This window comes from Peromyscus leucopus, chromosome 20, assembly GCF_004664715.2.
Source record: "Peromyscus leucopus breed LL Stock chromosome 20, UCI_PerLeu_2.1, whole genome shotgun sequence".
NCBI lineage: Eukaryota > Metazoa > Chordata > Mammalia > Rodentia > Cricetidae > Peromyscus > Peromyscus leucopus.
In genome coordinates this window covers 15,605,088-15,748,950 of record NC_051080.1, presented here as the reverse complement: position 1 = coordinate 15,748,950, position 143,863 = coordinate 15,605,088, and the positions used below count along the sequence as shown (strand labels likewise).

Here is a 143,863-nt window from a genome sequence, read left to right as displayed (position 1 = left end):
CATTCTGATCCTAGTTTGTGGGGCCTTTTTGTTTTTTATCAGGCTTTGTATTGGATCAAAGGCTTCTCCTCTATCATCTGGCTTCTTTCCTTCACTCTGTTAATAGTGTCTCTCCCATTGACCAAAGTTCATTTGTCAAACCATCCTTTCATTCAAGCATAAATTCCCACGGGGTCCTAATCTCTGGCATTCTTTGAACACACTGCTAGATTTTCTGTGCAAGCCTCCCATTTATATTTTTTTAAAAACTTTCCTCTATTTAATTTATGCATTTAGCTATTCAGAAATCTGAATAATTGCAAGTGGAATTTCCATTTTGCAGCTTCTGTATATCCAAAAGAGCTATCTCGGGGACCTGGGACTTAAACCTATGTGTGATCCGATGGAGACCTTAGGGGTGGGTTCTACGTGTGAGAAATGTGACAGTGAAGCCATTGTGTGCTAGTCAGGAGGGTTTAGTATGGGCAGCAACAGGCCAGCAGGTCCCCAAATCTACTTTCCCTCATACCTGGACACAGACACATAGCATCTCCTAGAGTATCCTATGGTATAGAGATGCCTAGGGTTCTGATAAAAGGGCCTCATAGGTGTTGGGAACTCCACTTCCATCCTGGTCCTTGAGACTCTCTATAGTCTCCTGGACTCTTGTCCTCTCTATCTGGACGGAGGAGATCTCAGCACAACTTTAGAACCCTATAGAAGATGGAGGAATCACAGACAGAAGAACTAGGTTCTTAATTCCTGATGGGCAGAAGGACAGTTAGGCCCTGTGCGGTGCTCAGGCAGCTTGCACACCTGGGATTTGGGGTGGGAAGAGGTCTCTAGTAATGGTCACTGGAGTTACTAAGCAATGTATTCAGAGTCATCTATCTCCAGAACTTGATACACACCAATCCCTCCTTCAGAAACCGTCTGTCCTGATCCCCCTGCACATGACCTTTGGCTCTTACGTTTGAAGCCTCAGTTTAGGATGTGTTCCTCTTGGAGATGCCAGACTGAGCTGCTGTCCTCCTCCTGGACCCCGTTACACCCCACTCAGCACTGCAGCCCTTGTCTCGCAGGACCAGGATTACACATCTGCTCACCTGTTCTCTCAGCCAGACTGTGAGCCCTGTGTGAGCAGGGAGAAGCCATTTCCTTCCCAGTTGGGCCCCTGTTCCCAGGAGGGCTGAAATCTCATGAGCGATGCTGCCTCAGGTGCCAACTCTTCTAAATCAAGAGCTCAAGGGGCACTGGTCGGTGAGTTCTGTCCTCAAAGACCCGGTCGGTCTCAGTGTTACCATCGTGGCCACACAAGGACAGTATTATAAGACTGTCACCTTTTTCCCCAAAAAGTGAATGTTTTTGCACACTGCCTATGTGCCTGAGTGACAGTCTCAGGGCAGAGAGAAGAGACGTTATCAGCACTGAGAGCCAGGCTGGGAAATAATAGGGCAGAAGTCAGTCCAGATGCCAGGGCAGCAGCTCTGTGGAGAGGACCAGTGCAGGCCTTCTGTTCTATTCCTTTGGTGGCTGTCACTTTGTTTAGCATGTGTTCGTCAGCTTTGTTACTGTCACAACATACCTGAGACAGGACTTGTTTGGGCTAACAGTTTGAGGGTTCAGTCTATGCTTCGTGGACACCCCTGTGCCAGTGATAAAACAACCCATCATGACAGGAACACAGGAGGTGAAACAGAACCCCAGACAGCTCTGAAGCTGGTAGGCTTCCTAATGACCCCGCCATACACATGCTCCCCATCCAAATATGGCCCTGAGATCTGCTGAACACCTCCAGGAACTTACTAGCCCCTTAGCCAACCAAGTTGCATACCAGTCACCTGAAACTGCTCAGTCAATCTAAGCAAAGCTAATTGCTGACTTGGGGCCAGGCACAGGGGAGTTTAGATGTTTTTTTTTTTTTTTCAGAGCTGAGGACCAAACACTGGGCCTTGCACTCTCTAGGCAAGCACTCTACCACTGAGCTAAATCCCCAACCCTGAGTTTAGATGTTTCTGAAGCCCCCAGACCTCAAAAGAGAAATCTATTTGGAGCAGAGATAACCAGGCAGGGTGAGTAGACACATTTGTCAGGGAAGAATGGACCCTGCAGCCCTACCTAATGAGAGGGCAGCAGGAAGAGGGAACCTTGCATCTGAGGAGGAGCAAGAGTGATGCTGGGCACTCATTTCAAAATTTGTGGTCCCCACTGCAGGCCTGGCGCCACCCTCCTGCCTACTGGGAATGGCTGTGGGGGTGTACACCTGCTGTGGCAGGGACTGCAGAGCCTCAAGCAAGTCCGGCATCTGCTTCTCCACAGAGACAGCTCGTCACGACGGGCAGCTGTACTGTAGAGGAGGGTCTGCTATGGGGAGGAGCTTGCAGAGCTGACTAAGGAGATGCAAGGACTTCTATTAATGTTCCATCTCAGAAGCAACTCTCACAACTGACATCCTTACTGTCGGGGTGACACAAAGAATCTACGGGTCCCCTCGCACACCTTGCTCTGCCTTACAACACCCACACGGCCTTCCCTGCATGACGGTTCCCAAAGTCCCAGCTGCGGGCCTTCAGGTGCACACACACGCTCATTTGCAGTCCTCAGAAGCCGTGGCCACATTTGAGAAACGCAGCTCATTGCTGAGAAAAGTCTGCCCTCTGCTGGTCTGTGTGCATCTCAGGCAAGAGGAAAACCAAGCTTCTCCCTGTGGCGACCTCAGAGTGATCCCTAAGGCCTGGAAGACCCAGCTTCTTGGAGGATGGACATCCATACAGCACTCAGGCCTAGGCAAGAAAGGAGAGGTGGGTGTGAGAGCAGAGGCTCTTCCTCTGCAGGACCCTATCACCACCATGATTCCAGAAACACCACTGAGATCTGCTGCTACATCCCTGGGCCTCCTTGGAGGGAACTCCCTTTCTGCTACCAGTTATGAAAATGTGAATCTTGACCTTTGCCCACCCCCCAACCCAACTCACCCCGATGACTTCATTCTAAAATACATATAATTGCAGCTAGTGCAATACCTGAAGACAGGCTCACTGCCAGTGACAGGGGAGGCCTCCAGAGATCAGATCTAGGTGAAGAGTGTTCAAGGAGGGAGGGAGGGCAGGGGACAACACCTGTAAGAATCAAGTGACCGCCAATTCTGGAATCAGAAAGTGAGATCTACGTGCTGCAGGGAGGGACGCTGTCCGTGGTGCTGATCGACCCTGCTCAGGTGTGACTAGGCACTTGCTCAACACTGTGGTGCAATATCGGGGCATCTCACACTGGACGTGGATGTGAAGGACATGGCCAGGTTGGAAACAGAGGGTTCTGCAAAGGCCAAAGTTGGCCTTACAGCACCATCCATCACACAAACTTCAGGCTCCTGACCATTCTGATGTCCAAAGGCCAAAAGGGTCAGAGTGGGTTGAGGGACCCCATCCTGTCTGGGGGCTGATGGTCTCTAGGATATCACCACTAAGTGGTCAACACACTTCCTGGCTACTGGGTGCTTTTCTGCTTGGGAATCATGCTCCAGATAGTAGCAACATGGACTGGAGAGAACCTGAGAAGAGGAGCCTATAGTTCTAAGGGATTGGATCCCAGCTTGTCAGAGGGTGTGGACCAAAATGAGGTAGACACCTCAGAACAGTGGCAGGATGAAGCCATGACAGTAGCCTAAGGTCAGAATGCTGCAGGCATGACTACCATTAATGAAAGTATTTCCTGGACCCAAGAATTGCCATTGACAACAAGCATCCCTCTGAAGTAGATTCAGACATCTCCCCCCCCCCCCCCGCGCCTCCTCTATCCTGTCCCCCCCCCTCTCCCCCAGGCTGACAGTTATCCATGTCCCCAAACACATTGAAAATGAAGACGGTATCCCTGGGCCCTGCAGAGCAACCCTGGTCCCTCCTGCGCTGCTACTTCTGCAGCCCCAAGGTCATACATCCTGATCCCAAAGCCAGACCTGGCATCTGGGGGCTGCTGCTGATTCCGCTGGGAATAGTTCACAGCTGTGTATCTATATCAGCAAGCAGCTTCTACCAAGCCTGGTTATTCATATCCTCTTCCCAAACAGAGATATAAGGAAATGTGTTGGCAAATTTGACTTTATTTCATAAAACACAGGATGAGGCCTCTTGGGGGTGGGTTTCTGAATAGGCTCAGATTACAGATCTGAAAAGTTGAGTTCTCTTTCAGCTGCAAATATCACTTAGAGCAAATGCCTTGTTTTGTCAAAAGACACTATGTGTTGATAAATCTTTTCACCTCAAACTCTTGGTGGGTTCCCCACCTGCAGGAAGCACTTGCCTCTCACTGGAACATCCTGTGATCCTGAGACCTAACGCAGGTGGGTCCCCAGGTCATAGTAAGTAGGCACCATCCATAACTCTGAGAAGCCACCAATGGAGTGTGTGGGGTATGGGGTGAGGCTCATGGCAGGGGTTGGGGGGGGTGCTCCCACAGCAAGCCTTGTCCTCCTCTTGGGCTCCTGAAAAACCAGCAGCGAGTCTCCACCCCTAAAGAAGTGCACCCTGCCACACAGCTTATCCACCTCTGTTTAAGCCTCAAGCCATCCTTAAGAGGCTAGGAGAATACTTCCCTGATGACCAGTGACCCACCTGCCTCTGCCCTCACCAGGAGATCCCAACCTTCCAGGCTCTTCATTTGGGACCCTGGGACCCTGAGATTCACATACACAACCTTCAGCCTTACTAGACATCTCAGGAATCCAGGACCTGTGGCTTCTGCCTGGAGCACCTTTCTCTCCAACCTTGAGAGGTGGTTTAGTTTTGTGTTAGTGACCTCTGAGAAGCCTTCCTTGGTCATCCTGATCACTTCAGTCACCCTGTCGGCCCCGCCTCACCTGTTTCCACCCGAGGACCTATGTCTTGCTGTCACACTATCCTGAGCTGTAGACCTCCTGCAAGCTCTGTGCCCAACAGTGTCCGGAAAGCCCTCTAGAGGGCAGCAGCCCAAGGAAGACCTCCCAGAGGCAAGGACCCTCAGAACCAGAGGGGTTACCACACCAGATGTGAACACATGAGTGGCCACTCACTGCTATTGGACAAATAGAATCAATGTTCAGGGTGACCAAGGGACCTTCCCAGGGCCATGGGGCCATCAGTATCCAGGTCAGGGTCTACACCCTCTAACCAGCTCTGAGAGACTGTGGTCATCCCCACCCAGATCCGTTCCGGACTCTAGGTCCCCACCCCTGCTGCTGGTCCATGGCTGAGTTCTGTATGGTGTTCTGACTATCGTTATCACCCACTTTTTAGTTCTAAAACATGCAGGAGCTGAGGCCCCTCTTCCTCCCCTCCCAGGTCAAAACAGAGTATTCCTGCCCTTGATTCCTCCTCCTGGGCTTCCCCATCATGAGGCACTATCAGGTTAGTAATGATTGTCAGTGTGACAAGACCTAGAATCATCCAGGAGACAAACTACCAGGCATGTCTGTGAGGTAGTGTCTAGACCAGAATAACTGAGGTGGGAAAACCAACCCAAAATGTGGCAGTACCATCCCATCGCTGAAGTCCTGGACTGAATAAAATGGATGGGAAAGAAAGGAGGGGGAAATTATATAAACACAGTACTCATATAGGAAATTTTCAAACACTAACAAATTTTTTAATAATTATATACATGCATGAAATTCTCATAGGAAGAAAAATTAAGCCAAACAAGGCTTTGCATGCTTGTAACCCCAGCACTAGGGGTGAACAGAGCTCATTGGCCAGCCTCTCTATAACAGTGAGTTTCTGGTTCAGTAAGAGACCCTTTCTTAAGACAATACAGCAGATAGCTATGAAGAAAGACACCCATCCACCTCTGGCCTCCAAATGTGCATTCACAAGTACACATGTACTCTCAAGTCCACAGCACGCACACACACACATACATACATACACACATAGATAGATAGATAGATAGATAGATAGATAGATAGATAGATAGATAGATAGATAGATAGATAGATAGATAGACAGACAGATTGGGGCTGGAGAGATGGCTACTCTTACAGAGGACCTGGGTTCAATTCCCAGCACCCACATGATGGCTCACAACTGTCTGTAACTCCATTTCCAAGGGACCAATGACCTCTTCTGGCCTCAGCAAGGGCTTTCACATATGTGGTACACAGGCACACATGCAGGCAAAATACCCACACACATAACATTTAAGTACATCTTTAAAGATAAAAGACTAGCCGGGTGGTGGTAGCGCACGCCTTTAATCCCAGCACTCGGGAGGCAGAGGCAGGCAGATCTCTGGGAGTTCGAGGCCAGCCTGGTCTACAAAGCGAGTTCCAAGAAAGGCACAAAGCTACACAGGAAACCCTGTCTCAAAAAAACAAAAAATAAAATAAAATAAAAGACTAACCATCACATCTAGTAATCCTGCCTTTGACCATTCAGGATCTTCTAGAATTTCCTAAAGCACCATTTGACATTCTCTACATTCTTAGAGCAGTTGTTTCTGTCTGCCTCCTAGAGTGCAGCCATCCTCAGGAGCTGAAAGGGTTACTCTTCATGGTTTTTCATTTGCTCACCCTTGGTGGGTAGTCATGTTGAAAATATCTTCATGTTCTTACTTGCCATTTACATATTGTGTCTAGAGAGAACTCTTTTCAGATCCTTTGCTCATTGTTAAATCAATCTTTCTCATTCAATTTGTTGAATGAGATAGGACTTTATATAACACTCATGTTTTCAAGATTTGCATGCAAGTGTATGCACATGTGTGTGTGCACAGATGTATTCAGCTGTGCATGCACACAGAGGCCAGAAGAGGATGTGAAATCTTCTCCTCTATCACGCTCCACATAGTCTTTAGAAGCAAGGACTTTCCCTGAACCTGAGGCTCATATTTTCTTGGCTAGGCTATAAGCCAGCAAACCCCAGAGATCCTCCTGCCTCCACCGCCCTCAGAGCTAGAATTACAGACATGTGTTAGATGCCAAGCTTCCTACATGAGTGCTGGGATCTGAACTCAAATGCTCATGTAGCAAGCTATGTAGCAAGCACTCTTAATCCCTGAACCATCTTCTCTCGAGTCCGTGGTTTTGTTTTTATTTTTGTTTTTTTTTTTTTTTACTTTTATTGATTCTTTGAGGATTTCACATCATGTATTTCATTCCCACTTATCTCCCTGTCCCCATGAATCTACCCTCTGCCTTTGCAACCTCCCCCCTAAAAAAACAAAACCAAACTTAAAAGAAAAACCATAGTCCTTGCTTTTAAATAAACTTGTTATCAGATATATCACGTGCAAACACATTCTCCTGTTATATGGATTATGTTCACTTCCTTTACAACAACTTCTTTTCAAGAGGTTTTACTTTTAAATGAGTCCATGTTCTCTTTTCTACTTGTTGCTTGTGATTTAGGTATTATGTTTAAGAAACCATTACCACCCAGGCGGTGGTGGTCCATGCCTTTAATCCCAGCACTTGGGAGGCAGAGGCAGGCAGATCTCTGTGAGTTCAAGGCCAGCCTGGTCTACAGAGTGAGTTCCAGGACAGCCAAGGCTACACAGAGAAACCCTGTCTCAGAGAAATACACATGAAACCATTACCTAATCTAAGGTTGGGAAGACCTATGTTTCCTTCTATGATTTTTCAGAGTTTTACTTCTTTTAGTCAAATCTTTGATCTGCCTTGATTTAGTTTTTTTTTTAATTTAATTTTATCTTATTTTACAATATAATTTAGTTCTACATATCAGCCATGGATTCCCTTGTTCTCCCCCCTCCCCCCCCCTCTTCCCCCCAGCCCACCCCCCTTGATTTAGTTTTTACATGATGTGAGATTAAGATCCAGATTTACTCTTTTGTGTGTGAATATCTAGTTGTCTCAATAGTATTTGGTGAAAAGTAATTATTTTCCCCCAATAATGGTCTTTGTACCTCTGTCAAAAAGCAACTAAGGGTCTAGGAAGATGGCTCCACAGGTGAGAGCACTTCCTACAGGAGCATGAGAACCCGAGTTTGGATCCCTGCATCCATGTAAAAAAATCTGCTGTGGCCACTTACACCTGTAACCCCAGAGATGAGTGGAGTGGAGACAGGATTGTTAGGGCTTGCTGGATATAAGCCTAGCCCCCCCAAAAAAATTAGTAAGCTCCAGATTCATGAAAGGCTCTGTCTTAAGGGAATAGGGATAGATAGATAGATAGATAGATAGATAGATAGATAGATAGATAGATAGATAGATAGATGATACATACATACATACATACATACATACATACATACATACATACATAGCAGGATACCGAATGTCGTCCTCTCTGGCCTCAAGTGCATGCATGGGCATGTGCTTCCACATACTACATTACAAAATGAGGAAGTGTGAACCCTTCAACTCTGCTCTTTTTCAAGATCGCCTTGGCCCTCAAGTCGAAGTTATTAATTTTTTACTTTTCCTTTGTGTATGAGTGTGTGTGGTATAGACATGCGTATGCAAGTTTCCCCATGAGCACGAGTGCACATGTGTCTATGGGGGTGCAAGTGCAGGTCTGTGTGTGTGCACGCAGAAGACTTGAGACTGACGTCAGGAATCTTTCTCGGCTGCTCTTCCATCTTTTTCATGGAGGCCATCTCTCAACCAAACCCAGAGCTCACTGACATGGCTGGTCTCTTCAGCCAGCTCACTCTGAGAGTCCCTTGTCTGCATTTCCCCAAGGTGGAATGCCGGTATGCCACCTGCCATGCCCATCTTGCACTGACATGGGTCCCCAAGGGTCAGAATTTCAGTCCTCATACTTGGAATGGCAAGTGATGTAACCACTGAGCCATCTCTCCAGCCCACGTATTGATTTTAGAATGGATTTTTTCCCCCTCTGCCTGCAAAGCAAAGCTTTGGTTTTGATAGGGACTGCACTGACTGTGCAGGCCAGCCGGGAGAGTATTAAGCAATATTGACAACATTAAAGCCCATGATCCATGACCTTAGGGCATCTTTCCATCTACTTAGGAGGAATTTAATTTCTTTCAAGGCTGTTTTGAAGTTTTGGGGGTATACACTTCCCGTTTCTTTCACTGAACTTACACCTAACGAGACTGTCTTTCATTCCTCATCGCGGGAATCTGAGCCCTCTCTTCGTCTAGCTAAAGGCCTGTTGAGTCTCTGGGCCTTGTGAAAAACTAATCTCTGACTGCTGACTTTTTGTATTGCTTCCTGTTTTCCTCCCCTCCCCTCCCCTCCCCCATCCTTATTTTTCCTTTCCTTCTGCTTGCTTTGGTTCAATCTGGGCTTCCTCTTTCATCCTCTTTAGCTAAAGTACTGCTGTGGCTGCATGCTGCCCATCTGGGCATTCTGTCTCCATCTTCTCTCGTCTCAGATGCTTCCCTCTTGATGTCCTCTCCTGAATTCTAGGAGAGGACCATGCCTCAAACCACAAGCTTAGATCATGCCACCCTCCAACGATCACCCCCACACCTCTCAGCTTAGCATGCACCTGGAGTATATTTGCACCCTGCAAAAAAAATAATAATAATAATAATAATAATAAAATAAATAAAAAAATCCCAGGAAAGCGATCACATTGGAGGGTCAGGTGGAGAGTCCCTTCCTGACCAAATGACAAATATAAACAGCTGGCAATGCTCCACATGCCACCTAGAAGTGCTGGGTGAAGAGCAGAGTGTGAATCGCTGGGTGCTCCTGGAGAGTAGAGCACCCAAGGGCAGGCCTTGGCTTAGCTGGGACTCGCAAGCCCATATAAATCACCTCCACATGCAAGTAGAGACATAAGCCACAGCTCGTTCCCCTCACGCAACCATTAATGAATAAACTAGAGGCACATTTATTAACACGGATGAATCCCCAAATCATCACACTGTGCAGAGGGAAAGAAGGTGAGGAGGGAATCCAGCAATGTGATCCCATTTATGCAAATTTTTATAGCACACAAAACAACATTATATATTATTTATGGATCAATCCACACCTCCAAAAGGCATGCAGAGAAGGACACACCACCTCAGAAGGGCAGTCAACGTAAGAGGAAGGAATTGGAGGAGGGGTTGAGGCTTTGCCTCCAGCGTTCAGTTCATCCCAGGGAAATGAGGGCGTCTGACCCACCACCACATCTGGAGCTCTGAGGCTAGCCTCCTCTGCACTGAGGTTGGCCCACACCGCTCAAGCATAAAACACAGTCCTTGACTCCATTTATGAGCAGACTGATGGGGCTCTCTCAGTAAGCCCAGAACTGCAGACTGGGGGCATTTAACGGAAACATCCACAGCTCCCCCAACGCTCAATTGGCCTTTATAAACATATAAAAGTCACCACAGTTTGTTCTGAAAGAGTGGAAATTTCCCAGTGACTCCCTGATCAGGAAATCAGAACAAAGGGCTCAGGAGACTCCCTGGAGGCCAGAGATGAAAGTGGAGAACCAGAGAGAGAACAGGAAAACAGTGGGATGGTGAACAGGGTGGAGATGGGAATCAGAATAGGGAGAGGAGGCCAGGATGAGGATAAGGGCCCAAGGCGGGGTAGAGGGCCAGGGTAGGGGGTGGTGGTGGTGGTTGCTAAAATTTCTCCCCATGGGGAGACGTCTATCCCTTCTTCTAAGGTCCCAACTACAAACTGAGGTGGGATTGCCCCAAAGTTCACTCTGGGGAACCAGTTAGTTTATTGGACTTCCTCACAGAGCATAGGTGACAGGTGACTTAATAGAGTGTGGGTGCCCCTCCAAAGGCCTCACCAGAAAGTCTTTAACCAGAAGGCATGATGGCTTTCCCATAGCCATACAAATGGAGTATCCTCACCTGTCTTCCTGGCCTGTATGCTCTAGCCCCCTCCCCAGGCCACCTGCTCTTAGGGTAGAGCTGCCAGCAATGAAGATGTGAGGGTCTCTCTGCCTTTCTGTGCGGGGTCAACAAGCCCAGAGGGGATGATCTTTTATGAGAGGGTGATGGTGGCTGTGTAGCTCAGAGGATAATCCTGTATAATAGGGATGCAGAGTAAAGATGGGGAAGGGGGGATGGGGGACCAGGGTGGGAATGGGGGAACCAGTGTGGGGATGGGAGACCAGGGCGAAGATAAGGAACCAGGGTCAGGAGAGAGTACCAGGATGCACAGTGAGAGCCAGGCTGGAAGTGTACAAACGGATGTTCCAGGCCTTCCCCATCTCTGGTACAGGACAAGGCTGTATGTCTGCTGTTGATGAAGCTACTCTACAATGCCAGTTGTTACCACAGGAGGTTAGAGATCTGCAACTCAAAGCCACCTGCTGGGGACTGCACAAGACAGAAGAGTTCCTGACTGTGAGTACCTAGTGCCCACTGACCTTCAGAAAGGGACAAGGTGGAGCCCTAAGACCGAGTATGGGCTAGTGAGACTATTACAACCTCCCTTTTTAAAATCTGACTTTAAGCCGGATGGTGGTGGCATACACCTTTAATCCCAGCACTGGGGAGGCAGAGACAGGTGGATCTCGGTGAGTTCAAGGCCAGCCTGGTCTACACAGCAAGTTCCAAGATAGCTAGGGATACACAAAGAAACTCTATCTCAAAAAACAAAAACAAACAAAAATCTGACTTTCAAATCTCAATACATGGATCTCAGAAAAATCTACTGATAAAGTCTTTTTTTTTAAACTGCACTTTCTCTAAGATAAGCAGTCAAATGAGAGCACAGACACCCTGTTATCCATCCATATGACCTGCAAGGTCCCTGTGTTCCCATCCTGACTGTAGGTCACACAGGCACTAGAGAGTCCGACAGTGCAGAGCCAGGACCGGAGGCAGATCAGTGCCCTTCCCAAGCCTCCATGTGCACCTGAGGACCTATGCCCACATCCAGTCCCTTCCAAAAGTGGGGTCCCTCAACCCACACACATACTCAGCCCCTCCTTATAGAAGGATATCCACCCCAGGGGTTTTCCCACACCCCCAGGAAGTCCCAAAGACTCGGACATCCTGACAGTCCTGTCCAGTAGGGTCCATAGTGTCCCCGTAACCACTTTTAGAGTCATTTCCAGTTCCAGGACTCCTCAGGATTCTGTCTGACATTACTACCGGATTTTTTTTTTCTGTCGTGTTTGCTGCTTCCCACCTCCACGCTCGGAGGGCAACAGAGCCCCCTGGCGGCACCGGACTGCGTGGACTTCACCAAAAGAAGTTTTCATAGTTAAAAGGGGCTAGAGGAGCAAGAGTTAGAGGTAGGGCAGAGAGGGGTAAGGTGGGCTAGGAAAGTGAGTCGGGCCAGCGACAGAGGAGAGGGAAGCAGAACTGAGTCGGAGAAGGAGAGGAGAGATGGGGAAGAGAAGGAAGAGCGACGGGAGGGAGGGGGAGTCGGAGCAAAGTGGGGGAGGAGCAAAGGGAAGGAACGGGGCTAGAGGGCAGAGAATGGGAGTCTGGGGGAGACTGACATATCCCATACATGGGATATGCAGAAGCACTACCTGAGCCCTGCAGATGCCCAGGAAACCTGTGGGACCCCCCAGGCCCATAGTGACTCCGGGAGTGGGAAGGAATGGTCATGTGATCACGTGATGCAAGGGCTGGGGCCAGGGGCCGAGGGGAGGGGAGGGGAGTGTTGAGAGAGAGGGAAGGAGGTTAGCTGCACACACACACACACACACACACACACACACACACACACACACCACGCACATCATCAGCTTCAGCTCTTGATAGTCTCTGGTGTGTGGTCCCCGCTTTCCCTAGACCAGAGCTGCAAAAAAAAAAAAAAAAATTCAAGATCAGGTACCTGTTAAGCCACACTTTACTTTCTTTTAAGCAGAACTATCTTCTACTAATAAAAATCACTGCTTATCTGTTCCAAGGCCCTCTAAAAAGATGCTAGGCCGTTTCTGATATGGCTAGGAATCATACAGCTGGACGTTAAACCGCACTGTAACCTAAGGACACTGCTCAGGTTCCAGGTCTGAGCAGACAGTGCAAGGAGCCTCCAGCCACATCCACACAACCGCTCCCAACACACAGTAGGCCGTTTAAGTAATGCTTTGGGGGCACTACGTCCCAGAGCTGCCCATCCCATCCTGAAAAGCTCTAGCCTGTGAAGTAATAGAAGCCACCATGGGGAACTCACCAGCTAGACATGGAGTGCTTGGCGTTGAGACCCACACCACACACATGGAGCTGTTCAGCTGCACATTTTCAGACTTAATGAATGCCTGGGCACCCTGCCTCTGCACTGCTGTGTGCTTCCTCCGACAGGACCAGGCTGCATGGGACTCTGGCTCACAGTAGAAAGAGTGGGTTGAGTTGAGGTGAGGCCATGGCTCCAATGCTGAACAGAGCTTCACTGCTCACACTGCCTGGCCCAAATGCCTGCTGCCACTTCCACCTCTTCCTAGCTGGTTGGAATATGAGAGGCTGAAGTGAACAGAAGCTCTGGCCACTGCATCTGGAGGAAAGGGGCAAAGAACGCCCTACAGAGTGACGATGGAGGTGATGACTAGGGTCCCCCAGGGTGCTGCTCCTGCCAAGGGTGGCCTCTGGACAGAGAAGGGCAGGCCAGTGCTCAGCTGGCTTTCTCCTTTTCCCTCTGTTATTGTCAGCCCAGGCCCTGGGATGCTCCTCACCCTTAATTAGACCTCTCTTGAAACACCCTCAACAGATATGCCCAAGGTGTGTCTCCTAGGTGACTCCAAACCCAAACACACAATGCTAGACACATACTGCTTTATTCTTCTCCCATGGAAGCTATTTTTGGTTTAAGATTTTTGGCTTAGAACCAATCTATCAATTTCTGCACACACCAGAAACTGCTAACCTCAGAAAGGGTTGTGTTTATCTACTAGATTCATTCACTACTTGGCTAAACTCACATTTTTTTTTCTAGTGGTTTTTTCCTACCATCTGTGTAGATGGCCAGACTATCTGTGCATGAACATGGTGACTCTTCTCATCTTCCCTCTGCTGCCTGTCAATTAAATTCCTTGCCTAACTGCCTGTGTAAGCATCCCTGTGTTGAAGTAGTATCTACTCTTGACCTTTCTCTCAAAGGCGTAAGGATGTAAATACCCCTGATGAGCTATTCAAGTACCCTCCTGTCCCCAGTTCTCTATAGGATTTTGGAAATGGAGTTTGTTAAACTGGGTATGGTGGTGCATGCCTTTAGGAGGCAGAGGCATATGATCTCTATGAGTTCTAGGCCAGCCTGGTCTACAGAGCAAGTTCCAGGCCACACAGGGCTACATAGTGAGACCATGTTTCAAATATATAAATAAGAAAGTCTATTGGTGATGTGTTGCAGAATATTTGTGCCCTGTGTGAAGATGTGTTGCTGTGATTGGTGTAATAAAAAGCTGAAGGGCCTCCGGGCAGTGGTGGCATGTGCCTTTAATCCCAGTACTTGAGAGGCAGAGGCAGGTGGATCTCTGTGAGTTTGAGGCCAGCCTGCTCTACAAAGAGAGTTCCAGGACAGCCAAGACTGTTACACAGAGAAACTCTGTCTAGAAAAACCAAAAGAAAAAAAAAGCTAAAGGGCCAATAGCTAGGCAGGAGAGATAGGTGGGACTTCCAGGCAGAAAGAGGAAGAGGAGATAACTGAGGCAAGCAGAAGACACCATCAAGATGCGGAAAAAGTCAGACACGCAGAACAGGACAGAGGTAAAAGCCACATGGTAAAATGTAGATTAATTTTTAAAAAATGGGTTAATTTAAGTTATAAGAGTTAGTGGGACAAGCCCAAGCTAATGACCAAGCTTTCATTAATAATAGGTCTCCATGTTATTATTTGTGAGCTGTCACCCCAAAGGGAAGTCCAACTACAGTGAAGAGTACTAGCTGCTCTTCCAGAGGTCCTGAGTTCAATTCCCAGCAATGACATGGTGGCTCACGACCATTTATAATGGGATCTGATGCCCTCTTCTGGCATGCAGGCATGCATGCAAAAAGAGCACTTATACATTAAATAAATAAGTAATTAATTAATTAATTAAATGGTTTTTTAAAAAATATGTTTCTTGTAAGAAGTACTTAGTTGGTCTTCCCTTTTTTATATAAACTGGTAGCCTCTGGCTTTTGTATTGTTTTGAGATGGGATCTTACTGGATAACTCAGACTAGCCTCAAACTCTCAATTCTCTTGCCTCAGCTTCCCAAGCACTGGGATTACAGGTGTGTGCTACCACACCCTGTAGTCTATGCCTTTTGAGTGATAATTGCCATGTCTGAGTTTAAATGTATCCACCTGTTTGTCCCATATGTACTTTTTTCCATTCCTTTGTCTTCATTTATATCAATATAATATATTTTCTTAGTGCCCAGAGAAGTCAGAAGATGGCATCAGATCTCCTGGAACTGTAATTATAGATGGTTGTGAGCTGCCATGTGGATGCTGGGACTCAAATCCAGGTACTCTAGAAAAGTAGCCAGTGCTCTTAACCACTGAGCCATCTCTCTAGCTACCCATTGTTACTTTAACGTAATACTACAAGTTTTATTAGCTTAGGGTTGCTTTATTGGAAAATCCAGATGGATGTTCTACATCCAAGCAAAAAATGCAGTCTGACTTCCCAAAATGTCATATCAGTCCACACGTTATATAAAATGTTTGGAACAGTCACCCTCCATCAACTCCACCTGTCTTCTGCTGTCACACACTATATAGGTTACAGTCTCTCTACTACATTTTAATTATTTTTTTAACACTTAGAGATGTTGTTAAATAACAAGTGTTTCCAATTTATTCACATTGTCGCCTTGTCCGGTTGGCCAATCCATGCCTGGAGCATCGTCTTCCCTCTGCTGTGAGACTTGCCTAACACTGTAAATGCAACCTCTCCTGAGAAAAACCCACGTGGTTTGGATGATGGTTTGAGTGTCCCTAGGCTTCATGTCTGAAGTTTAACTCCTCCTGTGAGGTATTAGGAGGGTCGAAATTTAATCTGACTAAGGTGTTTAGAGGTTGATCCCTTGGGAACTGATTAGTAGGCAAAGTCATCAGGGTGGAACCCCAGGGTTGAATCCAGGTGCTTTAAAAGAAGAGAGGGAGAGAGAACAGAACTCCCACCCCCACCCCTGGTCCGTGATGCCTTGAACTCTCTTGGAACTCTGCCAACAGGAAAGCCAATACCACTCTCAGTTCTGAGACAGTGAGCAAGAACCACGAGCTAAACATACATCTTTCTATTATAACCCACTCTCTAGTATCATGTTATTATCAGTGACAGAAAACAGACTAAGATATGTGCCTTTGGCTTTTGTGTGCCTGAAAACTTGCATTTTGCCTTCAGTTTTCAAAGATATTTTCACAGATGGTGTGCTAGGTTAGCAATATTTTTTTTCTTGCAACATCTGAAGGTGTGAGAAGTCAGTTGTCATTTTTGTCTGTGTTCCTATCTGCTTTTAATTTTTTAGTGCTAGTTTGCTGCAATTTGCTTATAATATGTGGGTGTGATTTTCACCATGTACTGAAACTTGAGCTTCTTAGAAATTTGGGTTTATTGTAATCATCAAATTTGATGGAGCAGAGGGGGGCTTTGTTCCTTAAAAACTGAAAATACTAAATGCTGGCAAAGAAGTCTGTGGCATTGCTGTTGGGGATGCAAAATAAAATACTGAATTCATAAAAGATCAGCAGGTTTCATGAATTCAAATCTACACCTATCATCTCATCTATTAACTCACGAAAAATGAAATTTTATGTCCCATACAATAACTTACAAATAGATATAAACACTTTATCTATAATAGCTGAACACCAGAAATAGCCAAATACCTGAACTGGTGAGCGGATAAATTATAGTATGGTAACAAATGAGAATACTTCTCAGCAGTAAAAGAGAATGTTAGGTGTGATGGCACAGACTTGAACTCAGTATGGGAGGTAGAGGTATGAGGGTCAGAAATTCAAGGTCACCCTCAGCTACGTAGCTAGTCAAGGCCAGCCCAAGTTACATGTGACCATATCCCAGAAATAAATTAATTGAATTAAATAGAAAGCAAAAAACAGGGTCATTGAGCTGGTTTAGTGGATAAAGTGTTCGCTATGAAACCACGAGGACCAGAGTTCAGCTCCTCAGCATCCAAATAAAAGCCAGGGCTGTAGTGACAGATGAGTCCCTGGTGTTCACTAACCAGCTAGTCTAGCCAAATAAGTGAAATCTAGATCCACTGAGAGACCCTCAATAAGGTAGATAGAAGATAGAAAGTGATATCACAGCCGGGTGGTGGTGGCGCACACCTTTAATCCCAGCACTCGGGAGGCAGAGCCAAGCGGATCTCTGTGAGTTCGAGGCCAGCCTGGGCTACCAAGTGAGCTCCAGAAAAGGTGCAAAGCTACACAGAAAAACCCTGTCTTGAAAAACCAAAAAAGAAAAGAAAAAAGAAAGTGATATCACTGACATTGAACTCCGACCTATACACATACTTACACACACACACACACACACACACACACACACACACACACACACACACACAGCATCCTCTGATTCCGCTGTATATGACCTTGTAGAAAAAGGCAAGACCACAAGGGCAGTCACCGGGGCTGTCCGACCCTGGGGCTGAAGAGATGATAAACTTCGCAGTGTGTGGTATGGTGCAAGTGTGTGTTTGGTTGTGGTGAGTGCGTCTGCCAAAGCCTGCTGAGCAGTGATAGAAAGGGATGCGTTCTTGGCTGGGCCGAGGTGTCACACATCTTTAATCCCAGCACTTGGGAGGCAGAGGCAGGTGGATCTCTGTGAGTTCGAGGCCAGCCTGGGATACACAGCAAGTTCCAGGACAGGCTCTAAAGCTACACAGAGAAATCCTGCCGGTTTGGGGGGGGGGGTGCGTTCTGATCTAAGCTTTACTCCCATCAGTCTGACTCTAAAAGAAGCTTCAGGGGCTGGAGAGATGGCTCAGAAGTTAAGAGCACCGTTTGTTCTTTCCAAGGTCCTGAGTTCAATTTCCAGCAACCACATGGTGGCTCACAACCATCTGTAACGAGATCTGGTGCCCTCTTCTGGCCTGCAGGGATACATGCAGGCAGAACACTGTTAATAAATAAATAAATCCAAAGAGAGAGAGAGAGAGAGAGAGAGAGAGAGAGAGAGAGAGAGAGAGAGAGAGAGAAGGAGGAGGAGGAGGAGGAGGAGGAGGAGGAGGAGGAGGAGGAGAAGCAGCAGCAGCTTCCAGCTTCCACTTCAGCATGTGAGAGCCTGGATGTCACCCACTCCATCCCAGCATAAGTAAAAGGCTAAACAAACTGAAACAGCAAAGACTCTTCTAGATGTGTAAGAGAAATGAGGTCTCAGGAAAAAAATATATGACCCCAAAATAAGAGCAACCAGGAGGTGAACCCAGAATAACATGGCTAAGGCAAGGACTCAGCAGAAACCTGCCCAAGGAACCAGGGCCAGGGAGGGAACAGAGCCAGAACCAAGGACAGGTCCCAAACTGCATGTGGCAAATCTTCAGTGTGCACGCTTTCAGCCCTTACTTGTCAAGCATGCATTCTCTAGGCCTGGTCTGTGCTGAGTACTGGGGGACACAGACTTCAGGAGCTCACAGGCCATATTTCAGGGCTCACTTCCAAAGCCATTCTTACCTTTCAGTGCAGAGCTCTCTCTGGTGACCAAGAAGCCGAAGTGCTGTCCAAATGGCATTTCCTGGGCCGTCCTTCACCTGGCACTAGAGCTTTTTTCATTTCAAATTTCTAGAACATGATCTCTTGGGAGTTGAAATGTTCTCCTGTATCCCAGCTTCCTCATGGAAGGGAGGGAGGGAGGGAGGGAGGCGGGCTTAAATAAGTGGGCCCCTATGACAGTATCTTAAACGTAAGAACTACCTTCCTATCTAGATTTCAAGCCTTTACAGGCAAGGATGGTTCCCCAAATTCAGCTCATAACATCCAATGAAGAGATGAATCCATTGATCCATGGTGTGTAGGTGGAGGCATGGGTAGATGTATGGAGGGGTGGTAGATGCGTAGGTGGAAGAACGTAGGGATGCATAGGTAGACAGAGAGGTTAGCGGGTGGTTAGAAGGATGGGTGGGTGGATCGAGGAATGGCTGAATTGCATGAGTGATGGATGAAGACATAGGTGAATGGTTGTAGGGATGGATGATGAAAGGAAAGGTGGATGAGTAGATGGATGAGTGGTTAGATATATGTGAATAGGATGGGGGAGGTTGTGGATAGAGGAGTGGATAGATTACACAGCCTACCATCACCAGAAGATCTGTGCTCAGATGGATCCTGAAGCTCCTGAAGAACGGTTCACTCACCTGAAGACTCAACTACCGGCATCATCGGCTCCCTGAGATACGGTGACCACTGCCCACTCATCACAAGCAGGTGCCAGCAGAGCAGAAAGCCACTTGGGCACCTGCCCTTGCACATTCAGTGGCCACCTCTGAGAACCCCTAGGAGTGGTCTGTCCTGCCAATGCTCTTTACATTCCTCCTCCCTGTGCCCATCTTTCCTTCAGCAAATGGTTTCTCATGGTATTCTGTCAGGCTGGGAGACAATGACACACCACCCCACCCCCAGGAGAGCAACAGACACAGGTATCATGCTATGGTTTCTCTGTAATGCACAGAAAGGAATCCTTCACTCAAGGTGGGAAGGAGATGAAATCCCCAAAGCTGCCTGGAGGAGGTGTCCTGAACTGAGTCTTCAGAAAAGAACAAGAAAATGTCTGCTTGTTCATCATTGACTATGATGGTCACTGTAGGTATTTGTAGATAATCAAATTAGGGGAGTTCTGTTTTGTTCCTAGTTTACTCAGAATTTTTAACAGAATGGGAATTGGATTTTGTCAAATTCTTTTTTTTTTATTTTTTTATTTTTTGAGATAGGGTTTCTCTGTATAGCTTTGGAGCCTGTCCTGGAGCTCACTCTGTAGACCAGGATGGCCTCAAACTCACAGAGATCAACCTGCCTCTACCTCCCAAGTGCTGGGATTAAAGACGTGTGCCGCCACCACCCAGCTTGTCAAATCCTTTTCTTAATTGACATGATCTGTGTCATTTTCTTCTTTAGCATGGTGATGTGATTGCTTGCACAAGTGATCTTTGGGTATTGAATCAGGTTTCCATACCTAGGAGAAATCCCACCTGGTCATGACAAGTAAGTTCTTTATACTCATTCTTGGACTCTATTCCTAAGTGTTTTGTGGAAGGTATTTTTTTTTAAATAAGAGATTATTTTATTGGTTCCATTTGCTCTTTGACAATTTTATTCATGTATATGAGGCATTCTGATTATGTTTATGAGCAATATGGCATCTCTCTCCTTTCTCCCCTCTTCTTGTTTGTTTGAAATGTAAAAGAATAACTTTAATCAATAAAAAGTCATATAGAAAATGAATAAATACATTGCAACAAACATTTTATAGAACATAATCTTGGATCTGTATAGAGACAGGAAAATATCTAAAACAGCCTCTCTCAAGTTTATCCAAAAAAAGCTCCCACTACAAAAAATAGATTAATACAGTAATGATTGAGAGAGAGAAAATAATAGCTTAAGAGGCAGAATACCAAGAAAAGTTTTTTATCCCTTTGCTCAGGAGGAAGTTCATAGGTACAAGGAAAAGGCTTGTTGAGTTTCACCACAAAAAAAACAAACAACGTGTCTGAGATAAGGGGTATGATAATTACCTCAATTTGATCACTGCATTGTATTATAAAAACTTATACAATTATTATATGATAATTAATTTTTTTTAGAAATGTATTTATTTATTGAGACAGGGTCTCACTATGTAGCCATGGCTGGCCTGGGATTCTCTTTGTAGACCAAGCTGGCCTCAAATGCATAGAAACCCACCTGTCTCTGGCTGTTTGAATGAAAATGCCGCCCGCCCCACACACACATAGGCTCATATATTTGGATGCTTAGTCACCTGGGAGTGGAACTATTTGAAAGAATTATAAGGATTAGGAGGTCCGGCCTTGTTGGAGTAGGTGTGGCCTCGTTGGAGGAATTGTGTCACTGGAGGTGGGTTTTGAGGTTTCAAAAGCCCATGCCAAGGCCAGTTTCTCTGTTTTTCTGTTTCTCTCCTCTCTCTGTCTGTCTGTCTGTCTGTCTGTCTGTCTGTCTGTCTGTCTTTCTGTCTCTGTCTCTGTCTCTCTCCTCTCCCTCCCTCCCTCCCCCTCTCCCTCCCTCCCCCTCTCCCTCCCTCCCTCCCTCTCTCTCCCCCAGCCTGTGAATCAGGATGTAGCTTTCAGCTACTGCTCTAGTACCGTACTCCCCGCCATGATAATTATGGACTAAGCCTCTGAAAGTGTAGGCAAGCCCCCAGTTAAATGCTTTTTTTTTTTTTTTATAAGAATTGCCTTAGTCATGATGTCTCTTCATGGCACTAGAACAGAGACTAAGCCACTCTGCCTCTTGAGTGCTGAGATTAAAAACATACCATGTACAGCCAAGAGGTCATTTTGTTTCTTTAAATCTTTTCCTTTTCTTTCTTTGCTTTGCTTTTTTGTTGCTATTTTTATGATTTATGGGCTTGTTTCGCTTTTGAGGTGGGATCTTATTCTGTAGTCTAGGGTGACTTGGAAATCACTCTGCAGCTCAGGCTGGCTTTAAACTCACACCATGTTCCTGTCTCAGCCTCCTAAGTGTTGTAATTGCAGGCATGAGTCACCACACACAGCTCCGTGTGTGTGTGTGTGTGTGTGTGTGTGTGTGTGTGTGTGTGTGTGTGTGTGTGTTTGCTTGCTTGCTTGCTTCTGTCTGGCTTAGGGGTTGGAGTTCTGCTGTCCTCGGGATGACTTATGAGGTGTCCCTTGCAGATGTTTGTTTTGGTTTTATTTGGTCGTAGAGTTGTTTTTCTGGAGTGAGCTATAGAGACTGGTACGATGGTTGTAGTTGTTCACCAATGAGGCCACGTGGCCTGTGCATCCTGTTTGGAAGGTAAGTGATGACTGACTTCCTCTCTTTCATAAATACAGGCCTATTTGGTTGTCTGCTTCTGGTGTGATGTTTTGTCCCAGGTGGTGAGTGGGCTGTGTCTCCTGATTACCTTGCCAGTGTCGCTAAGATCTGTACTGATGGCCCCTCCTCGATCTACTAGCTTGGGTTTCCCCTTGTTCTTAGTTGGTCTAGCTAGAGGTTTATCAATCTTATTGAACCTTCCCAACTTTGTTGACTGCAGTTCTGTCTTTTGTTGCTATTTAATAATTTTTGCTTGTTTTAGATATTGCCTTTCTAGAGTCCCCAGGTGAGAGCTCGGGTTATTGCAGAATTTCCTTCTTTCTAGCATGTACATCAAATGCTCTAAGTTTCCATTAATTGCTACTTTTGCACATCCAACAATTTTAGAAATATTGCATTATATTCATTTAGTTCAAAATATTCTTTTAGTTTCTCCTAATTGGGTATTTTTTTTCCCATTTGTTGCTTGTTCTCCAAGTATTTGGGGATGATTGTTCAGATATCAAATTTTAGTGTTTTTTTTTTTTTTTTGCGCCGTTCTTGGAACTCGCTTTGGAGACCAGGCTGGCCTCGAACTCACAGAGATCCGCCTGGCTCTGCCTCCCGAGTGCTGGGACTAAAGGCGTGCGCCACCACCGCCCAGCTAGATTTTAGTTTTTAACAACTCTGTGGTATAAGATCACTTGTGATTTTGTGGTGTTCTTAATGTGTAAGATGTGTTTTCTGGTCCAAGAAGTGGTCTTCTGTGGTGAATGTTCCCTGGGAGCTTGAGAAGAATACTTTGTCTGCTACTGGGTGAAACAGCCCTACAGAGCTGTTCTGTATCTAAGCATATACACATGTGGGCCATGCCAGAAGGCAAGGTTGGTAAGGGTGGAAGATGCTATCTTAAACCTTGAGGGACAGGTAACTCGGTCTTTCCCATCCCAAAGACACACATGGAGCCTATGCAGAGGCTCCCATTGAGCAGCAGCTGAATGAACTCCATCCTGGGAACTCCTGGTGTACTCCTCCCGAATGTTGGGAGACCTTCTTGACTCCCACTGTAAGAAGGGATGAAGGTGCACACCTTGCTGGGGTGCCTCTTGCCTGTGCTGAGAGAACAAAGCAGCCTCACTGCAAACACATGTCCTAGGAACCTGCAGGTGGCCCTTGTGCACCTGAGAGCTGCCTAGGGACTGCAGCTGGAGACAAAAACATCCTCAACCCCACCACCAAAAGGAACAACGGGTACAAGACACATGTTGAGCTAAGCATGGTTTCCCCCAAAAGAACCTTCACGTGCCAAACCAATGACAGGGTCTCTGTTTAAGTTTTATTTCTGTTGCTCTACTGAGGAGAGGAAAAGACTGACCTGCCTTACACTTTCAGGTCACAGTCCTTCACTGAAGGAAGTCAAGGTAGGAACTCAATCAGCAACTTGAAGCCAAGCCTGTTTTCTGTTCGGCACAGAATCACCTCCAACCAGGAAATTCACTCACAGCCACGGAAATACAGCAGAAACCATGGAGGAATGCCGCTTGCTGGCTCATTCACAGGCCCACGCTCAGCCAGCTTCCTTATCCAGCCCAGGACCACCTGCCCAAGGATGAGTGTAGCCCATAATATGCAGGGACCTTCTGTGTCAATTAACAATCAAGACAATCACCCACAGCCGTGTCCACAGGCCAGGAGGATCTAGGAAATCCCTCAACTGGGGCTTTTCTCTCAGGTGATTTCTAGGTTGTAGCAAGTTGACAATTAAAGAAAGCTAAGACAGGCCCCCAACCACATTGCATCCAGACCTCTGTCCCCAGAGACGGTGAGGTGACAAGTGTGTGCTTTAAGTGGTGACATCTGTGGCCATTGTTACCACTCTCCTTCAGCTTTAAGTGGTGATATCTGTGGCCACTGTTACCATGTTCCTTCAGGTCCCTGGGACCATCAGAGGCCTTTTGGCTAAGTCCAAAACTAGTGTAACTGAAGGTCATAGGTCATAGGGAGGCAGATCATCAGCCACTCAGCACCCACAGTACCAAAAGCCACAGATTTCTGGCATTCCTCATAGAAGGAAAGGGGGACAGAATTGGGCAGAACCATCTCGACAAGGAGAAAGGGCAGGGGGCCAGGACACGGGAGTATCCTTCAACCCAGGCAGATACCTACAGGCTCCAGCCCCTGGCTCTTACAGTGGCCCGTCAGAGACAGTCACTATAAATGTGACAGCTGGCACCATCAATAACGTGATTTAATTAAGAGATAATGACAGTGAGATTGAGAGCAGTGGTGCTGGGATAACGGCTCTGGTAGCCCAGAGGAGCACATGGTAACTCCAGGCTTGGATATTAATGCATCATCCTGCACACTGTTTTGAGAGAATTACAATATCTTTCAAATGTCTTCAGACTTTTATTCTCCTTGCACGGTCTCTGAGTTTTCTCTGGCCCCGTTGCTGATTAGTTCCAGCTAAATCTGCCTTTTCTCATAAAAGAAAAGATCATGCATTTTATTTTCAATTAACTTGAAGAAATCTATCAGAAGAGAAGTCTAAACGTACCTCATCATTCACAAACCAATTTCTCCCTCCCTCTCCTCCCTCCTCCTTTTCTTTCTCCTCCCTCAGTGTTGGGGGTCAAAGTGCACTCGGGGGAAGCTCTCTCCCTCTGGGTTCCACCCCTAGCTTGGGTAGTGATGGGTAGGCCAGGGTGAGCATGGCCTCCTGATATCGGGAGCACCCAAAGGACTCTGTCCGGGCTGGGGCTGCCATACCCCAATCCAGGAGAGCCAGTGCACGATGCGCCCTCTTCCATCATCACTTCCAACGTGTCTGATGTTCAGAGCCCTCTCTGTTCATCTCACTGGCCTTGGCAGGAGGTGATGGCGGGGTTCAGCTAACCTCATGGATCTACCTGGTTAGGGCAGAGTACCAGCCTTGTACCTCAAGGCAGCTCCCAAGGCCTGCAAGGACCTCACGCACAAGGTCTAACCTACATATGCTAGGGCTGGGAGACCTCCAGGATCCTGCAACAGATGGTTGGTCCTCGTGGCCTGGCCTGGTGCTGTTGGGACAGTCTCCCAAGACCCTGATGTTGCAGCTGTTCCTCGGGAAAGGGTAGGTTTCTGCCACTGAATGAATAACAACCTTTCTAACTGCTTTTCCTCATCCTAAATTGGTTTTTCCCCTCAGGGTCAGCTGTGCTACCCTACAGGCGTGAAAGAGGAGGAGTGAAGATCTCTGACAAGTTCCTCAGAGGCCAGAACGCACCCCTCATGGGAAGAAAGCTGCCTGGGTTCCAGATCAACCTTTGCTTCTGACCCAACACCACCTGCCCACTGAGACTCACTGCTTTTAGTGCTCGCCCAGATGGGGCAAACACACCCCAGCACTTCCTTCTGAGGGTGCAACGTTTGATTTAATCCCACACCACTGAACGTGAGAGCAGCCTGCTGTCCAGGGTCCCCCCAGACCTCTGCCACCTGCACCCTATTGTGGATCTCACCCTGTGGAGGACCCTATAGATAGAACCAAGCAGGGGTACAAAGCAATTCCCAGTGAGCTAATATTCACAGCCATCTAATTGCATATTGAAAACATAAATTTTTGTCATGTGTCTGATGCCTCAATAACGCTTAGAGGACCTGGAGAGGGAGAGGAGGCTGGGACTGAGAGGCCTGGTGAGGTCTTCCTAATGACCCAGCCCAGCTGCTCTCCCCGGAGCCCTGTGGTGGGCAACCCTAAGCCCTGCCTGAGGCCTGTCTCTCTAAGAACCTACTGCAGTGGGTAGCTGTTCCAGCTTTGACCTGGAAGTACCACCCCTAGTGAGGCTTCTGGTAACTGCCCTGCCTACCTATGACCTGCCCCTGGGGTGGGGCCAAGATGGGAGCCTTTAACACCCGAGATCCGGATGTGCAGGCTCTCTTGGCTCCTGGTAATCCTGGATGGTGAAAGACAGACCGAGTTAGAGTTCTCCATAGAACCCTGCTGGACTGCACCTCACTCCTCCCGGATCCTGTTACCAACCCCTTTACTGGCTGTAAGTTACCCCAAAATAAACCTCCTTTTTAACTACGTGGAGTTGCCTTAATAAATCCCCACAATAACCTACCATCATCTTTGCCAGAAGAGAGTCCTTCCTTCCCCTCCCACCTGGAGGCTGGATCCCCAGGGCAGCTAGGCATTCTAGAAAATGCTTAGATTTGCCCAAATAAACCTCTTGGCACTTCTTCACAGAGGCTACTGCCCTGAGAGAGCCCTAGCTCAAGTAGGCAGCATCACCTGAATCTTCATTGTTGGAGCCCAGCAAGGGCTCCTCAGAACACCCACTGAGGTCTTTCCCAAAGTCAGCAGTGGCCAAGAGCAGAATAGCCCCCCAAAAACCACAAAACAGCCACAAAAGGAGAAGCTGGGGAACTACCAAAGAGCTTCCGGAAGATGGAGTCACCTTTTGCAGAATCTAGGGAACAGGTCCACAGATGTTGACATACATACCCCAAATCTTCATGAACCCACATGTACATGCCACAGGGTTCCCCCAGGCAACATATACTGGCCGGTAGAGCCTGGCCAAGCTTCTAGCCCTACCTAGCTTGTGACCAGGTTCCTGGTGGGCATGGACCCCATAACCAAAAGGCCAGCAGCAGGGGTTCATAAGGCTCTCGATGATGCTCTGGCTTTTGTTTCTTTGTCGAGACAGGGTTTCGCTGTGTAACAGCCTTGGCTGTCCTGGAACTCACTGTGTAGACCAGGCTGGCCTCAAACTCACAGAGATTCACCTGGCTCTGCCTCCCGAGTGCTGGGATTAAAGGCATGCAACACCACCGCCCGGCACTGCCCTGGCTTTTGTATCAGCCCAATAGCTGTGGGGCAAGGATGGGCTCGGCCAGGACTTTCCACCACCCTGCACCTGGCCTGACCTCTCGGTGAGACTTTCTACTTGGTGCATTTAACTCTATCGCTCCAAAAGCGTGTTGTGAACCAGGTGTGGTGGCACATACCTTTATTCCCAGCATTTGGAAGGCACGAATGGGTGGATCCAGGACAGCCAAGGCTGCACAGTGAGACCCTGTCTCAAACAAAACAGAACAATGGTGTGGTCAGAATCTCTCCAAGTTGTTGGTAGACTTCTGCTCAACATTTGCCAAACACTTTTATGATGTGTTTTTGGGTTTTTTGGTGTTTTGTTGTCTTTACAAATTAAACATTGCTCCAGGCGGATCTCTGAGTTTGAGGCCAGCCAAGTCTACACGGTGAGTTCCAGGACAGCCAGGGCTATACAGAGAAACCCTGTCTCGAAAAACAACAACAACAACAAAAATGCATTGCATGAATTATGACACCTCAACATATATGCTGTTCTTGAAACACAGTATTCTTGTGACATGAAGAAAGTCTAGTCACATGTCCAAATGTTTATTTCAAGAGCAATAAAGTAAAATATTTTAAATTTATATATATATATATATATATATATATACATATATATATGTACATGTGTGTATGTATATATATTTTATTTATTTATTTATTTGGACTGGATGGTTCTAAGCTACCATGTAGGTGCTGGGAATTGAATCTGGATCCCTGAGAAGCCAGTGCTGTTAACCATTGCACCATCTCTCCAGCCCAATTAAAACGTTTTTTTTAAAGCTAAGCATCCCTTTAGTACCCATACATGGGAGGTAGGCAGATCGCCAACCTGGTCTACATAGCAAATTCCAGGCTATCTAGGGCTATATAGTAAGAACCTGTCTTAAAAAGGAAACAGGGGCAGGATATATGACTTGGCAGTTAGGAGTGCACATTCTTCTTTCAGGGACCTGGTCACAGCTGTCCTCACATTATCAGGTTTCCTGGGGAGAGCTACTTAGAGAGTTCCTGAAATGCTCAGCCAGGGGCCATTCACCAAAGGCCTTCCACACTGACACAGGTAGATATTGTCATCCACCTTGGCTTGGGAGGGACTGTGCCTACCTAAGGACTCTCACCTATGGCCCCCTAGGATGGCTCTCTCATGGGTTATGAAGCTAACCCCCAACACAAAGGAAGAGGAGCATACTGGCATCAAGAAGGGATATAAGGGGGCTGGAGAGATGGCTCAGTAGTTAAGAGCACTGGATGCTCTTCCAGAGGACCTGGGTTCAATTCCCAGCACCCACATGGCATCTCACAACTATCTGTAACTCCAGTTCCAGGGATCCGGCATCCTCCCACAGACATACATGTAGGCAAAGCACCAATGCCTATAAAATAAATAATTTTTTTAAAAAAGGGATATAAGATAATTGCCAGCCAGGACTAGCTGAGCAGGTCAGACAGGACAAGATGAGCCCAGGAACCAGGTCCAGCAAGCCTCCACAGAAGGCCATAGAAGGGGGACCATCCTTGGAGACCATGGATAAGTGGGCAGCACACATAGAACAGGGTTAAGGGCTAGTCCCACACTGAGGAAAGGCCAACCCCACCCTCAGTGGGCACAGGACCCAAAACAGTTGCACCCAGAGGGATTCAGAAGGCACTGACCAGGGGCAAAAGCCAGAGATGCATCAGGATGAGGGGTTCAGAAACAAGGGTTCCCTCAAAGAGGGGCCAAGTGTAGGAAGGGACCATGGGGCCAACCCTGAGAGTTGCACACAAGCAGTTAGGGAGCTGCAAGGCTGCGTTCCCAAAATTTTCTGGCCTAAGCATGTCCCCAGGGAACAGAAAGGTGTAGGTAAGGTAGGCCCTCCCAGAGGTCTAACAGAAGGCCCTGGCTCTTGCTATCTAAGCCCCGCCTGGTGTTGCACAGGGCAGGATCTATCAGAAGGGCCTTTCATGCATCTTGTCCTCTCCTAGCATGATCAAGGGCTCTCCAGCCATGGTTAGTCCCCAGCTCCTATACCCCTGGTTCTCTGTCCTACCCACACCGACATCTTCTTGAAGCTGGGGAGAACCCACACACAGAGGAATGATCAGGCAGGCTACAGAGCCAGCCAGGAACAGGAGTGCTAGGGGGTTGACATGGAGCACCCAGAGACCATGCGGCAAGGGTGCAAGGCACAGAGGATCCCTGCCCCTCCCCTGGAGGTCCGCAGCAACACTCCAACTAAAGGAACCTGCACCTGCCCCAGTCTCCCCAGCCAGCCCAGCCAGCTAGCCACGCAACAAAACACAAGAGCTCAGAAAGGGGAAGCAAGCCAGCCCCCCACTGTTCTCACCTGAAATGGGGAGGAAGCACTGATTTCCAGCTCTGTAGGAGAGACTAAAGATACCTTGCTGTAGCTCCAAAGGTGGCTAGCTGGTGCCACTGACAGGGGAGGGGTCCAGCAGGCTCAGCCAGGTACCTGCCTGCACCTGAGCCCTCCATCTCAAGCCTTCATCCTGCTTTCTAATTAAACTTGGACCTGGGGGACATCCCCCCAGCCTCACCAGAGCTTCATTTGGCAGAGCTGGGGAATCCGAGTCTTTGAGAGTCTCCAGGGCACATGGGCAGATGTGGAGATGAGGCTGTGGCCCGCTGAGCCCAAGTTCTACTTAAATGACGAGTTTTTAAAGCAAGCCACTGTGTAACACAGTAGCTCTCGTGCGTCTAAGACGAGCTTGAGGTGTGCACCCGGGGTACAGCGGCCAGCCACAAAGGTGGCTTAGCGCTGCCTCGAGGTCTGGGTTCACCTCACCTCACCTCCTGCCAAGCAATCCTCATGCTTCCCCCACCAGCTCCGCTTGACAGGCTCAGCTGGAGCACTCAGCAGGGGACATAGTCGGGCAAGTCTTCCCCAGGACTCAGCCACACTGGCACGGGATGCAGGTACCCCTGGGGAGAGCCTGGAGCAAGGTTTATGGCATACAGCTGTTGCTACGCTGAAGGGCTCTTTCCTGGTAGTCCCCCTGGCAAGAAGAGGCGCTGGGCCTAAGGGCTGACATTCCACTGTAATGTTTGTAGAATGAATGACAGACAGGGCAGAAGGCGGCTGTCCTTCTGTCCCTGAGACACCACAGTCCAAGGGTCTAGCTGCCAGCTCCTCCCTGCCAACCAGGCAGACATATCCAACCTAACTGTGGTGACGTGATCGATCCCCTGAGGGTCAGCTCTCAGCACACCATGAGGCGATTTCACTTTCTCTGTGGTAGGACAGTGACCACCCTATTCCTCACACCCCTCTGCTGTCTCTGTGTCAGAACCTACAAATTCAATGGCATCTTCTCCACAGGCTTCACTCATCTCTATTGTAGTGACCAAAGCGCAGAGTTTTTGTTTGGCGCTATTAATAATCACTTCCGCAATGATGATACTGACACTTGGAAGTGTAAGGTGCTGGAACCCCAAGGCCAGTACAGCACTGGCCCTAGGCCCAGCCGGGCTTCATCTGTAGCAGCCTTCTGTTCTCTGTTCTGGGGGCCCAGAACCCTAGTCTGAGTGTCCTACTACCTCATATTCCCAAATGCCCATATCATCATCCAGGGACCCCTGGCCAGCAGTCTGCGGGGAGGAGGGTAGTTGGGGTGACTGAGTCTTGAGCTGCCATTCCAGAGCTTCAGAAAATGGCCTCGGCTAGGTGGCGGCGGCGTGCCTTTAATCCCAGCACTCTGGAGGCAGAGCCAGGCGGATCTCTGTGAGTTCGAGGCCAGCCTGGGCTACAGAGTGAGATCCAGGAAAGGCGCAAAGCTACACAGAGAAAACCTGTCTGGGGGAGGGGAGGAATGGCAGGAAGGACCTGAGAGCTTCTAAGCAGCCTTGGTGGGTGCCTTGTCAGCTTTCTAGAAGCCCACTGACCGGCATGGAGGGAGGAAAGTTCCCAGAGCCACAAGAAGAGCCAAAGCCCTGCTTCGCCATGAACTACAACTATGTTACACCAGCTAAAACCAACTTACACACAACTGGACTGGGTCCTAGGTTACTGGCCTCAAAAGCATTTGACCTGCCCTGGGCCCACTGTCCACCGTCCCTCCTGCCACAGGATATCGACAAAGTCACTCGATTATTGTTGTTTTGTTTTTCTTGTCTTTGAACCATTTGAAGTTTACCAGCTGTAAAGAAATTTACCAGCTGTGGGTTTAAGGTGTAAATGTTTCTATCACCTAACAAATGTTCAGGCCCCCAGGGAAGTTCGGCACTACAACTGCAGCCACAGGCCTCACTGTCTTGTGGCCCCCGTCATGCTCAGCGTGGTCAAAATGGCTGCTCCTGATCATCTAGAAGTCACACCCCCAATCCCTCCACTGGCTTGATCTTGACTTCCTGGCCCCCCAAAGCTGCAAAGGAAAAGGAGGGTATGCTATTGAGGTGAGGCCAGGTCGGGACAGAAAGCCACATCCACTGATTTTGTTTAGTCACTCTGAAAAAAAAAAAAAAAAATGTTATGCTGTCTTTTTCAATCTGTTGTTTTTACACTTTAAAAAGTTATTTTTACTACTTTGAGTGTTTTGCCTTTATGTATGTATGTGTACTATATGGGTGCCTGATACCTATGGAGGTCAGAACAGGGTGAGGGTGTTGGATGCCAGGTTTATGAGTTGCCATGTGGAGGCTGGGAATCAAACCCAGGTACTCCGCAAAAACAACTGTTCTAACCACTGAGCCACCTCTCCAACCCCTTCACCATGATTCTTTTTTTTTTTTTTTTTTTTGGTTTTTCGAGACAGGGTTTCTCTGTGTAGTTTTGCGCCTTTCCTGGAGCTCACTTGGTAGCCCAGGCTGGCCTCAAACTCACAGAGATCCACCTGGCTCTGCCTCCCGAGTGCTGGGATTAAAGGAGTGCGCCACCACTGCCCGGCTCACCATGATTTTTAAAACTAAGTAGAAACCTAGGCTTTTGTTTGTTGTGTTTAATGCATGAGAGGTGAACTGTGTGGCCTTCATGTCTCATGGGTGGTCCAGTTTGCATCGTTCAAAAAAATCCTTTCTAGGCGGACTGTGGTGGCGCACGCCTTTAATCCCAGCACTCGGGAGGCAGAGGCAGGTGGATCTCTGTGAGTTCGAGGCCAGCCTGGTCTCCAAAGCGAGTTCCAGGAAAGGCACAAAGCTACAGAGAAACACTGTCTCGAAAAACCAAAAAAAAAAAAAAAAAAAAAAAATCCTTTCTAGTTAGCCCACATAGTAAGCTTCACTGTGGAATTGTCACACATCAACAGCATCTTAGTTTGGAGTGGTAGGTCTGCAATTTTGCCATTTCAGGAGACAACTAAGTGCTCAGTGTCATGATTCCCTTTTCACAGAGTCAAGTGTATGAAGAAGAGGAAGATGACCTGCATCCTTCAAGAGGAGGTGCTGGCTTGGACCAGCTCTACTTTTCTACATGGCATAAATTAAGAGAAGCTGTGGTGGTTTGAAAGAAAATGGCCCCCAAAGGGAGTGGCCCTATTAGGAGGTGTGGCCTTGTTGGAGGAAGTGAGTCACTGTGGGGGTGGGCTTTGAGGTTTCATATGCTCAGGATACCAGTGTGTCAACTTCCTGTTGCCCGAGTCCAGATGTAGGACTCTCAGCTCCAGCACATCTGCCTGTGGGCCGCCATGCTCCCCATCCTGATAATGAACAGAACCTCTAAAACTATAAGGGAGCCACCCTCAAATCAATGTTTTTATTTATAAGAGTTGCCGTGGTCATGCCGTCTCTTCATGGCAATAAAAACCCAAGCCAAGCCAGAAGCCCAAACCACACAGCACGGGAACTGGATCCGACTCAAGACCTGGGCTGCTCGGTCTTAGTCACAGCCACTTCTCTTTGATGTCCATGGAGAAACACAATGAGCTAGTCAAAGTACAGAGAGGAGACTGAGTGTTCAGTCGTAAACAGGGCCACACAACACACCCTCACACCCCAAGGCTCAGGGAACATCATGGGAGAGATGAGGAAAATGCAAGGAATGGAAGAGCTACATGACGAAGCTGAGTGTTGCGAGATGCTGTCTTCTGGACATGACGAATCACACTCATGGACCCACAGCAGCCCGCTGCGGTTATATGACAACACCCAGCAAAATCCCAGGTTAGATGAGGCCAGTGATCTCCAGCCCCACTCCTTACTGAGGAGCTGCCGACAATTAACAGCTGCTGGAGGAGGAACTTTTTTGAGGGTGTTCCCACTGGTGAGGTTTCCCATTAACTGGAATTAGTGGCTAGGGAGAGGGACATGGACCTGTTTGGGGGATATGGGAAGAGAGAGGAGGGAAATGGAGGTGGGTATGGTCAGTTTGTTGTGTACACCCGCAGAATTCAAGATTTCTTTTTTTTTGGGGGGGGGAGGGGTTTCGAGACAGGGTTTCTCTGTGTAGCTTTGCGCCTTTCCTGGAACTCACTTGGTAGCCCAGGCTGGCCTCGATCTCACAGAGATCCGCCTGCCTCTGCCTCCCGAGTGCTGGGATTAAAGGCTTGTGTCACCACTGCCCGGCTGATTTCTTTTAAAATCATAATTCAAGAACATTTTGGTTCTTACCAGGCAGGGTTTGTTTCTGTATAGCTTTGGAGCCTGTCCTAGAACTCACTCTGTAGACCAGGCTGGTCTCAAACTCAGAGATTCACCTGCCTCTGCCTTGAGAACATTTCTTTTTTAAAGCAGCTTAAGCCTGTCCCAGAACTGAGGCTGTGGGTGTGATAGGACAGTGGGGCCCTCCTGAGGCACAAAAACATACTCCCTGGTACTAACACAGCCAGGGCCATGGTGACCAACTCAAGATACACACTCTTAGGGGCTCAGTCAGTCAGCATTGAGACTTGCTACTCACCAGGGAGGGTGCTCACACTCCTGCCTCCAGGACTGATGATGCCTGTCGGACTCCAGGGTGACCAGTCACCTAATCTACCTGATATCTACTAAAGCGCTGATGTCAGGGAAGTTCTGGACAGACTGGAATAAATGGCCAGACAACACAGTGGGTACAGGGTGAGATCTGGAAAAGGGGGTTGGAGAGACAGGAAATGAAAACTGGGAAATGCCAGGCTAGCTCTAGAAGAGTTCAGACAATCACTCAGGTGGAGACACTTTGCCCTGGCTTCCCCAGAACCAGGGATGATGAATGACATCACCAAGCCATACTCCTGCAGCAGCTCATACCCACAAGTGCACCAGCTCCAGGCCACAGGCTGTCCCTGGGCAAAGGTCAGCAACAGCTCAAACCAGACTCAACAGCAGGAGGCCAGGTTGGAAGCAGCAGACAACAGGTGGAGAGCCAGCAGCGTCTGCCCACCATGAGCATACAGTCTGGAGGCCTTGGTCCACTCCAGTCTTCCTCACAGAGGTGGGAAGGGATGCTGGGCATGTGAGCATCTGCCAAACACGGGACAAAAACTACCAAAGGAAGACTTTTTATTTTCAAGTTTCTATGGAGATATTACAAACATGTAGACTTAAAAGAACATTTAAATTTTTTAGTAACTATTTAGCTTTAAAATAAAAATATGATTAGGCAAAATAATAAATAATGCCATCCCAGGTGAATTGTTAAAATCAAGTGTGTCAACTACCTGGTCACACCATCCACTCAAGGCCCCAATGCCCTCATACATCTCAGGCTACAGCTCACCCAGCCTCCTAGTGATGCAGGAATGAGAGGGCCACACTGTCCAAATCTTCACTTTATTTTTAATATAAAAATGCAAATTTGGAAACCCACCCTGCCTTTTCCCCCCTAACATAATGCTTTACCTCTTAAAAATAAAAATAAAGTACTAATTCTATATACATCACATGTACCATACAAAAATGTATCCAAAGGTCTATTGCTACCAAAGTGTTCTAAATTAAAACAAGTTACAGAAAGCCCCTCATTGTAAACAAAAGATTACAAGTTACAAAATCAAAGTACACACAGGCCAGTCATGTATATAACCACACAACACATTCTGCTCCCACACCAAAGTTGAATTTTTATGTGCCTGTATAAAAATGCATATCAATATACCTTTGCAAATTTATTTTTCATTATAAAGCAAATGAGTACACTTTCTACAATAAATAACCCGCTGGGAGGCAGGCCTGCAGGAGTCAGGGCGGAGCAGGAGACTCAGGGCAGACAGAAGGATGAGAACGGGCCCTGCCCGGCAGCAGCTGGCGGGACATTTTTTTGGTGATTTGCAAGTGATGCACACAGCATAAATTTATTCCCTCTTTGCACAAAGTACCATTCAAAATAATGTCATTTTCTTTCTTAAAATACACATTTGTCATTGTAAATTTACATCCCGTCTTATTAAATAAGCGGTACTCTGTGTAAAGAGCATGATCTACAAAATTATTAAACATTCAAAAGTCTTAAAAAAAAAAAAAAACTACAGATTAAAGTAAGTGAGGCCGCGGCACCACCAGTGGGACCCCCCCACCGCACTGCTCGGAACACGCCTGCCCCACTTGCAAAGCGCCAAGACAAGATGGTTTCATAGAAAACTTGGAAGTGAAACCTCCCCCTCCCTGGGGAAAAAGAATTAAAGAACTACACCTAGAAAATCAGAATAAGTTAAGTTCTGAACAATATACAAACATGTACAGCTTATTAACACTATGGACAAGGCTCCCGGCTGGCTGTGGCTTTGCTGGAAGCCACCTCAGTCAATGTCACTGAGGTCACTGGCTGGCTCCCCATGGACCCGGCTCAGGTGATTCATGGCTCGATCAAATGCAATCCGCACGGCTTTCCGGATGCTAGAGTTCCTCCCTTCCATCATTTTCAGCTTGTCGATGGTCTCGTCAACACCAAGAGGAACCATCTTGGACTTGGGAAGCCACTGCCTTTTAGAGAGAAGACAGAGCATAAGAACCACCAACCCATTCTCAATATGGTCCACCAACCACCAGCCCCTATGCATAAGAAGGAATCTGGCAGTACACAACCCAAGCTCTCCACGTGCTGGGCCTCAGACAGGATGACTGGGGTGCACAGTGCACCTAGCCCTGTACTCAGGCAGGGCAGAAAAACCATGATAGAACCCTCTTACCCCACCCAACATATCCAAGAGGCTATGGAGGTAAGTTGGGAGCATGCAACTGTGCACACAGAGCAGCCCAAGAATACACATGTATGTGATACACAAGGTAAGCCTAGGTACACACACACATGCACACAAGGGATAAAGCAGCACAGATGTGTGCACATAACACAGGTGGAGTGAACCCTGGAGCAGAGTAAGGAGGCACCCTAGGAAGACTCTAGAAACAGGACCATCAAGTGAGCAAGGCCAATGTAAGCCTCACTGATGAATGCCAGCTGCCAGAGAAGCAGGGCAGGGAGGACAGAGGACCACAGGGGACCTGGTGAGTCCCCAAGAGTGGCCACTCCACAAGGGGCTGTGAAGCTCCTCCTAGTCCTAAGATCTCCCAATCATAAATGGCCACATAGGAAAGGTCTGGACTCAACTAAATATGGTCCAGATGTCAGCAGGTAACACTCAATTTAGGATCTCAACCATGGCACAATAGGGGTCTCAATAGCTGTGGGTGAAGGCAGGACAGGGGAGATGGACAGGGAACTCCAGGAAGGGGTGAAGCTTGTGTCTTAGCAAAGCAGTAGAGTCAGAAAGGCCATGCAAGGGAACCTGGAGCAAGAAATAGAGACAGCCTGAGCCACCCAGGAATCTGGTAAGTGACAGGAGCTGTCAGATGGGAAGTGACCAACACTTCACAATCCCTTTGATGTCACTGGACAGTGCCCTTCTCGACAGACAAGGACCAGGACACAGACTACCTGGAGACACCCTGACTCAGCACGGGTCAAGCCAAGTCCTGGGACTACTAGGACCCAGCTCTGCCTGCTGCAGAGCCCAAGACACCACACTCACCAGCTTCTCTTATTGTCGAAAAACAAAACAAGGAACAGCTTCTCCTCAGACTTGGTCTGCATGTGCTCACCGATCTTCAGCACATCCAGGGGTGGAGCGGGGATGGTGACACCATTGTGGTGGCCAGGCACTCGTGGCATCTTGGGGTCAATGATCTGCCAAGGACATGCTCCAGTCACTCAAAGTATTCTCAAACTCAGAGCCACATGCCTTACACAGCCACTCACACACCTGCCTCCAGAGTCATGACAACACACATACACCCTTGGCAGCACAGAACTGCAAGGTACAGAGCATGCACTGGGGCCCCATCCCAGGTCCCACCAGAAGACCCTACTCGCAACCTTCAGACTCACCAGTGCTGGGTAGGAGGGATAGCCGCTGCACTTGGCCCATACCACTTTCAGGGGCTCCAGGACAGAGGCAGCAGCATCAGTGGAAATCCACATGCTATTCTGTCCCACCTCTAGGAAAAAAGGAACCCCAGAATCAGGACCAGCAGGAGAACCCCCAACATACCCAGCACAGCCACATAAAAGCCCCCACCCAGACCCCAGCTTCCCTAGCTACTGGAGCAGGACAGTCTCATAGCACCACCTCAGTCCAGGAAAGGCAGATTACCTCACTTCTTCCTGTGGAGGTCAGGTATAGAAGCCTGTCAAAGGCCTCCCTGCCTCCCACCCTCCCCAGTTCTAAGGCCTATGAATGACTCCAGGTCCCCAATACCTCACCACACTTGAACTCTAAAGATGGGTTTTTTGGCATGTATCAGATGCCTATTACATAACCAAAAACCTAAGGCCAACTCCTGGCTTGCTCCACCACCACCTTGCTCTTCCAAGCCTCACTAAGTACATCCAGCAGCCCAAAACACACCGTGGCCTGAAGCTAGGAATGACTACCCTGCCACAGCATTCAGTTGTCAAAGCAGATAGCCTTGACAGATCCTGGCCTGGACAAACCTGATGATCAGGAACTATGCAGAACCAAGTGTACCCTAGCACAACAGAGTCATTCCTTCCCCATAGACTCTGTCATACAATGCAGCCCAGGACAGGCCTGAAACCCTGTTCAGCAACCCTCTGGTGGATAAAGCATAAGTCCACACCTTTTCTCAAATGGGAGGGCTTGACTCACAGCCCCAAGCCACCAAGACCAGACTCTGTTCTGGGAGACCTCACCTCTCTAACCATTGTATTACGAAATGCCCACCAAAAAAATAAAAAATAAAATAATTTAAAAAAGAAAAAGTGTATCCAACTCACCAGCTGCAATCCTGGCCGCCTTAGCATAGTTCCCATTTTCAATACAGGATATCAGCTCACTGCGGTCTTCTAGTGTGTGTCTTCGCACAAGGGCAGGCTTCCCTCGCCCACACTTGGGTGTGCTAAAACTTGGGGAGAAAAAGCAGAGATGAGTCAAATGAGACTACAGTGAAGAGCCCCATGCCTGTGGCTTCATTGTACATCAGGTGCCAGGCTGCCAAGGGTATAGAGACCCAAGAAAAGTGAGCCTATCCCAAGGAGGGTACTCAGGCTACCCTTACCCAACCGACACAGTAGTCGCCATAGAACAAACAGGCAGGGCTATGCAGACCACAACCTCAATAAGAGAAAGATTTGGGGAGTAGTAAGTATAAAGTGCAAGTTAATTATACACTAACTTAGATTAACCTTTTATATAGATTTACTTCTGGCTTCCAGTTAAATCTACCAAGTAGATCAATTGATCTCATAAGAAACTTTCCCTGAACGGCAAAGCACACATATCAACTAAACTCTAGGGAAGCCTTTCTCAAGAGATCTTCAGATGAAAGCCACGTACCCTGCCCCAGAGAACAGGACCTACCTTGAGTCGCAGAGTGGGCTGTTGCTGGAACAAATACTGGATTCAGATGCACAGCGCCGTCGGGGCGCAGCTCTCCTCCCCAGGCCACTGCCCGGCTCCTGCTCGCTTCGGGTACCCCCAAAGCCATTGGTGAGACCTGGAACACAAGAAGCAGACAGATGCACGGTCACCTACCCCAAAGCAGCAGCTCAAGCCCAACTTATTCCTACACTTCTATCTTCTTTAAAATTAGAATATATTTTCCAAATAACTTCGTTTTTGTAAGACAGGGTCTCGATCAGGCGGTGGTGGCGCACGCCTTTAATCCCAGCACTCAGGAGGCAGAGGCAGGTGGATCTCTGTGAGTTCGAGGCCAGCCTGGGCTACAGAGTGAGTTCCAGGAAAGGCGCAAAGCTACACAGAGAAACCCTGTCTCGAGGGAAAAAAAAGAAAACAAAAAGACAGGGTCTCTAGAGCCCAGGTTGCTCTTGAATTCCTGGTCCTCCTGCTTCCAACCTCGAGAATGCTAGGATTAGTCAGGAGCCACCACACCTGGTTCATGTGGTGCTGGGGATCAAAGCCAGGGTTTGTGCATGCCAGCTAAGCACTCCACCACCTGAGTTACAGCTCCAGCCCCACAAAGAACATTTGGTACAGACAAACCTGAGTCTTTGCTGAGTGAGATAAACACAACAGATCACAGTAAGAGCAGTCAAGGCAGTTCCACACTCAACATGTAATTTCAACAAGTCCCATAAATGCAAAGCAAGAGAATCTGCTACCACTCCCCAAATTAACACATCACATGCACTTCCATGAGCTTCCAACAAAGCCAGACTGTCCACTCTACAAGGAATGAGTGGTGTCTAGACAAGGGCTCTCCACTACCCTAGAGTGGTGGATTTTTAAAAGTTTTTAAAAAGTTTAAAAAGTTTTTAAAAAGCTTTTTAAAAGTTTTTAAAACAACAACAAAAACAAACAACCCCCCCAAACCAAAAACCAAAACAAATAACCCAACCAGGACTAGTAGGCCCTGGATTTCACCAGGAACATGGGGACGTGTGTGTGTGTGTGTGTGTGTGTGTGTGTGTGTGTGTGTGTGTGTGTGTGTGTGTTTCAAAATATAGGTGTTAACAAGAACTTTTTGTTTGTTTGAGACCGGATTTCTCTGTGTAGTTTTGGTGCCTGTCCTGGATCTCACTCTGTAGACCAAGCTGGCCTCAAACTCACAGAGATCCACCTGGTTCTGCCTCCCGAATTCTGGGATTAAAGTCATGCACCACCACTGCCCAGCAACAAGAACTTTTTAAAAATGCTGAATGAAACACTTTAAAACTAGAAAGCTGGGCTAGAGAGATGGCTCAGAGGTTAATGCTGTTCTTCCAGAGGTCCTGAGTTCAATTCCCAGTAATCATATGGTGGCTCACAACCATCCGTAATGAGATCTGGTTCCCTCTTCTGGCCTGCAGGCAAACATGCAGGCAGAACACTGTGTATATATAATAAATAAATAAATCTTTAAAAAAAAAGTGTGGGCCCGAGGCACCTGAACAATCCTCAAGTCCCCAAGCACCAAAGCTCATGGAGCTCTGCCCCAGCTGAGGCAAACCACTACTACACACCTCCCCCACAGACACCTGACCCACATTGGTGACCAGATAAATGAATGTCTGGACAAACACAACCACATCATCTTGATATTTGAAAAGTATTTTAATAAAGACAAATCTGAGTCAATGCAACCACCATATTCCTCCCCCAAAAAGTCTAATCTTCCATTTAAGTCAGTAAGTAGAAAAAAAAGGCACAACCATGGCCCCTGCAGAGCTCCCTGAATCAGGAGGCTCATGCCCCCATGTTGTATGCTTGCCTGGCTCCTTCTGGCTGCACCAGCTCGAGACAGGGAAGGGGACAGAAATGGGAGACTGGCAATACTTTTTTTCATACATGCCCATCCTCCCATATCCTTAAAAATGTTAAAAAAAAAAACTATTTTCAAAGTAAAACGTAAACTTCACATTTTCTTAGTAATATTTGAGGTGACTGTCTAGAAACAAGGTTTTCATTGCGTTCTCCCACACCACACCTGTGAAAAGGACCTGCTTGTGCTGACAAGGCCTCTGAGAAGCCTCTTATTTGATCAATGGCAAAGCAGAAGGCACATGACAGGAAAGAAGCCCCACCCAACTCTTAAAGGGTCTCCATGCCCGAGTTCTTAGGAGGCAGTGGAATATGCTGCTGCCTTTGGGGGGAGGGGACAACACCCACTGACTTGGGTCAGCAGATTCAACACAGGCCGCCCTCCCAACCTGGATGGACTGACAGGGGCAAAGTCCTTGCTCCAGGGCCCAAAATTATAGGGAAGACTGCAAGCCTGGAATTATCTGCCACTGCTAGGCTGAGCAGGCAACAGCAGGCAGGTCTGAGGAGTCTGAAGGTCTTGGACAAGCAGGTCCCCATCACTGGCATCTCTGTCCTAGGAAGAAGGCCCAGGATAGGACCCAGAAGCACAGCCCATGTACAATTCGTGTTCCCAGCAAGGATGGCCACAGCAAGGTGCCTTGTTGGGGCCTAAACAGCCCCTAGAAGAAAAAGGGAAAAACTAGGGTTTATAATTCTGGGAAGGAAAAAATATGATTAAATGTCTCTCTCTAGTTTTCCCAAGAGTTTAATTATCAGGGCACACTGCATCTGGGCTCCCAAGTCCACACAAACTTTTTCACACAGTATATAAAAACACACACACCACCTTGAAGAGAAGCTGGCACAGCCCCTGTGAAACTTGAGAAGCTTCCAGGAAAGACCCCTGGGGCCTGCTGAACAAAGCAGCTCTCCAGGCCTGCTTTCCAGGGGTGCAGCAGCCCAAACAGAACAAAAGTGTTAATGGCCCAACCAGATTCTTGAGGGTTTCCAAGGCCTGAACATGTCCTGAGAGGCAATATGGGCCAGAGACCCAAGCTTGAAAAGCTCTTCTTGCAGCCACTGCCTGGAGAAGACATGGCTTTGACACAAAGCCAGGTGTGAGCCCTCTCTGCCTCTACCTCCTTTGTGATCCACTTGCTCTATTGTTTCTCCCACCAGTTGTAGGATGGGAAACAAAATACCTTCCTAGCTCTGAGGCTTACAGTCTAAGATCATACACATCCCCGCCGCCCTTGACAATCCAAACAGAAAGATGAGATGACTCCTAGACAGAGCCAGTGACCCCAAGCACATGTTGCAGAGGGTTCTGAAGTCTCCAAAGGCTAAGCAGAGCCCAAACACCTTGCTCAGGCCCAGAAGACACCACAAATGTGCCACTGCAACTAAGCCCCAAAGTATGCCCAGCCCCAAGCTTTTAAGTTGGCCCAGGTTTCCTACAGGACAACTGTAGTCCACAGAGGGGCCAGTAAAGGACCCCCTGAGGTGCTTGGGTCTCCACTCTGAAAAGCTCACACCCACAGGCCAGGGAGGAGTCTCAGGTGGTCTACATGCAAAGCTGAGGCATGAAAGTGGGAGAGCAGGGACACGATCCGAGCAGGGACACGATCCTTTTTATCCTGGGCTCCCAACCTGCACTATGCCAAGAGCCCACAAGGCTGTGGCCAAGTGAGAATATCAGGCCTGCCTGGTAAACTGGATTGACCAGCCTCTCCACCCTCTACTGACCCCACATGGCCTATGAGATGTACCTGAGAGTGTGGCCACTGTATGCATCTTTGCTGCTACTCCCACCACCAGCTACTACCTCAGAGTCCACTGACTCATCTGAAACATGACAGCACAGGATCATGCTGCCCAAAGCTCCAACTTGTTCCCACCTACTGCACATCGACAAGCTTGTGTCCCATGCTGGACACTGTGCCCCATGCTGGACACTGTGCCCCAGGCTAGGAATGCAACCATTTCAGGGTGGTGGCAGAAGTATCTAATATCCCCATGACACTTGACTTTGTTGTCTCCTAAAGAGCCACACACTGGGCACATCTTTCAACCTTTCAATAAAAGCACAGCAAACAATACCGCCCACCCACCACCCGCTTTTCCTGAGTATGGTCTATAAAGACACAGCTTCGTATGGCCAAGACAGGCCAGAGGCCAGGCCAAAATGCCCAGTAAAGGGCAATTCCAGCAGGACTTCTCGGTTGGCTCAGCAGGCATTCGTACAGCTACCAACAAGACTAACAATGCTTAATAACCCAAGAGAAGCTGAAGAAGAAAGAAGGGAAATCAGGCAGAGGACAAAGAAATAACACGCTAACAGCCAAGTAAGGAGCACTAGTTAGGCCTCATCTGAGGCAGTCCCTTCAGACACCTAGCCCAGGATGCCCTAACCAGAGCCCCCAGTCATCACAGGCCAGTTCTGGACATGCTCAGGACGTGGCTCAAACTGTTGGATTATGTTGTTCAAGCTACAGCAGGTTCTGCCACAGCATTAGGCATTCCTTCATATCTATCCACCAGGAAGAACTGAGGCGCCGAACCGTCTGCTCAGCACCAGGGCTGCTCTCACTGCTGGGCTGACTTAGAGAGGGGTGAGCTGGCCAGGGAGAGAGATCTCCTCCAAGGGTAGGTGTCTGAGTGTCTGTTTAAAGGACGGCTCAACAGGTGATTCCAATGTGATCCTCAAGAACTAGGAGCAAGGCAAGGAGGCAGTGAAGCTTTGCATTCCAAGAGGCCATTTAGCAGAACTCCAATCCAAGTCGAGGTTAAAAGAAAAGGATTAGGATCCAAAGAGTGAGCTACCCAAGCACATTAGTGGTTAACTGAGAACCGGAAAACAGTGAGAACCATTTAGTCTGACTGCAAGTGCAGGAATCATCTCCTCCCTCAACAGTCTATGGCCATGGAAGACATTTGGCTTGCTCACCACCACCCATTTCAATGAGAATCTCCACACCAGGAGTACAAGAGGTGACACAGGTCCTGGCCTGATGGTCCATTGATGGAAATAAACAAGCAGGCAGAGTAAAGAATCTATGACACAGAGCCAGCTCCAAAAAAATGTGACATCATAAAATCTGCCCACATGTCCTGCCCATCCTGCAGGCAATGAGCAAGTGAGCCCTGTGGGTGGGCAGTTTTAAAGTAAATGAGTCCGTACTTAATCTAACTTGGAATCTTGCAGTGCACTGAGGAGCACCAGAGAAGTCCCTACACGTTCACAGCGCCAGATGAACTGGGAAAGATCAGAAGTTCTGAATACTCCAAGTCCTCAAACAGCGAAGAACTGCAACTTGGAACAAGAAATCCAGGTGCGCAGAGAGCACCAGAAGGTTCGGGTGGAGGCGCAGCCAGCACCGATGGGAGGATGGGCCCATTCAGCCCGTGCCTGGCCCACCAAGGGCCAGGCAGATGCAGCAGTGGACGCCTCCTGCTCCTGAGGGTCAGATCTTAGTGCTAATAAGGCTCCCAGCTGCTCAGGAGTGCGTTTAGGAATTCACCATGCATCCACTGAAATCTACTGCCATTCTGGAATAAGAAAGCAGAAATCTCAGTCAAGATCAAAGGTACCAGGGTCACATGTCCTAAAGGTCTACAGTTAAGACTGCTTGGGACTCACCGTTATCACTGAGCACCCAAAAAGAACTCCACTCAGATGTACAAACCAGCAACATCTCATGAACTCCATGGTTAACAGCCCACAGGTGACAAATGGTCTAGCAGAGCCCATATGGCCAACTGGGCTGCCTGGCAGAAGATGCCACATACACACAGCAAGAGCTCTGGACAGCAGCTACACGGTGGGAGCTTTCCCTGCAGTGTCCTGCAGGGTCAACAGACTTTCTGCTGCTGATAGATAGGAACCTTGAGGAGGCAGAAAGCCATTTCCACTCCATCCCGTGTACACGTCAGCTGGTACTGAGACACTCACTGAGCATACTGTGACTAGTTTAGCAACACAGGAAGGGTTTCCAGTGAACTCAAAAAGGCACCAGAGTCCTTCACTAAATGTGGCTAGGAAAAGCTCAATCTGTAGTTACAGAAACTCCCAAGAAGTCAAACAGCTTCAGCTTCAGTCTTTACTTCCAGTGGCAGATTGAAATGCTTCACAGAAACTGGGTTTATCAGGGGCTGGACAGATGGCTCAGTGGTTTAGAGCACCACCTGCTCTTCCAGAGGACCCGTGTTCAATTCCCATCACCCACGTGGCAGCTCACAACTGTCCGTAACTCCAGTTCCAGGGCATTGGACACCCTCACACAGACATTCATATAGTCAAAACACCAATGCACATAAAATAAAAATAATGTTTTTTAAAAAAGAAACAGGATTTTATCAAATTTTAAAATGCTATTGTCAACTCATCGAAAAAAGAGGGCATTGGAAGAAAAGTTTCTATGAAATTACTGAATACAAAATAAAAATTAAATTAGCTGGATCTGTTGGTATAGGCCTGTAACCTCAGCTACTTCAGAAGCTGAGGTAAGACGCTAAAGAGTTGTGGCCTATAAGTTATAGGAAAGGTTCAAGGCCAGTCTGTCTCAAAATGTTTAAAAAGGGGCCAGCAAGGTGGGTCAGTGAAAAGGTACTTGCTACACAAGTCTGATGCATCCTTGGGACTCAAATAGTAGAGAGAATATTCTGACCTACACACACATTGTAGCATGTACGCAAACACACAAGTAAATAAAACTAAAAAAAAAATAAAAATAAAAAGGGTTCCATGGTACACAACTGGCCACAAGGCTCTGAAGTCAATCTGCAGTTCCAATGCATGTGGGGGTGGGGGTGGGGGTGCTCCCCAGCATCACACACACAAAAGAAAAAAAATTTTTTAAAGAGTTATTTTGTACCAAAAATCACAACTTATTGCCTTTGGCAAGAAATTCTCTTCTGGGTGTGGTGCTTCTGGTGGGGGAAACCCAACAGATGGAGACAGGAAGAGATGAAGAGGTGTCCACAGCCTACTGACACTACCAAGCCAGCCGTTCCCACTCAACTCTCTGACCTGACCACCTGGCAAGGCTCCAGAAAACAGAACTCACTCATCAGCAAGGCCTATGTGTTGTTCCCTGCTGACATGAAGAGCAAGCACCCGACACTGGAGTGCCTGGAAGGAAATGCAATTTTCCTCAGTCGTGGTTTGAATGAGAACGAATCCCTAAGATGATATATTTGAATACTTGGTCCTCAGTTGGTGGAACTGTTTGGGAAGGATTAGAAGGTAGGAGGAGGCCTTATAAGAGGAGGTGTGTCACTGGTGATAGGTTTTCAGGCTCAAAAGCTCAGGCCATTCCCAGTTAGCTCTCCTCCTCTCTGCCTCATGTTTGTGGACCAGATACACGCTCTCAGCTAATTCTCCAGCACCATGATGGTTTTGGACTCTAACCCTCTGGGACCATGAGCCATAAATTAAATGCTTTCTTTTACAAGTTACTCTTTACAACAATAAAAAAGTAACTAAGACAGAGCTGTTATCAGGAGTCGGGTATTACTAGGACAGGCCTGACCATGATGCTTGTTGGACTATTACAGAAGACTTCAGGACTTCGGAATAGAAAATGAGTTGAACGTTCTAAGTAGGGCTAAATGGCCACCCTAATAGAAGCTCAGAAGACAGTAGCCCTGAGAGCAATGTAGACAGACTAACAGACTATAGAGGCCCAGTTCAAGAGGTTTCAGAGTGAAAAAACATTAGCAACTGGTCTAAAGACCATTCTTGTGATATTTTGGCAAAGACTGTAGCTGCTTTTTGTCCTTCTCTTAAAGATCAGCCTGACTGATATGTAAAATTAAATTAAATTATAAAATAAAAATTAAAAAAAAAAAGAATCAGCCTGAGACTAAATTAAAATGTAGGACTAAGTTTTGGGGCAGAGATTTCACCTACTAATGACTCTGTTATATAGTTTCTAGTAATTACTCTTACATATGTCTAGAATGAAAAGAAGCAAGTGGGAGAAAAACAAAGCACAGTCTGAGGAGAGCAAGGATACCACAAAAGCTAGCGCTGGAGCCAAGGCTTGTGCTGAAATAGATAGGAGAAATGAAACAAAGGGAGCAAAGGGAGTGGTATCCTTAGGATGAAATTCTACTCAGCTAATCCTGCAACGTGTGTGTGTGTGTGTGTGTGTGTGTGTGTGTGTGTGTGTGTGTGTGTGTGTGTGTGTGTGTAGGGGGCGTGGGGGGTGGCAGCTAAGGAATTATCCGTACCTAAAGAGCAACAACAAACCAAAGCTTATGCCCATGTAATTCAAGCGGGGCCAGGTCCCATCCCAAGGGCAGCCTAATTTAGTTCTTCAGCCTGGTGGTTCTGACTTCAGTCTTGAAGATACAAGAGTAAAGGAACTGTGGACTCTTCCTCCTCTGCTAAGGAAAGCCACTGAGATCAGGTGTGTGGCCTAGAGGAATCCCTGCATGGGAAGGTCCAGAAAGGCTATTGTGCAAAGCTGTCAAAGTGAGCCTGGATTGTGTTGGAGATCTCAAGATGCTGATGTGCCCAAGTCATGGGATGTCTACCAATGAGAGCTGCATACACAGTGGAACCAGTCCATGAGAGAGATGATATATTTTGCAAAGCCGGAAGGCAAGGGCCATCTAAGCCCTTTGACACTGCACATAGAGCTACATGATTCGGAGTTTACCTGGTGGGTTTAAGTCTTGCTCTGGTCCACTATTTCCTCACTATGCCCCCTTTCCTCCCTTATATGTTGGAAGCATGTGATCTGTTTATTTTGATTTTACAAGAAGTTAAATTAAGAGAGCAAGATTGTGAGACTATGGAGACTTTTGAAATTGGACTAAACGCATTTGGCATTGTGATATGGCCACAAGCCTATAGGGACCCAGGGTTTAAATGAGAATGTCCCTCATAAGATCATATATTTGAATGCATGGTCCCCAGTTGGTATAACTGTTTGGGAAAGATTAGGAGAGCTGACCTTGTTGGGGGTGTGTCGCTGGAGGTGGGTTTTAAGGTTTCAAAAGTCCAGGCCTTTCCCAGTTCACTCTTCTGCTTGCTTGCTCTCTCCCCTCTCCCCCAGGCTTATGAATCAAATGCATGATCTCAGCTAATTCTCTAGCATCACGGGCCTGCTGTCATGCTCCCTTCTAAGATGGTGATGGACCCTGACCCTCCATGAGCCACAAACTCAATGCTTTCTTTCCTAAGTTGCCTTCATCATGGTGTCTCTTCACAGCAATAGAAAAGTAACTGAGACACTTATCTACATGTGCCAGGATAACAGATAATAATAACCAAGCTTTAATCCAGGACCAAAACCAAAAGTACAAACCTATTTCTAACAGAAAGCAAATGTTGACAATCTGATGCCGGTACCAAAGGGCCTAATGACGACAGTCATTGTTCAAGAGCTCTAGCACCACCTTCCCACACTGTGTTCTGGCTGAGGGTAGATAGGAAGTTGTAAGAAAGCTAAGCCAACATTATTCAAGCACTGCACAGGGAATTTTCATGCAGGGCAACATCTTGGGAAATGAAACACAGCTTAGCTCAGTAGTGGAGCCTTGGTGGTGGCTCAGTGGGTGAATTCGCTTGCTGTTAAGCCTGATGACCAGAGTTCAATCCCACATAGTGAAAGGAGATAATCAACTCCCCCAGTTTTCTCTAGATTTATTCCATCTCCCATATGTGTGCACCCTGTGGCATGCTCCAAACCAACCAAATACAGGAATAAACTAATTCAGAACTTTTAAAAAAGACTGTCTCTATTAAAAGGAAAAAAGATTAGCAGTAAATGAGAAATTTTTTGAGTGTGATTATATCAGGCATTAGCAGTACAATGTACATACACTAACAAGCTACCAAAAAAAAACCACTGGAGAAACATTAAAATATCCCTTAAGCCAATTATGCAAAGTGTTGCAAGTAATGAAATGACGGACTGTTTCAGAGCACCCAAGGGACAAGCAGTCTTCAGAAAGGGAACTTCAGAAAGTCTTCAGGTTCAAATCTAGGGCCCTGAGTTTGTGGCAAAGCTCCTAAGTGCCAGGTATGGCCAACTGGCAGGTCACAGGCTACACACATACATGCACACAATAAAGGGTACTCAACCAAACCACATTCGAAGTTGCACTTGATATGTGGAAAAATTAAGGGAAAGAAGAAAGGGGCCAAAGGAAGGGCAGGGCCAACCAGGGCCAGCCATAGCCAGCCCCTGTGCTGCCAAGAGGCTGGATCGAGGCCATTGCCTGAAAAGAGTTCACAGCTTCTGAAAGGAAATCCATGTTGTCTGTCTTCATCTCTAGAAATGAGACTGCTTCAACAACAAGAGCTCAGTCCCCTGGTTCCCCATGAACAGACCCCTGGAGAGGCAGCTGCCCCTGACATTTACCTGTGTCCAGGCGCTTTCCCGGGGACTCCTCCTCCACTTCGGAGTCTCCACATGTGCTCCTCGACCTTTTCCTTGGCTGCAGTAGAGTCTCCAACCTCGGAAGGACTACAGACAAAAAGGTTTTGGTCCCTAGCTGAGGAGAAGTTGGCTGGGTTTCAGTGTTCTTGGCAGACTTTGGGGGGCTTACACTTTTCGATTTGCAGAAGAGAACAGAAGTGCGTCTGTTTACATCGCTTGATGGCTCCGCCACTGCGGAGGCCGCCGCCGCCGCCGGCACATCGCCACTACTGGCGAGGGTGGGCTCTGGAGGGTGTCCGCTTACCAGTGCGCTCTGAGTGCAAGTGCTATGTGATTCATTATCAAATGTGACTCTTTTGAATAGTTTACTCTGCTCGGGGTTGAGTTCTACTGGTTTGAGGGTTGGTGGTTCTGAATTAGTCTCCGAGTTTGAAGGAAGAGGTAATGCATCTGATGGTTCAAGTTTAGGGGGAGATTTATCTCCTGAAAAAATTATAAATAAAGTGATTTTGAAAACTGAAGATTATAAAATCTATTATAAAACTTATATAAATGTGAAGTCCACCAAAACACTAATTCAATTAAGGAAACAGCATCACACACAATGGTCTGCTGAGCAGTGAGCAGCCCGGGGCCATCGGGTAACACTGTGTGTGTTTCCCTAACCAAAGACTGTGGGCCTGGTGTCCTAACCCCAGGTGCACAAGTTACTTTCTGGAAAAAACTTGAGAGAGCATTTCACACACAGCAATATTAAATCTCTTATCTGAGTTCAGGACAATTTCTGCATTGATATTCACTTACCTTGAGGAAGACTAAACATGCACAGAACTAAGGGAGCCTTAAGAGGTTCTCACAGCACTTTATGCTGCACCACAAGGTGGCAAAGAGAAGGAAATCAAATATTAAATCATCTGACCAGGGCTTTCTAAGTCAAAGCCCAAAGCAGTGAGTGGCTGGGGAGGACTCTAACGGAGACAGGACCATCTTCTACTACCTTAAACTAGACAGACCTGTGGGCTGTGGGTACTACCTGTGAGTTCCCCCAACTCTACCTTTACAGCTTTAACAGTAAAAAAATAAAAAAAAGACCCACAAAATTATTTCAACCTCTTTCAGAAGGAATTTACAAATTGCCAACATGGAGGAAAGAGCTGGCTCTGAGGTTAAGAAGAGCACTTGTTGCTCCCGTAAGAGACTCAAGTTCAGTTCCCAGCATCCACGTGGCAGCCAAAAACTCATCTGTAACTCCAGTTCCAGGGATTCCAACACCTTCTTCTGGCCTCTGTGGCACCAGGCATGAATTTGGTGCACTTACATGCAGGTAAAACACTTATATACACATAAAATAAAAATAAAACTTTTTACTAGCATGAACTAATATTGACCTGACATCTTAATCTTTAATTCAAACCCCAGAAAGAAAGAAGTATCGTCCTGTCTTCACACACAAAAAGAACAGAATGGCAGTGAAGCCCACGGTGTAAGATTAGCTTAGGCCCTGCTGGGCTAACTGATTCTGAGATTCTCACTACAGGGCATAGGCCAGAAACCAAGAGCATCAACTGAAACAATCCGGAGTAGCATTTAATTAGTAGGTATGGTTTTTAATTTATTCAAACTACAAACTTCCCATAAAACATTGTCACAATACTTTAAATTCAAGTCACTTTGAAAATGAAAAGCTACACAATTTACAAGCCCCATTTATGTGTCTGGGTCACTTAATTACCTCAGAACCGAAGTTCCAAGACAAAGCAGTTCTCCTAAGGCCCTCCAGTCAGCAACACAAAGCTGAGAGTGACAGCGGCCAGCAAGCAGCCGCTCTTGCACGTGAGGTGGCTTTGGCTAACAGTGTGCATGTGCAGCCTGTTAAAGGCATCTCTGCCACCGAGCGGGGGAGGAGAGCCTCAACAAAAGCCTGTTGTTTAAGAGGTCATTGTTGAAAAGCTTTATCCAGGAGATAAGAGTGCATAAAATGCCATAGGGGCCAAGAAATCTGTACTCAGAGATTAAAATTCCAATGAAGTGGAAATGCTGAATTTTGAATCACTGGCATGTTGGATGATGACAAAAATTCTTTCTGCCCACTTTGGTTAGGTTCATGAACCACTTTAAGAGCACAGCATTTGCACAGCACACAGAACACTGAGAAGATGGGATGAGAAACAGTGCAGAGCTTATGCGTGGCACTCTTGGTGCACATAAACATGAAAACAGAAGTCACTGGCACTGGGTGGTACGTGGGCTGCTACAGGAGCATATGGCTAGGGCAGGTGACCACTACTGGCCTTAATTTCAGTGCCTAATTTGCCTCCTGCCTCCTCTTCCTTCACTGGTCTCTGCCTCCTACCTGAGTCCAAACATCTTACACTGACTGAGATTGCCAATGTCCAATCCAGTCCTATGGCCTCTTCGGGGCCAAGAGCAGCCCCAAAGCAGTACGAGACCAGCAGGGGTGGCACCAGAGGGCCTCCTGCCCGGGGCTCCAGGCACTGCACATCTCCATCCATTCTCTCCACAGCGCTAAAGCACCAAAGACCCATTTTTTGGCCCCAGCTTAACTTTCAGAGTCAGTCACTACCGCCAAGACAACAGGTGAACATGCCTGCCCTTGACACAGAACCTCCAGCACACTCCATTTACTCTCAACCAATGTCTAAATCAAAAGCTGCCTGCCCATGAGGGACGGCATGGCCAAGCACACTCATCTGTGGTCCCATCCACACTCAAGCCATGTGTTCTCCCTGATCTGTGGCAACCTGAGGAGGAGCCCAGGTTCCCAACGACTGCCAAATAGTCCACTGGCATGCTCCTGAGGTGTTACAGAAGGAATCACACTGGATACAGGAGGTTACACAGAGGCCCAAGTGAACCGCCATTTCCAGTAGCCATGGGGCCACCTGGACTACTAAAACTCTGTGATCCTCGGTCTCCTCACCATGCTGAGAACTAGCAACACCGGAAGCTGTCAGGTTCCTTGATGAGTAAACCCTCACTCACTTTAGCACACTGGGCAGCGTCAGCACCACAGCTAACACTCTCATCAGGTCCCTCAGGCAGAAATCTTACTGGCAGTTAATGTACAAATGCAAAACATTTTCATTTTCAAAACCTCACTGTATTCTAACAAATGGACATTGCTTAACTACACGTTCCAGTAACTTCCAGAATCAGCACATCACAACCCAAACATGAGTATGATGTCAGTACTCAAAAAATCCCCAACCAGAAATTACAACATACAGCAGCAAGGCAAAAGCTGCTCTTTTTTCACATGCTGATCGCACAGACATCTACTCAGAACCAGCTAATCCCTGTTTGACCATGACTCTCTATACAAAGCCACCAAGCCAACTGAATGCTTCCACTAAAGCCACAGACAGCTCTGGACACCACAGCAGAGTATGTGGAGACATTCCAACAAACGGCTAGAAACTACACCAACCCCACCAGCCATCTACCTCCTGCTCCCTTCCTCTGGCAGCCCTCAAGAAGAGTTTACACTGTATTCAATGCTGAATGCACATGGGGGTGCATAGAGCAGGAACAGCACATAGCTGGTGTATAAACAGTGATGTCCCAGTGGGGGTGCTGATCTGGCCCAGTCTTCAATAATAGAGAGCTATACCCCACAACTTAGCCACAGACAAGGTGTCAGCCCCATTTACCAGCACACAGACTCTAGTCTCCCCAAAGTCCCTAGTCAATCCACTAAATCCCAATAAATGTAAAGGTCTGTGGGCTCAAGCTTGTCCCACAGGCTTATCATGACCCCATTCTATGTGTCCCTCAGCATTCAACTGGCTGGAATTCTTCAACCTTAAGGTCTTCATGGAAGACCTCCTGACAAACACCCTACCCCTCGAACTGCCCAAGCCGGCCAGAACCAATTTCATTCCTCAAATGTTGGTCTTTTGGGCCTGGCTCCCAACAGCTGTCCTGCTGATGTTTCCTCTAATGCAAACAAACTAAATGTCACAAAACACAAAAGTGTTGTTCAATTAAAAATTAAGTGGGACTGTTTGTTTTACATTAAGGAATGCCTAAGTGTGAAAAATCTATGGTCATTCTCTAAAAATAACAGATTTTTTTTTTTTTTAAATTGGTCACAAGGTCTCAAGGCCCTAGCTGGTCTGGAACTCAATATGTAGACCAGGTTGGCCTTTAAACTCAGTTCTACCTGCCTCTGCCTCTTGGAAATAAAGGCATTTGTGACTGCACCCAACCAAAACACACTTAATGGGGCCCTAAATTCCATTCACACAGCTCTGCCTCAGAATGGACTGTCAGGCTGTGCCCTTCTCCATTCCTCTTTCTCTCAGCTAACAGGAAAATGCTCTTTTCTTGAGGTTTAAACACGGGCCAACAGCAATTCTAGCATTTGGTGCAGCTATCATCAACATGCTTCCTGTAACGTGGCCCAACAGTGCAAAGCACTGGATCTGCTCTTCTATCGGCACTGCTGGCTCTTCCTCCAAGTCAGAGACTTGAAGTAAAAAGAGGACACTCAGCCCTGTAAAGCCAGCACATGAGGAACTTTTAAGGGAGGAAAAATGAAATGCTGCACACAGCTGTGAGGAAAGGTCAGGTTTCTCTTTCAAGAGCAAGCCACTGCATTATCAGTGAGCTGTCCTGCCACCAGATGATTCTTCAGAACACATAATGTACAGGTCACTGGGTGGCTGGACCCAAGGGTCCCCCTCAGCCAGTTCTAGCAGTGGAAAGAGGAGCCTGCACAGGGCTACCATGGGAACCAGGCAATGGCATTACCTGTAACTCACCACAGAGTGCAAAGAATAGCAGTATCTCAGGTGCATCTGTCTGTCTCGGATGCATTTGTCCCACGAACAAATGTTCCTTTAAAAAAAAAAAGCATAGAGGCCGGGCGGTGGTGGCACACGCCTTTAATCCCAGCACTTGGGAGGCAGAGGCAGGCGGATCTCAGTGAGTTCGAGGCCAGCCTGGTCCACAGAGCGAGATTCAGGACAGCCAGGGCAGTTACACAGAGAAACCCTGTCTCGAAGGGAAAAAAAAAAAAAAGCATAGAACCTCCAACAGAGGCAGAAAATTGCCATGTTCTAGTGATCAAGCTTTTAGAGAATAAAATAGGGGGGAAATGTATCACACACTCAAGGATAAAACCCTTACTTTATGGACCCATCCAACCTGTTACCTAAGTAAGGCAAAGAGTGTGTGTGTGAAATTTACAATGGGACACACTCAAAGTAACTTCTAAGGCCAGGAGAACTCAGTGGCATTAGCCCTAGCTTCTGCTGGTTGCCAAGCACAACCGCATAAAAGAAGCAACCAGAGAAAGAAGGGGAAAGTGGGCTACAAGACTGTCACCAACTGTTAATCTATAAGACTGAATGAAACATGGCACAAACCTACTGAAACAATGTCATTACGAGGAGCAGGTCAGAGCCACATCTACTGATGCAGACAGCCATACAGATCAAAATGCAAACTACAATAGTATGGGTCTTGTTTTAATGTTTTCTATTCCTATTTGGATGGGGCAGGAAAAATAGAGGGAGATCACAAGCCAAACTGCTAACAACTGGCACAAGCAGCTCTTATTCTTCTTTCCATCTCATGGAACTAAAATGTGGTGAGAGTGAGGAAGGGGATTAAAGGGTGCTAAGACTCTCTAAATTCTCCCCAACACACACACACACACACACACACACACACACACACACACACACACACACACACGATGACCTTCTTATCATGCAGGTACCCCACTGGGAAGATCAGTCTCTCCTATCTCCTCCTGCCCCATCCTAACATCTTGACTGTCTGTCTCTTTCCCCTGATGCCACTCAATGCTTCTAGGACAACATGGTGCCCACTGAAGGTGACCCACAAGAAAGGTCTCAGGTTGCTGGGAAAGTGTCTGGGAGTAGGCCTGCGCCAAGAAGTACCTCAGTCTCCTTCCCACCCCCACACCCTGAGCTGGGGGTACTCTGGCAAAACTACTTTTTAAACATCTTTCAGAAATTTGTCACGAAGTCAGCAAGATACCTTAGAGGGGAGAGGTGCTGACAAGGCCTGACCACCTGAGTTCCATCCCCAGATCCTGTACGGTGCCAGGAGAGAACCAGCTCACACTAGTGTCCTCTGACCTACACACACACAGTCAAAACTATTTTAGGCTGTCTAACCATCTAATACTCTGCCTCAATCCACAAAATACAACATAGGTGTTTCTTACTTCTACCCCAGAAGCCACCTTCAACACAGTATCCGATCTAAACTATCCTTTTAAGTCTTTCAGGCTCAAGTTACAGAAAATCTCATTCCATGCCTTTAAGCTTGTAAACTAAGCGCCAAAATACACACAGCCAGCGCACACCAGAACATCCTTTCAAAGGGCAACAAAAACCTGGAAGGAATAGCCAGTGATCACAGTTCTAGGACCTTCAAAACGTACAAATGCATGATTACTACAGAGCATCACTCACGCCTGAAAAGAGACACCCATGTCCATGGGTGTGGCCCTCCCACTCCCTCGTGTGTGCTTACCTTCCTCCCCTGTGTCCGGCCCCAGTGGAGCAGCCTCGTCTTCAAAGCCTCCTGTTCCTGTCCCTGCCCCTACGGATGGGGACTGGCTGTGCTGCTGGCTCAGCTTGTTTCGGAGAAGAGCAATCTCTTTTTTGAGCAGCTTTGCCCGTTTACTCCGTGAGCCGCTGGACTTCATGGAGCAGGTGAGGTCCAACTTGTCCAGTAGCTCTCTCAACTGCTCCTCCAAGCCCATGTGGGCCCTGTTGGCTGGGTCCAGCAACCTGTCCACTGAACCAAAGAACACGCATCATTAGTCACCCGATCCTCAGGCACCTCGAATAACAGCTTCCACTATCCTTTAGCCTGCCCATAGCCAAAGCTCCAGTGTCATCATTGATGCCAAACACAGACTCCTCTACCCTCATTCTGAACCCATGAAAAGGCTGTTGCCACAAGGAGAAAAAAAGACACTCCTAAGAGAATGTCCCCTCCAGTTAGCTAGACACAAAGGAATAGTACAGGTACAGTAGAGGATATACAGGTAACATATGTGGCCTCTCCTGCAACAGGACCCAATCAGTCCTGCTGTGCAGACAGCCCATTCCAAGTGAGGGGTTCAAAGACCACCAGCACTCAAACAAGATGGACTGCCAACAGAAGTGACAGTGTGCAAATATGCTGATGTGGACTGTTTACACATCGCAAATGTCATCCTAGCTGAAGTACTTGCACATGAGTTACTACTGTCCATGGACACTAGGCTGCAGAGTCCACAGGTCTTCCCAAATTCTAAGAACACTTGACTACAGAAGTCCTCAAAACTTAAACTAGTGAAATGGCCAAAGAAGTTCTTTAAACTTCATGAAGATAAAACCAAAAGAAGAACAGGGATAAAAGGAAAACACAGAATAAAGGAGATCTGCCCAGACCTGGGAGATGGCCCAGCTTGAAGTGCCCTGTCTACAAGAACACTAATCAGCACTGGAACATGAACAAAAATCCCCCAATGGGCTGACTCAAGGCTTACAGTCACACTATTTCTAACAAAATCTCAAGTTAATACCTCAAATGCATTCAGGTAAACAAAATTCTTTTAATTTGAAGCACCAAACATAAATAAAAAACATAACCAACAAAGTATTACCCTAGTTTTTCAAGGCTCATTTCTTTCTGTTCTTTGGTTGTTCAGACAGGGTCTCACTATGTAGCCCAGGCCATTCTCAAACTTGCAATCCTCCTTCCTCAACCTCCTGAGTGCTGGAGTTTTGGTCATGAACTACCATGACCTGCTTGTCTGCTTCTTTTTCAATAGGACCATTATCTTCATTATAGTAGGGCTCAGGACAGTGGCAAAGGTACCCATAGCTGGCCTTGCTACACAGATCACCCTTTATTTCTACTCCAATCACTGAGAAGAAATAAATTCGTACTTTTCATTATTACTTTCCTCTTTGACAACAAGCCTGACATAGAAATTTATTTATCATTGGTAGAGTCAGTTTCCTAAAAGTGTCAACTTTGAGACCTCCAAGCCCTGCCCATTTAGAGAACATGAGAATCAGAAGCTGTGGGGTCAAAGGCTCCCAGGTATCATTGGGCTCCTCTGCTTCTAACTTAGGACAGCCAACCCCACCCAGAGTCCACAACAAACAGACGAGTTTGGAGCACCACCCTTGCTTCCCACACAGCCTGGAGAACAGAATATGGATGTATGTGGAAGACTAAGGGTCACTCTATAATCCTGGTGGCTATCAGACTCACCTCCATCAGAGACTGCTGGGGAAACATCTCAGCACAAGATGGCTCTGATTTAACTATACTGGACCTATATAGGCTGCAGAGATCTGTTACCTCTATATGTACATGTCTACTTTTCAAGAAAAGCCTCATGTAATTCAGGCTGGCCTTAATTCACTATGTAGCTGAGATGACCTTGAAATCTGAATCCTTGCACCATGCCCAGTTTATTCAATGTTGAGATCAAACCCAGGGCTTTGTGCATGCTAGAGAAGCACTACTACACCACACACTCCAGCCTACTTACATTTATTTCCTAACTATACTTTTTGGACCAGTTTTTTTTTATAGACAAGGCTTTAGGATGTAACTCATACTAGCCTGGAAATCATTACAGTCCAGACTGGTCTTGAACTTGTGGCAAACTTCCTACCTTAGCTTCCTGAGTGCTGTGACTACAGATGTGTGCCACTGTATCCTATCTTGAATTCTATCTACTCTGTATGCCCTGCGGATGCCTGAGTACTGAACAAAAGGACACAGTGATCAGCTGGTTATAAAGAAGGGAAAGTATAGAGTAAACATAAAGTCAGTAAAGTCCCACCATTTTCCTGAACAGTAAACAGCAGAAGAAAAAGGGGGTCAAAACAGGAACACGGACCTCAGGTTTTGGTAACAACTTTAAATACAGGAAAACTTCGTGTTCCAAGATGGACCACTAACCCATGTGGAAATTCACCTACTGAATAAATAATTAAGGGGCAAGAAGTTTACAAGAACTGACTGGAAGACAGGTATGGTAATGTATATCTTTAATCCCAGCACTCAGGAGGCAGAAGCAGGTAGATTACTGTCCATTCCAAGCCAGCCTGATATACATATTGAGTTCCTAGCCAGCTAAGGTACTAAGTGAGACCTTGGGGGAGGGGGGGCTGCTTGGAGCAACCCAACAGCGTGTAACTGGTAGGATCCAAAGTATAAGCTCACCCTGGATTCCTGGAGGGTTAGGCCAAGTACTGAAGACAGGCTAAGGCCAGGCCCTCTATGAACATCCATAAGCATCCAAGGAAAAGGGTCAGAGGCAAAGCCAATGTTAGCTCCTCTTTCTATTTCTCGGCTGAAATACAACTACCAATAGCTGCCTTCTCACTGCAAGACCTCCTCAGAAGCAAGGTTAGGCCCTTCAGGTACAAATCCTCAACTCTACTGTCTTCTTGGCCTGTATCATGTAGATCTGGGCTGAACTAGACATTTGTTCCTAGTAGTGGGTATGTGAAATGTGGCAAGGCCCAAGTAGACATACTGTGTATACAACACACATGGAGACAGGAAATGAACGAGCACCCTCGGGAGCATTTACACTGGCCGCATGCTGGAATCTTAACTCTATACAGTCTGAGGGAAAAAGCGTCTGCCATCTTCCTGGCTGCAGTGCTGGGTTCTTACCATCTTCCCAGGAGAAAGGCCGCCGAGGGGCTGCGACAGGTCGCTCAGGCAGGTGCATTCCTGAGGCCTCTTCCAGGCCGATGCTGTCCACCTCACGCCGGGCCTGCCTCAAAACAACACCTCCCTGATCTCGCAGCCTCACTGCAGCTCTATAAAACACGGTGTCCTTGGCATTGTACTTCATGCAGTTATCTACAATGAGATTAAAATCCTCCTCAAACGCATGGAGGTTTTTATACCCTTGAGCTTCTAGCCTTTTCCTCATTGTGGCAAAGTCCATGGGATGTTTAATGTGATCCAAATAATCTGGTACCTAATTTTAGAGAGGAAAATAAACACTTCACTTACAAACCAAAGAAAAATCAAAATATATTTCATGCCACATAACCAATCACACCTGATACGTACTTCCCCACCCCAGACTAATTTCACACAGCAACACTAAGCCAATCCAAACTAAGCCCAATCATGGCAGGAACCTTCCCAATCTAGCTCCTTTAACTACAAGTACATCAAGTGGAGTACCAGCAGAGCTAACACTACCAATAGCTAAGTTCTGAGTAGAGCTTCTCACCTGGGCACTTTCAATGCTTTACAATGAAACACATAATCTTTTACAATGAAAATATTACTCATTAAGTAAATAATAATGCAAATTAAGAATTCAAGTTAACTTCTCTTCCAGTTACATGTTTACTAATCAAAGAGCAGTACAGATCCAGAGTCACACATGAGGCAGAACAGTGGGCCACAGCAACACTCACCTCCTTTAGACTCACGGGCTGGGCAAAGATTTTTGCAGGGTCCTTCTCCTGAAGCTGCTCCAGGACTGAGCGTAGCAGCACAGTCAGTGGTGTCAATCGGAGCTCCATAGCCATCTGCTCCACCTTTACCTGGCAACAACAGCACACACTGTCTCTAGAGGATTGTGGGTACACCTCTCCTGAAGACCATGGCACCTCACATACTGCACAGTCACAGAAGCAACACCCCAACCATCAGCACAGAGCAGCCTACATGCAAGCCACCACCCTACCACAAAGCAATTTTCTATGTGCAGGGACATGTGCTTCTTCCAAGGCCGAGTTTCCTTTAAGCCCCTTGCAAATTCAGGGGATAGCCACCCAAACAATGGCACCACAAAGGCACCACAGGACCAACCACACGATGGGGACATGCTGTGGGGCAGGGACAGCAGTACAAAGTCAGCAGGCACACAACAGCCACTCCAGAGCATCTCCAGTGACATGCCATGACTGCAGCAAGAGGTCCATCCCCAGACGGCGCTGGAGGGTGGCGGGAGGTGGCGGAAGCCGAGGGCCTTACCTGCTCCCGTTTGAGTTTCTCCCGCTTGCGCAGCAGCTCAATCAGCAGGCGTGCCCGTTCTAGGTCGTGCCGCAGCCGCTGCCAGTACTTGAGCTTCTCTTTGGCAGCTTTCATCTCTTCATCATTTTCTCTCTAGGAAGATGAAATGAAACTTCCCATCAGTCAAACCTAGAGTTCTTCCTGCCAGGGTCTAAAAAGCTCATACAGGTGAGACTAAAAGGGTTACCTGGGACCTATTCTCTTTCTAGAGTCCCTGTGAGTGTGCTGTGACTAAGGGACAGAAGGGTCCAGTAGGGTCCATGGCACCAGGGGTTCTTGGCTTGATCTCCAGAGCGGTGAGGGGTTGGAGGGAGTACAAAGGAGGTATACAAGAATACAAGGCTGAGCTATCCTGACTGGCAATGGAATATTACCCAGGCTCAGTTCTGGGCTCAGCAGGTTAGATGGAGGGATCACTTCTAACCCCTTAGAGACAAGGTGGGCACTGCAGTCACCAGTCACACCTCTGTCTTCTCAGGTGACAGCAGTATGAGACAGCACATGTCCTAACCCTGTCCAACTCTACCCAAGTCATCAAAACCCAAACGCAGCACTGGAAAGCCAGGAGACGCAGTGGTAGGAAAGCAATCTGGCTCTGCCTGGACATGTGGAGGTCAATGCTGGAGCTGCTCAGAGCTCTAAGCAGGGTAAAAAGCCAAAAACTACCCACAATAGTCCAGGGGCCTGAGTCCCTCAAGGCCAGAGTGTCCAAATGGTCCCCTTACTACCTCACAAAGGTACAGAAACAAGAGCCGCTGCCACAGAGACAGCACACATCCCTCGATAGCAATCAAGGAACCCAAACAAGACCAGAGTCCTATTTACAATGGACCAGGTTTTCCAGCCACTTTCCAGGAAAGTCAACATGCCACATACTCTCAGTATTCCATGCATCTTATTCAACCAAGATCCCAGATCTCTGCTCCCCAACCCAGATTTCACTTTCAGGTCACCCCACACTCCCCTTTTTGCCACCCCAGAGTGAGTCTGTCCAAGACCCCTGGTCCTCATGCAACATCACAGGGGTCATTATCCAAAACTAATACCTACTCTTTGCTCTATGGAGAAATGTATGAGACTACCTCCTTACAGTAACCCACATGTCCTGTCCCTATGATAAAAGGGTGAAAACGACCTACCCCAGAAGTTTGTCCTTCTACACTGATGCAGGACAGCAACCCATAAGTACCAACATCTGCCAGCCATGAACAAAGTGATGCCACCCAGATGCAGAGTACAGGCCACAGACATGAGACCCTTCTCTCTTAGATGGCTTTGCTTCTCACAGCCCATCCTCAGAGGGTATCATAGCAGACACTGCAACCCAGGCTACCAGTACACTGATCAAGAACGTAGGGTATCTGGGCAAAGTGTCACCACTCAAACTGTAAGGGCAGCCACTCCTCATGGCACGAAGAGTGGCGGCACAGGACGGGTTGGGGCATTACCTGTTTCCATCCACACACTGCAGTGCCCATAGCAGTGCAGAACTTCAGGTTATACCTGGTACTACTGAAAATTCCTAAGCATTTAGTTGGGGCTGATGACAGTATCATCCATGTATACAGACACAAAGTCAGTAAATACATAGAGAGGTGAATTCAGAAACCAGATGCCACAGTGCATACCTTTAATTTCAACTCTCAGGAGGCAGAAGTAGGCAAAGGCAGAGCTCTGTGAGTTCAAGCCAGCCTGGTCTACATACATAGCAAGTTCCAGGTCAACCCTGTCCCAAATCAAAAAAAAGAAAGAAAGAAAAAAGAAACCAAATACCCTAACAACATTCGGACAACTTCCAGCCCACTAGTTGGAAACAGACTTTAAGTAACCAAAAGGACACTGGCCTGGCAACCCCTGTGAAGCAAACGAAATCTCCAGATTATGAATAGGCCTATGCTTGTGTATTTAGGGACAAGCAAAATGCGGTGGGTTTTTTTTCAAGGCCTGGTTTTAATCTTTAAAAGGTCATGTGACAGCTGAGCCACTACTATTCTCCAACATGCTACAGGTCCATGCAGAAAGGACCCTGTATACACATCACCTCATTAAAAAATCCCAGCTTGCTGGGTGCTGCTCTGAAGCAGTCTACTTTTCTACACAGAAGTCAATGCGGAAGTCTTCACAGGAGGATAAAGGCAGAGTAGTTTCTGAAAAGGGGAAGGTCAGGAGTGGTCCCCCACTGCCAAGAAGAAACACAAGCACTCCGTGCTTCCATTCCCAACACATGTCAGGATCCAGGTGCTGGGATGAGGGGAAGAAGATGGCCAGACCCAACCCCATAAGCAGAACCAGTTCAGCAGCAGGCCAACAGCCCCTATACTGCAGGGACAGGTCAGCTCATCTGTGAAGCACAGACCAGTTCCACAGCAACGGCTCCCATATGCTACAACCATGACCCCAAGAGCAGCTAGGCTCAGCCATGTCAGACCTCCAGGATGCTATGAGCACGAGGGTAGAAGTAGAGAGGCCTCAAGAAGTTAGTGGGGCAGGAAAAGAGGAAACAAAAACAAAAATAAAAAATAAACCAGAATGAATGGAACTTGCACACACAAAGCCACCCTAACCCACCTACCATAGCACCGCCCCAGCAGACGGCACAAGACAAAGAACCTGCCTTTTCCACCAGACTCAGACCTGTGAGACCCAGCACCCAGCTAGGGAAGCCTCTCTAACTGCAACGCTGATAGACTCAGGGACAGCACCCCAACCTCAGTCACGTTCTCTCTCAGAGCAGCTCACCCTGTTCCGCTGTCCCTTAGCCCCATGCTCCCCAAGGTCAGCCACAGCGGAGAAGCAGTCCAACGGTCTTCTCCCAACGCCTGGCTGAGCCCAGACAACCAAAGCCAGCAGTAAATCAAATTCTAACGTCACGTATTTCTAGTTTAAAATTCATCAGGAGCTGAGGTGGAGCACGTGCTTTGCTCCAATGGCAACACTCAGAGCCGTGGTGGGAGGGAGGGAGGGAGGGAGGGAGGGAGGGAGGGAGGGAGGGAGAGGGAGAGAGAGGGAGAGAGAGAGAGAGAGAGAGAGAGAGAGAGAGAGAGAGAGAGAGCGCTACATCAAGCCTTATTGTCACTAGGACAATGCAGGTATAGCTTACAGTCTTCAGCCTCATGTCCTGTCTAGTCCAACCCCTCTGCCATGGGCAGTGCCTTCCACTTCCCTTTTTGGTGATTCTAGAATGCCCTAGCCCAGGAACACCACAGGACTTGTATCCTCAAATTCTGTCTGCTCCCCTTCTCTGGTGGCCTCAATATCCTTTGATAGCTGGCAGCAAATACTCTTCCTCACAGACCTGTCTCTAAAAGGATGAGTCTAAATGAGGACAGCACTGGACAGCATTTCCGGAGGACATGGTGTGACCCTCTGGAGGGCTCTTTGCCACCTTGTCTTATCCCCCTTCCTATCTTCTTTCCTATAACCCTTTCTTCCTCCCAGCTCCATCTCTACACAAGCCACCCACAGGCCTTTTGACAACCCATGTCCTTCGTTCTAAGCTCCTATGTATGCAAAGGAAAAGAACCCAACAGCTGAATGTCCTACCACTGTACTGATGGCATTCCAATCTTGTTGACAATCTACCAAAAGCACTCCTCCTCTGTGGTCCATACTCAGCTTATTTAGAGTATCCTCTAGCCCAAGACAACACATTAGGTCTGGATTCTCCACTTCTCTCCACATCTTATCTCCAACACTGCTATCATCACATAAGCAAAGACCAAAAGCAGTGTTCCTACCAGTGCCCAGTTTTGACAAACACTTCCCCACTTCATGGCTAATAGCCCTAAGACCCTCTTGCCCTAAGACCTTCTCCTCTGGTACCCAGGACAAGCAGGCATGCTGGGAACCCCCAGTGGGGCTGTGCTTTGAGTAGAGAGTGGTAGAAAGAATAGCAGCATCTCACAACAAGTGAAGTAAAGAACATGGTTGATTCACTCAACAATGAAAATAGTCTACTGTGCTAGGCACTTCAAAGTCTGCTGCTTCCTTGACACTCCTCAGATGGGGCTGCTTCATAAACCCCAGCAGCCTCCGAGGAGGCATGTGTCCTCAAGGAACAGACACAGTTGGCCTACGGAATGCAGCAGAGAAGACCAGACACTTGGGGAGCCCTGGGTTGCCCCTTGCACTCAGATCAGACCCACAGTCCAGCAAGTTCTTAGACCCAGAGGGCAACCCTTGGCCACCTGCAGCTATGGAATCCAATCCACACAGCAGGCTCCAGCACCACAGCTCATCCGACAGCCAGGGTACAGGATGAGAGCCCTGAGCTCACTCCACAGCCGTGCCTGTGACAGCTTTGGGGAATCAACAGGATTCTACAGACTTACACTTCCATTAAAGCTGCCTGATATTTACAGATGCAACGATCAGCTCCATCCACCAGAACCAGTAGAGGCCACCAGACATCTATATTTGGGCAATGTACTCTTCCAGAGGACCCAGGTTCAAAATTCCTAGCACCCCCAGGGCAGCTCACAACTGTCTGTAACTCCAGTTCCAGAGGATCTGATACCCTCACACAGACATACACATAAGCAAAACACCAAAGCACATAAAAAATAAAATAAATCGCCTCCTTTCCTCCTCCTTGCTACAGTTATGCTAAACTAACAATTAGAGCAAAGCCTTGAAATCAAATACTCCTTGTGCAATATACTCAAGGCCCAGCACAAAGATCCCACCCATCAGATCCAGGCTGTCATCACACCTCCCTCCCTGTCTTGAATATCCATGTGGCCATTCCCTTCCTTCCCCGGAACTGGCAGAGCACTGGACACAGCAGTGTACTCGGAGTAAGGATGGCAGCACAACTCAACCCTGAGGTCACACCAAACCTTGAGGATTTATGAGCTACCTGCACACTCTGCAGCTTAGCCGCTCAAAGCCCAGGGGTCAGGGGACAGGGTCTGATCAGTGTGTTCAGAGGCAAGTGACATCAAAAGGCAGATGGGGGCAATGTGCACATACCTGCTGCGTGTTTCTCTGGGACTGCAGGCTGGACTGGAGCCGCCGCAGCAGGGGAGCACCATTCCTAGACAGCCTTTTGAGTAACCAGTAGCTGTGGGCTCGCTCCACAAACTGCTTCTTCCGCTGAATGGCCACCTGATTCGCAATCCTATTTAATCTAAAACATGGAAAAACTCAGAGTTTAGCTTTGAAAAAGCATATTTAAAAGTGTTTGCATTTAGAAAACTAGACAGGACAACGTTACCTTCCATAACACTGCAGGTCTCTCCCTGAGCCATGACACACATAGTATCTATGGTCCCTGAGCCATGACACACATAGTATCTATGGTCCCTGGTACTATGAAAACAGTTCATAACCTTCAGCTATCTGGAGATTTCATCCACCAAAATAGTCATCAGGTTAAATGTCTAAAAAGAAACACAGCTGAACAAACTTGAAAACCTTTGATCCTGTGTGGTATACTATCTACACACAGACAGACCAGTGTCGATCACTGTCAGCTGAGATGCTGATGGACTCTGAAGTCAGAGCTTGCTCTCACAGGTGGCACTACTGGCCCTGGTCCCACTCAACCCTGAAGCAGAACAACATGAAGCAGTGCAGCCCACCAGCTCAGGCTGACAACATAGTCTGCTCTTAATACATGACAACCATCTTCTGAGCCACTTCATCCTTAGGGGACTAGAAGTGAAAAGCTGGAAAACCTCTGCAGAAGGGCGGCTAAACCATCCAGCCTTTAAAGGCTGTCAGAGAGCGAGCGCCTCTGCTCCTTTTCCCCACACCACTGAAGAAGAGCTCAGTGTGCCTCACAAAGACACTGAAACAAACTCCACCAAAACCCACCATTTCAACACTACAAAACTACAAAAGCTGTAAGGTACTCCTTCAGTTAAAATTTCTAAGTTCACATTTTTTTCTTTTTTAAAAGAATCAAACCTAAGTTTTACAGAACAATCAAGGACCACCACCACTGGGTGGAAACCAGCTCTGCAAGGCTGGCTTGCTCTTGAAAACGCTGCAAATCTTGAGCCTGCCAGCCTCCTGGAGAGCTCTGCTAAATGCACTGCCCTCTGTGGCTCCGCATGTTCAGTATGGGTGGGTCTGGCACCAAGGCCATGAAGCTGATCTCCAATGACAAATCCACCAAAAGACACTCAGATGAAGGCAGTAAAGCAAGTGAGAGACACCTGAGGATGTGCCAAAGTCCCACAAGAAACTATGTCCATAGGTCAGCCATGCCTGGTCACTTTATGAGCCGCTTTCCTGGGTATAGCATAACTTTGTTTTCACCACTTCTGACTACACACCTGTACAGTTAACTATATATATCCCAGCAACATGTAAAGGACAGAGGGCTTTAACATGGAAACAGATGATTAACACTACATGTAGGGTTATTTTAATCATCACATGAGGCAGTACAGATACAAGATTTTTTTGTGTTTGTTTTGGTTTTGTTTTTCAAGACAGCGTTTCTCTGTGTAGCCCTTGCTATCCTGGAACTTACCTGCCTGCGCCTCCCAAGTGCTGGGATTAAAGGCGTCCACCACCACCACCACCACCACCCGGCTCAGATACCAGATTTTTTTTTTTTTTTAAACAATTTAAAACCCCAAAGAAATGCTGATTAGCAATTTGCTTTAATAAAGAAAGCTTCCAATTACATTAAATAAATAAATAAACAAACAGACAGACAGACAAACAAAAAGCCAGGCAGTGGTGGCACCAAGCCTTTAATCCCAGCACTCGAGAGGCAGAGGCCAGTGGATCTCTGAGTTTGAGGCCAGCCTGCCTGGTCTACAGGGTAAGTTCCAGAACAGCCAGGGCTGTTTCACAAAGAAACTTTGCTGGGGGGGGGGGGGCTTTCTTTAGTGCAAGAACTTGGAAAAATGTGAACAGCTTGAAAGCTGTAAACAAGACTGTTTACAAATACATAAAAATACATTTTAAATGTGCCCTACAGGTATGTATCCAAACACCATATTCAGAGTCTGAATTACCTCTAGTGAGCAACCATGTGCCTTGGAGAAAGAGAAGAACAACAGGCACAATACTGTAAGCCCCCAGAAGCAGACAAGCCAAAGCAAGCATGTCTACTGCTCCATCCCACACTCACTAAACTCCCAGGCCAACTACTAATTCAGAGAAAGCACAAGGAAGAAGAACAGGTCAAGCCACACCACTGACAGGCCCCCAACACAAGCCAGGCATGAGACCCACAGCACACAGGAATCTGCAAGTACAAGTGACCAAAGGAACTCCTAAAAGGAAAGAGAGCTGCTACTCCAGTCTGGATCTAATAATTTGTCCCACATCTCTGGTGATACTGGTACCCAATAAGAAGACCAAAGGCTGACTGCTCTGGCTTCCTATTTTACCATGTCGTTTCTACTTCCCACACATGCTCCTGTCATAATGCTATTGCTCTGATGTGATTCAGCCAGAGAATAAATTGATGTGATACCCAATCTTGTGCTTCCAGCTCCTTAAGCTGTGATTTCAAAAACTTTCCTTTATAAAGCACCGTCTTGTCTATTTAGTTTTTGTAACTAAAAACTGACACAGGTATTATGTCAAAGGCACAAGTAAAGCAGGGTTATCTAGGGGAAAAGCTCTGAAGCCAGCCCTACAAGGCAGAGAGCACGCAGTCCCTGGCGATGGAGGGGGCTGTGCAGGGGTTCAATAAGAAAGTCTCATGTAACACAAGCCAGTTACAAGAATGTTTACTCCAGAGTAACTTATTAACCACACATCTGTTTTGTGAGCTTTTTGATACTGTATTCTATTTAAAAATTTAAATGTTGGCGAGAGTACACTCAAGTTTCTCCAGCCTTCCTGAATACAGCTAATAAACAAAAAGCAAAAACAAAATGCAAGAAAAAAATTAATTGAACCATTTTTGTTGAAAAGTCTGAAGAGATGCTTGCAAAGAGAAGGTGGCGAGTGACTCACATACTCTAACCTTTGGAGGACTAGGTTTTGCCCACTTTTAGCTAGAAAAATCCTAGATCTAAAGTGGAAGTCAGCCGGGCAGTGGTGGCGCACGCCTTTAATCCCAGCACTCAGGAGGCAGAGCCAGGCAGATCTCTGTGAGTTCGAGGCCAGCCTGGTCTACAGAGTGAGATCCAGGACAGGCACCAAAACTACACAGAGAAAGCCTGTTTCAAAAAAAAGAAAGAAAACAGGACCAGGGACTGCAGAGCTCCAAAGTTGACCCTGTGGTACTCAGCTACACTTGATAATTCAAATTATGTTAGTCTCTGGTTTTTTCCTTATTTAAAATTTCCTAGGCAATCATGAAGTGGGAAAATGACATTACTTCTACCTATACACGAGCACAGATCCACAATCTCTGAAAATGCTTCACACAAGTCATTTCTGGAGAGTGCAATTTGTGAAACCAGCCTCCATTCTTACTCAACACTTCCTACACATCCTAAGTCTTTAAAATGAACTCCACTCATATTCAGGACAGCTCCATGGTCAGGTTATCAAGAGTCTCTCACCTTACAGTATCAATAAGTAGAGTTAGTAAATCATTGAGGAAAAAAGTATTTTAAAGCCTTAGTTTTCTCCTCCAAGGACTCAAAAGCCTAGAATTTACCTTTAGGCATAGATCGCGCACACACACCCTCTGGTCAACAGATGGCCACATGAAGCCTGGAATTGCCAAGACCACAACAGTTACAGTCACCAAGAGAGAGCTGGCAAGCTGGGCATCCTCACTGGCTGCCTATAACAAGACACTCACCACAAGGAAATGACCAGGAGCCAAGATCTCAGAGGTGACAGCTCAACTGTGGCAGAGGTCTATTTTATTATAAATGCTATCAAATGGTCAACCACTCACATCCCATGAGATAGTGAGACCCTCCAGGGCCCCTCCCTCCCAATGCCCATGTCCTACATGTTGGGTAACTTGCCAGTCTGCTCAGGTAACTGACAGCCAGCACAAAGGCAGGGGAACAGAAGAAGCACCATGGAGCAGGAAAGCACCAGGTGACCTGAGGATGAACACTTATTCTAACCATCAGAGCAAAGACTGGCCAAGCAGAAACAACCCTCAGTCTGGAACTGTTTTCAAGTCTTGCCACAGATGTCAGATAGACACCAGGAAATAACACCCTCACAAACAGCACAGTAAAAAGACCAACAACAGCTGGGCATGGCGGCACATGCCTTTAATGCCAACAATTAGGGGGAGGCAGAGACAGGTAGATCTCTGAGTTCTAGCCAGCCTGGTCAATTGTGAGTCTGTCTCAAACAAAAAACTCAGCAATACTATAATCACCCATAGAGAACAGGTAACCTCTAAATCAGTGGCTCTCAACCTATGGGCAGCAACCCCTTTGGCAAACCTCTATTTCCAAAAATATATGCATTACAATTTATAACAGTAGCAAAATTACAGTTATAAAGTAGCAACAAAAATAATGTTATGGGGGAGGGGGTCACCACAACACGAGAAACTGTATTAAAGGATGGCAGCACTAGGAAGGTTAAGAAACTCTAGACAACTACAGGAGGAAGACTTATTCCATATTCAGGCACAACTTGAGTGAGCCAGAAGGAAACACCAGACAAACTCATTCTTCTGGGTATCACAAAAGACAGAAACTGAAAACATCCAAACCCAGGAAGGCTGAAGACAGTTACAGCAGCCGCTGGAATGGATTTCAGTACAGATAAACCCAGCCCTGTGTCCACAGGGCACCACCAGTGCCTGGCCTGTCTACCCCCAGGCTCTCTGGCCCCTTACCCTCCTTTTGGCCCAATGACCTGACACCTCAGAACATAACAGCTATCAGAATGGTCATCCCTATAACTCACAGGGCCTGACCACTCTGAGTCAGACTGGGTTAGGGGCATGGAACAGGAAGCATAGAGTCTGAGCAACAGCCAGGCATCTGAGGTTATCCCTAGAAGATGGGGATGTACAGGACTTGGGACATGTTGGTGCCCTTCCCCACTGCAAAAGCATAACTTAAAACCTATGTCCTGAAGGGCACCTGACCATGTATGGGCATGTGTGTAAGTCTTCACAATCCATGTATAAAGGCGTACACAGTTCACAGCAGAACACTAGCAATAAGTAACTGGTTGAATAAATGAGGGTCTTTTTTTGGCGTCGTTTCCCCCCCCCCTTTTTTTTTCATTTTGAAAATTTAAAACAGCCAAACTTGGGTCTCCTCTGACCTCAGGGTCCCAAGGGAAGGGACCCTGGGCAGCCCTGGCACCAAGTCCATCCCACTGTTAGCTTTAAGTGGACTCATACTGGGCAGCAGCAGCAGTGAGACTGCAGGAACAACCTGGCCCGAGCAATAAACTTCTAAAATAAATATCCACCTCTACCTCTGGCAAAGTAACTATGATGGGAATTAAGAGAAGGAAATCAACCACACTGGAGATGCCCCCTCTGCTGAGTGCCCAGGACAGAAGACCCAAGCCCACTAGGGAAAGGTGTCCTGATGGTGGGAAGATGGGTGGCCTGTATACACAGATTTCAGATCAATAACGATACAGCTTTACAAGGGCAAGCTAATGTAACACATTAGAAGGCATGCTAATGATGATCCCCCAACCAATTTGGCTCTTTCCACTTGCCAGGTATGAGTCCCTGCCTTCCACACCATAGTATGTTATTTTATACTTTTCAGATGGTTGTTTTAATGCTTCTTCCCCAGCATCACTACTGTAGCTGCATCTGCCTGCTTTCCAGGGCCCTACCACAGCAGCAAACATCCCTACATTGCTCTCGGTAGATGCAGGGCAGGGCTTCCGCCTGGGAGGGATGGAGCCAACCTGTGGCAGATGGAAATGTTTATCAAATACAGATGCTCTTAGACATGATGGGGCTACATGCTGATAACCTCACACAACAAGTCAAAAGTTCATTTCTTGCATCTATCCTACCAAACAGCCTAGTTAAACAACCCAGCTCCTCACCAAGTGTTCTCAGTCATCCTCTTTGTGCAGCTCACTGGAAGCTGTGGCTCACATCAGTGCACTGCCCAGCATGTTCAGAGTGTATGATCCATACTGCTAACCCAGAAAGGGCAAAATTCAAAGTGTAGTTTATACTGAATACATAGCATTTTCATATGCACTCATTTTCAAAACTGGTAACTCAGCCAGGCATACTGCTACATACCTTTAGTTCCAGTGCTCAGAAAGCAGAGGCTGGTGGATCTCAGTGAGTTTAAGGCTAGTCTAATCTACACAGCGAGCTCCAGCTCAGCCAAGGCTACATAGTAAGACCATCTCAAAAAAAAAAAAAAAAAGGCCGGTGTAGTGGCACACCTTTAATCCCAAGCACTCAGTAAGCAGAGGCAGGTGGCTCTCTCCTGGAAATAAAAGGTATGGCCCTACACAGCCAGGACTCCACAGAGACTCAAGCACCACCCTCCCATGCCCTTCTCATCCCTCCCCTGTGAAACAGACTGAAGGGGGATGAGCAAGGTGGCAACAAATTCCATCAGAAGAGCACAGAGAAGGACTAAACACACACGGAAATGCTTTTCCTAGAAAAACAAAGTCTCGGCCGGGCGGTGGTGGCGCACGCCTTTAATCCCAGCACTCGGGAGGCAGAGGCAGGTGGATCTCTGTGAGTTCGAGGCCAGCCTGGGCTACCAAGTGAGCTCCAGGAAAGGCGCAAAACTACGCAGAGAAACCCTGTCTCGAAAAACCAAAAAAAAAAAAAAAGAAAAAAAAGAAAAACAAAGTCTCAGACTTCCCTCTGCAACCTTCCCCACTTAAATACATATGTTCTTCAAAACTTTTTCCCTTTTGGAGACAGGGCCCCTCGACATAATCCTGGCTGTCCCGGAGCTCACTATGTAGAGCAGGCTAGCCTTGAACTCAGAGATCTTCCTGTCTCCATGTCCCAAGGGTTGGGATTCAAGGTGTACACGAACATGTGAACCCAGCACTGCCCGTGTATACTGGTTACAGCTAGTGCCAAGGAGGTGTCCACCCAGAGATTCACAGAAAGTCAAGGAGGTGTCCACCCAGAGATTCACAGAAAGTTCCTAAACAAGTGGTCAATCCAGGAATAGCGGCATCTGATCTCCAAAGTTCATGGCTTAACAAATAAAAAGTAATCTTTATGCTTTACAAATGCTAAATAATAAAAACATGAATAAATACTCAAGATACACTTTTTTAAAGTTCTCCTCAAGTAACTGCTTGGATGGGTCCTTGTCCCTTCCTCTTCCAGTGAGACCTGCCTCCTGCTGAACTAGCCTGGAATGTCACATAACACTCTAGTTGACAAGACTAAACTTTGAGAAGCAGCAGCCTCTACCTCCAACTAGAGCCCAGGCTGTGCACAGGCTCTGCCCTTCATATCCCCCCAACCCAAAGGTAGGTCCAGTCCCTTGTAACCAGCAGACTGAGGGCATCAAAGAGAGCAGAATACCCTGGAGACTGGGGCAGTACAGACTCTTTAGTTCAACAGTACAAACATCTGGTTCAGGTACACTCTTCATCTCTATTCAAAGCTGACTTAAGTTTGTTCCTAAATTAAGTAAAGAAAAAAAGGGGGGGAGCGGAGAAAATGTGGTTAAAGGCACTTGTTTCTCTTGCAAAGGATTTGGGTTCAATTCCTAGCACCCCACATGGTGACTCACAAAAACCACCCATAACTCCAGTTTCAGAGGATCTGAAGCCCTCTTCCAACTTTGACAGGAACCAGGCATATACATGGTGCACACACATACATACATGCAGTCAAAACACTCATACACATAGATGGACAACTCTTAAAGCAGCAGCAGCAGCAGCAGCAGCAGCCAGGCATGCTACCTTATGCCTGTAATTACATTATTTAAGAGGCTGAGGCTGTGGGTTTGAGACCTGCCTGAGCTACACAGTGAGATCCGTCTCAAAACAAAATAAAACAGGACAAAACAAAGTAAGACAAGACAGGACAGGACATGGTCAGCACTTAACAGATTGCAGCAAGAGACTCACAAGTATGAAGCCAACGCAGTATGCTCACTAAGTCCCAGGTGATCCTGGCACACAGATAAGACCTTGTCTGGAGAGAGGTACATGAGCCAGGCTGCACCTCTTCCCTGCGGGACTCTACAACAGACCCTGCAGTATGTAAAGCATCCAGTTCTCTCCTCAATGGTTCTGGCCACAGAAGGCCAGAGAGCCTTTGTTCTCACCTGCTGATCCTCCTTCCAACAGTCCCACCCATCTGGCAGCTCTCATGTTCCGAAACCTGAACATCAGGAACCACAGGACAGGGTACAGGACTGCACCCATCACCTAGAACAGGTATATCTGGCGCTGGCCGGAGAAGTACTGATAGACTGCTCTTTCCATTTACTTCATTTTTCGTAAAACTAAACTTCTTCACGATTCTTGAGCAGAAGGTCTTGCTATAACCCTATCCTTTCTGCCTTGGGGGTGGAAATCCCAGGGAGGCTACCTTTTAAGTCAGGCTGAAAATTTTACAGACACAGGCATGCTGGTTCACACAGGGGTCTTGTCTGAGCAAGGAGTTATGCACGCTCTCTTCATTCTTGACTCACTGACTGTAAGAAGGAGGTATAGCTCTACGGTAGGTAACACAGCATTTACAAAACCATGTTAAACTCTGTGTTAAAACTGTGCTCCCAACTCAGCCAGAAAGCTCACTGTGGCGCAGTGGCGCCCACCTCCACTGTATATGCACAAGCTAGTAAGAACTGGCAACTTCTTCAAACCAGACATTAAAAAAAAAACAAAAACTAATGTTCACTGTGTTCAAGGCAGCCTCAGCCCTTTAGCAATAAAGACATCCTGAAAGTCCACCTGTTTGCCAACTTCGTGTTTTTACAGAGCAGTCTGTCACTAATACCCACATAAGCAGCTGTCGGCTTCACCTGAGCGCCATCATCTCAGGCCTTTACATACCTGACCAGATTACACCCACACCCTTCACAGAAAATGACCTCCCTGAAGCTCAAATGGGTGCTATGATGTGAAAAAGAATAGCTTTTTGTTTGTTTGTTTGTTTTTTAAATAATGGAACAAAAAAGGCAAGCCAAGGAGTAAGTTCAAAAGACACAAGGATTGAGGACAGAGATCAAGGCAGATTGAGGGGGATTTGAAACAGTCCCTAAGTAGCACAGAAGAGCACAGCAGGACCCGACTCCTACCACCTGGAACACAGACTGTGGGCCTTCACACAGCAGCCCTTCTGTAGATAGGCAACATCTGCACTACTGAAGACATCATCAGCAAAAGAAAGAAGTCAGGTGTGATGCTGAGCACCCTTGATCCCAAACTTGGGAGCTGGAGGCAGAGGATCCCTGTGAGTCCAAGACTAGCAGGAAGGAAGCCCACCATCTCCCTGCTAATAGCAGCTCTCTCTCTAACCTCACCTCAGAAGGCACCTTACAGAGGATGGTGGCTCACTTTTCCAGTCACATGTTTTTCTTTAACTTTTTTACAAAGTTCCAAAATCTGTTGGCAAGGGAGTTTAACTGCATTAGAGATGGAAACAAAACCTAGGATGCTATGAAATCCAGAAACCCAAGGTTGAGTGAATACTAATGTGTCTGTAGCTCCTATAACCATGTCTATTTTATACTCAAGGTCAACTAGTCACAAAGAACTTTAAGTTATCCCAATCTGTAACTTCTCTTACATTTTTGTGGCACTGGACAGTAGCAAATGAATGGAGACATGGCTTAGGAAACAGACTATCAGGAGGTACAATAGACAAACGGCAGGACTTCCTGCAGGCCTTAATCTGTGTTCTCCATCAAGTCCTTCAGTCCAGGCTCACCTGAGCCAAAGCTCAGACGCACTTACCTCTGAGGGGGAATATACGGAGCACACACGGTCGGCAGAACCGCACAGGGCTCAGCCAGTGTTTTCTTAGCCTTTTTTGCTTTTTTCCTGACCTTGGACGTAGACCTGACCGTTTTGACTGAACTTTCTTTTCGACAGACACCATTTTTCATTTCAACATCTCCATAAATGTTCAGAGGCCTCCTGGTACAGCCTGGAGGTGTGTGGACATCACAGTAAGCAGTCTTTCTGACAGAGAACGTGGTGCTGCCTCCAGTCAGCTCCTTCACAGGCTCCATCTTCATGTACAAGCCAGCTTTCTGGGCACATGTCACATGGAATGCTGTGTAGCAATTTGCTTTGTGGCACTGAATGCAGGCACCCACGCCTTTCTGCTTACAGAGGTAGCATGTCAGTTTCCACCGAGCAGGAGGTATGTTCCTCACACCATCGATGGGCTCAATGAATACGGTGTTGGCAAAGCCAACCTCTGGGATCCACAGGGCACAAACCACATGGCCCCAGCGGTCATCGTCTGTCTTTTTGAAGGCACCACCCTTATTCGGGCACAGCACGCAATCCGCAGGGCGGGCCCGAGACTGCAGGCAGTGGCGGCAAAGCCACTGGCCCTCAGGGATATAGGGCACCCCGTAGCACTCCTGGTGCACAGCCAGGTTACACATGTCACAAAAGAGTATCACATTGCTGTTCTGACACTCCCCATCCATGCAGATGCAGCAAACTGCATCCTCATCAATCAAGGACTGCTGCTCACCCTGCTTCTGGTTCTCACAATAGGACTCCTTCTCAAAGCGATCCATCAGGAACTCAAACATATTCTGTGACACAGCAGAGACACAGTCACCCTTCCGCTTCTCGTTGATGATCTCTAACCAGGCATAATCTTCCTCATCCATGTCGTACTCCACCTCATTGTCCAGCTCCTCCGCTGACTTCTCAATGAACTTGTAGTACACAGGGGGCCTCCTGGGTGCAGATGGAGGACTATACTCCACAATCCGCACCTTAGGCTCAGGAAGAGCACTGGCTGAAGCTGGGGTGCCATGGGTGCTAGGGAGGGCTTCATTTTTCTTTTTGACTCTGTTGTTTTTATGACGCTTAGTTCTTAAGCAAACAGGTGGCCTCTCACTGTTTTCTTTATTACTGTTGCATTCACTCATTTCTTGAGCAGTGAGGTCATCTTCTAGTATGATCTCCAAGGGATCAAAAATACTGATCCGATGCAAACGCCCTTCAATTTCTATCTCCACCATCCTTTGAGCTTGTGCGTATGTCAATGTTTCTCGAGTGGGGGAGTGTTTAATACTGCACGGGGAAGAAGGATGCCTCGCTGCAGAGCCTCGATGACATCGTCCTTTCCTCCTCATTTGGCAATGATTACCTAAAATAAAGTCAAAGGAAAGTTAATTCCAGGATGACAAAAGACTTCAGACAACCACAAAACAGGCTAACAAATCAACACCCCACAAATGAAGCTCAGAGCTTGAATACTTCTGAGACTTCCAAACAACTTCTCCTAGAACATTTCAATAAGCGTCCAATAGTACCCCTTCACCACACCCAGGTAAAGGTACTGACAGGCACAGAGGCAGCAGGAGGCAGCAGCCCTCAGGGTTCTTGCTGAATAGCTAGGGCACAGGTGCATACCACCCACAAGTCACCTTTTTAGATCAAGCCAAAAGTCACCTACAAAACAGCAACATACCCTCCAGAGTTGAGACCATGGCCCCATAGATAGGACTGTTTTTCAGACAGACTTCACAACACACACACAGAGACCATGACCTGTGGCCACAAAGCAGGCATGCTCATTGGCTACCTAGCCTTAACAACCCTTTAGGTCTCCTTTCTCTTTCCCACTACTGCCCAGCGAGCGGAGTGCTCCTGGAACCTCACTTCTGGGGGCCAGAAGCTTCCATAACTCAGCAGCATAGAGTAGTCCCTAGTCTCCACTAACACAGGCCCATCAGGACTTAGAAGGGAACCCTGAGCATAGCTTCCACAGAGCCTACACAGTGACCACCCTGGAAACTCTCATGGGCAGTAGCATCAGCCTTTCCCTTTCAGTCAGGCTATGATTTGGCTATGTGCTGGGACACACACTCTTCAAGTCAACTTATCTAGTTGTGGACAAGATGTGTGGCATCTCTGCTCTCTTCCTGACACACTTGACAATGCTCAGCTCTTGCTCCAAAGAAAGGATGGGCTCCCTCAAACCACAAATAGCCTGCAGAGTTTCCCCACCCCAACAAATCAGAGTCCTTATCACTGGCCCACATGCCTGAAATCGTCAATGCAGAGATTTGCTCATTTCCAGTGTGGACAAAATCAAGGTGCTAACAGCCTACACTCCCACCTCACTGTAGTGGACTCCTTTTAGTCTTCCTGAGGTGACTTGGTGTCTGTGTACCTTATGAGCAGACATGCCCATTCTGAACCACAGTCAAGCAGGACAAGCATATGGAGCAACAAGGGCCAAGATACTCAAACTGCTCCCTCTGAACAAACTCACTTCACTGACAAGAAGCAAAGTTAGGTTGATTCACAAACATTCCAAGCTGACATGTCAGAATAGCCCAGAATCAGAGCTCTTGAGGACGCCTGGATTCACAACCTCACAGTTATCTTATCAGTCTTTGAGAAAAGCCCTCAAAGAGCAGACTTTACATTTTAAGTCCCAAAAAGAAATCTCTGCAAATCCTATATGCAATTTTTAAGATAGATCTTACAGGCTGCAGAAGGCCACACTTGTGTGAAAATTAGATGCTATCTCCCTAGGAACAGGAACAAGAAGACACTGTCGTCAGCCAGACCCAAATGCACCTGCATCTGTGGGGCCTCCAGGTGCCTACTCATCCCTGGATTCTCAGGGAGCTACCAGCAAATCCACTCTAGCCAGTCCTAGGCCTCCAGCAGCATCCCTTAGTGAGATAGGTACACATGCAGTTGTCAACATCATATCCTGCACAGAAAGAACCACGGTGCACAGAGAGAACCCACGGACACTTCACAAATCACTGCCAAGGCAGAGTAGAAGCCATAGCTCCCAGATTAAAGGCAAACATATAATTTTCTCTTCTACAGTAAAGTACTGTAACCAGTCCTTCAAATCCCACATTCTTCTACTGAGCACTGAAGGTCTTTATAAACCACTTTTCTACAAGAACGGAACCTAATGCTTAATGGCCACAGCCGCTCTGTAATTTGAAAATGTAATTGTGACCCGGGAAAGAGGGCATTTAGCAGCACTGCTCAGCACGGTGACCAACGATCTCATCTGCTTCCTCGTTTTTTCCTATACCCAGCACTTTGACCCTCCGGCTCTGTGCAGCAACAAGCATTTCCATGGAGGGATCAGCAAAGGCAATAAGCATGCTTCTCCAGAAATAACTGTGCTAAACACACGCTAAAAAGCTTTGCTGGCAAAAAGAGGGAAAGACTGCACGCTCAAAATCAGCTCAGTTCATTTCCTGCCCCGTGTTTGTAGGCAAGCCACTTAAACTCTTCCAGCTTCTACCCCTCACTATAAAAGCGCACACAGGAAAGAGACACACCTCTAAGGGTGGTGTAACCATTCAAGGAATGAACACGGACTCAGACTTTGCTAGACCCAGCAGGTGTTAAGACAGTAAATAAATCCAACTCTGTAACTATGTTACCAAATGATTGAAACTCTAAAAACAGTCGCAGCTGAGTGAAGGGAATGGAACTCCGTTAAGGGGGCGGTTTCCTAGGTGTGTTTAAGTGTGTCACAACTGCCGTGCACGAAGAGGAGCTGTGTTTTCTGCAAATTATGCCCAAGAAAGTTGCTTCTCTCCTAAAGGCCCAAGAAAGCCGCGCACGCGCGTTCGTTTCTCAGCGTTTCCTGCACACATCCACGGAGTTTGGCGGAGCTGCACACTTGCTCCGGAGATACCAGGACGCGCTCGACTTAGGAAATCTTCCGAGCCCGTCCCTCTTCAAGGGAGTTTCCTGTCTTGGCAAAATAGATCGGACCTATCTGTTACATAATGCGACCCGCTCCGCACCGCCAAGGCTACGGGGCGAGGACGTGGGCAGACGCGGCGAGGAGACCCCAGGCCTTCCGCCTCCTCCGCAGTCCGACGCCCGGCGTCGATGTTGCTCCAGCCGCTCAGTCAGCCGGGACGCCCAGAGCCCGCCCGGCCCGACGGCTTCCCCGCCTCCTGAGTCCTGCCGCCGGCTCCATTCTCTTGGCCGCGCCTCCCGCGCCGCGGCGGCCTCCTTCTACGCCTCTGTCTCCCCGACCCCGCCGCGGCCTCCGTGTCCCTCTCCGCCCCCACCCGGCTGCGGCCTCCGCCTCGGCGATCCCGCCGCGGCCTCGCCTCCCCGACCCGGCCTCTTCGGCAAGCCGCCGGCCCCGATCTCGCCGGCCCCGGCCGCGCCGGCTCACGGCGGCCCACGCCGGCCCGGTCTTCTCAGTTCCTCCGGGGGCCCCCGCGCCCGCCAGGCCTCACGGCCTCCCGGGCCTCGCCGCCTCGACTCTCCGGCCTGCCTCCCGCCCGCGGACAATGCGGAGCCGCCGCCGCCGCCGCCGCCAAACATGGCGCCGGCACCTCCGCCCCGGCCGGCGAAGCGGGCGGCGAGCAGCGACCGCCAGACACTCACCTTCGGGGCGCCGCGGCCGCGGGAGCCCGGCGGGCGGGCAGGCGCGGGGGCCGGCGCGGCCGAGGCGGCGCTAATGGCGCCGCGGCTCCTCCGCCAACGGCCGCGCAGCCGAGCCCCGCCGGGCTCCGGGGCGCGCTCGGTCGGCGGCTCCGGGCCCGCAGGGCGCCGCGGCTCGGGCGGGGTCGGCGGCGCCGGCGCGGCCGGCTGAGGCCGGCTCGGGGCCCGGCCGGGCGGAGGACGCGGACTCGGAGCTGCTCGGACGCCTGCCGAGGCGCTGCTCGCTCCCCAGCGAAGCAAACAATGCGGCGAGCGCTCCGCCCGGCGCGCTGCGTGCGAGACGCGCCCCGCCCGCCGCCGCCATGACGCGCGCCGCGCCAAGCCGGGATGAGGGGGCGGGGCGGGACGCGAAGGCTGGAGTGGGGTGACCAGGAAGGGTGGCTCTCGGGAGTTAGTTAGGGTGGGGGATCCCGAGGAGGGGGAGGAGGAGTGCTGCAAGAGTGGGGTGACTCGGAAGGGTGGGGCTCCTGAAGGGTGAAGGACTGCTGCAGGAGTTGGGGGGGGTAACCAGATGATGTTGACTTGGGGGGTGCAAGTGGCCCTGAGTAGAGTGAGAATGCTCACCCTAAGGGCAGGTAGGGTTTCCTGAGAGTGCCTGTTTTCCAAAGGGGTGGTTCATGAGGGAAGCAACAGTAGACATCCTAAGGGGGATAAGTGAGGTTCGGATAGTGTCGGGTGACCGGGGTGGTTCATGAAGGGTGAGTTAGGAGAGGATGGAAATAAGGGTTCCCCCCCCCCGAGGGTCCCCAGACAAGGGTGGGTCCCCCTGAGGGATAAATGACTAGGATTGGAGGACCCTAAAGAGGCACTAGAAAAGGGCACAAGGAGGGATGGAGGGGTCAGTGGTTGGTTAGGACAGGGTATGGAAGGGAATTGAGGATGACTTTGTGACCTTGACAAATATGGAGGTCTCAAAAAGTATGCAGCAGCTAGGTCCTGGGGGGCATTCCCCAACACAGGCCTTCCTTCCTTGTTTGTGTTTTGAGACAGGGTCTCACTATGTAGTTCTGGCCATCCTGGAACTCACTATGTAGACCAGGCTGGCCTCAAACTCACAGAGATCCGCCTCTCTATAGTACTGGAATTAAAGGTGTGGGCCACCACAACTGGCTCAGGCCTTCCTCTTTTAAGCATCATACTAGTAGAGGTAATTAAGCACGGATCTGTCTACCTAGGACCTGGTGACACTCTAGAGCAGTGGTTCTCAACCTTCCTAATGCTGCAACCCTCTAATACAGTTCTTTATATTGTGGTGACCCCCCCAACCATAAAACTATTTCTTGCTACTTCATAACTGTAATTTTGCTACTGCTGTGAATAGTAATGTAAATATCTGATATGCAGGATATCTGATACGGGGACCCCTGTGAAATTCACAGGTTGGGAAAGCTGGGCTGCACAGACTGTTGGAAGTTTCAAGATCAGGGCCAAGTAGGTAGGAGCTCAGAGACACCGGTCTTATTCTCTGGCTGGTTGTTTCTACTTTAGCCTTTAGTTTAAAACTAAAAGTTAGTGGTTTTATTGTGAGGTGAATCTCTAAAAGTTTTGAAATGAGGGTGAAGACAAGGTGGTTCTTTGGTTGCCTTTAAAGGCTTATGATGGGGGGGGTCATGGTAATAAAGGAGTGGTGTGCCTGTGACATTGGGGTGGACCCCTCAGGTAAACAGACAAGCTTTTCACTCAGGAGCAGAGCCCCCAATCTTCCTGAGCTGGTGAGTCTTCCTCCATAGAATAGGCAGGGCAGGATCACCACTCAGGATACCGCACCAGTTACTGGGACAGTGCGACCTTGCTCACTTAAACATCCCAGGTTGGGACTGGAGCCCCATGAGCTTTTTGCTGACCAACACTCATGCCCCCAGGCAGCCAAACTATGGGTTGGGAATAAAGTCTTTTGTTGTTTGTTTGTTTTTGTTTTGTTTTTCAATACAGGGTCTCTCAGTGTAGCCCTAGGTGTCCTGGAACTTCCTCTGTAGACCAGGATGACCTTGAACTCAGAGATTTTTATCTGTCTCTGCCTCCTGAATCCTGAGACTAAAGGTGATTGCCCTGCTGGAAAATAAAGTTTGTAAGGGTGGGTTAATCCTGGAGCCAGGGTCATCCTGTGACCACTCAGAAGCAAGGTCCCATGTTTAGCTAGCACTCCCTTCTAGAACACCATTGAGCCACCCAGGAGCAGCCCTGGGAGGCCTGAAGCACATCTGCCACAAAGCCAGGACCTGCAAATGTTGCAGTTACCTGAATCCAAGCATGCCAGGCCAGCCAGCCATAGAGAACAAGCAAGCTCAGCCCTCAACCTCCTCTCTACCCTGGGAAAACTATATGCAAACCAGCCAGGGAAGGATCTCCCACAACACAGAGCAAAAGCAAGACACAATCTCATAAAACAAAAGATGAAAAGACCCGAAACCTTCACAGAGCAGGAAGTGCTGAGGGAGAGTGTGACTCCTCAGAGAATGAAAGCAGAGCCTAGTAGGCTGGGGGAGTCCCACAAGCAGGCTCAAAACCAAGACATCCTGCAATTTCAAGAATGAAGAAAGCGGCTGAAAGGCTATCGGAGAGGAAGGACCTTCTATATGGTGACTCAAATATGTATGTAGGAGGAATTACCAAAATTCTAAAAGAATTGAATCATGGAATTCATATACAGTAGAAACTAAGTGTTCAAATGAGACAACAAAATAAAGATGAATTCACAGCCCATATACAGTCAAGTTTACTGAAACAAATCTCTAAAAATTACTGAAAGATGGCCTGTTGTGGTAATGCAGCCCTTTAATCCCAGCAGCCTGGGAGGTAGAGGCAGATCTCTGAGTCCAAGGCCAGCCTGGTTTACAAAGCAAGTTCCAGGACAGCCAGAGCTGTTACACAGAGAAACCCTGTATTAAACAACAACAACAAAAAATTACTAAAAGATATATATTAGCAAGATTAAAAATGAAATCAGTAGCAAGACATCAATTTCAGCCATGAAACCAGTTTGTACTATTAATGTCAGATAGTACCCCAAAATCTCAGACAAACTCTACTGCGCCTATGAAGAAAGGAGGCAAAAAGAAAGTTCAAGCCGGGCATGGTGGTGCACGCCTTTAATCCCAGCACTGGGAAGGCAGAGGCAGACAGATCTCTGTGAGTTCAAGGCCAGCCTGGTCTACAAAGTGAATTCCAGGACAGCCATGGGTGTTACACAGAGAAACCCTGTCTGGAAAAAAAAATAAAAAAGAAATGCAAACGCAATGATATTCTTTTTTTTTTTTTTTTTTTTTAGTTTTTTTTTTGAGACAGGGTTTCTCTGGGTAGCTTTGCGCCTTTCCTGGAACTCGCTTTGGAGACCAGGCTGGCCTCGAACTCATAGAGATCCGCCTGCCTCTGCCTCCCGAGTGCTGGGATTAAAGGCGTGCGCCACCAGCAATGATATTCTTACATTGTATGGTTAGAGAACTTTAGAATCCAAAGAAAATGGACAATAGAGCTGGGCGTTGGTGGCGCACGCCTTTAATCCCAGCACTTGAGAAGCAGAGGCAGGTGGATCTTTGTGAGTTTGAGGCCAGCCTGGTCCAAAAAGCAAGATCCAAGAAAGATGCAAAGTTACACAGAGAAACCCTGTCTCAAAAAACCAAAAAAAGAAAAAAGAAAAAAGAAAGAAAGAAAATGGACAATAATGTTAAAATATCAAAATTTCCACCTGAAAAAATGGAAATATGATTGAGATCGCAGATTATTTGCTGCTGTATCTGGCTTATAACCTTTCCTCTTAATGAAAATCAGATGCTTTACATAGTTGTGATAGAAAGTGATTGTCCTTTTTACTGGGAACTCAAATTATTTGTGTAACCAAGGCCTTACATTAAGACCTTATAAGGTCTTAAGTTTCTCATGAGCCTCATGGCATGCCTACCATAAAGGAACAAAGTACACAAGCTGGTCCACACCACCCTCAGACCCATGCTGGCCAGGCACCTGTACTCTGGCATACAAAGGCCCATCCCCTACACACAGTCTGAAAAACCTGGAACCATGTAGCCCCTGAGGCTGGTGAGAAAATGAGAACTCACCTACACACAGGACGACTGTAAGCAAACTTGAAGACTAGTTTGGCTCAGCTTCCTAGCCAAGGAATAGAAAGGCAAATCATAATATACCTTAGGCGTAATTGAGGCTCAGTCCCACATTCCTCATGATGACATCTTCAGACAGAGCTGATTTTCCGGCCTTGGTCTTGTGTAATGCATGGCTTAGATATACCACCTAACAAGGCGGTTCATCCATGTTAATTACCACTTCTCACAGTGCCTGTGTGCATGAATCAGGTCAGCACACAAGGAGACTGACTTTCCTGGGACAACAATAACCCTTGAAGTTTACCAGCACAAGCGGGAACTACTAAAGCTTCTCCAAAATTTAGGATTAAGCAAAAGAGTGGCATGTGTCTTCACCATCAGCTTGAATGTTGTCCGCCGGACTCGCCAAGGGAATTTTCTGACTCCTGGGGTATACATCTTGCTAGACACCCCACCCCACCCCACCCCAGACAGGGTTTCTCTGTGTAGCTTTGTGCCTTTCCTGGAAATCACTTGGTAGTCCAGGCTAGCCTCAAACTCACAGAGATCCACCTTGCTCTGCCTCCCGAGTGCTGGAATTAAAGGTGTGTGCCACCACTGCCCGGCAATTATGGTCTTTTATAAGTCAGTAAAGGTAGATTTTGAACTTGTAGAAAACAGATGGCTACGTTAAATGATTCTTCTCTGATGACAGTGCAAATAAATTCAATAGTGAATAATAGAAAATTATTTCTGCCCAGGGGAAAAGACGATAGAAAAAGTGGCCATTTGCTGGCCCTGAAGAGCATTAACAGTTTTATTTTCTAATCTAGGTTAGCAAGCCGAACTCGAACAAGCTCTGTGTCAGCCACTGCAAATACCTCTTCAGTCTCATGAATGGTCTCAGCATCATGCTGGCTTCGCTCATGGATGATTAAATAAATCTTTGACACATCTTCGCTTTGGAGTTGTATGAGTCACGTTTGTAAGTTTTTTAAAACCATTCTTCAGCAGCCTCCTCAGCTTCTTCCAGGAGGCCTAATGGGCCTCTCAGACATAACCCCTCTGAGGCTCGGCTTCAGCCTTCATCCCCAAATTGCTTTGTTGTTCTCCCTTCCCTGCAGGAAGAGGTGTGTCTCCTGTAAAGCTGTTTTGAAGGCCTCAGTCACAGTGCTGAACCGTGACCTGGTTTGGAAACAGTCCTCACATGTGTACTCAAGGTCATGTCATTAAGCCAGGCCCTACTCCTGTGCCTAATATCCTTGTGGGAAACAGGAAATTTAGACACAGTAGGACAAAGACTGCAGTGATGTTACCCCAAAGCCAAGGATGGTGAAGGCCTGACAGCTTCATAATCAGGAGCTAGAAGAAACAGGAAGGGTCTTTCACTATAGGTTTGAGAAGGAGGTGGCCCTGCAGACACTCATTTTGGAGCTTTTGGCCTCCAGACTGTGGGACAACAAATTTCCTTTGATGAAGATACTCACTCTGTGTTCCAGAAGCTGTATGACACGAAGAAAGTCTCAAATTACTGGGACCCTCATGCCTCTGAACGACAAGCAGCCTCAACTGCTCACATAAGATTCATCAGCAGCCAGACATGGTGGCGCATGCCTTTAATCCCAGCACTTGGGAGGCAGAGCCAGGCAAATCTCTGTGAGTTCGAGGCCAGCCTGGTCTACAGTGCTAGTTCCAGGACAGTCATAACTACACAGAGTTAGTTAGTTTCCCTCCTGTCTTGGAGGGGGGCAAAAAAAAAAAAAAAGAAAAAGAAAAAGAAAAAGAAAAAGAAAAAAGAAATGAAAATACATGTCTTGTATGGAACATTAAAAGCAGTATTATTCACAACAGGCAAAAAGGGGGAAAGTGGGTTAGGGATTTAGCTCAGTGGTAGAGTGCTTGCCAGATGTAGCAGGAATCTTAAAAATTCTTATTGATAAAATCAAACCCGGAGCCAGGTATTGGGGTGAATACTGGAACGTCAGAGAGACAGAACAAGCCACAGCTATCTCACCTCGCCAGATCCTCAGCTGGTCTTGTCTCCTCAGACTGGAGGCCTCTGAGTCCTCATCCGGAATGGGTCTCAGCTGAACTGCTGCTCGAAAGCCTGAAGTTTAACCAGCCACATGCTTAACCAGCCAAATGCTTAACCAGTTTCTGGTCCTCACGCCTTATATACATTTATGCTTTCTACCATCACTCCCTAGGATTAAAGCCTTGCTTCCTGGGATTAAAGGCATGAGTCACCATGCTTGGCTGTTTCCAATGTGGCCTTGAACTCACAGAGATCCAGAGGGATTTCTATCTCTGGAATGCTAGGATTAAAGGTGTGAGTGCCACCATTTCCTAGCCTTTGTATCTAGTGGCTGTCTGTTCTCTGACCCCAGATAAATTTATTAGAGTACACAATATTTTGGGGAACACAATATCACCACATTTCCTCTCTTTTTGTCTAAAATTAAAAAGCTTATAACTAATACAAGAAAAACTATCTTCAATAAGTATATGCAGTATACAGTCAAGATTACATTAACAATGTCTAGTCCATTAACATTTGACAGATCCAGACAAAAAAACTCCATTATATATATTAACAATGTCCAGTCCAGATATTCTTTTTTCTTTCATAATACATTCAGTAGTCCAGCTACAGATATTCTTTTTTCTTTCATAATACATTCAGTAGTCTACCTTTTGTCATTTTTATATCTTCCCCTTTTCTTCAGTGTAGATTCAATGATCTACCTATTTATCCTATTATTTCTTTATCTTTTTTCTCAGAGTAGATTCGATGATCTATCTCATATCTATATTCTCTTTTTCTTTTTGCTTTCTAGGGGTGAAGATATCTTTAGGGAATCTTGAAAAGAAAATTTGTGGGTTAAACATCAAGTCCTGTATCATTTGTCCAATCTCTGCATAATAGGAAAGGCCCTGAATTCGGTCCTCAGATGGGGGGTTGGAGGGAGTGGCTGATGAATAGATAAATAAAATGTATATCCATAAATAGAATATTATTTGAGATTAAAAAGAAGATGAACTACTGACATGTAGTAATGTAGATGAACCTGGCAAACAAGTTCAGCCAAAGGAGTCAGGCACTAACGACACATGCTATACGTCTCCACTTGGAGAAAATGTCCCGACTAGGCAAATCTACAAAGATGGATTTAGTTGCCAAGGACTCTGGGAGAAGGAAATTGAGAGTGGCTGCTGATGGCTCTGAAACTGCTCTAAAAGTGGCCGTGGAACCTGGCCTGGGGTACCCGTCTGTGATAGCAGCATCTGACAGACAGAAATGGGGCACTACAAGGCCTGTCTCAAACCAGTAGGTAACCAGAGGCTTCTAGTCAAGCCTGATGATACTGACTAATCTCTTCCTGCTCCTTCCAACCAAGCACAGCTTTCCCCGCCCCCAAGACAGAGTTTCTCTGTGTAGCTTTGCGCCTTTCCTGCAACTTGCTTTGTAGCCCAGGCTGGCCTCGAAATCACAGAAATCTGCCTGGCTCTGCCTCCCGAGTGCTGAGATTAAAGGCGTGCGCCGCCGCCGCCGCCGCCGCCGCCGCCGCCGCCGCCGCCACCACCACCACCTGGCTCAAGCTCAACTTTTAAGTGACACAGCAGATAATTGTAGAAGTCTCCATGACAGGAAGAGAAAGCAGGCTGGTCAGTGGCCTAGGAAACACACAAGTTGCAGTCTCCCACACCCTGCTAGGCCCAGTGTCTTCTGAACCTCCAGTCAGTGGCGGAGGTGCCCAGGTACATCTATTTCTCCCTAGAACCCCACCCAGCAGTGAGGGAAGCTTGAGCACCTTCCCTGGCTTGGGTGGTGGCGCATGCCTTTAATCTCAGCACTCAGGAGGCAGAGCCAGGTGGATCTCTTTGAGTTCAAGGCCAGCCTGGTCTACAGAGTAAGATCCAGATTTAAAAAAAAAAAAAAATTGAGTACCTTCCCTGGATTCAGCAGAGACAAGGCAGGAGCCTGAGACTAGCAGTCCACCTCAGTTGGTCTCTTCCCCTCCCACCCAGCCACTCTGGGCCGCCTAGGAAGCACCTCTATCCCCACAGGCAACCCCACCCCAAAGAATTAAGTAGATACCTCCGTGGCACCTGATGAATAAAACAGACCAGGATAGAATGGCAAGGACCCTTAACACTGCACTGTCGTGAGAGCCACAACCCACAGGCGCAGCCCAGGAAGTCCTCACTTGCACAAAACAACTGCCCAGCTAAAGGACAGGGAAGGGTTAAGCAGGGTTCAGTCTCATAACCCTAATCCGAACTGTCCAGTCATGGTTGGGGGATGATTTCAATCAAAACTCACAGCTTGACTGGGAAGGATCACCAGCCAGGGGCGGCACAAAGGAATCAGACGTGGAATCTGTCAAGCATCCATCCCCAAAAATGCTTCAAGAGTGGCTACAAATTATCTCAAAATAGATGAACAAATAGAAAAGCTCAGGAAAAATTTTTGTATCAAAAGAACCAAAGGCAAATTAGAGAACTGAAAAAAAAAAAGATTTTGAAAAACTTACTTGATAGATTCAATAGCAAATTAAATAGGACATAGGAATGAATCTGGACTCTGAACTGGAAGATAAGGTCATAAAAGTTTCCCAACTGCACTAGAGAGAGAAACTAGATTGAAAGAACTTGAACATAGCCTTGGAGATGATCTATAAAATTATTAAAATAAATCTAGTTTTGCTAGGCTTTGTGTCAGTGAAGTCCAAGAAGAAGCATGGGGCTGAGAACATTTTTTAAAAGTCTAATAGCAGAAACTTCGAAAATACAGCAAAAGATATAAACCTGCACATTCAAGGTTAGTGGGGTCCAAATAAGACAACCCCCAAGAAGCCTGCTCTATGTATCATAGTTAAACTTCTGAACTGGGGACAAAACATCTGCAAAGTGGACTCAGAAAGATGATACACTGCCTGCAGGGATGGGGTGTCTCAGCAGAAGACACTGAAGCCAGGAAGATGGGGACACCACTCTCCTAAAAAAGAACTGTCCACCAGGAATTCTCTATTTAATGAAACTCCTTCAGATTGAAAGAGAACAAATAAAGAGAATCTCTAATGTTAGAGGAACAACAGGAAGATGAGAACAATGCACTGTGAACAGAACTACACAGGAGAGAGACACAAGCAGGAGCAAAGACTCAGCAGTCACGGTGCCCGCTGCACAATCTGGAGAACAGGAGTTCCGATCTCAGCACACGTAACAAGCTAGCGTCCTATGAATGCCTGTAAAACCCCAGCTCCTCCGAGGGGCAGACAGGAAGATTGCCGAGACTTTCTGGCTTCCAGCCTAGCCCAGAAAATGGGAAAAAAAAAAAAAAAAAAAAAGGAGCTCCAGGTTCTCAGAAAAACCCTGCCTCAAAGGAACAGGCAGAGATAAGGAGAGGACCCCAACACCCTCTTTTGGCCTCTGTGCATATGTGCAGATATGCATGTGTATGTGTGTACATGTCCGCATGAGTGTGTGTATGTTTGTGTATGCCTGTGTATGCAGGCCCAGGCCTGTACATATGTGTGTCACACATAGGAAGATTAGCTGAAGGAAGCTCTCAAGGAGGAAAATCATGATAACAGAAGCCAACTTCAGCAATGGAAAAAGAATAATGCAATGAATGCAAGACAGGTAAGTGAGATTGGACATCATCAATGTGTTTCTTTTTTCTTTTTTTAATTTATTTTTTATCTGCTTTGGTGTTTTGCCATGGGTGTTGGGTCCCCTGGAACTGGAGTTATAAACAGTTGTGAGCTGTCATATGGGTGCTGGGAATTGAACCTGGGTCCTCTGGAAGAGCTGGCCAGTGCTTTTAACTGCTGAGCCATCTCTCCAGCCCCATCAATGTGTTTCTTAAACCATACTGACATCTTCATACAGACATACATGCAGACAAAACACCAATGTACTTTAAAAATAAGTAAATTAAACCATGCTGAATTGTTGAAGCAAAAAATAACACTGTCTAATGTTGTGGAATATCATTTTAACTAGGCAAAGATGTGTTACATTTGTTTATGTTGCAGAATATTACTTTAACTGTGTAAAAGTGTGTTACATTTGTTTCTGCTGCCTTTGTTAACAATGTAAAGATATGTTACATTTATTTTTGCTACATTTGTTTAATTTTGTGAAAATGTGTTGCATTTATTTCACCTTGCCTGCCTAAGGCACCTGATTGGTCTAATAAAAAGCTGAATGGCCAATAGCTAGACAGGAGAGGGACAGGCGAGGCTGGAGGGCTGAGAGAATTAGAGAATCTAGGCTTGAAAAAAGAGAGAAAAAGGGAAAAAGAGAATAACACACCCAGGGCCAGAAGCCAGGCAGCTGCCAGCCAGCTAGACGTGAAAAGCAGTGAAAAAGTAGGACATACCGAAAAAAAGAAAGGAAAAAAGCTCCGAGGCAAAATGTAAAGAGAAACAGATTCAGCCAGGCGGTGGTGGCGCACGCCTTTAATCCCAGCACTCGAGAGGCAGAGCCAGGCGGATCTCTGTGAGTTCAAGGTCAGCCTGGGCTAACAAGTGAGCTCCAGGAAAGGCACAAAGCTACACAGAGAAACCCTGTCTCGAAAAACAAAGAGAGAGAGAGAGAGAGAGAGAGAGAGAGAGAGAGAGAGAGAGAGAGAGAGAGAGAAACAGATTCAAATAAGAGCTAAGATAAGGATGCACATTCATAACTAATAATCTAATAATAAGTCACTGTGTCATGATTTGGCCTAAAAGAAGGCCTGCTATAGTCTATGTACATATAGGATATGTTATATAAATGCACATATAGGAAATTTTTTTAAATTATAGGTTTTGCTCAGTGATAATGGTGCACACCTTTAACCCTAGCACACAGGAGGCAGAGGCAGATTGATCTCCAACTTTGAGGCCATCCTGGTCTATAGAGTGAGTTCCAGGACAGCCAGGGTTACAGAGAGAACTCTCAAAAAAAAAAATCACTAAACAAAACAAAAGTATTTATAGGTTTTAGTGGATAAGGTAAGGAGACAAATGTAGTGAATTTCTGTACTTCACTCATAATACTAAATGTCAATATGAATAGACTATGATAATATATTCATGTTTATTGTAATGCCCAGAAAACCACCGAGAAAATTACATAAATATTATGCTAATAACACTATAAAAAATCAAAATGGAATTCTAAACAATGTTCATGTATCCCACAGGAAGGCAAGAAAAGAGAAGTGAAATGAGGAAGAAAGAAAATAAAAAGTAAAATGGCAAAACATTGCAATTTCTTTTTTCGTTTTATTAAAAAATATAACTCAGGAGTAAATATTAGGGAATAAGCTTGAGAGATCCACGGAGCGACAGAGACATGTGGTCTCTCCCCACTTCCCAGATAGAAGAGACCACCAGCAACGTCTCGGCTCCTCCTTTTTCTCCTTCGTGTGTCCTTCTATCTCTGAGTGGACCAGGAAACACTATGGTCCACTCCAGGCAGCTGAATGTGTGCTCTGACCTCTGAACCAGTGTTGGACTCTACTGGTGGTCTCGAGCAATCAACACAAACAAATTTCCCTCAACAAAAACTAAAATCCAATGTACCAATAATTACTTTAGCGGGGTGGTGGTGGCACACACCTTTAATCGCAGCACTCAGGAGGCAGTGGCAGGAGGATCTCTGAGTTTGAGGCCAGCCTGGTCTACAGAGGGAGTTCTAGGACAGCCAGGACTACATAGAGAACCGCTGTCTCAAAAAAACAAACAACAACCACCAAACCTGGATATGGGTGGGTGGTGCACACCTTTAAATAATAATGAAACACATGACACAGAAACCTGACAAAAGCCTGGTGTGGTGGCACATGCCTGTAATCCCAGAATTTGGGAGGCAGAAATCAGGAGGCCTGAGAGTTCAAGGCTAGCCTGGTTTATTTGCTGTGATCCTGTTTCATAGTAAGGGCTGGAGAGATGGCTCAGTGCTTAAGAGTATGTACTGCTCTTGCAGAGGCCCTGAGTTTGGTTTCCAGCATCCATATTAGATGCCTGTAACTCCAGTCCAAGGAAATCCTCTTTTGGTCTCCTTGGACAGCTGAACTCACATGGACACCCACACATAAACACATTATTATTAAAACTAAAAATTTAAAAATATTAGATTAATTTATATTTTAGGTATATGATTGTTCTGTATGTATGTATGTGTGCCATGTGTGATGCCTGTGGTGTCAGAAGTGTGTGTGTGTGTGTGTGTGTGTGTGTGTGTGTGACAGATTGGAACTGGATACGAGCTAGAATTGGGTGCTGGAATTGTACCCAAGTCCTCTATAAGAGCAACAAGTGTTTTTAACCACTGAGCCCCATCTCTCTACCACCTAAAATTAAAAAAAAAAAAAGAAGTGGGTTGGGTGGGGGAGGCTGGGGGGGCAGGAGGAGGGAGGAGAGGGGAATCTGTGGTTGCTATGTAAAATGAATAGAAAAATCTCTTAATAATAAAAAATAAAAATAAAACAAAAAAGAGGCATTAGGAAATTGAAATACATTATATCCAGTGAAAAAGATACAACATATCAAAAACTGTGGACACAGGGAACTCTAAACTCTAAATATATATCTTAGACAAAAAGAAACATGGCTAGGCTTAGTTGTATATGCCTGTAATCCCAGAACTCAGGAGACAGATGCAAGAGGACTGCTCTAAGTTCAATACCAGCCTGGTCTACAAAGTGAGTTCCAGGTTAGCTGGAACCCTCCTAGAACTAGGGGCTGGAGAGATGGCTCAGTGTTAGGTCTCAAAAAATTCCTTTTCCTGACCGGGCGATGGGTGGCGCATGCCTTTAATCCCAGCACTCGGGAGGCAGAGCCAGGTGGATCTCTGTGAGTTCGAGGCCAGCCTGGGCTACCGAGTGAGTTCCAGGAAAGGTGAAAAGCTACACAGTGAAACCCTGTCTCGAAGAAAAAAAAAAAAAAGAGTTCCTTTGCCCAAAGTCTGGCATTTAGACAAAAGCATTTCCTCAAGGACTTCAGGGAACTATGGCTCCTCCAGTAGCCTATGCCTGTGGTGCCTATTAGCATATCAAGGACTATGCTAACCTCTCGGCTCCTCAGTCTTTACTCACAAATCATCCTGTCTGACCCACCCTACTCTAAACCTCTCCAGCTCCTAAGCTTCCCTTCCCTTCCCCCAGCTTCTCTTTTCTCCTATATATAACCCAGTTGTTTTGGCTACTTGTTCTTTTGGTCCTCTCTTGGTTCTCACGAGCTCTCTTGGCCTCTTGGTTCCTCTATCTCCCTGTCTTTCTCCTCTCATGGCTTGGTTTAGTCTGTAACTTTACAGATGCCTCTGGCTTTATTCTCCCTCATGTCTACAATAAAACCTTCTCCTCAACCATAACTAGGATTGACTATGTCTTCATCTTCTTTTCTTTCTTTCTTCTTCTTTTTTTTTTTTTTTTTTTTTTGGTTTTTCAAGACAAGGTTTCTCTGTGTAGCTTTGGAGCCTGTCCTGGAACTCACTCTGTAGCCTAGGCTGGCCTTGAACTCACAGAGATCTGCCCGCTCTGCCTCCCGAGTGCTGGGATTAAAGGTGTGTGCCGCCGCCAGCACCCTGCCCGATGTCTTCATTTTCATTCACTGGGCAGTTAAGGGCACTTGGTGTTCTTCCAGAGGAATGGGGTTCAATTCTCAACAATCATGTTAGGCAGCTTACAATGATTGCAATCAGCTCGAAGGAACCTGACACCCTTTTCTTCCATGGAAACCACACACATGTGCAAACACACAGACACACATACACATAAAGAAAAATAAACAAATCTTAGAAAAAAAAAAAAAAAACCAAAACCTCCTAGAACTAATAAGTGAGCTCGGCAAATTTTCAAGACAGAAAAGACTTAAAAAAAATTTTTTTTTAAATTTTGTGTATATGTAAGTGCAGGTGCTAGCATGTGTGTGGAGGTCAAAGGGCAATTTCTGGAGTTGCTTCTTGCCTTACTACTTGTTGAGGCAAGGCTCTCTTGTTTCTGCTGTTCCACTGCTTGCTCCAGGTTAGCTGGCCCAGGAGTTTCTGGGTAATTCTCTTCTCTCCATCTCTCACCTTGCTGTAGGAATGCGAACAACCAACCACAAGCAGCATTTGCCAAGTGCTGGGGGTGGAACCTGGGTCAGGAGACCTGCACAGCTAGTACCTTTACAGGAAGCACTATCTCCCTGTGCCACAAATAACATTAGAAAAAGTCAATTATATCTTCCTACTAGCAGTAAACATAGGGACACTGATATGTAAAATACCACACATTTACAATGGGTTAAAATGGAATAGTAAACATAAATTTAACAAAATACATACAATTTGTACACTGAAAACTATAAAACACTGATTAAGAAAACATTTTGCTGGATAGTGATGGTGTATACCTTTAATCCCAGCACTCAGGAGGCAAAGCCAGGCAAATCTCTGTGAGTTTGAGGCTAGCCTTGTCTACAAAGTAAGTTACAGGACAGGCAGAGAAAGAAACCCTGTCTCAAAAAACCAACACCCTTCCACGCTGGGATCCACACTGCCTAGCAAAAAAAGAAAGAAAGAAAAGAAAACAATGTTTGGCGGTCCCCCTATAAGCTGCCACAAAGTTGCAGTGAGATTCACAAAGTTGCAATGAGGTTCTCTGGATCTGCCCACCTTTCTTTGTTCCAATTGAGAAAGGTGTAACTATTCATTGTTCTTCTCTTTCTTGCAAATGCTGGCCAGAACTATGTTTTTCCTTGCTTTCTCTGAAGCCTTCTTTCCCTCCATGTGGCTGCCCACAAGCAAGTGGCGGACCTTCCTGCCAGTTTAACTCAATCAGCATGGCTTTTTCCTTCTCTCCTCCACTCCCCTCCTTTGGGCAGTAACTGAGATTTACAGCTTGCCTGCCTTCAGGTGTTTTTCTTTTAAATACTAATAAAATTCCCCCCTGAGGTTAGAAAAAAAGAAAAAAAGAAAGAAATGAAGGAAGGAAGGGAGGGAGGAAGGAAGGAAGGAAGGAAGGAAGGAAGGAAGGAAGGAAGGAAGGAAGGAAGGAAGGAAAGTTCTAAATAAATGAATGAGACATATTATGTTTACACACTAGTATACTCAAAATAATAAAAATATCAATTTCCTCCAAATTTAGCTCTAAGTTTAACCTAATTCCTACCAAAATCTGAGCAATATTTTTGGATACATTATTCTAAAAATTGACATGACAGCTAAAACAATTTTGGAAAAAGTGAATTATGTAGGAAAAAACATCAGTCCACCTAATTTACTAAGAAGTGAAGCTGGGAGAGGGGAAGGCAAAGGAGGCGGATCAACCTAAGAATATCACACTTTATGCAAGGATTTAGTCAAACTGAACAAAGGATTTAAATATAAACCTATCATCCTTTCCAAAAAGCACTAGTAGAAAGTCTCTGGGATCTAGAATTAAGCAACAATTTCCTAAACTAAATATCAAAAGCATGACCTCAAAAGGAAATATTGGTAAATGGAACCTTAACCAAAGCCGAAAGCTTTTGATCCACACGACCCTACAAGGGTCTAAAAAGGTAAGCTAAAGATAGGAGAAAATATCTGCATTCCACAAAAAGATGGACATACAGACCTTAACCTTTCAAGAGCTCAACTCAGCAGTACATATACTGAAAATAAAAGGATACGGACATTAGCATGGCCCCTGTGCAATGATGCTTTGCAAATTCATGAAATGTTTTATTATTTAAAAAAGTAATTGCTGGGCGGTGGTGGCACACGCCTTTAATCCCAGCACTAGGAAGGCAGGGCAGGAGGATCTCTGAATTTGAGGCCAGCCTTATCTATAAAGTGAGTTCCAGGACTGCCAAAGCTACAAAGAATCAAAACCAAAACCAGGGCTGGAGAAGTGGCTCATCGGTTAAGAGCACTGGCTGCTCTTCCAGAGGTCCTGAGTTCAGTTCCCAGCAACCACATGGCAGCTCACAACATCTGTAATAAGATCCAATTCCCTCTTCTGGTGTGCATGAAGACAGGTCACAGGTCACTCATATACATAAAATAAATAAGTATTAAAAAAAAAAAAACCCAACCAAATAAACAACAAAAAACCCCAAACCACTCAGCAGAGTGTGGTGGCTCACAACTTTAATCTCAGCACAAGGAGGTGGAAGCAGATGAATTTCTGTGAACTCAAAGTCAAAGTTACATGGTAAGACACTATCTCAACAAAATAAAAAACAAAACTCAACAGTAATTGCTGTGATACCACATACCTATAATCTCAGTACTCAGAAGGCTGAAGCAGGAGGATCACTCCAAGTTTAAGGTCAACCTGGAATACATAGTGAGACCCATTCCCAAAACCAAAAGGCAGGCATGGTGGTACAAGCCTTTAGTCCAGCAATCGGGAGTCAGCTTTATCTACAGTGAGTTCTAGGCCAGCCGAGGCTGTATAGTAAAACCCTGTCTCAAAATGAACGAACAACAAAATGTCAACAATATGTTTTGAAAATTTTATTTTCATCTTGGAAAGTAAGTCAGAACCAAGGCCACTAGAAGCTGTTATCTTTCATGACCTTCTGGCAAATGGCCCATAGGGGCCCATCTGAGCCCTCAGCTTCCACAGTCAGTCCAGCTTTCCCCTGGACCCCATTACCCTTCCCCCACCAGGACCCTGCAGCAAACCCTCAACCCCCTTCCTTTGCTCCTTCCTGCTGTCCTCACCATGACCCACCCTTCTCCTCATCCTGGCATACTGACCATTCTCTCTCCATAAGACCCTTGTATCTCTACACTTCTGAGAGTTCCCTCCAGAGAACACAAAACCCTTCCCAGCCACATAGCCTTCTTTCCTCGGCTGCTTAAGTTTTCCTGGTGTTACTCACTGCTATTAAAAACCTTTGCCTGTCCCTAACTCCCACAAGTTCCATCTCATCTGAGCTTAGCAGCCCCCCTAGGTACCCATCTCCAACTTTCCCCCAAGGTAGTTCTTCACCAAGCGGTGCCCATTTTATATCACCTAAGGTATCTCAGTGGTCTCTGTGGATGGTCTCAAACTGCCTCCATATCACCCCAGTGGTTGTCTAAACATTTCTCATCACCTGCATACCTGTCACCTTGCCACCCCAGAAAGGGGCTCCAAACCCAGTCAGCACCCAGTGAAGCAGACAATCATAAAGAATAGTTTGGCAACCTGGGACTCTACTTGGTTTAGACTATGCACACAAACCTTTTATTTAACATTTTAGGATTCTCACCTGTATGTACTACACACACACACACACACACACACACACACACACCTCTCTGAGCACTGTACCTAGCAACTTAGCATTCTAGGACTCTCATTTGTATTTAGCTACAAACACACTCCACTCTGAACAATGGAAGAAGTTTCTCTTCCCCTTAAGGCGCATGAGACTTGGCAAACAGATTCTCAATACAGGAATACATGGGTACAGAGGAAGTAGATTAATCTAACCTGGACTGGTTTGGGGTACACGTACAATAAAGCAAACTGTCTTCTCTAAGTGAACTTTTAAGGAGAAATCTATTTACTATTTAATGTCTGTGCATAATTGGGTATGTATATGATTAAAATCAGATACACTGAGAAAGAATATGCACAGCATTAAAGTTTGTGACAATCTGTCAAGAGAAAGAACCATGCTACAGATCCCCCTAATAGCCAAACTCCTCTTGAGCTCCACAAAGGAAGCCTTATGGCCAGAGAGATGGCTTGGAGGTTAAGAGCATTTGCTGGTCTTCATTTTGATTCCCAGTATCCACATGGTGGCTCACAGCCATCTGTAATTCCAGTTCGAAGGGATCTGAGGTCTTCTGGCCTCTATGAGCACCGCATGCAGGTGGTGCACAGACATACATGCAGGCAAAACACTCATATACATTTTTTTTTCTTTTTTTCAGAGCTGAGGACCAAACCCAGGGCCTTGTGCTTGCTAGGCAAGCGTTCTACCACTGAGCTAAATCCCCAACCCCTCATACACATTTTTTAAAAAGGAAATTGTGCCCTTGAGTATGGACCACTATTTTCTTGTGATGTGTTCTGAATTGTTCTATTCTTTTTGTTTTGTTTTTTGTTTTTTGTATTTTTCAAGACAGGGTTTCTCTGTGTAGTTTTGCGCCTTTCCTGGAACTGACTCTGTAGCCCAGGCTGGCCTCGAACTCATAGAGATCCGCCTGCCTCTGCCTCCCAAGTGCTGGGACTAAAGGCATGCATCACCACCACCCGGCAAATTGTTCTATTCTTTGAATAAAATTTCCATGCTATTTTACAACAATCTGTGTGGCCTTTTATTTCACTTAAAGATTTCTGTATTTTATGCATATGAGTGCTCTATCTGTATTCACACCTGCACAGCAGAAGTGGGCTTCAGATCCTATTATAGATAGTTGTGAGCCACCATGTGGTTGCTGGGAATCGGACTCAGGACCTCTGGAAGAGGTCTCCAGCCTTTTTATTTCACTCTTAAACAAGGGGCCAAGAACTTGGAAACACCTAGCCCAACATCCTTTCCAGTGGGAATACTTGCACTTCTTCCTGTTATCTGCGCTTCTCATCCCTTCACTTAGAAAAACTGGCTGGACGGTGGTGGCGTACACCTTTAATCCCAGGACTTGGGAGGCAGAGGCAGGCGGATCTTTGTGAGTTCGAGGCCAGCCTGGTCTACAGAGCGAGATACAGGAAAGGCGCAAAGCTACTCAGAGAAACCCTGTCTCGAAAAAACAAAAACAAAAACAAAAAAAAAGAAAAACTGGCCATTTAGGTGGTTTGACCATTGGAGCGGCTCTTCCCTGGTTGCCCATCCAGAGAGGGTTGGTGTACAAACAGGGAGTTGTAGTGGATACAGCTCTTCCAAACCTACTCCATTTCTCAGATGGGAAACAGAGGCCTCGCTGAATCTCAGTAGCAGGACTGGGATGGAGAGTGAGTGAACTAGAACCCAGAGCCCAGCACAGATCAGTATCCTGGCCAGAGTTTAATACACACCTTTTGGTTGGTGCCTGCACCTGTAATATGATTAATGCTGTCAACTTGATAGAGTCTAGAATTGCCTAGGACACAAGCCTCCAGGTACACTGAGGAATAATTTAGGATAGCCTCTGGCATGCCTGTGAGGGATTATCTTGATTAGGATAATTTTGTAGGAAGAGCCACCCTAAGGGAGGGTGGCAGCATTTAAGGAAGCTAGCTAAACATCTACATTCATTGGTCTCTCTTCCTGTCTGCAGATGCAAAGTGACCAGCTGCTTCAAGATCCTGCCACGCCTCCCCTGCCAGGATGGACTGTACCCTGGTACTGTAAGCCAGAACTAATTTTTCCGGCCTTGTTTTTGTGGGGAGCTGGCGATGACAGCAATGACCAGAGCACACAGCACCCGTGTCACCCCTCTAAGTCCTCAGTGGACTCAGAAGTGGCCACTGGTGTAGCTCCACGATCCCAGGGATCAGGGCAGCCGTTCTGGAGCAGACTGTGAAGGAAACAGAGGCCTGGACTTCTGCCCTTGAGCATGGAGGAGGCAAACACCTCCTCATATAGGAAGCCTGGCAGGCACTCCCTTTCTGGACCTTGGAGCAACAGACAATCTTCTGTGGGGTGGTCCTCTTAGAGCTGAGATGCCAGAGGTCATGACCAGAGCCTTTCCTGGACCCAAGGGGGTTCCTGTGTTGAGGTTTCAGTCTTCCTTGACATCAGGTAGGAATACAGCCAAATGTCTTAACAAGCTAGTTTCTGACTAACTAGACCATGCTCTTCCCCTTCCTAGGGCCAGTCACTCTCAAGGGGCTGCTGCTTTGCCTGATGCATCCACCTCCCGTTGGCTAGGCCCACTGTCTCGCTAACATAGTAAAAAAGAGGCAAATAGGATATCAAATATTGTTGTCATCTTTTGCCAGCCTTTTTTTTTTTTTTTTTTGGTTTTTCGAGACAGGGTTTCTCTTGTGTAGCTTTGCGCCTTTCCTGGAACTCACTTGGTAGCCCAGGCTGGCCTCGAACTCACAGAGATCCGCCTGGCTCTGCCTCCCGAGTGCTGGGATTAAAGGCGTGCGCCACCACCGCCCGGCCTTTTGCTTGCCTTTTACACGGTCCTTAGAGACATGCAAATGTGCCCTAGCCCTCCAAAACCCCTGGGCATCTTGACGCTATGCAAGTCATGGAAGGGGAAGCCTGTTCTTTGCACACTGGGCAAGCAGCCTCGCTGCCCTTCCACTTCCCTTTTCCTTCTTGCCCTGCTCAGCTTGGGCAGGGCTAGGAGCATTGAGGGCACTCGGCCTGGCCTTGAAGGGCCACCTCCAGGTGAAGAGTTTGGGCAGGTACTTCAGTATGAAGGGGGACAAACAAGCCAATTGAGACCTCATGCTGGGCTGAGACACTCCGTGCAAATGCTCACACTCTCTCCTAGATAGTTTATTTGTTCCAGACCCGACTCTCAACTCTACACCCCAAGAACCCATGTCTGGGACAGTTCTCCTGGGGCTTCTGAAATCCTTCGTGAAGCTGGATCTGTCCCTGGGGTTGACAGCAGGTGAATCCCTGCTATCTCTTGCATGAGGTGTGGGGTGATGTGCACGAGTGAACATGGAGAGGTAGATTACCGGAGAGAAACTTCTGTACCCTACAGGAACCTGCAATTTGAGGACCTCCCCACAAGCCTGTCTGCGTCGTTCCCTATCTAGCCCGATTTGGAACCACCACCTCCAAGTACATACATCAGCTGCTCTGAATGGAAGGCAGTGAAGACAGAAGACAAGACTCAGGGTTCCAGACCATTGACGGCCATTAAGTTCCATCCGCCGTGCAAACCACCTTTCCTTCAGGCCTTGTCCTTGAACCTTGGCAAAAGCATCTCCATTGACCAGTGACTGTGAATCAGGGCAAGAAAGCCTCTTCAACCTGTGACATCAGTCACCAACCCAGAGCTGGGTTTATAATCCTAAATCACAGAAGAAACTCTCCCCAAATCGCAAGGCAGGAGACAAGCGTAGGACAGGACTTCCGCATAAAATAACAAGCCGTGGTCTCAAGTGTCAACAAGAGATTTCTGGGTCAAATTTCACCTGCAGAAATTATTTGGTCCGCACAGGAATTTGAATCGGGGGTGGGGTGAGGGGGAGGGCGTTCTACGATAAACACGTATTTCTTTTACCCAAACGGGGCCTCCGGCCCCATGCGGTTAGCACCTGCTGTGTCTAGCCTCCACCCAAGGGCTCCTGGAAGAAGCTGCGCACACGCCCCCGGGAGGGCACCCGTCTCGACCACAAGCCCGGAAGCCCCGCGGCCAGCCGTTGGGAGGGCGCTGGACCACCACTAACGGCCCAGCCGAGAGAAGAAACCGCGGAGGACGAACGTTCGCCAACGAGCAAGTCTAACCAACCGCCGCGGCGACTGCGCCTGCGTAGTCTGTGGACGCAAACCCTAACCGGGCAGGTGCGCCGGCCCGCGCTTGCGTAGTTTGACGGAGGAGGCCCGCAACAAGGCCCAGGGCGTGGAGACTGCGCCGGCGTAACCTGACCTCCGGAGAGTGGGGGGCGAGGGGAAACTGCGCCTGCGTAGTCTCCGCGGCCCCGCCCCATTTGCCTTGCTTCACTTGCTGCAGCCCATCCAGCGGTCTTCTGGGCCCAACCCAAGGCGGGGCAGGTGCGCACGGATTGCGCTTGCGCGCGCCAGCCCCGCCCCGGGCCCCGCCCCCGACCCGCGCGGGGCCCTGGGAGGGGCGCAGCGTCCGGCGTCGCGGGCGGCGGGGCTGGGGCGGCGGGAGGGGCGGCGGGGCAGACAAAGCGGCTAATGAATGGGCGCGCCCGTCGCGCTGTCCGCAGCCCGCGGGCCCGCGCTGCGCCGCGCGGAGCCGGCGCCTCAGGTGAGTGCGCGCGGGACGCTTCAGCGACGTCTTCGACGGCCGGCGCCGCGCCGGGGTCGGGGACCGCGCCATTGTCCGTGCGCGGCGGGCCGGGCGGGGGCTGCGTCCCGTGGGTGCACCCGGCCGGGCCTCTGACAGCTGCGCCTCGCGCCCCCGTCGGGCCCAGGCCGCGGGGAGGAGCGGCAGCGGGACGCCCCGCGGGATCTTTCATCAGGTGCCCGTCTCCCGCCACGTCGTGGCACCCCCAAGCCGGTGCCGGTCGGCGCGCGTGTCCAGGAAGGGGCGCCGGCAGCCTGCGCGGTGGTGACACGAGTCGGTGTCACGCTTCTTGGTGCCCTGGCTGTAGCGTGTGCTTCTGGGGCTGACGACCGAGGCTTTACGAACACAAAACTTAACTCAACGCCTTGGCTCCGCAGCGTCTTCCCGGTCGCAGTACCTGCCGTCATTTTCGTTCCTTTTGTCCTTTTTGGGCGACCCACTCGCCTCTGCTGGGATGGCTGCGGGTCCTCATTCTGTGTGAAGGTTCTCACGAGGCTCGTGCGCGTCTTTTCAAGTCCCTGCAGCTAGGAGCCTCCGGAGGAGCTTCTGTCGCTGTTGTGGTGTTTGTAAAAAGGGAAGTCATTTGTTTTGAAGTTAATTAGGATAAGATTTAAGTGCCGTTTTTTAAAAAAAGACACACTTTCAGGCTTGGTAAAACCAGTCAGCTATGGCAAGTGCATTCTTGTGACTTTGTAGGAAGAAAGAATTTTTTCCCCCTTCATATCCTGCTGATAAAAATAAGGCTAGGGAAATTTTAGTTTGAGTTTTTTTTTTTTTTTTTTTTTTTTTTTTTTTTTTTTAAAAGTGCTAGAGATCATCCAAGTTTCGGGCTTGAGTTAATTCCATACTAACCAGAGTTGACGCTACACCAAAGGTTCTCAATCTATGGGTCGCGACCCTCTAGGGTCGAACGACCTTTTCACAGGGATCGCTTAAAGACCATCGGAAACCACAGATATTTACATTCCGATTCATAATAGTAGAAAAATTACAGTTACAACGTAGCAATGAAAATAATTTTATGGTAGGGGTCACCACAACATGAGGGACCATATTAAAGGGTGGCAGCATTAGGAAGGTTGAGAACCACTGCTCTACATCCTGAGGGTTTCAGTAAGCCTGTCCATGAAGGCATTGATGCTCCCTTCCTGTAATCTATAAACATATCTCTTTTTGTGATTTTTATTTTTAGGAAAAGACATATAACAAAATATTTTGTGAATCTTTAAAAAGTTTCAAAGTCTCAGTGTGCAGGTTGGTTTTTTGTCAAAGTCGCAGTGTGCAGGTTGTTTTTCTGTCAACTTGACAGAAACATCGTTGGAAGAGGGAATTTTTTTTTTTTTTTTTTTTTTGGTTTTTCGAGACAGGGTTTCTCTGTGTAGCTTTGCGCCTTTCCTGGAGCTCACTTGGTAGCCCAGGCTGGCCTCGAACTCACAGAGATCCGCCTGGCTCTGCCTCCCGAGTGCTGGGATTAAAGGCGTGCACCACCACCGCCCGGCTGGAAAAGGGAATTTTTAAATATTTTTTTTTATTAATGTTGGGTCCCCTGGAACTGGAGTTAAGACATTTGTGAGCTGTCATATGGGTTTTGGAAATTGAACCCAGTTTCTCTGGAAGAACTCTTAATCACTGAGCCACCTCTCTAGCCCCCAGAAGTGGGAGTCTTAATTGAGAAAATGCCTCCTTAAAATTGGCATGTAAGTAAGTCGGGCATTTTTTGATTAATGATCAATACAGGCAAGTCATGCCCAGGTACATGGGGAGTGATGTGGTATGCTACCCCTAGGCAGGTGGTCTTGGGTGGTATAAAAAACAGGCGGAGCAAACCCTGAGAAACAAGCCAGTAAGCAGTGCTCCATGGCTTCTGCCTCCAGGTTCCTGCTCTGGCTTCCCTCAGTGTAGACTGTTACTTGGAAGTGTAAGATGCAATAAACCCTTTCCTTCCCAAGCTGCTTTTGGTCATGGTGTTTGTCATGGCAATAGAAAGCCTAAGATACTCACTCTTTTTTTTTCTTGGAGCTGAGGATGGAACCCAGGGCCTTACGTTTACTAGGCAAGCGCTCTACCTACGACTGAGCTAAATCCCTAACCCGGACACTCAATCTTTTAGGCAGGTATGCAGTCTCTTACGTTGAAAGAAAGCAAGAGACTGGAGAGATGGCTCAGAGGTTAAGAGCACTGGCTGCTCTTCCAGAGGACCCAGGTTCAATTCCCAGCACCCACATAGCAGTTCACACCTGTCTGTAACTCCATTTCCAGGGCTTCTGACACAGTCACACAGACATACATGCAGGCAAAACACCAGTGAACATAAAGTAAAAATAAATTAAAAAAGAAAGAAAGAAAGCTCTTAATTCATTTTGACAGTGGTTGCACAAGTGTGTCCCTGACCAGTTAATCCCTGACTGTGGTGACTGATGTTTTGGTGATCGAAAACTCTCATGTTGGTACATACACGGAGAGTCCCTAACACCTTTGAAAGGGCTTTTAGGAAATTGTGAGGGGAGTATATGGGAGCTCGTGTATAGTATTTGTTCAGTGAAAACAATGTGTATGTGTTTCAGGTCTCTGGTGGGCCTAGAGTTTGGAAAGAGAGAACAGGGCAGTGAAGCTCCAGAACCATGGAGACAGTAAGGCCATGGTCACTGCCTCCACCTCTTCGCTTCATATCTGCGTTTTCTATGTGCCTGGCTTCAAATACTTTAGTTTTGACTTCTGGTTGACCTGATGAGAGGAGGGAGTAGGTAAGTGACTCTTTTCTTGTCCACTGACTGGTTAGCCCTGTGGTGGAGAGCCATCTGGGGTTGGAGGCCTAGCCACTAACCAGAGGCTCTTCCAACCAGCATTGTTTCCTTCTGCACATCTGCACAGACCCATTCAGAGTCACTTCTGTCACTCTTCTCATTACTCTTTGAGGATGCTGTTGTAGGGGTTCGTAGTTCCTGCAGATGTTCTGTATGTTACTGAATGTAGCTGCAAGAGTCTCTGCATGTCCTTGCCCTTCCTGACCTTCCTTATATCTGGGAAGTGCAGCAGCTCCCCAGGCTCTCCTCCTCCAGGGCTCTGTACCTCAGCCTTTCAGGTACTCTTGCCCCACTTTTTATTTCATGTGCATTGGTGTTTTGCTTGCATGTGTCTGTGTGAAGTTGTCGGATCCCTTGGAACTGGAGTTACAGGCAGTTGTGAGCTACCATGTGGGTACTGGGAATTGAACCCAGGTCCTCTGGAAGAGCAGCCAGTGCTCTTAACTGCTGAGCCATCTCTCCAACTCTCTTGCCCCACTTTTTAGTGTCTAGGCTTTTCTTTATCCTGGAATATGCCTGTATGTAATTGGAGTCCTAGGCCAGAGTCCCAACTCCAGGTTTCGGCATACCAGGTCCAGCCACTCATCCCTGAAGAAAGCAAACAAGTCAGGCATGATGGCACACACCTTTGATCCTTTAATCCCAGCACTCAGGAGGCAGAGGCAAGCAGGTGTCTGAGTTCAAGGCTAGCCTGGTCTGCAGAGCTGGTTTCAGGACAGTCAGGGCTGCACAGAGAAACCCTGTTGCAGGTGGGGAATGCAAACAGGAGTATGAGAGGGTACAAAGAAAGTATAATCAAAACAACCACTAGGGGAGATGGAAAGTAAGTGTTTAAGCCCATCTTCGGGGCATGACATGAGCTGTAAGTTTAAACAGAATTAGGTAGGGGCAAGAGAGATGTATAATTAAGTAGTCCTGGTCACAGTGTGGTCTGGTTGATCATTATCTCAGTTCTGGTTCTTCAAGGTGGTAAGAAGACAGTCCAGTTGCCCTGAGATGAGTATTCCTGCTGGGGGGGGGGTGATCTCATCATGAGCTGATCTGTCTGTGGGGTTTAGGACAACTGGAGACTTAAGGTGCCTTCTGTGGGTTTGGGACAGGGCATTGTCAAAGCTGACAGTAAGATACCTCAGTTACTCTTTGTGCCTGCAACCTTGAAGGAACATGAAATGGATTGGCTGTCATCAGCTTGTAGACAAGACTCCTTGAGGATGTGGCGTATCTATAGTCAGAATTAAAGAGGTGAGGGACCCAGAGTCTCAGGACAGGAGACATGCAGAAAGAGGCCAGCAATGCCAGGCTTTTTTTTTTTTTTTTTTTGAGACAGGGTTTTTCTGTGTAGTTTTGGTGCCTGTCCTGGATCTCGCTCTGCAGACCAGGCTGGCCTCGAACTCACAGAGATCGGCCTGGCTCTGCCTCCCGAGTGTTGGGACTAAAGGCGTGCGCCACCAACGCCCGAATGCCAGGCTTTTGTCTGCATTTAGTTACCATGTGGTCCCAGGTGAGGAGTTGGTGCTTTTTAGCAAAAGTGATTTCAAAGTACTTGTTAATAGCAAGTTATTTCCTTGCTAATCATATTTTAATTTTTTTAAAAATTATTGTTGTGTGCATTATGGGGTGGTGCACAGGACACATGTGGAGGTCAGGAGATAGTAGAGGCAATTTTTTCCTTCCAACATTATGTGTATTTCAGGGATCCAACTTCGGTTGTCTGGTTTGTGTGGCATGCACCTTTACCCACAGAGCCGTCTCAACAGCCCATCTTGCTAATTATTTCTAATTTAAAATTTTTTTTTTTTATTTTTTGTAGTGCTGGGAATTGATCCCTGGGCCTTGGACACGTTAGGCAAGCGCTCTACCACTGATCTACACTCAACACATAGCCTTCTTGCTAACTATTTGATATATGCTTTTAGTAGTTCAAATTTTGGAGGATATTGCTAGGAATAGTAAAACTTTTTCTGTTTCTGAGGAAGAGGACATCTGGAGAGACAGAAGAACTTCCCTGCCTCGTGGGCCATTCTTGCCTCTTCCCTGTACTTGGCACTGCACTACCTGCTATAATAGTGGTATTCATAAATTCCTGTTCTCAGAGTATTTTATAATTTTATAATGGTGGTAGGGACCTATATAAACTTGAGAAAAGGGCCCTTCCTGTACCTGGTACATCTTTTGTTCCCAGCTCTTGAGGGAAGAGGCTGAAGCCAGAGGTTTGTTTGAACACAGAAGTTCAAAGCCAGCATGTACAAAATATTGAGATGCTCTCTCTAAAATAAGGAGCTTCAATTCCCAAGTAGTTTTCTAAGGAGAATTACAGACAGTTAAGGGCAGACTTGTTGCTATGTGTTCTGTCTGGGAGTGTGCTATGAAGTGCCTCTGGCTCATTTGAGGGTGTCTCTGAGGGGCTGGGTGCCAGGGGGTGTGTCATGCCTTCAGGGTCTAGGGCCAGTCTGCAGTAGCTTCCTCCCCACTTCCTTAGGGATATGCTTTGTGAAGTCAGTGGCCACACAATTTAAATGACTTGGTTGGTGTGAAAATGCTGGGACAAAAGTCCATCAAGGGACAAGTTCTGCTTACAGCTTCTCCCATGTGAGGGCCTCCCAGCAGCTGTGGCCCAGGTTTCTCTTTCTCTTTTGTACAGAGTCTACTCACCAGCAGCAGTAAGCCTGTTTTTCTTTGCTGCCCTACAAGGGTGCTGTCGTGATTGCCATAGCTACTACTCCCTGATCTGGGGTCCCTTGGCTTGGTGAACCAGCAACCCCAGATTTGCACTGTTTAACTGCATTACCTCTGCAGATACTGTGAACAGTTGAATTTTCGTCTAAAGCAGCCTTCATGGCTGCTCACTAAGCCTCACCTTGTGGTCTCTTCTCCATCTGTCAGTCACAGGGATGTGGCTCTATTTGGCCACTGTATCATGAAAGCCACATTCACATCCTGTGAAGGACATTTAAAGATTTCCAGCGACTTTCAGCCGAAACTGTGGCTTAGGCCTGTCACTGGTGACTGCTTAGATCATAAAGGGTAGCTGGTGAAGATGCTAGTGTTAAGTTCAGGGGAAATACAAAAAGAGCAACCAGAAAAATCCAGGCTTGTGGTATGTGACCCAGAACATTTCAGGGACTAAACAGGGACCAAGTGACCTCAATGTGGGCTGTTTGCTTACTGTGGAATGTGCTTTGTTTCCAAGGTAGCCTTATCAGGGTTTCTGACCATGTCTTATGGAAATAACTGGTTCTAGATTTCTGAAGTTTAACTCTTTGTAGCTTTGGGCTTCTCATCTCAGGATGGTCTCAGTGGTTATAGTTGTCATCTAGATAGGCCCAGTGACTCAATGGCATTTGTGGCATTAAGGCTATTGATGGTGTTGCTTCCCCTAGAATATGTTAGTTCTGCAGAACGCCTAGTAGATTAAAGTTGCCCTCAGGTATGGGCCAGGTCTTATTTAAGATCTTTGGAAACGAAGACCCCCATGTGTCCTTGATAGCTCTGTGAGGGCTTGCAAAGTCCTGTTGAAGACAGATGGTTTATTTGTTGTTACTGTTGTTTTTTGTTTTTAATTTATGTGGTGGAGTTTCTGAACTGCAGAGTTGGTGCTCCTTGATGTCCTATCCCTAGATGGGACCCTCAGGGTGCCAGCTGTCTCCTCTGTGGGCTTACAAACTTTTTGGAGGAAATTGTGGGTGTTAGAAGTATTCTTTTCTCTCCACTCCATTTCCATCACGGATAGCCTAAGAAATGAGAAGCCCTGGTGTCATCCAGTGGCCAGTCTGTAGTTAAGTTCCCACTTGCCTTGAGTAGTTGTTTCTTCCAGACCAGAATCCTGTATCTTGGTCAGTATTGTGTCTGTCCTTCTGTCTCTGTGTAGACCTTGTGACCTGGCATTTGGAGACTTGAGTGAGTGTAGGTGGCATGTTTGGACACATGGCATGGGTGATAGAATATTCTTTGGTAGCCAACCCACAGGAAGGAGTCGAGCTTTGATCACAGCCTGCTCTCTGCCACTTCATCACTCGTAGTTGGGGCAGCATGTTTGTGCAGTTGTCAGCACATCCCTGTGCCTTCCAGTCTTGCTGTGGAGAGTTCTTGTTGCTGAAGATGTCATGTGTGCTCTTTATTTGGGGAGCATGGCCTTTTAGGTCTAATTAATCCTAGTATGGGGTTGCTAGGGGGAAGGGTAAATGTCATTCTGGTAAGAGCTTCTACATTCCCTCTTGTAGGCTTGTTTGACCTATATGAGAGCCTTAACCATAAAGGGCACTGTAGCTAGAATTTTTCTGGTCCTGCCTGGCTCACAGTCAGGACAAATCTCTCTCACCTGCCAGTCCCACAGCCACTCAGACCCAACCAAGTAAACACACAGAGACTTATATTACTTATAAACTGATTGGCCGTGGCAGGCTTCTTGCTAACTGTTCTTATATTTTAAATTAACCCATTTCTATTAATCTATAAGTTGCCACATAGCTCGTGCTTACCGGTATCTTAACATCTGCTTCTCATCATGGTGGCTGGCAGCGTCTCTCTGCCTCAGCCTTTCACTTCCCAAAATTCTCCTCTCTGTTTGTCCCACCAATCCTATACTTTCTGCCTGGCTACTGGCCAATTAGTGTTTTATTTATCAATCAGTCATAGCAGCATATATTCACAACATACAGGACATCCCACAGCAGGGCACTTGTGCATGTGGAGTTTTGGCAGAATGCTACTGTTGAGAAGTGGTATTTTAAAATGGTTTTCATTTAATATGTTACAATTTGAATGTGAAAAAGGAAAAGTTAATGCTACCCCATGTTGGATATATCAGGTAGTCAAAGCAGTTGAGTTGACTAAATGCAAGTGGGTGGTTGTGTTAGGAAATCACTGAGTGATCCCCACTAAAAGGGGGAGTGTCATCCTCATTGCGCACTTACGCATAGCAAAGCTTTAATTGGAAAGTTACGTTTTCTCCCAAATCAGAACATATGTCTTAAATTGAGATAGTTCCATGCCATGCTGTCTAAACTATGGAAAGGATCCTTTGAACAATTGCTTTAAAATTTAGGAGGTTTGGTTTGGTTTGGTTTTGCTTTGTTTTGTTTTTCCAAGACACGGTTTCTCTGTGTAGCTCCCCCATTAAAGGTGGGCACCACCATTGCCTGGCTAAATTTAGGACTTTCATATTTGAAACTGAAAAATACAAAATACTAGAAAATTTGTATTTTTTTAAAATAATTTATCTTTATTTTATGTGCATTGGTATTTTGCCTGCATGTATGTCTCTGTGAGGGTGTCACATCTGGGAGATGCAGACAGTTGTAAGCTGCTATGTGGATGCTGGGAATTGAACCAAGGTGATCTGGCAGAACAACCAGTGCTCTTAACTGCTGAGCCATCTGTCCAGCACCAAAAATTTGTATTTTTGAGTGCTCCCTTTCTGCCTCGTCTTTCCCTCTGTTCTTAACCTGCTCAAGTGCAGCAATATTTTCCACATCAAAAGGCTAGTCCTGGGTCAGAGGGTGACTCTTGAGCTGGAGAGGGCTAAAGAACTGGGTCTGTTCTGGAAGTGACCTTTGTTTGTCATTGATGATCTTACTTTATATGTATGCCTCATGGAGAGAGAGAATACATGTATGTGCAAGTGCATGCATTTGTGCATGGAGGCCAGAGGAAGATGTCAGATGTTCTGCTGTAACTCTACAGTATTACTTTACAATAGGGTCTCTTGTTCAACCTGGAGCTAGGCTGGTGGGCAGCAAGGTTCAGCAGTTCTCTTGTTTCTACCCTCCACAGTTCTGAGGTTACGGGGATGTGTGTAGCCATACTTGGCATTTTACGTAAGTGCTGAGGATTCAAACTCAGGCCCCCCATACTTTGGTAGCAAGTGTCTTATTCACTGAGCCATCTTCCCAGCCCTTAGTTTCATTTTAAACTGGTTTTTATTTCCTGGAGAATAAAATGAGTGCTATGGAATAGATGCTGGCTCTGAATGCCATCCTCCTGGAAACTTTCATCTTTCAAGATCGAAGTGTCACCCCTACAGTCTTGGGATAGGTAGATTCTTTTTCCCCCCTATATCAGTTTTATTTAAAACACAAATAAGTATTTCTCTTTTGGTAATGGCAAATGGTTCACATAATATTGAACAAAGATCATTGACTAATACAGGGCATTAAATATGAACAGACTTTCTTTTAAAGCAAAAGAATAGAGGTTATATACAAAAGGGACCTACAATATATAGGCCGATTCAAAAAAGGAAATGTACTTATAAAATGTGTGGTGAAAGCAGAACATTCTACCTCTGCTTTAGAGAAGGGCTATCTTCCAACATTCAGTCAGCTGAAGAGGGATTTGTACAAGTGTCTATACAGAAATTTCAAGTCATTTTTGCATGTGCAGAACCATCCAGATCTTCCCAGACTGGACGGGCAGTCCTGTGGCTTTCTTCCTTTTCCATATTCCCAACAAGGCTACATGAACTTCAACTCTTGATGAGCCGCTTACAGCAGCAGTTCCTTAGGAGCCAACATGATGACAGGTGATCCAGGATTTCCCTATGAGAAACAAACTGGCCGCCTACAAAAAGTATCAAAATGAACAAATCTTTCTTTCCGCCTTCCAATTCTGTACAGTGTCTCATTTCAAGACTATTACCCTTATCAGTAAGTAGATTCTTCACATATGTGTGACAATGTTGGAGAGCTACAGGTGTCTGGTGCAGCAATAACCAAAACTAATGTGCTTCCCCCCTTTTTGATTTGAGGCTGAAGCAGCATTAAAAAAAAGTTGTTTTCTTAAAAAGATGACAAAAACTAAAATTTTGCTATTTATGGTTATAAAATATTGAAAGTAAGGGAACTGGAGAGTTGGCTCAGTGGTTAAGAGCACGGGCTGCTTTTCCAGAGGATTTGGATTCAATTCCCAGCACCCACATGTTAGCTCACAACCAACTGTACTCCAGTCCTGGAGACCTGGTGCCATCTTCTGACTTTCAGGACACTGCATATGCATGGTGCATTATAAGCCTATGGAGGCCTTTTTTTTTTTTTTTTTTTTCAAACTACCATACATATTCTGATATCTGTTTATTCATTTTTATTTTATTTTTTTGTTTTTTCGAGACAGGGTTTCTCTGTGTAACAGCCCAGGCTTTGTAGACCAGGCGGGCCTCAAACTCACAGAGATCTGCCTGCCTCTGTCTCCTGTGTACTGGGATTAAAGGCATGTGCCACCATTGACCAGCTGTTACTCATTTATTTATTTAGAGACAGAGTCTCTCTACATAGCCCTGGCTGTTCTGGAACTCACTGCCTCCACCTCCCAAGTGCTGGGATTAAAGGCATGTACCACCATTCCTGGCCAAGGTTTATTTATTTTTGTTTTATGTGTATAAATGATATTGCCCACATGTGTATGTCTGTGCACTTTGTGGATACAGTGCCCACAAAAGCCAGAAGAGGGCATTGGATCTCCTGGAACTAGAGTTACTGGCAGTTGTGAGCTGCCATGTGGGTACTGGGAACTGAACCCAGTCCTCTGCAAGAGCAGCAAGTGCTTTTAACCTCTGAGCCATCTCTTCAGCTCCAACTCTTGCCCTTTTTAAAAAAAAAATCTCTTATTCTGAGACTCATTATTTTATATTCTTCAATGGTATTTCCAGAAGAACAGAGTGGTTTGGTTTTGTTGTTTTATCCCCTTAATTGTAATGTGGCCTGTTGGATCCATCTCCCTACAATAGGTATATCTGTTTTGCTCTAACTCAAGTGTGTAAGGACATTGCTTATAGTACATTCTTTACTGTTTGTCTTTGCTTCTGCTGTTCACATGGAATTAAGTTCTAGAGTGGTCTGAGCTGTAGGGTAAAGGGTCATAGTTTCCAGAAAGATCTAATTAACTTTGTCCACATACCTTTTTGTTTTTGTGAGATAAACTCTTACTGGTTTACTCAGGCTGTCCCTAAAATTCTGGGTTTAAGTGATCCTCCTGCTTTCGTTTCCTCAATAGCTGGGATATAAGTGTATGTCTGTCATCAGGCTGGCAAGGGGTTTGTTTTGGTTCCACGCTCTGCTTCAAAGTCTGGTGAGGGTCTTCTGCTGGCGGAGTCACAAAGAGCATGGTACCCATAGAGTTGTAGCCAGACTTGTGTTTATAGCAGGCCTTTATCACCTCTCAGGCCACCACCTGGTGTCACTTCTTAATAAACATAATGAGGACTAGATTCTAACATGAATGTGAGGGGAACAGACTGTATTCACAATAACAGTAGTCATGATCTGAACAAGGACATCACCAGTAGACATGCTAATGCTAATATGGAAGGGGGAAAGCTCACAAGGCCTCAGTTGTAGACAAAGAACTACAGAAAATTAAGAACTGCTGAGAACTGGATAAATAATCTTCCCCAGGGAAGAGCACACTAATTGGTTATCTAATTAATACCCAATGGTCATCTCTCAAAACATACATATACAAGTAACATTATATAGACTGAACAGGTTGTATTGATACATTTAGGAACACACACACACACACACACACACACACACACACACACACACACACACACACCAATTAAAGAAACAGGCCATGGGGCTGGAGAGATGGCTCAAAGTTTAAGAACACTGGCTGCTCTTGCAGAGGTCCTGGGTTTGATTCCTAGGACCCACATAGTAGATTCAATCAATTCATAACAATTTTAAGAAAGAAAATAAAAAGGACATGAATTTGAATGAGAGCATTCAGGGGACTGGTGTACATGGGAGGGATTTGAAAAAGAAAAGGAAAGGCAGGAAATGTTATAATCTCCCTCCCTCTCCCACACCTCCCCTCTTCTTTTTTCGAGACAGGGTTTCTCTGTGTAGCTTTGCGCCTTTCCTGGAGCTCACTTGGTAGCCCAGGCTGGCCTCGAACTCACAGAGATCCGCCTGGCTCTGCCTTCCGAGTGCTGGGATTAAAGGCGTGCGCCACCAACGCCCGGCCACCTCCCCTCTTCTTAAGACAGGGTCTCGGTCTCTCTCTCTCTCTCTCTCTCTCTCTCTCTCTCTCTCTCTCTCTTTCTCTCTCTCTCTCTCTCTCTTTTGAGCTAAGGATCAAACCCAGGGCCTTGCGCTTGCTAGGCAAGCGCTCTACCACTGACCTAAATCCCCAACTGGAGACAGGGTCTCTCTTTGTGTAGTTCTGACTGTCTTGGAACTCACTGTGTAGACCATGCTGGCCTCAAAACTCCCAGAGATCCGCCTGCCTCTGCCTCCCATGTGCTGGGATTAAAGGCACCCGTCTTAATCTTACACACACACACACACACACACACACACACACACACACACACACACGTTAAAATATGTTAAGTATATGTTAGCATATATATATGTATGTGTTAAAAATACGAATTTTTAAAAGATAAAGCATGGGGGGTTGGGGATTTAGCTCAGTGGTAGAGTGCTTGCCTAGCAAGCACAAGGCCCTGGGTTCAGTCCTCAGCTGGGGGATGGGGGGAGATAAAGCATAGCCAGGTGGTGGCAAACGCCTTTAATCCCAGCACTTGGGAGGCAGAGAAAGGCCGATCTCAGTGAGTTCAAGGCCAGCCTGGTCTACAAAGTGAGATCCAGGACTGTTACAAAGAGAAACCCTGTCTCCAAAAAGGAAAAAAAAAAAAAATTAAAGCAGTGTCCCTCCCATACTTATTTAGAAGAGTCTGTCTCAGTGCTCTACAATGTTGCTACCAGTTCTTGGGTACCATTGTTTGAATAGTTGGGTAGCCAAAAGGAGGGTTACAACTGTCTCTTTAGAATATCTTCCTTCCTGCCAGCTCCATTTCCTTACTCTGTTTTCATACATCAGTCTCATGGTGAAGTAATGCCTGTGTCTGAAACAGATATACACACAGTGTAAGTAGGATCCCTTGTTAGGGTATCAGGTAACTCTGTGTAAGAACCATTTCTCCAAAACAACTTTTCTTTTGTCTTTTTTTGGGGGGGGGGTGGGTGGGTGGGGGTGGGCAGGACCTCACTATATAACCCTGACTGGTCTGGAACTCATTGTGTAGACCAACCTAGCCTGGAACTCCACCTGCCTCTACCTTGCAAGTGCTGGGTTTAAAGGTATGCACCACCATGCCCAGTTTTCTGTAACTTGGCTCTAGTCACTTTTGGAAGTGGTTCCTTTTGTTGTTGGCTTGGAATAGGGTCTCTGTATGGGCCTAGGCTTACCTCAAACTTGAGATTCTCCTGCTGCAGCCTCCCAAATGCTGAGATCATAGGCAAGTACCATCATGCTCAACAGATGTTGGTTTTATCCTGACTTCCCCATCTTGTCTCTGAAAACACCACTGCTTAACCATCTGGTGGTTTTATCTCAGCTGCCCCTCATTGCCAGAGAGAGGTCTGTCCTGCTTGGTCTGATCTGATCCCATATTGTAGGGTAAGGAGTAAGTGAGTGATGTTAAGATGTTAGTGCCGATAAAATCTTCATGTACAATTTTAGAAGGAGTAGCTCTCAGGTCGGGCTGTCTTGGAGTCTGTTCTTCTATTTTAACTCTGCCTGTTCTGTGGGCAGTGGGACTGGCGAGATGGCCTAGTGAGTAAAGGCACTTGTTGCCAAGCCTGGCAACTTGAGTTCAATTCCTAGGCCTCGCATGTTGGAAGGAGAAAACTGCCTCCTCTGACATCCATAAATAGTCAGGTACACATACACGCACAGTAGGTGTAATAAAATTTTTTTGTTTTGTTTTGTTTTCATTTTTTGAGACAGGATTTCTCTGTGTAGCCCTGGTATCTTGGAACTCACTCTGTAGACCAGGCTGGCCTCAAATTCAGATTCACCTGCCTCTGCCTCCCAAGTGCTGGGATTAAAGGGGTGTGCCACCACCACCCTGAAATTAAAAAAAAAAAAAGTTTTTTTTTCAAAGGGCCAGTGAGATGGCTCATAAGGTAAGGGTGTTTGCCACCAAGCCTGACAGCTGAAGTTTATTCCTAGAAACCATGTGGTAGGAGAGGACCAACTCCTGCAAGTTGTCTTCTGACCTGCCTGTAGAAGCATGAGTACACATGCAAATAAATGTATATTTAAAATGAAAGAAAAAAAACATTGCTCAGGTTCTCTTGTTAGAAGTTGTACCTCTGTAGAACATTAACAGACCACAATTAGAAAGATTTACAAAAACACAATCAACAAGAGCAAACATTTAAAGAAAACTGTTTTGAAAATTAAGTACTGCTTTACCGATGTGCTTGCTGGGTGGCAAATGTCCAGTGTCTTTAAAATTATTAGGCAGTGTTTGGGGTGCTTGGTGTTGGGACATGTCTAGTGATCTTTGCTTAGAGAATAGTCATAATACAATTAGGAACACACGAATAGGCCTGGGAAGGTTAGCACCACTGAGAATTCTAGTTTGGAGGACACCAGCTTGGTAAAATATTCTGCTAAGCTTTGCATTTTAGGAGACTTGTATAATACAATAAACACAAAAGCTAGCAGCACTGTGAAGTGCTTTATACAGCCGGATGGGTGGTAGCAAATGCCTTTGTGCTGATATTGTGTTCCCCAAAATATTGTGCACCCTAATAAACTTATCTGGGGTCAGAGAACTGAACAGCCACTAGATACAGAGGCCAGAACGTGGTGGCACTCATACTCTTTTAATCCTAGCATTCCGAAGGCAGAGATCCATCTGGATCTCTGTGAGTTCAAAGCCACACTGGAAACAGCCAGGCATGGTGACTCACGCCTTTAATCCCAGGAAGTGATGGCAGTAAGCAGAAAGGAATATAAGGCGTGAAAACCAAGAACTAGAGCTGGTTAAGCTTTTAGGCTTTTGAGCAGCAGTTAAGCTGAGATCCATTTGGATGAGAACACAGAGGTTTCCAGTTCGAGGAAACAGGATCAGCTGAGGAATTGGCGAGGTGAGGTTAGCTGTGGCTAATTCTGTCTCTTTGATCTTCCAGCGTTCACCCCAATACCTGGCTCCAGGTTTGTTTTTATTAATAAGCCCTTTTAAGAAACGTGCTATATCTAGGTATTTATTGGTTGTATATATGGTATATAGTTATTGTACTTATTGTATATAGTTTTTCTTATGTTAGTTATAACTTTTTTCCTTTTTCCTTTTTATTAGAATAGAAGGAGGAAATATGGTGATATTTTATTTGTGCTGAAATGTGATTTTATTTGTATGTTAATAAAGTTACTTGGGGATCAGAGCTAAGAACAAGTCATTAAGCAGAATTCTGGTAGTGGTAGCACATGCCCTCAATCCCTGATCACATGGCAGACAGAATCTCTGTGTGTTCAAGGACACAGCTGGCATGGAGACACACACGCCTTTAATCTCAGTACCAACCATAGAGACCTGGAGGTCTGTATAGACAGGCAGTGATGAGGAAGTCATGTGGTTGGGTTTACAGCCAATGAGAAGGCAGAACAGAAAGGCAATTAAAAATACAGACACACAGGAAGTAGATCTCTTAGGGGAAGGACGGCAGCCACTGGTAAGCTAAAGGCAATTCGCTACTGCTCTGACCTCTTGGGCTTTTAACTTTTTATTTGGCTCTGTGTTTCTTATTTAATAAGACTGTTTAGAATTACATCTACATGCCTTTAATCCCAGCACTTGGGAGGTAGGGGCAGGTGGATCTCTGGCCTGGTCTACAGAGCAAGTTCCAGGACAGCCAGGGCTACACAGAGAAACCCCATCTCAAACACCACCACCACCTAAATAAAACCATAAAATATGTTAACATAGCCTTTAATCCCATCACTTGGGAGGCAGACAGGCAGATCTCTTAGTTCAAGGCCAGCTTGGTCTACAAAGTGATTTTTTTCTCAGCCTCAGTTTCCAGAATTGACATTTGAAAGCGCCATCCCCAAACCATTCCACCTGAAAGAAAGCTGAAAATTACCATTTCTGTTAACATTTTAGTTAGGCCTGCTTCTGGTGAAGTCCTCATAGCCAGTTTCTTCAGTCCCCAGATCTATAGTTAATCGTTAATTATTTTCAGAGGAAGAAGAAAACAAAGAGAGGCCAAAGCTCCTCTATATTAACAGTCCAGAAGTCATTCCCAAATGCCTTTATGCACTCAGAACTACATTTAAATCAGGCGTGCCAGGAACAGTGATTTCAGTATGTGATAAGTTCAAAAAATGGAAAAAGAAGTGGGCAGGGGTTTGCTGCTCAGTTATTTTCAGGAACTTTCCAGGACAATTAAGTTTTTCTCATAATAAGTTGTTAACTCCACCGATTAAGAATAAGACCACTACCACAATTTAAAGCCAAATTTGAAATAAGCTTTAATTAAATACTGGCCAGGTGAATGGGTTCTGGCCATGTCCATACCCAGGTTCCTGGGAAATGGCCCAGGATCAAGTTTTACAAGGGCTTAAGAAGGAAAACCATAATTCATTGTATTTCCCATCAGGTCCAATCGAGGGCAAGCATATATACATCCTGAAGTACCTCCAGCCTATGTCCAATCAGGGGCAAGTGTACATCCTGCCTGTTGAACCTCCTGCCCAGTGATCAAGCGCAAACTTGTTTAGGGGAGTGAAAACGTGGCTCGTTATCTCCATAAACATTAGCTTCCAGTACTCCAGGAACTATCTGTCCTTGGGCAAAGGGCTTGCAGATCAGAAGCATTTTTGTTTCATAGATGACTAAGGCAAGTAATTACAAGAGACTAGATTTCTTCTTCAGGGCATCAAGACAATATAGGCGATATTTTCCATGGTTATATAAATCACGGTATGGATTTCTTCAGCACCCTTTTCCTGTTGGAGCCCACTGAGGTTTCCTCGTGGCTTTGCCCAGCAGGTCTGCATAAGAGGATGACTGGACCTCGGGCCTGGGTACCAGGTGCTTGGAAGGGTCTGCACTTGGTGTAACTAGCAAGGGGGAGGTCTTTTGCTCCATCCCTTGGCATTGTCATAAAAAGCCCTTTGGAAAAAAGTTCAGTGCTGGTGGGTTCAGACCCAGGCCTTCCCAAGGTTAGCCTGTGTTTCTGTCTTTCCACTCATCATCTAGGTATCTCCTATCTAATATTTCTCACTTCTCCCTACTCAAGACTGCCCTGGGTCGTAAAAGTGGGGGCTGGTCCCCCACATCATCTTCTGCCCCAAATTGTTCAGCAGAACCTCAGTGATTCAGCAGAGCTCCAAAAGACTAATACATTTCAACCTTCCCTTGTATGTAACAGATACCCAAGTCACAGACCTCCAAATTTTCTTAGCTTCTAAATTGACAAGGCCTGTCATAGAAATGGCAACAATAGCCAAAATAATTCAACAGAAGCTCAGTGGCTCCAAAGAGATAAGACCAGTCACCAAGGGGCAGTTGCTAAGATGGTTCAGTAAGAGCCCAGACAGCTGAAGGGAGCATAAGCTAACAGGAAGGCAAAACCTGAGGTGCACTGATCTGGGAGGACTCACTCCTCTGCTTCACACGATGAAAGTAGAAAGTACCCAGTGCTGGCAGAAGTAGGAAGATAGATTTCTGGAGTTCCCATAGCCGTGTGGCCCTGCGTAGTCTCTCCTGGAGTCCACGTGCTCTGAGTGACTGACAGGCAACATATATCTTTTCCCCTGGCCTGGCTCACATTGTTCCCAGAGTTGTTGGGGTCAGAACCTGGCCCCTGTCAGCCCTAACAACCGAAGCTTAGTCCCTTGCCTACAATAGGTCAACTAAGCAGAGTAGTGAACAGCACAGGAAGATTTATTTAGTGTGGACACATTGGGAAAAGGAACAAATAGAGGCTCAGTGGCCCCACCCCAATCCATCCTTGGACATAAGGTTAATAAGGTTTAAGTGGAAGGCAAGAGGTATACATACATAACTAAGCAGTGCTGGTCAAAGACTCATCATCTAGACACCAGTCTCCTCAGAGTGGCTCAGCATGTCAGAATGTGTCATGTCCTCTTGGAGACAGATTGTTTTTCTTTGTTGGCACCACCGTCAGCTTTCCACTTCTCCTAGCATGAGATTCCTGGGGGAAACTCCAATTTCTTGGGGACCATTATTTCAATAATCTGATAGTGAAAGAAATCAGATTCCCTTGGAATAACTTTATTCCTGGCAGGACAATTATAGCATCGTCTTTATAGAAATGAAGGGCATGTGTATCCTGTCTGTTGTTCTACCTTACCCTGGAGACCATCAGTCTATCAGCTCCAGTGCCACAGAGTCCTGTTGCGTTGTGTATGTGTATGCATGTACTGTTATTATACATGTATAGTTTTATGTGTTGTTTATTTAAAGGATTTGTATATGTGGGTGTGGATGTGTCAGTGCACACATGGAGGTCAGAGATCAGCCTTCATGAGTTGGTTCTCTATCTCCACTATGTGGAGTTCAGGAATCAAACTCAGGCCATCAGACATAGTGGAAAGTGCCTTTACCTAATGATGAGTTAATTTGCAGGCCTATGTATTTATTTATTTATTTTTTAACTTTTTTTTTGTAATTTTCATTTTATGTGCATTAGTATTTTGCTATGGGTTTTGGGTCCCCTAGAACTGGCGTTACAGACAGTTTTGAACTGCTATGTGGTTGCTGGGAACTGAACTCAGGTCCTCTGGAGCCCTCAGTGCTCTTAACCACTGAGCCGTCTCTCCAGCCCCCCCCCTTTTTTTTTTTTTTTTTGATTTTTCGAGACAGGGTTTCTCTGTGTAGCTTTGCGCCTTTCCTGGAACTCACTTGGTAGCCCAGGCTGACCTCGAACTCACAAAGATCCGCCTGCCTCTGCCTCCCGAGTGCTGGGATTAAAGGCGTGCGCCACCACCGCCCGGCTCCAGCCCCCCTTTTTTTGAGATTATTATTTTTAAGTCTTACTCTGTAGCCCAGGCTGACCTCAAACTCATGGCAATCCTGCCTCAATTTTCTAAATACTGGGATTATAGATAGAGGCCTATATCTATCTATCTATCTATCTATCTATCTATCTATCTATCTATCTATCTATATTCATTCTTAAGCCTTTTTAAGATTTTATTTATTTATTTATTTATTTATTTTTTGTTTTTTCGAGACAGGGTTTTTCCTTGTAGTTTTGATGCCTGTCCTGGATCTCGCTCTGTAGACCAGGCTGGCCTCGAACTCACAGAGATCGGCCTGGCTCTGCCTCCCGAGTGCTGGGACTAAAGGCATGCGCCACCACTGCCCAGCCCTAAGCCTTTTTAAAGTATAGAGCAAATGCTGAAGCTAAATGTGTGTCACAGTGGGTTGCTGTATGATGAGCGTATTTGTATCTGGCATTTTGTCTGGAAATAATACCCTGTCATTTTCTGCTTGGCTTAGGCTCATCCTTTAAGTAAAGGTACCTGCTGGCCTGAGTTCTATGGCAGTAACTTCCAGATAGATATTTAGGTAGGTAGGCCAACAGACAGACAGACAAGTTTATGGCTGACTGAATACTTCTAAGTACTTGTCAAGTTTGGGCAGTGTTTTTAAATGACAAGTCATTCTCATGTAGATTGACCCCTATCCTGCCTCCTGTGGTGGCTGCCCTTGTATTTCTTCAGGCTGGATTTTGCTGGAGGCATCCCTCTGAGCTTTTTATTCTGCCTTTGTCTTCTGGCTTTCTGTAAATTGGTAGGTGGATCTGGAGGCTGGATCAGATTCAAATTTTACTTCAGGCAGATTTCCTTTTCAGATGTGTTAGTTCAAAAAGCACCCCATAGGGCTAGAGAGGTGTAAGAGCATTCATTCTGTTCCCAGCACCCACAGCAGGCAGCTCACCCCCAACCAGCCACCTATAACTCCAGCCCAAGGGATCTGATACTTGCACACACGCACAGGCATGCACGCACGCACATATGTGCGTGCGCCTGCAATTGAAAAAAAAAAATCTTAAGCAACTCAGCCAAGCATAGTGGCACACAGCTGTATTCTGAGCACTCAGGAGGCTGAGGCAGGAGGATCAAAATGTGGGGTTATCTTGTGCTACCTAGTATGACAAAAAAAAAAAAGCCATAGCCCCATATCTGGGTACAGAAGCGAGACTAGCTGTTCAGGAAATTTTCCTTTACAGAACATTGTGTGGCCATGGGAGTGGGGTGCAGCCCAAGAGACAGAAGCTTAAGTTTTATAGTAAACACAACCTAACTGGTTACAAAATGGAGCCGGGCTGGTTTCTTACCCCCCCTCCCATTGTCTTGTGTGTCCTTCTCAAATCCTTGGCAGGTAACTTCCATTTCCAGCTGCTGTAGGGGCTGATGATGCTGACAGAGGGCAAGTATTTTAACGTTTTTTATCTAATGGAATACAGAATTGTGAGACATTGGAAGATGCATGGACATTATCAGGAGGACTAGGGTACCTGCAGCAGCTGCAGTAAGAGTTGTTAACTAGGGACCAGTTGAACAGTGATTGGTACCAATTGTTTCCCTCCTGCTGGTGTAAATACTTAGTTTTAAGATTGTTTCTAGTTCTTCCTTCCTGGCTGGCATAAAAACAGTAGGTTTCTCCTAAGGCTACACATAAAGAGCAGGTTGAGGCCTCTCCTATTTTGTAAACTACCTCTGTTAGCAAGTCCACCTGATGTTCCAGTATGGAGACTGAGCTTTACCAAATACCTCTAATCTCTGTGGGGTTGGGAGGTGGTAAGAACATCTCTGTTGAACTTTTTCCAGGGGGCAAGAGTTACACAGCTCCAAAAGCTACAATGATAGGTGCTTCTCCCTGGCAGGATTTAGGGCTAAGTACAGGTGCCAGACATGTATACATTTTGATACTTTGTAAGTTTTTCTCCAGTTTTTTTTTTTTTTTTTTTTTTTTTTTTGAGACAGGATTTCTCTATGTAGCTTTGCGCCTTTCCTGGAACTCGCTTTGTAGGCCAGGCTGGCCTCGAACTCACAGAGATCTGCCTGCCTCTGCCTCCCGAGTGCTGGGATTAAAGGCGTGTGCCACCACCGCCCGGCAAGTTTTTCTCCAGTTTTAAAGTGCCACAACCTTCCCCCAAAGCGCCCAAATGAAGTTTCCATCCTTGTTCATGTCCTTCTCCCCAAGGGGAAAAGAGTTTGGAGAGGGTAAAAGGCAGGAGATCAACCCAGTTACCACCAGTCTCAAGAGTATTTAAGTCTTCCTTTACAGTCCTATTCATCTTTTTATCATTGCTGAACTCTTGAGAGATTTTGAGATCAACTGAGATAGCTTAGCTGTGAAGGCCAGGCCATGTCAGACCCCAGGATTAAGAGAAAGCCAAATCTTGAGATAATTTCCATTATTAATTAATTAATTTTTTTGCGTGCCATCTGGGCCATTTCTGTTTAAGTTGGAAAGGCCTTTACCCAGCCCGAGACAGTGTCAGCAAAGACCAGCAAGTATTTATATCCATATGGTCTTTGTTTGACTTGAGTAAAGTTCGATTCCCAGAATTCACCAGGTACTGTACCTTGACTCCCATGTCCTTTGGAGAACATGCTCTTTTTGGCATTTACCTGAGTACAGGTTAAGCAATGATCTGAGATGTTTTGGAGTATCTCCCAATGTCCAGGCAACCAATACAAGGGGAGATGAGTTCTGAGATGTGTGTGTGTGTGTGTGTGTGTGTGTGAAATGCATTGACTTGTGGAGAACAGTCAGCCAATTCCTTCCCAATAACTTCGGCATGCAAATTTTCCTGTCTGGTTGGATCCATAATCCATGGCAAATTTGATGGGCTCCCATGCTGGAGTATAATTTAGTCTCCTCTGGAGAGTATGTGAGGTGGAGTTGGGACTCAGGATGGTTGATAGTTCCAATATGGTTTGGGGGCAAAGGTCCCTAAGAGCTGCCTCCCTGGCTGCTTTATCTACAAAATTGTTCCCCTGGGTCTCTGGGGCCATTGTCCTTTTGATGTCCTAGCCAGTGTGTAATATCTAGTTTAGCTGGCCTCCAGCGGTTGGATGACTTTGTGCTTTGTGTTTGTTTTTAATTTTTTTCCCCTTCTGAGGTTAGTATGCCTCTTTGTGTATTTGTCCATGAACATGAGCATGGCAAAGGCATATTGGCTATCTGTGTAAATGTTCACTCTCGTTCCCTTGGCCTGAGTTAGGGCTATTATTTCTGCTCTTTGGGCTGGTATGCCTCTGAGTAGGGCTTGTGCCCATATTATTTCCTTCTAGCTTGTAATTACTGCCATCCCTGCATACCTTATTCCTTTATGGATGAAGCTGCTGCCATTGGTATAGAGGTCAGTGTCTCTAAACAAGAGGGAACATCTGTCAGGTCTGGTCGGGAACCTTGGATGACATCTAGCATCTCCAGACAGTCATGGATGCAGGGTGGCAGAGTTAATAGCCATGGATTTGTCAAATCCTTTGGATCTGTCCTTTTCTAGGAGAAGGGCCTGGTACTGGGTTAGGTAGGCATTAGACATCCAGCAGTAGTGACAACTCTTAATAGGGTCTGTACAGGTTGTAGGACCATTATGGTTGGAATCTGTCCCAGGGTAAGTTTATTTGCCTCTTTTACAAGAATTGTAGTAACTGCTATGGCCCATAAACAGGGAGGCCATCCTGAGGTCATGGGATGTAATCTTTCTGAGATAAAGGCTACCAGCCTTTCCCAAGGACCCAGGGTTTGGGTCAGGACTCCCCTGGCAGCACAGTTTCTCTCATGAATGTAGAGATGAAAGTGCTTGGAGAAATCGGGGAGAGTTAAAGCCAGGGCCTGTACAAGAGCCTCTTTCAAGTTCTTAAAAGGCCTGTTTACGTCCCTCAGTCCAGTCCAAAGGGGTGTTGCCTTATACTTGCTACGGCCAAATATAGGGGCCTGGCAATTTTGGCAAACCCAGCTATTCAGAGGCAACAGTACCCAACGGCCCCCAAGAATTCCCTAATTTGCTTTTTAGTGGTTGGAGTAGGAATTTTCATTAAGACCTTTATGTGGGCTTTTGACAATAGTTTTTTTTCCTTCCTTTAATTCATATCCTAAATAGGTGACCTAGGGTGTGCAAATTTGAGCTTTCTTTTTGGAGACCCAGAGCCAGAGTTTCTAAGAGACCCGAGTGGCTCTTAAACAGTCCTCTTTGTCTTTAGCTACTAACAGTAAATCATCCACATATTAAAGTAGGGTGGCTTCTGGGTATTTACTGCAAAAATGACTTCAGTTCTGTTTGAGGGCTTCATCAAAGATGGTAGAAGAATTCTTGAACCCCTAAGGTAATCAAGTCCAGGTTAGTTGCTCCAATATTCCCAGTTCAAGATCAGCCCATTCATTTGCAAAGATGGGCTTACTTAGTTTTGATAAAGCTATGGGAAAGAATGCATTCTTCAAATCGAATACAGTATAAACCTTATGTTCCAGTGGTAACATTCTGAGCAGTGTATAAGGATTGAGGACAGTTGTGAATAGTCTCAACCTGCTCGTTTACTTCTCTTAAGTCCTGTACTGGTCTATAGTCTCAGGTTTCATGCTTTTGAACTGGTAATAAGGGAATGTTCCAGGCTGATTGGCATGGAGTGAGTATGCCTGCCTTGAGGAGGCATTTGATATGGACCCCATCCCTTTCTGGCTTCTGAATTGATGGGGTACTATTTGACTTGATCCTTTCTCTGGCTTCTGAATTGATGGGGTATTGTTTGACTCAGATGGGCATAGCCTCAGAGGTCAGTTGTACTATAACTGGTGGTACATGTTTGGCCAAACTAGGAGAGTTGTCTTCGACCTAAATGATTGAGCATTCTCAATCAGTTACTCTTTTAATTCCCCTTCAGGGGCCTGAGTTGGGCCCGGGAGGAGGAGGTACTCCAAATTCAAGGGACAGGTGAAGATCGAGGCTTTGGCCAGGCTCCCCATTTGTAGCATACGTTGTACCTCCTGAGACCAAGATAGTTGCCTGGAGTTTGTTCAGAAAGTCTCTACCCAATAAGGGGAATAGGTATTCGAGGATAATGATAAAAAGAATGAGTTACTGTTCACTTTCCCAGATTAATGGTCCATTCTGTGGTTCATTTATATTTTCTGACTTACCCTGTTGCTGCCTGTACCACTCATTGTTAGATTGATGAGGGGCCCCAGGAACTTCTGTAATATCAAATATGAAGCTTCCATGTCAATTGGGAAGCTTGCAGGTTGGCCCCCAATTGAAAACATTACCATAGGCTCCCAGGGGTCCAGTTTGAAAGATTCATGACCCTACTATTCCTCCAAGGCCAAAACTGGTTTTGGCCAAGGAGGGCCTACCTGTTTGCATTGAGTGCATTCATTTTTCCAGTATCCCAATTCTTTGCAGTAAGCACATTGGTCTCTTTGCAGGGGCTTCCTCTTTTTGTTGTATGTTGGTTACCCAGGATTGAAGGTGCAGGGGCAGGGGCATGTAGCATGGCCTTGGTGCCAGATTTACTTTCCTTGTCAACAGCTCTTCTTTGTTGTCTTTATTGTTAAATACTTTTGGGGCTATTTCTAATAACCCTGACCTGATCTTCCCTGCATTTTCTGGATTTCTTGCATATGTCTGGGGGAGACTAGGCTACAAAGGCTAGGTTAATTGCCTTGAGATTTGCTGAGTCTTCCAGGTCTATGGGAGTATGTAGGCTGTAAGCTTCTAGGAGGTATTTGAAAATGCCAAAGGCAATTCAGTTGGGCCTTTTCTTACATCTGTCACCTTAGACAAGTTAGTGAGTTTTTGAGCCGCCCCACTTTAGTCCCTCCAGTAAAGCCTGATGATACTTAGTGACTTCCTACTTTCTTCTGTTCTATAGTTCCAGTCAGGTCTCTGTCTGGGCAGGATGGGGTCAACTGCATCTGCCCTCTGTTCATTGGTCAATGCATCTATTCCAGGGAGTACCTTAGCTGCCTCAGTCAGAATTCATTCCTTCTCTTCCATAGTAGGTACACAGAGTCTGTGGATAATCATCCCAGGTAGGAAGATGGTTAAAGAAGAAAGAGTCAGTTAGATTAAGGAGCCTGGGTCTCTGCTGAAAGGGGGATTCTGGTTCTTCCAGTTATAAAGATCAGTTGTAGAAAAAGGAACATAGACATATCAGTTGTCAGGGGGAACCTGGCACAGGGGAAGGACAGGGGGTAGTATTGCTCTTCAGTATGCGCAGGGAGACCATAAAGGAGCCCTTGGCAGATGTGGGAGGGGAGAGGACAGAAGGTGAGTGGGGTGAGCTGGCTGGTGGAGTAGGGGCAGAGGGGGTAGTGGAATGAGGTAGCTGAGGTTAAGGGTTGGGGTTGAGGTAGAGGCTGAGGAATGGGAGATAATGGGGCACAAAGGATTATATGGGGGAAGGTGTGGGTCTTCATCCTCCTGAGGGTCTTGTAAAATGGGGGGTTTCTGAGCTTCCTTTGAAGGTCCCCCAGGGGCCCTTCCTGTAATGACCAAGACCTGGCCATTTTGTCCATTGTGGACTAGATAGATCGTCATTTATGGAGGCAAATTTGATGTTGCTTCTGCTCATGGCAAGATGTATGTGATGTAGTCAGAGTGACCAGAGTTTCCAAGGGCAACATTTGCTATTGCCCATGCCACTCGAGGGTCGAACGTACCCTCTGGGGAATCATTTGACCCCCAAAATGGGCCATTCCAATTTACAGAGAGTGTGGAGACAGCCTTTGGTGATGGGGTAATCATAATCCTGTGACTATAAGGATAAAGTTTTTCAGAATTTTTTTCAAGACACAGCTTAATGGAGTATCAGACTTACTAGTCTTGCTGCCCATTCTGTCCATCCTTCCAGTCACCTCAAGTCCAGACCATGGAAGACACACAGCAAAGAGAAGAGACAAACAAAACAGAACAAGACATGGGGCCAAGAACCAGGCAGGGGCAGTATGATGCCTTGCTTAGTGCCTTGGAGAGGAGTTCTTGTACCTCACTGTCCCCAGATGGGAATCCAGCAGAACCAGAACCAGATGTCATAGAAATAGAACTATGACTTATTGGACTGTGACTTACAAATGGAGGCCTTTGCAGACAGGTGCTTTCTGTTTTCTTTCTTGCTGTGGCCATTCACTCCGGCAGTCTGCCAATCTGAAAGCAGGCCTGGGGCCTTGGAACATTTCAAGTTGTGCACCACCTGGGAAGCTGTGCTCTAATCCTGGAGACCTGGAGGAAGGGTCTGGCTTCTGAATTTGGGTTGGGGTCTTAATATTGCTGGGGCCTCCAAGTGTTAATCCTATAGCTGCCAGGAGAAAGACTACCAACCACAAATTATGGCCAAATCAAAGCAAGCTTTATTCTGTGCACAGTAGAACCATTCCTGTGGCTCTCTCTCCCTAAAATGGGGATCAAGAAATTAGCCCAAAGCCAATTTCTCAAGCGTCTTTTATAGGGCAAAACTGCAGGGGGATGGGGGATTTTGCTAGCAAGCATGGTTACAGAAGCAAGACCCATGGTTAAGGAAATTTTCCTTTACAGAACATTCTGTGGCCATGGGGGTGGGGCACAGCCCAATTCCAGGGAACAGAAACTTCTCTTTATCTAAAGGTGGGAGGATGCTATTGTCTCTGCAGACTTTGAAATAGATTTCTTGCTTGATTCCTTCAGGAATGGCTCATTGTGGGATAATTATACTAACACCAGTTTCAATGGAACTCAACACACCACCATTACTGTTAAATATGCCTCAGGCTGTAGCCACCACGGTGTGACCATCCTCATCTTCATCTTCTTCCACAGCTGAAGGACTCACAGGAACAGCCTTAGGCATGGTGCTGATATTGTTCCTTTGATATTTAGGCTCATCTGCACGGATAGAGAAAGTTCAACTCCACTGTCAAACTCGGGAAGCTTTGTTGAACTATGGGCTTTCATAAGAGTCTTTGGAGAAGTGGGAGTTTTTAAAGACAATTCAGGTTTATGTACAGTTTCACTTGGCAAAAGATTATGGTTGAACTTGGGACTTTCAAATTTGCGTTCAAATGGCGTGTGTGCTCGACCTGCAATATGGCGGGAATGAGGCCTCTGCAAGTGGCACATTAAGCTGCGTCATGGATTTAGCCTTTGCTAGTACAAAACAAAAAGAGGTTTCTGAGCTACACGCTGCTTTGATAGAAGCATAGACCCACTATTTCTGAGAATTGATGACTCCCAGAGCTGGCGGAAAACGTACCACCGCCATGTTGGGAAGCTGAAGTTGACCGTTTCAAGCTTAAAAGGCTGCAGTTTAAAGCAATAGGCTCAAGGTAATATAAAAAATAAGCCACATAAAGATGGCTACCACACAGAGAATCTGGATTATGTTCTCTTTGATATTCATAACTGAAGAAAAACATTTGATTGCAAAAGCTGTTGAGTTATGCCAAAATGTATATTTTAAAGGTACTTTGACTTCAAAATTTGGATGTAAGAATATGTTGCTTTGGAAAGGAGACTCTGCTTTTGTTTCTACAGAAAGCCAGAGGCTATGGATTTGTTCCAGATTAAGATACATCAGGTTTGACCAGCCAAGACCACCTGAAAGGTCTCTGATGACACCATGGCCCAGATGATCCAACATCCAGAATCGTTTCAAGGCAACTGGCTCAGACAATAAAGTTTTACAGTAAACAGAAACCTAATGAACAATGGTTCTTGGTTACAAAATGGAGTTGGGCTGGTTTCCCACAAACCCTTCGCATTGGTTTGAGACTTTGCTTGGCAGTAGTCCATGTTAAAGCTGGGAGCAGATAGACACTGAGAGATTGGGATCCCACCACCCCATCCAAGGGTACTTCAGTGATTTAAGGATTTCCCATAGATTTCACCTCTTAAAGACCCATAGCACCTCCCAGTCCTGCTACTCTGGGGACCTGTAGCGTGCACTTAGTTTGTATTCAAACCATAGTAGTGCACAGTGACTTTATAAATTTAAACATGGATGTATTGCTTATTTGTGTTCAGATTGTCTCTCTGGGCAGTGGAAAGCTTTGCAAGAGTCTAGATGCTTTTGAAAGATCTCATACACTCTGAAAGGTTTCTTGCTGTCTGCCATGCCAAAATGTTCCGGGCTCATTGTGTATTTGTCCAGCTTCAAACCTAAAATAAGCCATTTCCTCATCTCTAGTTTTTGTTAATAGCTTTGAAGAGATGGTTTTGAACTATAGTCCAGGCTGGATATGAGAGATGCCATTCTGTGAGCTGGTTGTTGTTTGCAGGCCTTGGCAGTGAACAGAATCAGTGTATAACTGTTTAGAGAATATAGGGTATGTCCTTGCTTCAGTTTCTGTCTCCTTTTTACGCTGAGAATTCTGGTCCTTGGGAACAGGTGATGAGAGGAGAAGACTTGGCAATTACTCATTAGATTACGTTTGCTTTGCTTTGTGATTTTTGACACTTTCAGTTACTCCCTAAATTCCACATAAGAGAGAAAACGTGCTTGTTGTCTTTCTGAGTCTGACTTATTTCACATAACATGATGATCTTCAGTTCCATACATTTTCCTGCAAATGACATTTCCTTCTTTGTGGCTGAATAAAACTCTATTGTGTACATTAGTACATTTTCTTTATTCATGTTACTGGTGGGCTCCTGGGCTGACTCCATGACTTGCTTGTGAACAGTGCTGTGGTAAACATGGTTGTACAGGTGACTCTGAGATAGACTGACTTAGACTCTGTGGGGTCCATACCCAGAAGAGCTATATAGCTGGGTCATATGCTAGTTCTATTTTTAATTTTTCCAAGAATCCTCGTAATGATTTTCATAGTGGCTACACAAGTTCACCTTCCCATCAGCAGCGTATGAAGGCTGCTTTTTTTTTGTCATATCCTGGCCAGTTTTTGTTGTTTTGAGGATAGTCAATTCTGACTAGGGTGAGATAGAATTTGAATATAGTTTTAACTTACATTTTTGTTGATGATTAAGGATTTTGAACATTTTTTTTGTTTATTTATTGGCCATTTATACTTTTAAAAAATTGAACACCTATTAATCTGTGGGGGGAGGCACATGAATGCACACATGTGCCACAGCATGTGTTGTGTATGTGTGGAGGTCAAAGTACAGATTGAAAAACTCAATTCTCTCCATCCTATGGGCTCTGAAGACTAAACATGGTTTCTGAGACTTGGCAGCAAGTGCCTTTACCTGCTGAGCTATCTCACTGTTTTTTAAAAAATGGTCTTTAACAGTTTTTAATTTAAAAATACATTTAAATTTTTATTTATATGTTTGTATGTATGCACATGTGTGTGCCATTGTCCCAGAGACCATAAGGTATCAGATCATCTGGAACTGGAGTAACAGGCAGTTGTGAACCACCCAATAATGAGTACTAGGAACTGGATCCTGGTTGTCTGCAAGAGCACCAATGCTCTTAACTAGTGAGCCAGCTCTCCATTTACATTTTTTTAAATATCCATAGCTATAAGCCTCCCCTTTAGAGCTGTCCTGTTGTATACTGAAAGTTCTAGGATGTTTTCCTTTTCTTTTTTTGTTTCTTCCCCTAATCTTCTTTCTTTCTCTTCCTCTTTCCCTTCTTCCTTTCTTTTGTGTATTACATGTTTGTGAAAGAGTATATGTGCACAGCGCATTTGTAGAGATCAGAGGACAACCTTGAGTGTTGGTCTTTGCTTTCTACCTTGTTAGAGACAAGCTGTCTCTTGTTTTTGCTGTATATGCTGGGCTAGCTGGCCTAAGAGCTTCTGGGGAGTCTCTGTCTCCACCTCCCATCCCCTTACAAAGGCACTGAGATTGCATATGCTTGCACTACACGTCCATCCTTTACATTGATTCTGGGTATTTGAACTCAGGCCCTCAGGCTTGTGTGGCAAGCACTTTTACTCACAGCGCCATCTCCCTAGCCCTTCTTAATTGATTTAGAAGTACTTAAATTTCTCCTCTTATTTTCTCAGTCACCCATTGATTGTTCGAAAGTTTACTCAGTCTTCATGTATTTGTATAGTTCCTATAATTTCTCTTTCTATTTGTTTCTATTCTTTTCCATTATGATTTGGTAAAATACAAGAAATACTTTTATATTTCTGTATTCGTTAAGACTTGTGGTCTGTCTAAAATGTGGTTTGTCTTGATTTTTTTTTTTTTGGTTTTTCGAGACAGAGTTTCTCTGTGTAGCTTTGCGCCTTTCCTGGAACTCACTTGGTAGCCCAGGCTGGCCTCGAACTCACAGAGATCCGCCTGGCTCTGCCTCCCGAGTGCTGGGATTAAAGGCGTGCGCCGCCACCACCGCCCGGCTTGTCTTGAAATTTTTATGAGCTACTGAGAATATATTCTGCAGTTGTAGATGGAATATTTTGTTAAGTTCATTACATTTATGGCACAGCTCTCTGGTTCTTTTGATTTTGCGGGGGGGGGGGGGTCCCTGACTAATCTTTTGATTAGAGTGGAATATTGAGTTCCCCACTATATTGTATCTGTACCCGTGTGTCACTTTATGTCCAGTAGTATGTTTTATTAAATTTGGTGCCTGACATTCAGTACGCATATACATTTAAAATCCTTAACACATCCCCTGTTTGAGACACTGTCTCACGTAGCTCATACTGGCCTCAAACTCTCTAGCTAGCCAAAACATTGAACTTCTGATCCTCCTGTCCTCGTTTCTCAAGTGCTGGGATTACAGCACACCTGACTTACACAGCCCAGTGCTGGGGCTCTAACCCAAGGCTCACTGCATTCTAGGCAAGTATTCTACCAACTGAGCTATATCTCCAGTCCTAGATATTTCTTTTTGACAGATTGTTTCCTTTATTAATTTGTAATGACCTTCTTTATCCCTTCTGATTTGACTTGGGGTCTGCTCTGTCAGATATAAATTAGCTATTCTTGCTTGCTTCTAGGTTCTATTTCCTTAGAATCTGGGTAGTAAGTAGGGAAGCTGTTGCCAGCTTTTCATGTCTGTGATCACCACCTTCTACTGACTGCTGGTCTTCACCCTGGTTGTCCCAGGTGTGAAGGTAAAACCTACTACTACATCACAGCTGAAAGTATAAGCCCTGCACCATAGATAAGCTAAAATAATATGTAAAACCAAAAATACATCTTGTAATTACTGAATGAAGTGGTGCACTCATGAACACAACACTCAGGAAACTTAGGAAGGAGAATTCCAAGTTCAAGATCAGCCTGTATAACAAGGCCCTTTCTTAAAAAAGAAAGGAAGGAGCCAGGCAGTGCTGGCACATGCCTTTAATCCCAGTGACAGAAGCAGGTGATAGCTGTGAATTTGAAGCCAGCCTGGTTTGAGCAAGTTCTGGGACAGTCACAGCTATACAGAGAAAACCTGTCTCGAAAAACCAAAAAGAGAAAAAGAAAGAAAGAAAAAACATCTCATAAATAAGAATTTTATTTTAAGAGGACATTATTTATATAATTTTAAAAATGCATATTTTCAGCTAATCATCTGTAGAAATACAGTTGCTTACCTGGGTGTGGTGGTGCACATCTTTAATTCCAGCACTTGAGAGGCAGAGGCAGACAGATCTCTGAGTTCTAGGACAGCCTGGGCTACACAGAGGAAAAACCCTGTTTTGAAAGACTGAAAAGAAAAAGGAATAAAAGAAAAAGAGTTGCTTTTTGTATATTAACCTTATGTCTTGTAACTTGCTTTTTGTTGTTGTTGTTGTTGTTGTTTTTCCAAGACACGGTTTCACTGTGTAGCTTTGGAGCCTATGCTGGAACTCGCTCTGTAGCCCTGGCTGGCCTTGAACTCACAGAGATCTGCCTTCCGAGTGCTGGGATTAAAGGCATGTGCCACCATCACCCGGCATGTTATTTCTTTAATATTTTTACTTATTAAGAATTTTACTCATGTATATAGTGTATTTTGATCCTATCTTTTGATCCTGTCTACCTTCTCTTCCCCTGCTCTCTGAGCAAATCTCTCTCCCAGGTTCATGTCTTTTTTTTTTTAAGACAGAGTCTCACTATGTAGCACTGGCTGTTCTGGAACTCTCTATGTAGACCAGGTTGGCCTTGAACTCACAGAGATCTGCCTGCCTCTGCCTCCTGAGTGGTGGATTAAAGGTGTGAGCCACTATGCCTGGTCCACATTCATGTCTTTTGAGGCAAGTTCTCACTCTGTAGCCCTGGCTATTCTGAATCTCACCAGGCTGGATTTGAATACACAGAGCTCTATCTGCAAAAGACACAGGTTAGTTCACATACCTTTTGCATCCCAAGTTCTGGGATCAAAGGCATGCACCACCATACCTAGCTTTTATTTGTTTGTTTTGAGACAGAGTTTTTCTGTGTAGCTCTGGCTGTCCTGAAAGTCACTCTAGACCATGCTGACATTAAACTCAGAGATCCACCTGCTTTTGCCTCTCAAGTGCTGGGTTCAAAAGTATGTGTCACCAACCCCATTTTTTTTTGGGGGGGGGTTGTTAATATAATTGCTTGCCTATTATTTGTTATTTTTGCCTTGCTTTTCTGGCCCCCACCATTGGGACTCTGACTGAAAGTGGTGGGAACAAACAACTTCCTAGAGGCATTCCTGATCTTCGGAGGAATGTTGAGGGTTTGTCTGAAAATGGAAGAGATTGGAACTGTGTCTAGACTCCCCTAAGCAGATCATGGAAGCTCTTTTCTTTTTCACCTGCTGAGGTGCTCATGAACATGAACATGAACATGAACATGAACATGAACGGGTGCTGAATTATGTAAACTGCCTTTTCTGCATCTAGAAATTATGGTGTTCTCTCACTGGGGTGAAATGTGGTCATTTCTGTGAGAATCCAGCCTGATCTAACCGTGGCCTCCCTAAGTGGAAACTGCCAGAGTTGCCTGACTGATCCTGGTGCTTTTGTAGAAATCATTTTCTAGCACATATAACCAAAACTGTTAGGATGCTATATGCAGCTTTGTAAGTGGGTGTTGGTGACATGAGCCCCAGGATATTAAGTCAGTGATACTAGCTTGAGATAAGCTACTTTGGATGATGTCATTTTTGTCCTACTTGGAAGCTTTCTTCCTCTAACTGGAACTGTGAGTATCTTTGATCCAGCTGATAGAATACGGATGTGAAAGTCTTGTCTGGACATACGTTTTCATTTCTCTTGAGTAGTATTCTAATTTTAATGAGAATGGCCCCATAGGCTCATATATCCGAATGCTTAGTCTATAGTTGGTGGAACTGTTTGGGAAGGATTAGAAGGTGTGACCTTGTTAGCAGGTGTGTCACTGGGGGCGAACTTTGAGGTTTCAAAAGCCCATGTCATACCCAGTAAATTCTCTATCTGCTTGTGGATCAGATGTAAGATTTCAGCTAGTTTTGCAGCACCATGCCTGCTTGCTGCCGGGTTCCCCACCACAAGCCCCCAATTAACTGCCTTCTTTTATAAGATGTCTTGGTTGTGGTGTCTCTTTACAGCAATAGAAAAGTAACTGAGCCGGGTGGTGGTGGCACACGCCTTTAATCCCAGCACTAGGGAGACAGAGCCAGTCAGATCTATGTGAGTTCAAGGCTAGCCTGGTCTACAGAGATCCAGGACAGGCACCAAAACTACACAGAGAAACCCTGTCTCAAAAAAAAAGTAACTGAGATAGATAGTATCTGGCAGTGGATCTGTTAAATTTTTATTTCATCCATCCTAGTGTCTCTATTTTTTTCTAAAGAACTTCATTCATTCATTCATTCATTCATTCATTCATTCATTCATTCATTCATTCATTATGTATAGTGTACTGTCTGCATATACACCTGCAGACCAGAAGAGGGCACCAGATCTCATTACAGATGGTTGTGAGCCACCATGTAGCAGCTGGGAATTGAACTCAGGACCTCAAGAAGAACAGCAGGTGCTCTTAACCTCTGAGCCAGCTCTCCAAACCCTAGTGTGTATATTAATGTATTAGTTTGATTTGTATATGTTTTTCTAACTGTTGTGTTTAATTCTTTTCCCAGTCTACTTATCATTGGTCTCTTATTTTGCTTTCTATATTAAAAATACGTGTATGTAGTTATGTATGAACTACATATTGTTTGTTTGTTGTTTTTGTTTTTGTTTGATTTTTTTGAGACAGGGTTTCTCTGTGTAGTCCTGGCTGCCCTGGATCTTGCTTTGTAGACCAGGCTGGTCTTAGCTGCCTGTTTCTGCCTCCTGAGTGCTGAGATTAAAGGCATGTGCCATCACTGCATGGCAGAACTACAGGTTGTTTTATGGACAGCGGTATGTAATTGTTTTAGACTGTGCATGTAATGAGAGCCTTTATGTTCTGAACTGTACTTTGTTTCTTTTTCAATACAAGGACTCACTATAGAGCCCTCTTCTAGACTGGACTGTTTTTTCTTTTGTCAACTTTGACTCATGGTGACTTGCTTCTCATTATCCCCTCCACCCTACTCCTGCATACATGAGTGTGTGTGTGTGTGTGTGTGTGTGTGTGTGTGTGTGTGTGTGTGTGTGTGTGTACATGTGAAGGCCAGGAGTCAACCCTAGGTGTCCTTTCCCAGGAGCTATCCACTTTAGTGTTTTGTTACTTTTTTTTTGTTGTTGTTGTTGTTGTTGTTGTTTGAGACAGGGTTTCTCTGTGTAGCTTTGTGCCTTTCCTGGATCTCACTTGGTAGACCAGGCTGGCCTCGAACTCACAAAGATCCGCCTGCCTCTGCCTCCTGGGTGCTGTAGTTACTTGTTTTTGTTTGAGACAGGATCTCACTGAACTTGTACCTTACTGAGTTGACTAGGCTGTCCGGTCAACAAGCTCCAGGGATCTGTCTACTCCTGTCCCCCTATGCACCAGCACAAGGATTGCAGGCACACACCATCATGCCCAGCTTTTTATTATTGTCACATGCATGCATGCACACACACATAAATTTATAAATTCAAACTGCTGAGTTCATTTAGTGTTGCTCATATGTATATGAGTTTTAGCTGGCCACTGGGATTGGATCATCTATTTGAGACTTGTCCTTGGAGCAGACTAATTCTCCCTCTCTCAGCAGTCAATAATTACCCATAATTCTTTATGTAGGGGTGAGGTCTTGTGAGATTTTCTTCACTCATGTTGATATGTCAACTGGTGGTGTTACTGTTCAGGTCTCACTTATGCAACCATATTGAGAGTTTGTGGGTACAGCTGTTATATATAGAAGACACCATCTCACCACAGAAGCCCTGGTCCTATGGCTCTTAAATGTGCCCTGCCCCCTCTTTCACAGTGTTCCTTAAGCCTTCTATTTAGGGGTTGCTTTATAGATGCATCAGTTGGTGTTAGGCAATCCACGGTCAGTTATTCTCTGCATTTTGACCAACTTTGTCTTTCTATAATGGCCTCTGTCTTTGCCCACTGAACCATCTTGCCAGCCTTTTTGTTACTTTTTAAACTGTTCCTCTCCTGTTCCACACACCTATATTCTCCTTTGGATTTCAGTCTGATTTACTCTGTGGATTTGATTATTTCATAGATTCTTTGGAATTTTTTAAACTCTACATATTCTATTAGGAAGGTAGAATGAATTGGTTTCAAGAAATTTAGGTTTTAAGTAATACTGTGTAGTGCCTCTGGAAAATTGCAAGGTGAGATTTGTGTCTAGAGAGATGGCTCAGCAGTTAAGAACACTTGTTGCTCTTGCAGAAAACCTGGGTTCAGTTTCTAGAATCCACATGGTAGTTCTCACCCATCTGTAATTGCAGTTCCAAGGGATCTTACGTCCTCTTCTGGCTTCTGCAGAGTCTTGGCGTGTCTGTGGTACACACACATGCATGTAGGTAAAACACTCTTACATGTAATATAAAAATAAGTTTTGCTGAGCAGTGGTGGCGCATGCCTTTAATCCCAGCACTCGGGAGACAGAAGCAGGTGGATCTCTGTGAGTTTGAGGCCACCCTGGTCTACAGAGTAAGTTCCAGAAAAGGCGCAAAGCTACACAGAGAAACCCTGTCTCCAAAAAAAAAAAAAAAAAGTTTTGTTTTGTTTATTTGCCAACAGGGTGTCATTATGTACTGTGACTAGCCCTAAACTTATCGTGTAGACCTGGCAGGCCTCAAACTCACAGAGCTCTTCCTGCCCTTGGCTCCTTAATGCTGGATTAAAGGCATTTATTTGCCTCCATACCCAGCAAAAAATAATTTTCTCTTTCTTTCTTCCTTTTTCTTTCTTTCTTTCTTTCTTTCTTTCTTTCTTTCTTTCTTTCTTTCTTTCTTTCTTTCTTTCTTTCTTTCTTTCCTTCTTTCTTTCCTTCTTTCTTTCCTTCCTTCCTTCCTTCCTTCCTTCCTTCCTTCCTTCCTTCCTTCCTTCCTTCCTTCCTTCCTTTTTTTTGTTTTTCAAGACAGGGTTTCATTGTATAGCTTTGCGCCTTTCCTGGAACTCACTTTGTAGACCAGGCTGGCCTCGAACTCACAGAGATCTACCTGCCTCTGCCTTTTAGTGTCATCATTGCTTTTCACTCATATTTCTTACTCCTTTACTGGTTGGAGATTTGAATTTGAATTTATATCTTTTTGCTAATTTTGTAGTATTGGGTGTTTTTTTTTTTTTTTAAGGATATGAATGGATTGCAAATTGTCACTAGCAACGTTTTTGGCTTTAGCTTTCTATCATGGAAATTTTCTTCTATTTAGTTAGGTTGATCTCTGGGACAATATAGATTTTTAAATTTATAGTTCAGTTCTGTGCTTAATTTGATGTCATCTATTACAGGATATGCAAAAGGACTGTGTATATGCCCTCAAGATGGTGGGGCTCCTGTCTTGGAGAAGAGAAACAAACCTGTGCTGCATGTATTGGTGTACACACCAAGAAGTACTTATTTGTGGCACTCCTGGAGAACGGCACTCCATGCCCTGTGACAGTGTGCTTGTGAGAGCTACATACTCTGCTTTCCAGTGACATTCATGGTCAGCCATGCTAAATAAACATCCTAGAAGATGGGATTATGAAAAAGTGAATAAAATCTACTTTTGGGGTCACAAGTAGGCATTATAACCAGTTTTTATTCACTTAAGATGTCAGAATGATGAAGCAGCCAGAATAATTATGGTTGGTCATGGAGGATAAGCAGGAAGCTTGTCCCAAGGGGGACAGTGATTTTGTTTCTGACAAAGTAAATTTCAAAATAGAAGAGGAAGATGATCAAATTCCATGTCACAGTTTGGAAAGAGTGGACTTTAAAAGTGAGCCAGAGGACATGAGACAGACAGACAGTGGCGATGAGCAGGCAGAGATCAAAGCAGCAAGCTATGCCTGTCAGCCTCCTGGGAAGTACTTCCCTGCTGAGAGTGAGGATGACTATGGCTCACTCTTCTCCCAGTATAGTAGCACACTGTACAACGTAGCCATGGAAGCCGTGACCCAGAGCCTTCTTTCTAGCCGACACATAAGCTCCAGGAAGAAGTCTCCAGCCTGGAAGCATTTCTTTATCTCTCCTCGAGATAGCACTAAAGCAATATGCACATACTGTATGAAAGAGTTCAGTAGGGGCAAAAATGAAAAAGACTTGAGTACAAGTTGCCTCATGAGGCATGTGAGGCGGGCACATCCCACCAAGCTCATTCAAGAAAATGGAAGTCTATCAGCAGGGTCCTCCTTTTCCTCTCCCTCTCTTCTGCTTCCATCACAGCATACAGATGTGGGAGATCTCAGCACTGTGCTCTCACCTGTCAGGCTTGTCCAGAAAGTGGCTCCCAAGACCCTATCCCCTGACCAAATAATGGAAGAGCCTGTGACTGTGGTCTCTTGCGAAGAGGTGTCCTCTGATGTGTCTGTCACTGAAAAGTATAGCAGAGAAGAGGCCTTAGCAGGCTCCTCCCCCAACCTCTCCATGCTCCATTATGATGACGCTTCAGAAAGCATGGCAGAAAGAAACCTTCCCCTTCCCAAAAGCACATCTGGGTCCAGGAGGAGGTCGGCCGTCTGGAAGCACTTCTACCTGTCGCCCCTTGATAGCTCCAAGGCTGTCTGTGTCCACTGTATGAATGAATTCAGCAGAGGGAAGAATGGGAAGGACCTGGGCACAAGCTGCCTCATCAGGCACATGTGGAGAGCACATCGATCCATTGTACTACAGGAGAATGGGGGCAGCACAGGCATCCCACCATTGTACCCTATGCCTCCAACCCTGTTGCCTGCCCTGATGCCCCCAGAGGGGGAGCTAAACTCTGCATCGTTGTCTCCAGGCAAACAAGTCAAAGAGTGCCCTTCTGCCTCCTCATCCCCAGAGAGGCTGCCTGAGGACTTGTCATCACACACAAATCCTGGGGATGTGTCCCGGGAAGACGTGTCCATGTTGTCATCCTCTGATGACCTGGGGGAGTCCTCTGTAGTGTCCTCTCCAGAGAAGCAGCCAGCAGATACAGGAAGTTCAAGGTTTGAATCGGGCACTGTCTTCCAGCAAAATAAGAAGGTCATGAGAAGACTGAAGTCAGAAGTCTGGCATCACTTCTCCCTGGCCCCCATGGACAGTCTCAAAGCAGTGTGCCGGTACTGTAGCTGTGTGATTAGTCGGGGTAAGAAGGGGGACGTAGGCACCAGTTGTTTGATGCGACATCTGTACAGACGCCACCCCGAGGTTGTCGGGAACCAGAAGAACTTTTTGGGTGCAAGTTTGGCAAACTCTCCGTATGCCACTTTGGCTTCTGCAGAAAGCTCCTCCAAATTAACTGACTTGCCAGCAGTGGTCAGAAAAAACCATCAAGGTGTGTTTCCTGCTCATAGCAAGAAGACCTCAAAGCTGTGGAACCACTTCTCTATTTGCTCTGCAGACTCAACAAAGGTGGTATGCCTGCACTGTGGCCGCACCATCAGCAGGGGCAAGAAGCCCACCAACCTGGGCACCAGCTGTCTCTTGAGACACCTGCAGCGGTTCCATGGCCATGTCCTCAAGAACGATGGCTCAGAGGCCACTCTGCCCCGTTCTTCAGGAGTCCGGAGACCTCTGGCCATGGAGCTCTCAGGAGCTTCCTCTTTCCGTGACTCAACAGAGAAGTTCTATGACTCTCATCCAGTTGCCAAAAAAATCACAAGTCTCATAGCTGAAATGATTGCACTTGACCTTCAGCCATACTCCCTTGTAGACAACATTGGCTTTAACAGGCTGCTTGAATACTTGAAACCTCAGTACTCTTTACCCTCCCCTTCTTACTTCTCTAGAACAGCGATCCCAGGTATGTATGACAATGTGAAGCAGATAATTATGTCACATCTGAAGGAAGCCGAGAGTGGTGTGGTCCACTTCACCTCCGGAATATGGATGAGTAGCCAGACTCGTGAGTACCTGACCCTTACAGCTCACTGGGTCACCTTCGCATCTGCTGTCCGGCCACATTGTGAGGACCACCATTGCTCAGCACTTTTAGATGTGTCACAGATTGACTGTGACTACAGTGGGAACAGCATTCAGAAGCAGCTGGAGTGTTGGTGGGAAGCCTGGGTGACCTCCATCGGCCTTCAGATTGGCATCACTGTCACCGACAATCCAAGTATAGGGAAGATGCTGAGTGAGGGCGAACACTCGAGTGTGCAGTGCTTCAGCCACACGGTGAATCTGATTGTGAGTGAGGCTATCAAGAGCCAGAGGATGGTGCAGAACTTACTGAGCATTGCCCGGAAGCTGTGCGAGCGGGTCCACAGGTCACCCAGGGCAAGAGAGAAGCTAGCAGAACTGCAGAGGGAGTACGAGCTGCCGCAGCACCAGCTGATCCAGGATGTGCCGTCCAAGTGGAGCACGTCATTCCACATGCTTGAACGGCTGATTGAGCAGAAGAGGGCAGTTAACGAGGTGTCCATTGAGTGTAACTTCAGAGAATTGATCAGCTGTGACCAGTGGGAGGTCATGCAGTCTGTGTGCCATGTGCTGAGACCGTTTGATGCTGCAAGCCGAGAGATGAGCGCCCACATGTCTACTCTGAGCCAGGTCATCCCCATGATCCACATCCTCAGCAGGAAAGTCGAGATGCTCTTTGGGGAGACAATGGGCATTGACACCATGCTTAAGTCCCTGAAGGAAGCCATGGCGAGCCGCCTATCTGCCACTCTCCACGACCCCAGGTACATCTTTGCCACACTGCTGGACCCTCGCTACAAAGCTTCCCTGTTCACAGAGGAAGAGGCGGAGCAGTACAGGCAAGACTTAATCAGGGAGCTAGAAATACTGAATTCTACCTCAGAGGACACGGCCACCTCCAATGGCTGTGACTCAGGGTCCCCACTTAAAGACACTGGCACAGGGGAGAGCCTGTGGTCACTTGTTGCACCAATAAAGAGAGAGAAGAGAGAGAAGCTACCTGAAGACATGGTGCTTGCATATTTGGAGGAAGAGGTGCTGGAACACAGCTGTGACCCACTTACCTACTGGAACCTGAAGCGGTCATCCTGGCCTGGGCTGTCTACCTTAGCAGTCCGATTTCTGGGCTGCCCCCCAAGTACAGTTCCCTCAGAAAAGCTCTTCAGCACACCCATGGAGGCTGGCAGCTTTGGGCAGCCCAGGCTTGCGATGGAGCATTTTGAAAAGCTCATCTTTTTAAAAGTGAATCTCCCCTTGATATGCTTTCAGTATTGAACTCATGATGGAGCCACCAGGCTGGAAATGCACTTCAGAGTGCCAGCTATGGTGCCAGGGCTGACTTGTCTGGCAGGGCCATGTAGGACGCCAGACCAGGTATCTAGGGCCACCTGCCAGCTTTCACCGTAATATCCACATGTGCCTTAACTCCTCCTTCAGGCCAGGTGTCGAGGTGCGTTTTCAGAAGCCCACTAGAAACAGTCTTGGCAATTAAGAAATAGGATGATCAGGTTTAATTCATAACTATAAAGTTTTTTTTGGCTCTTTGTTTTTTTAGGGGATAGTAATTTGGTTTACTAGAATGGAGGGAAGATGTAAACAATTTTATTGTGTAGGGTTTTTATTCAGTTGTGTAAAAACCACAAATCAGGTGCTGCATTTTAATTAAATATTATTTTAATTGCAACAAAACAGCTTTTGTGGCTGTCAGATGAAACCTGTAAATAGGAGGTGGAGGTTAAGCCATCCTGACTGAATAGTTCTTAACCACAGGCTCCAAAGTATGTCGAGGAGAGAATATTCTGGAAGCTGTTTACTGTAACAGAAACCAGGCATTTGAAAACAAAACTGAACTTAGGCATATCATGGAGTATCAGTTACAGTTATGTGGCTGTTTGTTTGGTCACAAGAACTTTCCCAGGTCAGGTGTTTGCATTCAGGTTTTACATGGTCAGTTAACTCAGAGATATCCCACTTATCATGAACTCCTTGAAATTGGATCCAAGTTTTAAAGTCATGCTTAGGATTTCACCAGTGCATGATAGGACACGTTTACAGCAGATGGCCTGTTGATCAAATCTCCATGCCTCTGATTTATATGCGTCTCTATACTATAAAGCTATCTCCTAAGAAGTGTGCACTGACCCCCTCCTGTTCGATCAGACTGTAGCTCAGATTCTACTTTGAGGAGATAGCTTGTTAACAGGGAAAGCGCTTGTCTATTGCAGTCGTCAGAAAAGCCTTAGGCATTTAGATTTTTTTCCTATGATAGGGAAGATTCAACTGTCATTGGGGTATTACAGAATCCCAAGGATATCAAAATGAAGTATCAGCTGTCAGATTCTTTTACCAGACCCAAAAGTTTTTGTTTTAAAAAATGTCTAAAGAAAAAAAAATTGATTTTCTCATTTCAAATCAATTAAATATTATGGGTGAGACAAATCACTCATTTGCTTCTGACCTTCTAGAAAAAGCTGTTCTTTTGTTGAAATACTGTATGTAGGCTCAGTCTAAATTTGCGTGGACTATGCTTTAGTGTATTTATAAATGATGAACTTGGATTCTGAAATTAAACTTTTTATTTGCGATTTTCTACTGCTGATTGATGCTGGCTTTTTATTTTTAGGATAATAAACAGGCATGTGTTTATGGATTAATATATATAGACTTATAAACAGAACAGTGTTTGAAATGTCACCCTAGTTACGGTAGGACACTAGGGAGTAGGGCAGTCTTCCTAACAGTAGTAGTTTTGATGAAGGTGATGATGGTTAGAACTCGGCTAGCACCTCTCCATAGCCCCTCTTACCTGGTGTTTGTGCATTTGCCTCCTAGACACCAGCCTGTTTCCAGAGGGTCATAGAGCTAGCTCTTGACCTGGAACATGAGCCCTACGGTCCACCCACTGCGGTGTCCCTGGCCAGCACTCCTGGCATGGGAAGGGCTAGTTGTCGGTAGGAGCAAGGAAACAGTAGTTTAGCAGATCTGGCTGAACACTGCCTGCAGCAGTTGCCTTTGTGTCTTTCTTTCTGTTGCTTTCATTTTTTCTTTTTGAGGCAGGATCTCATAGCCCAGGCTGGCCTCCAGTTCACTGTGTAGTCAACTATGCGAATGAGTTTAAATTGTGCTTCTACCTCCCAGGTATTGAGATGTCAAGTTTATGTTACCATGCCTGGTTTTATGCAGTGCTGAGAATAGAGCCGAGAGTTTGGTACATGTTAGACAACTGAACTATATCCCAGCCCCTCATCCTGATTTTCTTAGAATTATACATTTGAATGATAATATCCTTAGATTTGGAGGATATTTCACATCATAGATTTCTATTTCCCCATCCAGAACAAGGCACCCCTTCTAGATGTGATAGTACATGCTGGTCCTAGCACTTGGAAGATGGAGGCAGAAATATCTCCAGTTTGAGTCCAGTCTGGGCTGCAGAGTTAGACCTTATTCAAATCAAAACAAAAACAGACTAAGTCTGCTCAAGTAACATGTAGGAGTACATTTAGTGTCCTCAATCAAGAGTGACTAAGAGCTCTTCTTTCTCCAGAACCTGGGCTAATTCTGTCATAGCACTGACTCACCTGGATGTATCCAGATCTGGCCCAGCCTGTAAGCTTGACCAAGGATGCCAGACTACAGCTGTTTCTGGTGTTCTGTATGCTTTTGTATGTAAAACTTGCTTGGATCACCGGGCAGTGGTGGCGCACGCCTTTAATCCCAGCACTCCTGGAGGCAGAGCCAGGCGGAGCTCTGTGAATTTGAGTTCAGTCTGGTCTACAGGGTGAGTCCAGGACAGGCTCCAAAGCTACACAGAGAAACCCTGTCTCAAAAAGCCAAAAAAAAAAAAAAAAAAAAAAAAAAACACTTTCTTGGATCACAGGCACATTTTTTGTTTGCATATAG

The 143,863-nt window shown here is 46.3% G+C and overlaps 2 protein-coding genes and 1 non-coding gene across 6 annotated transcripts; 2 read left to right on the top strand and 1 right to left on the bottom strand.

The window, feature by feature from the left end:
* Positions 1-34,324: 34,324 nt before the first annotated feature.
* Brd1 (bromodomain containing 1) lies at positions 34,325-79,410 on the bottom strand. Of its 3 annotated transcripts, none has more exons than XM_028878170.1 (13): positions 79,126-79,410; positions 74,500-75,880; positions 64,690-64,846; positions 59,680-59,811; positions 59,118-59,246; positions 58,354-58,666; positions 55,192-55,458; positions 48,643-49,143; positions 38,387-38,522; positions 37,804-37,931; positions 36,895-37,004; positions 36,539-36,693; positions 34,325-35,492 (listed from the first exon to the last, which is right to left on the bottom strand). In XM_028878170.1, exons 2-13 carry the CDS (start codon positions 75,864-75,866, stop codon positions 35,309-35,311), a joined length of 3,579 nt encoding a protein of 1,192 aa, XP_028734003.1. In that variant the 5' UTR covers positions 75,867-75,880; positions 79,126-79,410; the 3' UTR covers positions 34,325-35,308. The 3 variants fall into 3 exon arrangements, 2 of the variants coding, with proteins under 2 accessions (XP_028734003.1, XP_028734005.1); XR_005089622.1 differs by lacking the exon at positions 79,126-79,410 and having other exon boundaries at positions 34,333-35,492; positions 48,643-48,747; positions 48,830-49,143; positions 74,500-75,874; XM_028878172.1 differs by lacking the exon at positions 79,126-79,410 and having other exon boundaries at positions 48,643-48,747; positions 74,500-75,866.
* Positions 79,411-94,825: 15,415 nt separating this feature from the next.
* LOC114699223 lies at positions 94,826-94,929 on the top strand. Its single transcript, XR_003735489.1, has one exon. It is a non-coding gene; the product is annotated as a U6 spliceosomal RNA (small nuclear RNA).
* Positions 94,930-100,955: 6,026 nt separating this feature from the next.
* Zbed4 (zinc finger BED-type containing 4) lies at positions 100,956-142,552 on the top strand. 2 transcript variants are annotated; one of them, XM_028878173.2, is made up of 3 exons: positions 100,956-101,060; positions 103,664-103,843; positions 137,380-142,552. In XM_028878173.2, the coding sequence occupies exon 3, from the start codon at positions 137,726-137,728 to the stop codon at positions 141,233-141,235; it is 3,510 nt and encodes a 1,169-aa protein (XP_028734006.1). In that variant the 5' UTR covers positions 100,956-101,060; positions 103,664-103,843; positions 137,380-137,725; the 3' UTR covers positions 141,236-142,552. The 2 variants fall into 2 exon arrangements, with proteins under 2 accessions (XP_028734006.1, XP_028734007.1); XM_028878174.2 differs by lacking the exon at positions 100,956-101,060 and having other exon boundaries at positions 103,388-103,843.
* The last annotated feature ends 1,311 nt before the right edge of the window (positions 142,553-143,863 follow it).

What these genes read in the sequence shown, in the direction of transcription:
- Zbed4 (XM_028878173.2), top strand. Translation starts at nt 137,726, where the DNA reads ATGGAGGATAAGCAGGAAGCTTGTCCCAAGGGGGACAGTGATTTTGTT.
- Brd1 (XM_028878170.1), bottom strand. Translation starts at nt 75,866, where the DNA reads ATGAGGAGGAAAGGACGATGTCATCGAGGCTCTGCAGCGAGGCATCCT. An exon ending in CCGTATATTCCCCCTCAGAG is followed by an intron (nt 64,847 to 74,499) that starts GTAAGTGCGTCT and finishes TCCATGTTTTAG; the next exon opens with ATTAAATAGGATTGCGAATC. An exon ending in ATCCCTCCTACCCAGCACTG is followed by an intron (nt 36,694 to 36,894) that starts GTGAGTCTGAAG and finishes TGTCCTTGGCAG; the next exon opens with ATCATTGACCCCAAGATGCC.